This window comes from Monodon monoceros, unplaced genomic scaffold (genome assembly GCF_005190385.1).
Source record: "Monodon monoceros isolate NGI ecotype Baffin Bay Population unplaced genomic scaffold, NGI_Narwhal_1 Super_Scaffold_18, whole genome shotgun sequence".
NCBI lineage: Eukaryota > Metazoa > Chordata > Mammalia > Artiodactyla > Monodontidae > Monodon > Monodon monoceros.
Genome location: NW_021703774.1, coordinates 75,547,785 through 75,649,735, shown reverse-complemented (window position 1 = coordinate 75,649,735; position 101,951 = coordinate 75,547,785). Strand labels below are relative to the sequence as shown.

Genomic DNA, 101,951 nt, shown 5'->3' with positions numbered 1-101,951 from the left:
AGCCCTATTGTTTTGTTTCATATGCACATCCATTAGTGTACAGTTCTCTCTGTGGTGTTGTATTTTCTTCAGATCTTCCCTGCTACGTTCCCTGAGACTGTCTCAGTCCAATAAATGCTTGTCAAACCAAAAAAAGAAAAAAGAAACAAATGCATACCTGACAAGTTAATTGAGGGAGTTCATATCAGATGGCCTTGAATAGCTTTGTAAAGTAGGAGACTAGATTATCTGTAGAGACTGAGCGTCAAAGGGATGAATGAGGTATGAACTTGAGAAAAGTAGAGACATTCTAGCACAGATACTGTGGGGAAGTTGATATGGAGTCCACATTCATCATCATAATTATCATTATAGCTTGCATTTGTATAAAGTTTTTAAAGTTCTTTCTGATCCCCAAATCTTAGCTAATCCTCATACCTTAATTTAAGAGATTCCTACTTGACTTTCTGATACCCTTCACCTTCTGCCAAATTATTTTCCTGCCAAGGTGCTATCACTATCTTACATACACAGGATTAATAAGCACAATCGGAATCATTTCATCTAGTACCAGCACATTTCCTAGGACAGGTATCTCTAGTGCTCAAAGACTTACACACAGAGAAACAGCAAGATATGCCCTGCACGTAGTAGGTGATGAATAACTGTCGAGTTGAACCTGTGGTTTATATACATCAGCACAGCACACATAGTCTTTGACAACTGAATTCTAGTCTGAATTTCCAGTCTCCAGCCATTGTCTCTTCCCACCAGCCTTTCGCCCTTTTCCTTTCCAGTGACGCTTCCCCATATGTCTCATATCTTCATGCCTTCATTCCTTCATTTAAGCTCCTCCTTCTGAGCCTGGAAAATAACCCAGTCTTCACAATCTCTTCTCCTGAGCTTCCCCCCAGACTCCTCCAAGTCAAATGAATTGCTTCTTTATCTTTCCTCCTGTAGCTCCATGGCAACACTCAGTGTACTATTTGGTATACACCTCTGGTGTGGTAGCACTTATTATATTCTATCTGTTGATATAGCTGTGCCTCCCCATTTCCCAAACTCTTGGCACACACACCAAAAGAACTTAAGTTTCTATACAGCAGAGGTTGTGTGTTTTCCAACTTTATATTCCCAGTACTTGGTAGTGTGCATTGAGTTATATACATAACAGTTACCTAATAATTGTTTTTTGAATGGAACAACAATAACAATTTAAAAAACTCTACAACTTATGGCCCCTATTCCAAGAATTTTATATCTATGGTCTATAGATCCATGGATTGGCTTCAAGAGGTCTCTGAACCTGTGACAATGTAAGCAAAAAATCGTTTGTGTATATATTTGGGGACTGGGGCAGAGAACACATGGCTTACTGAAGAAAAGTTTCAAAGAGTTCAATGACTCAAAAGGTAAAAACTTACTGTACTGGACCATGCTATCTTTGGAGTGGGCTGAAAAATAAAGGTAGCAATAGTACCATGGCCATAATTGTTCTTACTTTTTCTTTGCTCCAGAAGAATTGAAGAACTGAGTCAGAGCCTGGCTGCACAGGAGAAACTTGCAGAACAGCTATCTCAAGAGAAGCAACAACTGCTACATCTGTTGGAGGAGCCAGCTGACATGGAAGTGCAGGTGAGATTTGGGCTGTACTTCCTGAGGCACAAAGCTTCATGCTTTCAGGAGCCCTACTTTACATTTATATGTATTAGTTTTCTATTGCTGTGTAAGAAATTACTACAAACTCAGTGGTTCAAAACAACATGCATTTATTATTCCAGTTTCTGTGGGTCAAGAGTCCAGGCATGGTTTAGTTGGGTTTTCTGCTCAGGGTCTCACAAGTCTGAAATCAAGTTGTCAGCTGGACTTGCTTTCTCAGCTAGAGGCTCACTTAGGGAAGGTTCCACTTCTAAGCTCCCTCAGGTTGTTGGAAGAATATCTCTGTGTGACTGTAGAAGTTATGGCAGCTTGCTTCTTCACAGCCAGCCATGGAGAGAGACAGTCTCTTGCTTATATCCCTTCTAGACACTCTTTTAAGAGGTTCACCTGATCAAGTCAAGCCCCTCAGTGTACTATCCCTTTTTGTTAACTTAAAGTCAACTGAGTAGGGACCTTAGTTACATCTGCAGCAACACCCCTCCACTTTTGCCTATAACAGTGCATAACTATGTAGCAATATCCCTCACCTTTGCTGTATTCTATTGGTTAGAAGCAAGTTACAGGTTTCTCCACATTCAAGGATTGTACAAAGGTGTGGATACCAGGAGGTGGAGGTCACAGGGGCCATCTTAGGATTCTGCCTGCCACTTTAGTGATGTATAACTATATAACTATATGGTTTTAATATTGAAGAGAGAACCCTCACTGCTGTGAAAATTATTGCATTAATCTGTATTGTTGTTCTTGGAGGTTACCTCAGAGGGAACTCCCCTCCTTCATTCAACTTTTAATTTACTAAAATCATACTTTCTGAAGGAACCCTAGAATGTATCTGTGGCCAAGCAACATACACAATTACTAGGTATTCTTACAAATCTTAGATCAATGATAAAGCAAAACATGTGCAGCTTAATTTATTGGTCACATATACAAAAGTTGGAATCAGGATAAAAAGAGCAGTGCTAAAAATTAGTATAAAGCAGTGTTTCCTCACCTTTCCTGTGTCATGACAAAAATAGCAAATGATAATAAGAAACATGTAGAAAAAGGCATGATTTACAACATAATCAAATTGCTTAAAACCAGTGACTTTTTCTCATTTTTCTCATTATCCACTGCTTTTTTATTACTCAAGTAATAAATAGGAATTACCTAAAAGTCTGCAAATCCAAATAAGCAAAAAAAAAAAAAAGAAAGAATTACAGTTTTAAATAGCTATGATAAGTATAGAAGAAAGGCAGTGATTTTGTACATTTTTTAAATTGAGCCCCTGCAATAAATTGACTCATTAATTATAATTTTAAAAAATAATGATAATATTTATAAGGTGTAGCAGTAAATGGATGGAGCTTCTCACTTGAAAGTGACCATCCTGGGTGCTTAGGCCACAATGAGGGCAGAAGAAATCACTATCTTGGCTACACTGTAAACCCCTTGGACTCTGGATCCATTTTGGTTGGAAAGCTCTGGTTAACAAACTCAGGAAAGGATGTGTATGCATATAATTTGATAGATATGAGTAAAAATTAAAGTTTATAGGCCTTTTGCAAGATACATATTGAAATGTATGGAAGATCCCATAACATTTTTTAATTAGGAATAACTTGGCTGGGAATTAGGAGAAGTAGGTTTCTATCCTGATTCTTTCTTTATTAACTGTATGACCATGGATACATCACTCTCAGCCTCCGTATGTGTAAAATGGGAAAATTAGCCCAAACAGTCTCCAAAGTATCCTACAATTTTGACATTCTATTCTAATGAGTCCAGCATCATTGGGGAAAGTGTATAGTCCCCAAGGTAAGCACTTCGAGAGAAAAATACTCACGTAAACTCTGAAATAAAATCACTCTCATTGTTCTAGTTTTACATTTACAGACATATAGAAACATATATTTAGGTACACATACTTATTTTCATTAGTATCTTTTGGTAAGCACCGAAATGGGTATATGTAGTTCAATATTTGCAATGCTAATAAGGGGAAGTGGGTTGGTATCAGTTTTTTTTTTTTAACATCTTTATTGGAGTATAATTGCTTTACAATGGTGTGTTAGTTTCTGCTTTATAACAAAGTAAATCAGTTATACATATACATATGTTCCCATATCTCTTCCCTCTTGCGTCTCTCTCCCTCCCACCCTCCCTATCCCACCCCTCTAGGTGGTCACAAAGCAACAAGCTGATTTCCCTATGCTATGCGGCTGCTTCCCACTAGCTATCTATTTTACATTTGGTAGTGTATATATGTCCATGCCACTCTCTCACTCGGTATCAGTTTTTAAAACACACTTGAAGAACAGAAAAATTATAATTTCAAAGAGATTAAATTATTTACAATCTATCCTAAAGGAAAGCTTAGAACAAGGTTAAGTACAGCGTCTAGAGGATAATAACATTGGGTGAGCAGAAGAAAGAAATACATTGTCACATAAATTGTGCTAAATTGATACGCTTCTTTAATGTTGCTGTACCTATAAAAATTTATTATTCTTGTTATTGCCCAACTCTTTGTACATTTATAAACCTGATTACATCATGCTGTGAATTCTGTCAATCAGTGTTTCCCAACATTTTTCAGAGAAAGTTCACAGTTTCATAGGAGCTGATTATGTGTCTGTGTTACTCTGAAGTAAAGTGACTGAGGCTGGTTGGAGGTGATTACCTGTGTCCACCTTCAGAGCCTCCATCACCTGAGAGCTGAGGGGCTGGCATCTCAGCACAGTGGTGGGCCATTTTGAGGCACACTGGCCAGAATACCCAAGCTGGAGAGCTCTGCCACAGGGGGCCTCTGACAGTAGGTCCTCTCAAATGTGGAGGATAGAAAGCCTCCCGCAGCTCATTTTCTAGTTTCTCCCTTTGGGTCTGTGCCTTATGAAGAAAAAAACCAAAAAACTAGGCACCAAGTACTGCTCAGTGTGCATAGAATTATTTTATATTATCATTTCTAAAACAGCCCAAAGAAGCCTGGCCAGAGAGTCAGCCTTCTAGTGAATGTTCAGATAATCCTCTGAAAACTTCCTTCTCTCAATGTGTGTCCAGATTCCAAAAGAATAAGATAGAATGTGCTTCTATCTTATATTCTATGGCCTAGACAGAAAGAAAGATTGAAATGATTTCTGTAATACCTTGGGAATATTTAGCCATGCTCAAGTGGGTTCAGATTGACTTAACAGAAGGAAACATTCAAGTCCCAGTTTAGCGAAAGGATCTTCGTCCTTCAATAATGGATTCTAGTATGAAGTCTCCTGGATTTTATCTGGGGAAGCAGAGTGGTATGAAAGAATGAGCTCAGGTTTTGGAATTTGATCTCAGTCAGCATCAACACTTCTTACATGTATGGCCTTGGACAAGTTATATAACCCTTCCAAGTACAATTTCCTCCTCTGTAATGTTCATCTATTTGTAAGGGTTAGAATTAATATATGTGAAGTGCCTAGCACAGTGCTCAAAACACGGCAACTACTGTTGTCCTCATAACTACTGTTGTCCACGGTAAATACTGTTGTTAACAACCTGAAAGAGAGTAAGGCTGTTCTTAAAATGAGTAGTGGCTAAAAAAGACATAGTCAATGAGTCAGATATTGTCAACTTCATTCACATTGTAACTATCTTTGTCTTACAAAAGACAATGACAAAATTATTAAGTATAGCAGTATTAGTGAGATTAATGGTCACAGTTCTCCCTCTGGACCTGTTAGCCTTGCACATAGAAAAACTGTTTTATAGGCAAAGACCAAACCCAGAGTTGTCTATTTGTGTTATTGCTCCCCAGGAAGACCACAACAGAGTGTGAATCATTCAGGGCAAATTGATCACAAAGAGAATTATATCTCACTTTAGTCCCCTAGACAAAAAGAAATATTGAAGCACATTCTATAACATCTTGGGATCATGTAGTCACACTCAAATGGTTCAGATTATTATAATATAAAACCTAGAAGTAAAGTCACAGGATTTCTTAAATACATATTCCAAATATAATTTAAAATATTTGTCAATGAATATTCAACAACTTTTCTGTAGTAATAACGTCAGCACAATATGGTAGCATTTTCTATGTGCCAGGTGCTGCTCTATATACCTTATATAATTAACTCAAATTAGTTTAAGCCTCAAAGCAATCCAGTGAAGTAGATACTGAACTACATGAAACATAAAAAGAGATTCATTTATAATAAACTAATGTTTATTTTAATATGTAAATTCTTGGGCACAACTATATTAAAGGATATAAAGAAATAGGCAGGTGCTTGTATGGGAAGTCACAGCTTCAAATGCAGTCTGGTGCAGGCACGTTATATTGGCAATTCCAAAATGGCAAGGGGGCTTCCCTGGTGGCGCAGTGGTTGAGAGTCCTGAGATGCAGGGGACACGGGTTCGTGCCCTGGTCCAGGAAGATCCCACATGCTGCGGAGCGGCTGGGCCCGTGAGCCATGGCCACTGAGCCTGCGCGTCCAGAGCCTGTGCTCCGCAACGGGAGAGGCCACAACAGTGAGAGGCCCGCGTACTGCAAAAAAAAAAAAAAAAAAAAAAAAAATGGCAAGGGACAGTGCCGTTAGTTATGATCCAGTGGCAGTGCCAAAGTGAAGAACTCTTGGTAAATTTCCAAATAAACAAATAAATTAAATAATATTCCTTTAATTTACGTAGCAGTTTAACTCATAGAAAAGTCAGAGTATATTAACGTTGTGTTCATATATACAACAGAATTAAGTCCTAGGTCCAGATCATTACATAAACAGTTTGATTACCTGCATCACTGCCCAGTGGAACATTTGAAAGTCATTCACATTTTGGAATAATGCTTTGTCCTACCCATTGCAAGTTATGTAGCCCCCCTAGCCCCACTCATCATTGAAACAAGAAATGCCCCCGCAAACTTCCAAAATGCACTCTAGGATATGGCTGCTCGATAAGAACCACTGGTCTAGGGTGACCCGGCCTTCAAAGCGTTTAAAACCCAATAAGAGATTGGCATGTAAACAAAGAACTAAAATGCAGTGTGATAAATGAAGAGAGAGAAGTATACTCATAGTGCTAAGAGGACCCAGAGATGAGAGGGATTAACCCTATCTTTGGAAGTCAGAGAAAGCCTCACTTGGAAGTCAGCCTTGACCTGGGGCCTTAAAGGCCAAGTACACCAGGCAGAAAGTAGGAGAAGGGCATTCTAGATGAGGTGAACAATATATACAGTGGTGTGGAACACACTTAAGGAATTGGAAGTAATTGGTGTTTTCAAATATATGACAAGTGTTGGAGAATGATGGAATATATAGCTGGAAAGTCCCATAAATGTCAATCTAAGGACTTCATGTTGTAGGCAATGAAGAACTAAAAATTTAAAAATTAAGCAAAGGGAATAAAAGCTTATGAGTTGCACTGTACAAAAGCAATCCTGATGGTTGTTTAGACAGAAGACTGAGCAGATAATTGATGTCACCTTTTGAGATAGCAAATCATGGTTTGATGCAGCTAGTAATTGCTTCAACTAGCCCATTCTGTGAATTAGATAAAGGTAAAGAATATTGTAAAGCCAGTTATAAAGCACTTTGTCTAAACAGTGATGTGTGACAACTTACTATTTGTGACACCTGAAGTCCTTGCCGTGGGTGTTATCTTTGCTAACAGTAGCAGCATCTTAGTTCTACTGTATTATACTCAAACCTTAGTCTGCCATGCCACTTCTCACCACAGGCGCCATACCTCTACAATGCACAAGGCACAGGTTCAATTTCTAAGCCCTGGGCCTGCTCCATAGAGGCTGAAGAATTCTCTCATCGCCAGCAAAGCTATCCCTGGAACCCCTTACAGATGTTAGGGAACAGAGGAGCTTGAGTTCTGAGGCCTGAACTCCGCCCCCCCAACCCCCTCACAACTGGGGACACCACAGTTGGGCTTTAGAAGAAAGAGAGCTCACAAATCATACGCTTCTAGGTGTGAGTTGTCCAGATGAAAAACACTCATCTTACTCCACCTCCCAGAGATAAATGCTTCTCACATGACGCCAGTATGAAAGTCTGGACTGGGAAATAGTCTCTGAGTACAGGAAGTTTTACTTCAGAGCCTTTCTTCCTCAAATGAGACAGTTTTGATAAAGATTATTTGGTTTAATTGATTTTATTATCCCTCTAGTTGTTTGCCTTTTCCATTCTACCAAAACATTGTTCAGCATCCATTTTAGCTGGAGTGTACCTGTAGAATACTTATGAACTTCTTTTATATAATTAACTTCATAGAACAACAAAAAATGCCACAAACTTGACATGCCACGGATTGACAACACTCCATGTATGCTCTCAGTCCTCCATGGCCATTTGGATCGACGGCATGTGGTGACCAGAGTGCTCAGCTTTGTGATGGCGCTGTCATGCTGCGGCAACTCGTCTACCTCTTTTTTACTAGGGAGTCAGAAAATCTAATAAAGTGCAGTTTACAAAGCGTTTCTCTTCCTTACTGAAGGTATCCACAGAGCTGCAGGGAAAAGCTGGGAATCATTCCAGTTATTGATATTATTCCCTTCTACAGAATGGTGGAAGCTTTATCTCAAAGAACTTTTTAAATGAAACCAGACTTGGAGGGTAGGAAGGCAGGGGTCGGGGCGGGGTGGGGGGTGGGGGGAATGGCGTGGGGAGGGGGGGAGGGGTGGCGTGGCGCGGAGGTAATGTACTTGCAAAGGAAATGTCTGGAGGAATTCTTGTTTTGTTTCCTCTTTTTTCTCTCCATCTTTCCCCCCAGTATTATATAAGCACTATTTATTAATGTGTAATTACACTGTGGTTGGCCTAAAAAATGAAACAGGACAACAGAATTAGGGAGAGGCATCCATTAAGCCATCAGGACCTTCCTACTCACACAAAGCAGACCGTCAAGCCATTGCATTTATGCCTTGTCTGGAACCTAATGTAAATAGCACTGCATGCAGTGAGGCAGATTTCCTAAAATAGCAAACATTCCAGTGTTACCGTGGAGAGATCTGACATAGAGGTTAAGGCAAGAATGCGCTCTAAATGCTCAAGGCAGAGACTGAAAACCTGGCAGGGATTAGCAGCTCAGGCAGCTTCAGCCAACTTCATGTAAGGAGAATTTTTTTTTAGAGCAGCTTTTCAATATCCCTTTCTTAAGCTGATGAATATTGAAGCTGGAGACTCCTTTACAAATCCTCATTCAACGTCACTGTCTCCCAGGCAAACCTTCATTGGTAACATGTCTCAGAAACAGACTTTATCAGATGGAGAAAAGAGGGGCTTCTTCATAGATTTATTTATTGAGCATTTACAGTCGCACAGGTACTGTAAGGTGAAGGAAGAGGAAGACAAAGACATAAGGTTTAGTCTCTGACTTCTAGGGATTACAATCTAATTGGAAGGTAAGAAAGTCTCTGATGGAAACAAAATACAAGGCAGGAGAGAAAGGGAAAAATCAGGGGCTGGGGTGGGCCGTGAAGACTCTGGTCTGTAAGGAATGAGTAGGATTTTAATAAGACATAAAAATGTTAGGCATCAATTTATTTATTCATTCAATGATTATTTACTTAGATCTAGGAACATACTGATAAAAGTACCTCACAAGATAACAAGATGAGTAAAGTGTGGTTCCTCTTCTTAAGGAGCTTACCAGCCCTTTAGGGAAGAAGGCAATATGAAAAAATGACACACATATTACTATAGGAATAAAAAGTGCTTTGGAAGGTCAAAGAAGAGAAAGATGTCTTTTGAGGGGATTAAAAGAGGCAGCTTAAAGAAAATACTTGAAGATTGGTTAGGATTTTGACAAGAGGAGATGGTAGTAATGGGAAAGAACATTACAAGTAGATAAGAGAGCGGTAGGGAAGTTCCAGGTAAGGAAGCAGTAGTTGGAATAGTGAGGATATGCAGGGGGACAATGAGTTTAGGCTAGAAAGATAGGGTGATACTAGAGTCAGAGGGCCTTGGATGGCAGGTCAAGAAGTTTATGATTGTGGGTAAGTCATTAGGTCTCCAGGTTACTATGCCAGAAAGTGATATATCTGAGATCTGTTTTAGGAAGATTAGTCTGGAAGGGGGAGCGAGTAGAGGAGAAAGAAGGTGAGAGGACTAACTATTATGGAACTCTATTAAGATATGAGGTCACTAGAGGGTAACCAAGGATGGAAGTTGTGCTAAGGCAAAAGAACGAAATAAAATTTTAAGATATAATAAGTCATTCATTCATTTATCCGTTCATGTAATCCAGTCCATGACTGTTTATTGAGTGCCTACCATGGCCGGACAGTGGTGAAATTAAGTGCTGCAGAAACAGTAAGAATAAGCATGGCAGAGTCCTTCCCCTCAGGGAGCTTACATTCTAATAAGGGAGCTAGTTAATTAACCACGTGATCAAACAAATAATTGCAAACTGTGATAAATACATTGGAAAAAAAACAAAGAGCAAGGATCAGCAAACTTTTTCTATAAAAGGCCAGAGAGTAAATAATTTAGACTTTGCAGGCCATAAGATTTCTGCTGTTGCAGCACAAAAACAACCATAGGCAATACATGAAGGACTCGGCATGGCTGTGTTCCAATAAGGTTTATTTACAAAAATAGATGGGGGTCGGGTTGAGCCCACAATCCATAGTTCCCTGATCCTTAATAGAGAATTAGGAGGAAGGAGGGGGAGGCACTATAGTTAAGGGGAAGACGTCAATCAATCTTTCCTGGGGTAATTTTGAGATGTCTCTAACACATACAGGTGCAGATACAAATAGGTAGTTGGCCATTTGAGAGTTGAACTCAGAGGAGAATTCTGGAATAAAGATATTCTTTTACTGGTTCTGAACACCAATTCCAACACGTGTATTGAGAGCAGGGACACTTCCCACACAGCACTGAGCAATTCTTAGACACAGAGTGTCCAAGAATTCAACTCAATTCTGACACTGTCTACCTGGAGATAGAATCAGAGGCCACAGGTTAAGGATTCAGTCTTATAAGACTGCCTCCACACCCCTCCCACTGCTCCCTCCCTCCCCCTCCTCCCCACCCCTGGGCTTCAGACGACAGTTGCAATCCCAGTTTATCACCTGTGCTTCTGACCAGCAATAGGTTAGAGGTTCCAACAACCCCTCCTTGGACTTCAGACACCAGTCACAAGTCCAGATGTTACATGTACTACCGACTGTCTATAAATTTAGAGGTTCACATGACCCTTCCTCGGGTTAGATTAGTTTGCTAGAGCAGGTCACAGAACTAAAAGAAACATTTTACTTACTGGATCACTGGTTTATTGTATCAGGATATAACCCAGGAACAGAGAGATGGGAGATATGCATACGGCAAGGTAATATGAGAAGGAGTGAGGAGCTCCCAAGCCCTCACCAGGGACCTCCCTGAATTTCCCCATGTTCACCAACCCAGAAACTCTCTGAACCCAGTCCTCTTGGGATTTTATGGAGGCTTCATTACAAAAGCATGATTGACTCATTGGCCATTGTCGACTGACTCAGCCTCCAGCCCCTTTCCCTTCCCTGGAGATTGGGGTGTGGGACTGAAAGTTCCAACCCTCTAATCACATGGTTGGTTCCTCTGGCCACTACCGCCAAGCCCCGCCCCCCCACCCCCCCAGTGTCCTAGTGACATTCCAAAAGTCACCTTATTAACAAAAGACCTTTATCATTCTCATCATTTAAGAAATTCCAAGGACTAGAGAATGGACTTGAGGATATGGGGAGGGGGAAGGGTAAGCTGTGACAAAGCGAGAGAGGCATGAACATGTATACACTACCAGATGTAAGGTAGATAGCTAGTGGGAAGCAGCCGCATAGCACAGGGAGATCAGCTCGGTGCTTTGTGACCGCCTGGAGGGTGGGAGGGAGGGAGACGCAAGAGGGAAGAGATATGGGAACATATGTATATGTATAACTGATTCACTTTGTTATAGAGCAGAAACTAACACACCATTGTAAAGCAATTATACTCTAATAAAGATGTAAAAAAAAAAAAAAAAAAGGAAGAAATTCCAAGGGTTTTAGGATTCTATGCCAGAAAGGGGGACAAACCAAATATATATTATAAATCACAGTATCACAAATACATATTGGAAGTTACTCATATAAAGGTGGAAAAGGATGAGATGATATTGAAAGAGAATACAGGTGAAAAAGGCCTAGGACTGACCCTCATTGAACACCTACAAAAAGTTCATATGGGTGGGTATGACTTACTCTGAATTCACAAATTTAGTTTTGCAGGAAATATCACAGTTACTTTCTTTAAATCAATTTAATGTTACCCTGAGTCCCTATCCTAATCAGGCTGGTGGGAAATTAAATTCCATTCATTCGGTTATTCCTCCTCCCCACTCTCTCAGTTATGTGAAGGTGAAGGTCCCTGGGCTTTATCAGGTGTCAAAGCATCAAGGAGACTACTCTGGTCATTGGTCCACCACTGAAGCACCCCGCCCCAGCACATACAGCTCTACTAATCCTAACTGCTTGCTACATTGGACTCTTTATGGAGCCCCTTGACCTCGAGTCTAGCCTCTCCAAGTCACCCAGTGCCTTCTCCCCCACAGGTCCTGCTTCTTCTGCAGGGCACTGATAATGGAGGTGGGTCCTTGTTACTCTTTCACCCCCTCCCCAGTCTCTTCCCATCTGGGGTGAAATCTCACCCTCTCCTCTCTTGTTGACCTCAAAGACACTACTCTCTTCTCTTCCCCACTGGGACACCTGGCTTAATCTTCAAAGTGCATTTAGAATTTTATCCAAGTCAGGAAATGCATTTGACTTCAGGCAATCTCCGCTCTTTGCTCTGCAAAAACTCCCAAGTCAAGGGAATGCTAAGGGCCTTACCATCAGACTAGGAAAGAGGTAGGTAGGGGTATACAAGTAACATATCTATATCCAAAAATTTACCCTGTCACCACTTGGTTAGAGAAGAAATGTGAGATGAGCTGATAGAGAAGTAGATTAGGACCTTTTTGTACAGATATTGAAATGCCAAGCTAAGAGTTTTGGACTTCATGCTATAGGTAGTGGACAATTGTGGATCTTTACTATGAATGTTCTAGAAATAGTATACAGGATGATTAGAGGGGTAAGCTTCTAAGCTGTGTGACATGATTCAGGTTTCAGGTTTTAAGGACCTGAAAAGGACAGTGTAGGGAAAATGCAAAACAACATTTCTGAACACACTAGAGATGTTTGGAAATAGAGTCAAAAAGAATTTAGCATTTGGCTTGATAGGGAAGGATTCTGAGGAGTTAAAGGTAACAACTCCTTAGTTTACAAGTTTACCCTATTGTAGAAAATGGTATGCCTGACCTCATCTCTCCTGATCTTTCTCTAGATGTTGACAATATTAACTACCCCTCTCATTCCTGAAACTGTCCCCCTTTCACCTGTGTTTTGATTGTGGAAGAGCTCAACTTAGTTTTTTTCACTTAGTTTTTTCCTCAGTCCCCTAAATACAGCATGTCCCAAGTCAAATTTTGTATTATCTTTTTTTGCAAATGGACTCAACTCCCATATTTCTGTTTGTTTAGGCAATTTTTTTCTACCAGTCTTCCAGGCCAAAAACTTCATCTCTACTTTTAACCTTTTTTTCCTTCATCCTCTCTGCATATATGTCATCAAGTCCTGCTGCTCATTCCTTCAAAATGACTCTCATATTTACCAGTTTCTTTCCATTTTTATACCAGACCTTTATTATCTCACATGTGAATAATGGCAATGGATTTTTTTAAAACTTTATTTTTGGCTGCGATGGGTCTTTGTTGCTGCGCGTGGGCTTCCGCTAGTTGCAGTGAGCAGGGGTTATTCTTCGTTGAGGTGTGCAGGCTTCTCATTGTGATGGCTTGTTGGGAAGCATGGTCTCTAGGCAATGGATTTTTTTTTTTTTTTTTGCGGTACGCGGGCCTCTCACTGTTGTGGCCTCTCCCGTCGCAGAGCACAGGCTCCGGATGCGCGGCCATGGCTCACGGGCCCAGCCGCTCCGCAGCATGTGGGATCTTCCCCGACCGGGGCACGAACCCGTGTCCCCTGCATCGGCAGGCAGACTCTCAACCACTGCGCCACCAGGGAAGCCCTAGGCAATGGATTTTTAACAGGTCTTCCTGTAACCATCCCAAAACCTGTCCCTGAAACTCCAAGCCATCCTGTTGTCTGACTAATTTTCCTAAAACAAACTTTTCATCATGCCATTCTTAGCTTAACTTCATAACAGAAAGTCCAAATTCTTTTGCCTTTCTCAAACATTAACCAATTTCTAGTTGCCAGTTCCCTCCATAGCATAGTGTCTGGCTTTCAGTTGGCCCTTTATATATGTTCTTTGAATGAGTAATTATTGAGATGTACAGAGTGTATGTATAGATGTATAGAGTAGGATGAACCTGGCCACTCAGATATCCCACAAAATCTTTCCCTTTACTGACAGGCTAGCATCATATTTAACCCAACTTCCAAGACTTTTGAGGATGCTGTTTTCTTTTTCTGGAGTCCTTTCCTTGGTTTCTTCCATTCTAAGATCCATCTCAAGTCCCACTCTTGCCCCCTTCACCTGTATCAGCTCATACTTAACTTTTTCTGCAGTTACGTTGAAGTTGTCGGTACCATTTAGTTTACCAATCAGTTATTCTGATTGTAGCATGCACATTCTCTCCCCTTCAACTAAACTGAAAGCTCTCTGAAGACAGAGAAAAGAAAGAAAACAAAACTGAGTTTGCATAAATTCTTGCTCATCAGTTGATCAACAAATATTTTGAAGTTCACTTAAACAGCTGTGGATATTTAATAACTTGAAAGACTGCAGTGTTTACTATTTTAAAATCAATTCTGCTGATAACCATATTATAGCAATCTGTAGTTGAACTGGAAATCTCCCAGTTTTAAAACAAGTGTTTTGAAATGCTGTGCTATTAATTAATGCAAAGCATGATTGTTTCTGGCTTCTTAAAGATTTCCAACCAACAGAGGGAAATCATGAACATGCTGTGGTGTTACCATAAAGCCTAACTGGCTTTACTTTGATATTCTTGCATTTCCTCATCTGCTTTTGCTTCTCTGCCAGAATCACTCCCCCCACCCCCTGTGGCATAGTTTTTAGTAATTAGAACAGCTCTTTGCAACATCATAACTAGGATAAGGAAAGCTAATACAACTGGTTTGGGACATAGGGATTTTTCACCTCCTGGAAACGCCCTCCCAGCCCAGAATTAGGGCTTAGAAACACTACAACACAGGGAGTACAAAAGTAGCTACGGTTCGAAGAGAATCTTCCTGGGCCCTCAAATCTAGAGATCAAAATAGAGATAGTGCAAAAGATCCCTACCATAATAATACTACCATTAAGAACTACGTACAAAATTGTTGAATTTAGAGAACTATATGCCCATTTGGAACAAGATTCCTAAGTATTAGGATCCTCCTGGATCGGGGCACGAACCCGTGTCCCCTGCATCGGCAGGTGGACTCTCAACCACTGCGCCACCAGGGAAGCCCAGGAAGCCCCCATTCTTTTTTATTGATGGTTAATATTACATTATATGAACATATCAAAATGTGTTAATCTTATCTTCTTCTTAGTAACACATTTATTTTTCTTATCACAAAATCAATACATGCTTATAGAAAATTTTAGAATACAAATGAGGAAAGAAGAAAATAAGTATCCATAGTTCTACTCTCCAGACATAATCACTAATAACTTGTATATCCCCTTGAACCTTTGTTTATATGAGTTGTCCACATATATATATTTATCACATATTATAAAAGTTTTCATTTTTTAGGGTTCAAGTTTTAACACTCAGACTCTGATATAAGTGCCTTAAATTGGCACAATTCTTAGTTTTAACTATAGAATATTTCCTAATTTTAAAACATTTTAAAAATAATATATGAATATACATTCATTGCCCCAAATTCAAATGATACATGGTATATAGAATAAAAGTAAATGTTGCAGGCTTCCCTGGTGGCGGAGTGGTTGGGAGTCTGTCTGCCGAGGCAGGCGTTGCGGGTTCGTGACCCGGTCTGGGAGGATCCCCACGTGCCGCGGAGTGGCTGGGCCCGTAAGCCATGGCCACTGAGCCTGCGTGTCCGGAGCCTGTGCTCTGCAACGGGAGAAGCCACAGCAGTGAGAGGCCCACATACCGCAAAAAAAAAAAAAAAAAGTAAATGTTGCTGTTTAGCTCCCCATTTTCTTGCCTCCCCATAGATAGCCAGTGTTGACTAAATACAAAATCTTGACCAAGATGATATTGATAAACCATGAAGTGCTGAATTTATTATCACATAATTTTCCTTGTTTCATTTTTTAATTTTTATTTTCAATTGATATGTACAAAAGTGATCTTTTAGTTTTATAGTACCAAATGGTCATATTTAGGAGTGGTTCTAGTACTCTAGTTTACTATCTGTTTTGAGATATGGTCTTTATGTTCTCTGGGAGTGAAGAGTGCTGTCTTCAAATTTTCTTTGATTGTTGAGTGATTTATTTCTATCTGTTGGAAGCCTAGATATGTATGTATAGCTCTTTCAGTATGTTGACCTTTACTTACATATTCTTTACAAACATATTCTTCAATAGTAAGTTGCCTTTTCTCCATTTGTACTGACTTGCTCTTGTATACCAACTACCCATATGTTGTCATTAAAGTTTAGAGACTACAGGTCAGGTGCAAAATCTTATTAAGGAATACAGAATAATACAAAGTATTATTTAGAGTTTGCTCCCCAGGAGCACTTGTTTCATTAATTACTTTGTTTCATTAGCATTTTCCCCAATAGGAAAACGTGGCTCCCATCCACATTCAAAGATGAGGCCTTGATTAATGTCCTAATTTGCACTTTTTGCACTTTTGAGTCCTTGCTGTTCTTTAGGGTAGTGTCCTGGCAGGCCAGAAACTCCTTGCCTCTCTATAGATCACTATGGATTCCAAAGATTGTTACGATTGTTACTTAATTTCTTCTGACTCTGAAGCTCATATACCTAGAGATAATACCTAGAGATAGGCAAAAATGCACCTGTCGTGAGTTTTGTTTTGTTTTGTTTTGTTTTTTTTGCGGTACGAGGGCCTCTCACTGCTGTGGCCTCTCCTCTTGCGGAGCACAGGCTCCGGACGCGCAGGCTCAGCGGCCATGGCTCACGGGCCCAGCCGCTCCGCGGCATGTGGGATCTTCCCGGACCGGGGCACGAACCTGTGTCCCCTGCATCGGCAGGCGGACTCTCAACCACTGCGCCACCAGGGAAGCCCTGTAGTGAGTTTTACTTGGAACTCTATTTTACATTCTTGGTTTTGGGACCAGAACATGCCTCTTTAGGTGAAATCACAGATGTAAAGTTCTGTAGCCTACTAAAGCCAAAGCTCTAAGGGCTGTTCTAATCTCTCACGATGGAGCTACTAAGATTTTGTTTTGATGATTAAATAAGAGAGTGATACAATTTTATGTGTACAGAGCCCCGTAAAGCTTTAAAATTACTTTAAAATATTGCATTATATTAAAATAATATTAGCTATTATTATTGACATGATATGAGCCAAAATCTGTTAAAGCACTTCCCCCAAATCATCTCATTTAATGCTCAATAAGAAGTTGGGGGTTAATTATGGGCTTTCATCGAAGGCATCTGAATGTCTCCAGGTTTAGGAGTATGGGCTGTGCCCTGGAGATGAGGGTCAGAAATACTTTGACTGTTGCTGGCCTTATTATCTCACAAAGTCAAGTTAGTGAAATCTAGCATTATTGTAATTGGGAAACGTCCTGCTCTGGGAAAACTCCAGATGATTGTGTGGGACTGTTTTTCCTCCCATCTGGAGTTTGCATACCTCTCAAGCCAGGGAGAGAATTGTTTATTATAAACGGACGTTGACACCTCGATTCCACCTAGAGAGAGCTCCAGCTTCCCTCCACTCTTTGTGTGCAATCTAAGTTCTGTACCCAAGGCTGGGTGACTTACTACTAGATGATGCTGAATAAGACAAGATACTCACTGAAGTCAGTGAAATTCCCAGCTCCACTTCTGCAGACAGCAGCACTCTCTGATACCCTGGACTCTTGCTCAAATAAATAAGGCCTTTTGTTCTCGTGTTTGTCTCCCCTCCCCACCCCCAAAATAAGGCCTACAGTCTACCTGAACCTGAAAGAGGATTCGGTGATGGCAATCTACTCTCAGGTGTCTATATTCTTGAAAAAGCTCATTTTCTCTGTTATCATCAAAATCTTGGTTAACCAGCTGCATTCATGTGGCTTTTGTTGGACTCCTTCTCAGGTGACTGCTTTGTGCCCTCTCTCGATTTCTTTTCTAAAAAAGGGCAAATCATCCAGGACTGCTAAACTCAACCGCAACATCACGAGGAGAGAAACACTTGTCCTCTTTTCTAGGTGCTCCCAACAGTCGAGTGGGAGGTTGAACTGAGCCTCCTAAAATCCGCCCTACCTGCCACCTCCGGTTTATCAACCCATTCTCCCCGGCCGCTTGTGAAGACCTGGGGCCTTTTAATCCAGGCACCGGACTGGGTAGGGAGAGGAGACGGGGGCTGCAGGCGGGAGGGAGGCGGCGCGCAGCGGTACCTAGTGGCGCTGCCAGGCTGCTCCATCCAGAGTACGTGGCACTACCCGTGGAGAGAGGGGGCGGGGATTCAGCTTTCTCCTACCCAAGCAGAGCTTTGGGACATCCCGCAAGGGCGGAAGGGAGGATCCGTGAGGGAACTGGTGCGCTTTTGGGGTGAAATTTTAGCAGATAAAAGTGGCCTAGCAGAGGTCGCCATCCGTCCTGCTCTCCACTCCGGTACTCACTGCTAGCCAGGTCTGTGTTCTACCGCGAGCAGCACTAAGTCGTTCGGGGGCGAGGGGACGCGCTCGCCACCCCGCATGCGCAGAACGAGGAGCCGGCCTCCTGGACTACAGCTCCCAGAGGAGTTTGCCGGTGGCCGCAGGCGCCGAGCCTCTGGCGCCATCTTGAAATCTGATCCTCAATCTCTGAGTTTTTGCGTCAGCCGCGGGCGGACGCTTGTGGACCACGAACCCAGCCAGCTGAGAGGGAGGACATTGAGGACACCACGGCTGGTGGGAGAGACAGCTGGAGGAGACATGGCAGGTTCTCAACGCGGCCTGCGCTGATGTCACTCAGCATCCGCCCCCCTGAAGTGTTTCCTCGCCCGCCCCCTCCCCGAGGGGCGGGGCTGACCACTCTGGTACCCAGAGTCCGCGCGCGGGTGGCAGCGAAGCGCCTCTGTAGAGTGGGGACCCCATCGGGCTGTGCCATGCCGGTCGGAGGCCACCGGGGCGGGAGACGGAACGCAACCAAGCGCCAGTGAGTGATCACCGAGCAGCAGCCGCATTAGGGAAGCTCGGCAACCGCAGGAGGGAAGATGAAGGAGATTTGCAGGATCTGTGCCCGGGAGCTGTGCGGAAACCAGCGGCGCTGGATCTTCCACACGGCATCCAAGCTCAACCTCCAGGTTCTGCTGTCGCACGTCCTGGGCAAGGATGTCTCCCGGGATGGCAAAGCTGAGTTTGCTTGCAGCAAGTGTGCTTTCATGCTTGATCGGATCTATAGATTCGACACCGTCATTGCCCGGATCGAAGCCCTTTCTATCGAGCGCTTGCAGAAGCTGCTGCTGGAGAAGGACCGCCTCAAGTTCTGCATTGCTAGCATGTATCGGAAGAATAACGATGACACTGGCGCGGAGACCAAGGCAGGGAATGGAACGGTTGACATTTCCGGCTTACCCGATGTAAGATACTCTGCACTGCTCCAGGAGGACTTTGCCTATTCAGGGTTTGAGTGCTGGGTAGAAAATGAGGATCAGACTCAGGAGCTACACAGCTGTCATGCTTCGGAAGGCCCCGGAAACCGACCCAGGAGATGCCGTGGTTGTGCAGCTTTGCGGGTTGCTGATTCAGACTATGAAGCCATTTGTAAGGTGCCTCGAAAAGTGGCAAAAAGTATCTCGTATGGCCCTTCTACCAGGTGGTCCACCAGCATTTGCACTGAAGAACCAGCATTGTCTGAGGTTGGGCCACCGGATTTACCAAGTGTGAAGGTACCCCCAGATGGAGAAAGCATGGAAGAAGGGACACCGGGATCCTCTGTGGAATCTTTGGATGCAAGTGTCCAGGCTAGTCCTCCACAGCAAAAGGAAGAGGAACCTGAGAGAAGTGCAAAGGAGCTTGTAAAATGTGACTGTTGTTCAGATGAACAGGCCCCACGGCATATGTGTAACCACAAGCTGGAGCTAGCTCTTAGCATGATTAAAGGTCTTGATTATAAGCCCATCCAGAGCCCCCGAGGGAGCAAGCTTCCTATTCCAGTGAAATCCAGCCCACCTGGAACCAGGCCTGGCCATATCATGACAGATGGAGTTAGTTCTGGTTTCCTTAACAGGTCTTTGAAACCCCTTTACAAGACATCCGTGAGTTATCCCTTGGAGATTTCAGACCTCCAGGAGCTGTGGGATGATCTCTGTGAAGATTATTTGCCACTTCGGGTCCAGGTATACAAAATGGCTGCATAGGTGCCTTTCTGATTGAAGTTAGCTGGCCTCAGGCTTCACGTGATTTCTGTCTAGGTGAAGGTTAATAATATTCTAGACTTGAGAAAATTAATCATTGAGCCCATTTGTGTCCCCTTTAGTAAATGTGATTCATTCAAATAATTTGTTTTTCACAATCCTCTTTATAAGATTATCTATTGGCTGTCCCATTAATTATCAAAATTGCACACCTTTTAAGACAAAAAGAGAAAGATTTCTAATTCACCTTTACCCTATAAAAAGCATTTAATCTTATTTCTGGCACTAGAACTCTTTCCTCTTACTTCCTTTTTCTATCCCCTACCCCCTTCTTTTTTTTATTTTCATTTTTAGATTTATGAATGTTTCTCCTATTCTGTAAGGGAGTTAGTTCTGCTATTTAGCCCTCCCTAGAGCATGAAGCCTTTCATCGCACGTGTGCCTCAAACTGGTTAGAGCTTAGGGTAAAGGTTTGGGGAAAAACCTATTAATCCACCAAAGTATTGTAACATCTGGGCAATATTTAAAATAAATTAAGAGGTCATTTGAGGACTAACGATGACTCGTTCATAAAACAGACTTGGGAAGTCAAGTATCGTCATTTAAAATGTTAAGGCAAAAACTCTTTACAGCCAGTTTGTATACTGAGCTCTGTTTGAAGAAGTTTGATATTAAGTAGGGATTCATCCATTATCGGATGATAGGAGAGTTTTATCCGTTGTACCCATGAATTTCTTAATGACTGGAAGATGACAGTTGATCTTAATCTGAGCTGTTCATGTCTGCCCAGTTGATTTCATACCAACCTTTTAAATTCAGCTACTAGTACAGGGACCTGACAGATGCTATTTTGTTTCTACAGCAACAGTAAATGCTGGGTTCAATTAATTTTGTGAAACATCTGGCATGTCCTACTTGATACAGATTCTCTAGTGATACCATTACAAAGGGGGACAATCTAGAAGGAATTTTTGGAAAGCTTGCTACCAGTCAGCATCATCCCAGAAACTTAGAGCTTCTAAATGAAATTGTTGATTGTCACTTGAAATTTTTTAAAAATAGTTCTATTATGTATAATATTTGCATCTCAATTAGAAGGAGGAAATGGGAGAAATATTTTTGAATTTGCACAAAAGTGTCAGAAGTAGCATATATTAAAGTGTTACATAAAAGTATGACTATCCAAAAGTTTAAAACATGTTTTCGTTTGTATAAAATGTTTAGTATGCCTAACGCTTGTGTACTTTTCTTTTGCTTCCTTTTCTTTCATTGAGCTTTGCAGCTAAATTTGGGCTTTACAATACGGTATTTCTGTGAGCAGACATAGATGTCACAAATTAAACATAGTGTTTTCATATTAGGATCTAAAAATAGTTTGGACAGGCTGGATGGGAAATAACCTTTTTTCCCCCCTTTCAAATATGGCCAATATTGTAGAAAGGTGAAGACTTAGAAAATTACAGGTGAAACAAGAGGAGTTTTTTCTTCATATTAAATTAAAAATACTGTCTTGGCGCCTGGGCTCAAAAAATTTTGGAGCTGGGGAGGAGCTTAAAGATCATCTCACGCAGTCTCTCAATTTAGAGATGTGGAAAGCTCATGGTTTAAATAACTTAGCCCAGGCAGAGCCAAAGATTCCTAACCATTCTCAGCCAAGACCTTTTTATTCTATGTATTAAACCACATTGTCTGATGTACATTGAATTAAATAAATACTTGTTTTAAGTGCAGGACCTTCTTTCTATACCCTAAGGGTTGCGGGAGGATTCTTTAGGAATTCTGTGAAGAAATCTGGCATCCTAATGAGCGTATTTAAAATATGGTAACTGTACCTTTAGGTCAAGTCCCTTTTCTTCACTAAATTTAGACATCAGAAAAAAATAGACCTTTAACACAGCAGTGTTTGACCTTTCTGCTGTAACCTGGCTTACCGCCTTTACTGTTTGTAGAATAATAAAACATTGAGAGGAGGAAGAAAACATTCAGCTTGAAGAATCATGGCATTTGATTGCTGTGCTGTTTTCTCCAATAATTAAGAATGTGGAAGGAAATAGATTAATTAGGCTCAAAGTGTTTGTAGATAAAATGTATGTTTTGGATTCTGGATCTACGGTTTAAGTCTTGACTTTTAAGCACCTTAAGGCCTGTTGTGCTTTATGGCAAAAGAAGATCTAAGTGGGACAAAGGCAGACTAATTTTTGTCTGTTTCTGAACAAATGTGGATAGAATAGAAATAAGTGTAAATTGTTTTTGGTAGTTCTCTTTTTAGTCTGTAGAAGGAAAAAACTTGAAAGAAAAAAAATTCCTTTAGCTAAATTCTGCTACAAATATGAAGAAAAGCTCTTATCCTAAGAGCGAGATTGTTCTGTAAGGTCATTTTGATTCCTTTGTTTAATCTGGTTACTGTTAAATATCTCCATCAGAATGCCTCCTGGTTGCTTTTCTTCTTTTTCTTTCTCTCTTTCCTTCTTTCTTTCTTATATTAAAGAAAAACTGCAACTCCTGCTTACTAATTTTCTGACATTATGCAAACTGATTTATTTGCCTCCTACAGAATTTATGTCTGAAGACCCAAGGTTGTCAAATATCTAAAGAAAGGTTTGAAGCTTTATTCTAGCTGATAATTTCCTTCTTTATTGTCTGGCCCTGAACTACAATAGAAAAGCTGTCATAGAAGGGGTGTGGTCCCTTGGTAAACATTAATTCAGCTCTGGTTCACGTGCAGTTTTCTTTTCTATCTAAATTCAGAGAGTAAGAGACCTTTGCTTCAAGCCTTGCAATGCCAGAGTTTGCTCTTGTATGGCTATGATAAATTTATCCCTCTCTATAGCTTAGCTATGTAACCCAGATCAGGCCCTTTGGAAGGGGTAAGCATTAGATGCTGGTGAAAGATTAGGCCTTTAATTTTATGCTAGTTGATAGTTCTTGTGTATCCCCTATTGCTAACAATAGGATAGAAAATTATAGTAGTTTGAGCCCTGTGACTTTCTATTATGACTATGAAAGTGTCAAGAAAACTGCTGTTAATCCAGAAGATCTAAATAATTGCCTTTTAGCCTAAAGGTCTTATTTTATGCAACCTTAGGCCTGGAAGCAATTCTCTTTTCTGATGCTGAAAAGCATTTGTCCTGAGTCAAAAGCAACTGAATTTAAAATTATATTATGATTACAACGTGATTTTAGAAACTGATAGCATGGAGATTAACACTGATTCAACCAAATCAAGTATTACTGATTTCAGGCTCTACAAAATCTTTCATAGGAGTGGTTGGTTTATGTACTTGATATTTCACAAGATTCATTATGAGCTGTTTACTCAGTGGGACTTTGCTAGGTACTCTTTTGGCAGACTTATCTGAAAGGACATTTTTTTCCTGAGATTTAAAATAATAAAATATTATGAATAAAGAAGAAACAAACATCTTCTAGCCTTTAGGTCAATACATTACATTTACCAAATTAGGGGTTTCCTATGATGATTCGTGCCAAGATGGGTTCAGATGAGATCCAGACTCATTATGTACTTTTCTGTGGCATCCTTTGGATTTAAAGTTGATGTTGAAATGCGTAAATTAAACATCTACCTTTTTATCTATTTATCTGGTCTTTTTCTAAGAGAGCCACTGAGAGATTAGAGCAATGGTCTGGGAATTAGGAGACAGGCCTATTTTTGTTAATTTGCTTTTGTTTTTATTGTTCTGTTTACTTTATTAAACAAAAACTTTTGGTCCGTACAATATTCCGGGCATTATGGTAGGCAATGGGTTTATAAAGATGAAAAGGAAGTTACCGACTTAACTGCATTTGGTTTAATTGGATCCTTTTCCTGATTTCCAGTGTAACTTTGGACAAATTACTTATCTAAGTCTCCATTTCCTCAAATGTAAGATAGGATTGGACCAGATGGCTAATTTATAAAGTGTCCTTCACAGCTCTAAGATTCTTTGGTTTAAAATGATTAAATATGACCATTTAAAACTTGAAGCTATTTAATTCTGCTTGTTATAGTTTGAATTTGAAAAATATCTTGTAATAGATGTTGTTGGAAATTTGTTTTACACCGAGGAAGTAAGAAGGCAAGTTTGGTAGAGAATGTTTTATCGTTAAATAAATGATAAAATTATTTATCAGTCAGAATTGTTGTAAATATCTATTAAAATAGTTACCTCTTCCATGGTGTGACATAATTCACATCGCTTCAGGGCAAGGCTCCCTGTTATACCCACAACAACAAATATCTCAATTTTTTCTAGGAGTCATTATCCTTGCTACTTTTCTCTTTCTCCCTGTCTCACCATCCAGTCCTGTAGACTCTACCTTCAAAACATATCCAAATCTATCCATTTCTCTCTCCCTCCATTACTACCACTATAATCCAAGCCACTATTATCTTTCCCCTGCAGCAGCCTCCTAGCTGGTCTTCCCATTCCTGTTGGTGCTCCCAACAATCTATTCATCACAGAGCAGCTATTTAAAATTTAAATATGATTGATTACTTTTCCCTTAAAAACCCTGCAGTCCATTCTCATTTCAATGAGAATGAAATCCAGCTTCATTACCTCCGATGTAGGTTCTGTACACCAGATCTGGCCCCTCTCTGCCTTTCCACTTCATCGTGTATTACCATCCACTTTGCCCAGTATGCTCTAGCCCTGTGCTTTCCAGAAAGGCCGCCACTAGCCCTGTGTGACTACTGAGCACTTGAAATGTGGCTAGTCCGAAATGAGATATGCTGTGAGTGTGAAGTATAACCTTAATTTTAAAGACTTATTATGGAAAGAATGTAAAGTATCTTGATAATTTCTATATTGAATACATGCTTATGATAATATTTTAGGTATAATATATTGGGTCAAATAAAATGTTTTATTAAAATTAAGTTTACCTATTTATTTTTTCTTTAGTCAATGAAGATACTAGAAAATTTTAAATTACATATGTGGCTCATATTATATTTCTCTTGGAAAGTGCTCCTCTAACCATGTAGGCTTTTCTCTTTCCCAGGGGCATATCTACCCGAGGTCTTTTCCATTAGTTGATCCTCTGCCTGGATTATTCTTCTGAATAAGATTATTCTTATTTTGCAGAGCTGGTTCTTTATCATGTAGATCTTAATTTAAATGCTGCCTGATAGAGACCTTCCGCTCATCAGCCACTTTAAAGTAACTTAACAACTTTGTCATGCTTTCCTATTTTATAGCATAGGGCTTGTCACTAGCTTATATTTAGTGTATTTCCTTGTTCTTTTATCATTTAGCTCCCCATTCCGAATCCCACAGTGCTTTGCATATTAGGGGGTACTTCATAGATGTTTTAAAAAATGATGAACAGCCCTGGAAGAATAGCAAAGATTTTTCTTCTGAAATCTTTATACTTCCAGTCAGTTGCTGTCAGGAAGGGGTTTAAGGTAAGCTGAAACCCCACTGCCTAGAAGGTGGTAATCAGAGTTTAAACATGTGAGGTAAAGAAAAAATGAATATAGCTGCCTTTTTTCTCTTCCTAATGGATTTGTATTTTCCCTAATGGGAGTGCAGGAGAAAGGGAGGGGGGATAGGCAGGGAGAGAAGAGATGGAATTTAATGCCACAGTGAATTGCTAAAGTTTTATTTTTGTATCTTAGCTCATAATGAATATTAGGTACAGTTCGGTAAGTTTATCTTAGTCTGATCATCCCAAATATAAATAGATTTTTTTTTCACCTGAATCTTTTTGGTGAATCGATATTCCTATAAAACATACCTCCTTCCCAGACCCTATGGATTTAAAAATTTATTTTAATTTTTGTTACTTTTTATCTTAAAATAATTTCAAAGTTAGAGAAGTCATAAGAGGAGTACAAAGAACTCACAGATTCACCAGTTGCTATATGTTGCTACATTTGCTTTATCACTCTCACTGTTTATAGACACATTTTTTTATTCCTGAATTATTTGAGAATTAGTTGCAGATATTATGCATCTTTACGCTCAATAAGCATGTATTTCCTAAAGACAAGGACATCTCTTACATAACTACAGTACAATTACCAAAGTTAGGAAATTTAGTATTGATTAAATACTATTATCTAATGTGTGGTCCATATTTGAAATCTACCCATTTTTCCAATAATGTGAATAGGCATGTTGTAAGAAAGATAGTTGAACTATAACTTTTTCTCCCTTAGGGATGGTGTGAGTTTGACCTTTTGAATTCCCTGATTGAAAATAGGATAAAGCAAATATTTGGTCATCATAAGCATTTTAAAAAATCCTCTCTTCTTTTTAATCTCTGAATTACTTGCTTTAACTGAATAGAGAAAGAGAAAGGTGGGGAGGGGAGCTAGAGAGGAAGTGAATCAGTACTCAGAATGCGGAACAGGACTGGCTTCAGGAATTACTGATAAGCCATTCAGCAACGCTGGTTTTCTAAGTCTCTGGCAAAAGATGCCAAAGACATTTGAAGATAAAATTAAACTTTATTGTTGGCTACGCTTAACTTAATCATCTCACTGCTTCTTCCTAGCCCACGACCGAAGAGTTACTCAGACAACCAAAGCTGAATTCAGGTGAGACCGGTACAACTCAGCAGGCTGTATCTGATTCCCATTTGACAGAACTCCAGGAAAAAATCCAGCAAACAGAGGCCACCAACAAGGTATTGGAGATCACAGGGTTTCTTGAGAATGTGACTGGCTCTAGCTGGGTCTGCGTTAACCTCTCTGAGTAGGACCTGGGAGATGGGTACTGTGTATGCCTGGTGCTCTGTGGAATATATTCTTAAAAGTGTAGTTCTTTCCTGTATCTCTCATCAAGATTTTAGCCTGTTCTGCACAGATCAGAATTTCTGGTGCCTTTTAGGTCTGATAATAAAACTTGAGTGCAATTTTCAGCTGTATAAGGCACTGAGACAAGAGGTTCATGCTTTTGATTTTGGTTTAACTTCTTACCCCTTTATAGCCCATGGGTTTTAACATCTGCTTAGAAGAAAATTCCCACAATTTGGGACGCTGTGCTCCTGGCTTTGTGTACCCTTGTTGTGTCCTGTCCTGTAGTAGATAGCAGAAGCTCCTTGGTCTTCGTGTAAAAGATCCACAGTGACTCATGTGGACAAGTACCCCCAGTATGGCTGCCGTCATAGAGAAAGCACAGTGCACGAGAATTGAAGCAATTGAGTATTAAAAGAAGTATTTCACATTTCCTGCTACTTTCTCTTGCTGATTGACTTAGGACTTTAATGGTTATCCTATGTGGGGAAAAATTAATAAGGTAATATTCCCTAAGAAATCCTTTAAACCTAGATTTGAGGAAGGACTTCATGGTTGCATTTGAGGTTAAAAGAAATCATTGACCTACCAAACTGTTTTTCTTCGCTGAATTCAGATTCTTCAAGAAAAACTGAATGAAATGAGCTGTGAACTGAAGTCCGCTCAGGAGTCGTCTCAGAAGCAAGATGGTACAATTCAAAACCTCAAGGAAACTCTGAAAAGCAGGGAAAATGAGGTACAATGTTTGGCAGTCAAGGACCCATGAGGAAACAATTTTTCCCATCAAAGTAGACAAGTATTCTATAATTTGTTGAATTGGATATTGTCAGACTAACAGATCGTAGCCTAGAGAAACTGTACTGTCATCTAAATTGGAATTTTGGAATAGTCCTGCTTCTAAAATCTGTACAGGCGAGATAACGGAATTTATATTTAGCTTGCTAACATTTTTGGTACTCCCTGTCTTTGTTTTCAGACCGAGGAGTTGTACCAGGTGATCGAAGGTCAAAACGACACAATGGTAAAGCTTCGAGAAATGCTGCACCAAAGTCAGCTTGGACAACTTCATGTATGTGAGGGTCACCTGGGACAGGAGGCATCACTTGAGGATGTGCCACTCGCAGCCACAGTGTTGATCTTGTTGTTCTTGTCGGCTGTTCAGTGCTTGCCCTCCTTGTGATGATGATTCTCACTCTCTTTTCAGAACTCAGAGGCTACTTCCCCAGCTCAGCAGCAGGTGGCTCTGCTTGACCTTCAGAGCGCTTTATTCTGCAGCCAGCTTGAAATACAGAAGCTCCAGAGGGTGGTACGACAAAGAGAACGGCAGCTGGCTGATGCCAGACGATGTGTGCAATTTGTAGAGGCTGCAGCACGGGAGAGAGAACAGCAGAAAGAGGCTTCTTGGAAACATAACCAAGTAAATCATTAATCATTTTGTGGCACTGTGTAAATGCAGACTTTGCCCTGATAGTAACTTTTTATAAAGATAGCTTGTGTTGAACCCTTGAGTCACTTACTTAATCTAAGTAATTCAGCTCAACATTTGTTGCCCTTATACCATGTGCCAGGTATTGGGGCTGTGTTCTGGAAATACAAGGGTGAATATCACAGGCTCTATTCCTCTTAAGTTACTTGTAATATAGTATGAAAGACAGTCACGTAAACAGTATTTCAATGTGGTAAATACTGTGGAAGAGGCATATAGGGGTCCTGTAGGAATATATACAAGGGACCGGGGAAGGGAATCAGGAAAGCTTCACAAAGGAGGAGGTTATCTGAGATTATTCTTGAAGGGTGGGTAAGAGTCAGCGAGGCAGAAAAGTGGGAACAACCAAGTCAGAGGAATGGCGTGCACAATTAGTCATGTATATTTTTTTAAATAAAACACATAATTCTTAAATGGTTTCTTGTTAGAGCAAATGCCATCTTTTTTTTTTTTTTAAGATTTAAAAGGATAGGTAGGAATGTTGTATCCTTGAGTTTACTGTAAAGTAAAGGATCCAGGTTTATGGTAGAACAGAGTCCCACTTAGTACTTATATAGATGTATCATTTTTAAGCCAAAAATAAGTATTGAACTGTAATATCAAATGTACATCCTACCCCCATCCACGGTTCCCATGATTTCCCACATCATATTTGACTCATGTGTAGTAGTATCTCTATAGTAATTTTAAGAATGGCACTTTTTGCTACTTTATTTTTTGTTTTCTGTGCTTTGAAAGTTTTAAGGCCTCCCTATCTAATGACCATGTGAAAATTTTAGATTGTTTGAAAAGGGAATCTATTTAATTCAGGAGTTGCGAAAAGCCTTGCAGCAGCTACAAGGAGAATTGCAGAGTAAGGGCCAACGGCTTCATACCCTGGAGGCTGAAAAATACAATGAGATTCGCACCCAAGAGCAACACATTCAGCAGCTCAGCCACAGTCTGAGTCACAAAGAGCAGCTGCTTCAGGTGAGTCCACAGAATGATTTCAAGCAAAACTGGGTTCCTAGAGCTCGGGAATTTATGTTCATATCATCTCAAAACATTAGTCCACCTGTGTTGAGTACCTGCTACATGTAGAACATTAAGAGGTGGGAATCAGGAGGATTCAGAAGAAATAGAAAGTACAATCCATCAACCAAGATGCTAACCAGCAAGTGTAGGAAACAAGAAATATAGACCTGAAACAGTTAAGCAATAAATATTCAGCAAATAGTTATTAAGCACCTCTGTGAGTTAGATACTAGGCTAGGTATGAGGAAAATGAAGAGAAGATATGTCCACTGCTCCCACTGAAGACCTCTGTATAGAAATTTCCAGAGTTATATAGATGATAAAATGAAAGTTATAGGAAAAAATGGAGCACCAAAGAAGAGACTGATCAGTTCTACCACCTACTCTAAGCTTTAGTCACACCGGATCCCTTACATTTCGCTGAGCATATGATTTTTTCATGGTATACATATGTTGTGCCAGTTTTTTTCTCTGATAGAGATACCCCACAGCCTCTCGGGAAACTCCTAGTCCTTTAAGACTCAGAGCAAATGTAACCTCTTTTGTGAGAACTTTAGTGACACCTTCAGGCAGAGTTAGGCAATGCAGCCCGTGTTCCCCTAGTAGCTTGCTACATGTGTATATGTATACACCTGCGTATATGTGATGCAGAATAGTTGACATTCTGTATGTCTGTCATCCCTGCTAAACTGTGTTCCCCTTGAGAGTGATCACATTTTGTTTTTTATCCCGAATCACTAACAAATTCCTTGACAAAGTGTGGAAATTCAGTTAATACTGAATAAATGAATAAAGGAAAATATGTTTTGGTCTCAGGAATTTCGGGAGCTCCTGCAGTATCGAAATAACTCGGACAAAACCCTTGAAGCAAATGAAATGTTGCTTGAGAAGCTTCGGCAAAGAATACAAGATAGAGATGTTGCTCTAGAGGTAGGTACCATAATTTTGCTTATGATGCTGTGGATTATTTCATCCACAGGGGGACTTCAGAAATGTATTTACTTAATTTGCTGCTTTCGGGAGTTGGTTTTCCATTCCTTTATATTTGGAATCTTATTGAATAAGAATGATCATAATAGTGACTCTTGTGGAGCTTTGGGATGCTGACTTTGCTTGCAGCGGGCTATAGACGAAAAGTTCTCCAGTCTAGAAGAAAAAGAAAAAGAACTGCGTCAACTTTGTCTTGCCGTGAGAGAGCGAGATCATGACTTAGAGAGATTGCGCGGTATCCTCTCCTCCAATGAAGCTACCATGCAGGTAAGAGCAAAATCTGTCATGACTTGGTATCCCTCTCCCACTTGGATTCTAAACCTGAAACATCACCCCTTCCATCATTTTCTGAAAACCAGGATATTTGCTTTATTAAAAAATAGATATACAAAAGCAAACAAAAATAGCAGTCATTAGTTCTGTCGTTATACATAAGGGAGTGAGAAGTTTTAGCACTTCTACTGTGAACTTTGTGGGAGAGGGCAGTGAATATGGATTTTTATACATAGTTCTAATTTATTTCTAATCCTTGCTAATATTTGTATACTTTTATATAAATGTTGCTCAGATGCAGCTATTATATTGTATTTTTCTCATTAATATTATGTACATGTCTGCGTACAGCCACAATCAGAACACTTCTCTTATTAATATTTACTCTGGGCTATTTTTGTATATTTATTTTAGAGCTTAAATATCTAACCATCTGACACTTCTTGAAGTTCTTCACTTCCTCCAAAGTACTTCATTTAACACATACATTATACTTATCTCTCTACAAACTAGATGAGAGTTTCTAAAAGCAGCAAATAGACTAGTATGGCATTGTTGGATTAGATACTACGTTTTTTCCTTTTGCAAAAGAAATTGATAGATAACTTAGGAGATAATGTAAAGGTGGATCAGGTTTCCTGTTCATGCTGAGGAGTGTGGGGTGGCCCTTTGACTTAACGGCTGCTTTCTTTGTGACTGTAGTGTATGGAGAGTCTCCTGAGGGCCAAAGGCCTGGAAGTGGAACAGTTGTCGGCCAGCTGTCAAAACCTCCAATGGCTGAAAGAAGAAATGGAAACGAAATTTAGCCATTGGCAGAAGGAGCAAGAAAGTATCATTCAGCAGCTACAGACATCTCTGCATGACAGGAACAAAGAAGTGGAGGCAAGAATTTAGTTAACTTAAGGGCAGTTGGTTTAGTGATGACATAATCTCAGTCTTGCATTAGGACTCTTGAGGTCTGAGAGGCCGGTGACCCAAGTCTTTAATTCTATCCTGTCTCTGGGCAGGTCACTGGCTTTCACTGGGACTTTTCTTTCCTATACCTATAAACTCAAGGGGACAGTTATCTTTCTCAAAGGAGTTATGTGAGAATTAATGAGACCTAAAAAATGTACCTACAATAGAATCGCTAACCTTTGTTATGGTGCTCATGCTGCGTCATGCACTTTCTTAAGAGCGTAATGGATGCCAATTCATTGAATCCTCACAAATCTATGAGGTACATACTATTATTCCTCTTTGACAGGCAAGGAAACAGACTTCTGAAGTGAAGCAACTTGTCCAAAGTGACATAGCTGATAAGTGGCAGAGCCAGTGTGCACCCCAGGCGATCTGGCTCCACAGTTTTAACCCCCATGTATTACCTCCAGTGTAGAGCTAGCAGCTTCATCACCGTGCTAATAAACACAGTGCTTGTTATTTTTTTCAGCTGATCATTTTGTGTTCCCCCTATAAAGTCAAACGGGAGTAGATAAATGAGATAAATGAACTGAGTGCCCATTTATCCGCACCTAACGTTATTATGTGCCCTGAGCATTATAGGGCAAGGACTTATTTTAGAAAACAATATGTAAGTTGCCATTCTAAGTATTTTTTTCTGTATTGTTAGTGTTCATTCACTGAGCATGTATTGACAGTCTTTTATGTGCCAGGCCTATGCTGGATCTGCGGGAACAAAAATGAATAAAACATCATACTTGCTTTCTCTTCTATGATAGATTCTTTTAAGCCCTTTGATATACAGTAGATGGAATTCTTTCCTCCAAAACTTACACTGTCTCTCCTGTATTAGGATCTTAGTGCAACATTGCTCTGCAAACTTGGACCAGGACAGAATGAGATAGCTGAGGAGCTGTGCCAGCGTCTACAGCGAAAGGAAAGGATGCTGCAGGACCTTCTAAGTGATCGAAACAAACAAGTGGTGGAATATGAAATGGAGATTCAGGGCCTGCTTCAGTCCATGAGCAGCAGGGAGCAGGAGAGCCAAGTAAGGACTAATGCCCAGTCCAGAAGAGTACCACTTAGTGCATTTATAGTCCACATTTTACAGTCCATTCTGTTAGTTCTTCTCCTTCAGCCTATTAACTAGACTACAGTTTTACATCAGTCATCAGAGTATGAAATATTTCTAGAACACTTTGCATTTGGAGGGTGCCTAAATAATACATGTCCCCACTCATTAAATTCATTATGTACATTTTCTTTTCCTTAATGTTCTGATAATTTTGACAGAAAGGAATATAGGGTTCTGGAGTGTTTTGATTTTGATTCTAAATTATCAAGACTTGAGTGATATTTTGTTTCTAGCCAGGGTATGGGAAAACTTATACTTTACATATTTTCTCTTAATTCATGTAAAATCTGAGTTATTTTAAGAGAGAAAAAAAAGTTTGTGTTTTTTCAAAGGCCATGATGAGAATAAACAATCTCATAGTAATTTCAAAATAATAGTACACAAATATTTCAAAAGTAAATTCTTAACTTACCCTCCTTTTCACGTATCTTTCTCCTAAAGGCTAGAGAAAGTCTAGTATAGTTGACTTGTGCTGCATTTCAGGGACCAGTCACTCAGAATTCTCCCTAGTCAGTTCTCAGAGGGAACTAGATTCTTATCATTTGCCTATGTTATTTGACAATAATATTCTCTAATGCTTCCTTATATTATGGGATGGTTATATTCCACTCATCCAATTCTTAGGCCCACTGCAGTAAATACACATTTTGTTAGATACATGCTGCCATGTGCTGCAGAAATTGCTTCTGGAATAGACCTAACAAGATCATTGTGAATTATTTAAGTCTTTGGCAAGAGGCTAACAAGTCTTTGAGTTTTCTTTTTCACCCCTTTGTAATTTGAAAGAATTAGCCTTATAACACTTAATATACTGCTGGTAGTAAAATAATGGAATCTAGGAGATGCCTGAAATTACAAAAGATTTTCAGCGCAAGAAAAAGTGTAATGATTGTATTCTTCTAAATCTGCTTCTCGAATTTTATAGGCAGAAAAATCCCTTGAATAGCTTTTTAAAAACGTAGCCTCAAGAATTTGCATTTCTTACAAGCTCCCAGGTGATGGTTATGCTGCTGGCCCATGAGCCACACTTGGAGGAGCAGTGCTAAAAACAGCACTGCTAGAAAAAGAGTACCAAGCCAGATAGATCATGTATATGGCACAAGATGTCTTGTGTATTATTCACTCTGTTTTTTCTCATAATTTCACAGAGATTTTTATTAAGGCAAGTTAATAATGTACTGTTACCTCTAAGATGGTTATGTCCAAATCCCTAAAGAGTCTGAATTTTACATACTAAAACTGGAAGTTTATTCTTTTATTTCCCTTAGAAGTTATGACAAGAGCTCAGCTTCTTATTTAAAATAGTAGTAATTCTCCCAGAGACAGTCGATGCTATAATATAGCTGATATATTCATCATCTTATACCCTCTTTTAGTTTACTATTTCTAGATTTTCTGATTAAATGCAGACTTTCTATGTGGTAATGGTCACAAAAAAATGTTCTAAATATTTTCCTTATTGTACCATCATGTGTCTTAGAAAACTGTGGGATTTGAAATGAAATAAACTGGGTTTGGTGATTTTGAGGTTCAGATTCTCCTGATCATGTGGTCTGATAAAAATGTTTCTGTGTAATTGATTCATTCAATAAATAGGTCTCGAGTACCTATGAATTGAGTGCCTACTATGTGCCAGACGTTGTTCTGGGTGCTTGGGATTCAGCACTGAACAAAACATAGTACTTGCCCTTAGAAAACTTACATCCAGTTGGGGCAGGGCGGGGGGCTGGGGAGAGAGAGAGAGACAATAAATAGATATATTGATTACTGGTAAGTGCATTGTAAAAAGAATTCAGCATGACGGGGGAATTAGGAGTAGAGATGAGATTGCTGTTTTAGATAGGAAACGCAGACTAGGCCAATCTGATAAAGTTGACATTTGGCAAAGACCTCAAGGGAGTGTACCAAACAAATGTTTGGGCAAAGAGCATTCAGGCCAAAGGCACATGAGTAAAGAAAGACATATGTTACCCAATTCAAACCAGAATCTTAATACCTTAGCCTGATAGTTCTAGCAGAACAAGTTTAGATTATTTTATCTGTAACAGATGTGTTATATTCCGTTTTTCCAATATTATGCCTATGAGAGACTTTCTTTCCGCTCATTGACTATGGTTTTTCCTATAAAATAAAAGCAAGGAAACTATTTCTTAGGGCCCCACTGGCTTTTCTTAAATGGCTGGCTTTTAACAATGACATCAGAACACAAATTTTTTTTTTATTAGAATATCTCTCTAATGTTATGTGTGATTTCCTTACTAGGCTGCTGCAGAAAAGATGGTACAGGCCCTAATGGAAAGAAATTCAGAATTACAGGCCCTGCGCCAGTATTTAGGAGGGAAAGATTTCATGACGTCCCAGGCACTCATCTCTAACCAACCAGCTGAAGTTACCTCCGTCGGTCCCCATCTTGGAGAGCAGACTGATCAAGTAAGAACCATAGACTTGTATAGATGTTTATGCCAACTGCATTTTCTTTTTATATCTGAGGCATAAGTATGATAATTTTAATATCAAGTTGTGCAAGAATGTTCCAAGTCCTTGTCATTGTGATCATGGTTCCTGTATCTTCCTAAATCCCCCGACTCTTCCAATTTTTAGGGTTCAGTGCCTATACCCTCCAGAGATGATAGCACTTCATTGACTGACAAAGGGGATACTAGCATACCCAGGTCTGTGTTAGGTAAGTATCAAATTTCATTTCACTCAGGAACCTCTGTCTTTCCTTCCTGTAACTCTCTGTTAATAGGTTTGGCCAAGACTCTCTTTCTCTTCCTACCATAATGGAAAAAGTAAGTTTGGATTCCACTGAAAGGCTGAAGACATGTGTCTTCTAGGGAGAACTGCCCTTGCCTTATTTTGAATTAAAAGTATTGCTCTGGCTGTACAATTTGACTCAGAGAAACTGCATCCTAATTCTCTTTTTCAGTTAGCTTTGCAGGGATTCAGGAACGCGGGAGGCAGGGTTTCCAAACCTGCACAGCAGGACCACGGGGCTGACCTGTCTCCTGGGTACCTTAAGCAGGCTGAGGCTGCTCACTGTAAATTGACATAACCCACATTACAGTGTTGGGAGGGGTAGGCAGTGCCAAGCTCCCCTCCATCCAAGGGATGGTTATAGGCCTTGAACTCCCTAAAAACAACTGAGCAAAACTCAAATGGGTGCCTTAGAGTCTCTGACTTTCACAGACCAAAAGGTTGGGATCTAGGGAAGCATCAAAGAAACTGTTATCCAGTGAGTTCCAAAAATAGGGGCTCACCATGGCTAGTGACTTGGTGATTATAGTGCTATGATAAGAAATGTTGTGGACTTGGAGGATAAACTTACGATTTTTTTAATGATTTTAAGAATGTATAAACTTTGTGTTATAGTGTAGGGTATTATGGAATTCATAGATAAGTTGTGCAAGTAGTCATTTTTTAGTGGGACACTTTATGCTAGTTAAAGAGTAAAGGATGCTGGATTTGTTCAATTTACTCCATATTTACCTTTTTTTAAAAGCATCTTTCCCCAGTTTTTTATTTTGCAAATTTCAAGCCTATAGAAAAGTGGCAAAATAGTACAATGAATACCCATATACAGTTTTATTAAGATTCACCAGTTGTTAACATTTTGCTACTTTTGCATTATTTCTTGCATGCACCCACACACAGATATAATGTTTTTTTCTGAACCATTTAAAAATTACTCACAGAAATCATTGACACTTTATCCCTAAATACTTCATTATGTACTTCCTAAGAACAAGGGCATTCTCTTCCATAACTACAATATAATTATCACGCTCAGGAAATTTAGCTTTAATACAGTCATAGTACCTAATGTACAGTCTATATTCAGAGTTCCCATTGTCCCAATAATATTCTTGATAGCTGGTTGTTCTCTTCCCTCAGGGATCATGCATTGCACCTACTTGTCATGGTTCTTTAGCCTCTTTTAATCTAGAACAGTTTTCTAGCCTTTTTTGTCTTTTTTGACATTGGCTTTCTTTCTCAATTGAAGTATAGTTGATTTACAATGTTGTGTTAATTTCTGATGTACAGCAAATTGATTCGGTTTTTTATATATATATATATTCTTTACCATATTCTTCTACATTATGGATTATTATAGGATATTGAATATAGTTCCCTGTGCTGTACAGTGGGACCTTGTTGTTAATCCCTTCTATATATAATAGTTTGCATCTGCTAACCCCAGCCTCCCAATCCAACCCCCCCCCCCACCCCCCGACAACCACAAGTCTGTTCTCTGACATTGGCATTTTGTAAAACTCTGGGCCAGCTAATGGCCCTCAATTTGGCTCTGATTGTTTCCTCATGGTTAGATTCAAGTTAAACATCTTTGGCAAGAATACTACGTGGATGATGTCTTTCTCAGTGCATCACATCAGGAGCACATGGTATCAGTTTGTGTTATGCTCGGTGATATTAAGTTTACTTGTTTGGTTAAGGTGGTATCTGCCAGATGTCTCCACTCTGAAGGCTCATTTTCCCCTTTGTAATTAATAAGTGATCTGCCAGCAAATGCCTTGAGATGTTGATAGTTCTGCTTTCCCACAGTCATTCACCCAGTGGTTTTAGCATCCTTTGAGCTTGTTGGAACTCACTATCTGGTAGTTTAAAAAAGAGATTTTCTATTTCTAAAATTCCTTCTTTATTTAGTAGTGTGTATTCTTTTATAAAGAAGAGATGCCCTTTCCCTATTCTTCCTACTCCGTTTGTTTATATCAGTATGGAGTAATGGGTTCTTTTTTTAAAAAAAAAGCATTTTATTATCCATTTCTGTCATTATTCCATTTGATAACCAAATTATCCTGGATTTGGCCACTTGGAGCCCCTTCAAGCTGTTCCTCTCTCCTTTCGGTATTTCCCCATCTGTTTTTGAGCACTTCCATACTTTCTGGCACAATAAGATGTTCTGTGATTTTCTTTTACTTTGCCTACCTCTGCCCTGAAATTATCCCTTACTTCAAGGAGCTCTCTGGTTCCTTTTAGTGGGTAATGGCATTTATATACTAGTATCTGGATATAAGATAGGTTCATAGCTACAGGTATGTCATTTGCTTCTAGGCCCTTTTAAGTGAACAGAGCTAAGGATGTTTATATGTATATGTGTGAGCGTGTGTGTGTGTGTGTGTATACACATATATATGTATATATATGTGTATATATATACATATATATGTGTATACACACACACACACACACACACACACACACATATATATCTCCATTTGATACTGATTCCTCTAATTCCAGTTAAACAATACAAGTTCTTTCTTTCCATTATTTTGTATTTGTATCTGCCTTCTCCCAACATTGAGAAACCTGGTTACCTGTAACATCGCTATATTTATACATTTGCACAGTACACAAAAATAGTTTCAGAATGGCTACATGAATACCGCTATCAACACTAAATCTGTTAAATAATATTTAAAATTTCTTTATAATTCTTTTTATCCTTAGAATATTTCCCACCAAGGGTGTACAGTTAGAATACTGAGTTCAAAAATTATTTGGATTAATTTTTTTTATTATCTTCTGGGTGGTTATCTTGTCAATTTGCTATTTAGTTTCATTTATTTATGTTAGTATTCAGTGTTTGGCTTTTGCTTCCTCATTGTGGAAACTAACTTTACACATTAATAATAAAACATTAACGTGCTTCAAAGCTCAAAAATACAGAAAAGTGTACTCCGAAGTCCCATCTACTTCCCTGTCCTTTCTCTGCTATTTTTACTCATCCCCTGAAGACAACCAGTTTCATTTCTGAGGTATCCTTCCTGTGTTTCTTTTTGCAAAAATAAGCAGATTAATTCTATGTGTATATGTGATGTGTATGTGTATGTTCTTATTTCCCCTTTTCCTAATATAAGGCATACTTAACTAGATGTATTCTTCTGTGCCCAGCTTGTTGTACTTAATATCTTGGATATCACTCCGTATAACTTCATTAAAGATATTCCTCATTCTTTTTTACGGCTATATATAGTATTTCACTGTGTGGATATACTATGCTTTATTCATTCTTTTATAGGCTTGTAGGTTGATTGCAGTATTTTGCTATTACAAATAATGCTGCAAAGAACAACCTGTGCATATGTGTTTTGTTGTTGTTGGGTTGTATCTTAAATTCCTTAGAAACAAGGCAGCAAAGATCACATTATGTTGATACTGATTATAACTAGCATTATGTATTCATTTTTAGGAGACTTGGATACAGTTGCAGGGCTGGAAAAAGAACTGAGTAATGCCAAAGAGGAGCTTGAGCTCATGGCTAAAAAAGAAAGAGAAAGTCGGGTGAGTTTTCTTGTTAAGCCTAATTTCTTAATTCCTGTTTTTTTCAAAATACTTCATATTTAAAAGAGTAAAATTCTCCAAGTATAATATCTGGGTCCAAATGCAAGTTGAGCCTTTTTTCTTTCTGGAGAAAAATAGAAATCCCTTTATATACACATTTCTCACCAAGATGCTCTTGTTATTTATAATGGGGATCATTAAAACTTTTTAAGTGCTGAAAAAACACAGCTTTCTCTGCCCATTGCTAACTGGAATAAAATAATTACAAAGGACTTGTGAAAAAATGAAGTGCTACATAATTGCTGCTTAGAATTATGACATTAGATCCATGAAATTAGTTTTAGAAACATGGAACAAGAGAAATTTGAGAAGGACCCACTTTTATTGAGTACTTGCTATATGCAGTGCACTGTACTGGATACTTAAATTAGCACTAATACAGCTCTGCTGAGTAAGTCATATTGGCCCTATTTTATAGATGAAGAAGCTGAAACACTGTTTTAAAACCTGGAGGTGGGGAAGAGTTATATGGCTATAAAATGCTAAAGCTAAGATTAAAACTCAAGTCTTTTGTGACTCAAAACACTTCCTAAGAAGTCATTTCCTGGAGCAGATAATTTTTCCCATTCATATGTTCTATTTCTAGCAATAGAGGTTTCATCAATTTTCTTAGAAGAGGCCTCTCAGCCTTACAGAATCCCTTCCGCTTCTTCCCTATACAGCTAGTTGTTTGTACTATGATGTAGAAGAAGCATTAGGTCCACAGTATAGAGTTATAGACTAAAACTGAAAGCCTTTATGTAACTATGGCCTCTATTTTAGATCGGTCAGTGTCATGGGTTCCTAAATTAAGTTTAGCTGGCTGGTCTGTATAGCTCCTCAGTTTTGTTCTACCTCTTTGTCATAGTTACATCTATAATATAAAACCTGCATTCATATTTGTAATGAAATTATCTTATTGTACCTCTAATTTCTCTTTTCATTACCATATTTCTCCTTACAGAGTTATATGAATCAAGTTTTGAGGATATGAAATTGTGTGGCATTTAAAAAATACTAGTTTAAAAAATCCCCTAGTTCCCCTCCTTTTTCTTGGTTCTGCCCTAGCCACTATCATGTCAGATAATTTAGTTTCCACATGCCGTTCTTATTTATCTCACATATAGTCAATTAAGAGTAATGTTACTTTTGGTTTTGTCCTGTTTGCAGGATCCTAAAATTATAATTACTATAAATGATACTTTGAAGAAAAACATTTAAAAGAAAAAAATCGGTATTTTGAGTGAGTTATATTTAGCTCTATTGCTTACGTCTGTATGTTCTTAATCAATTACAACTTCTCAACTCAATGCTATTTATTTTTATTATCACATTTCCTCTAATATTAGGTATTTACCAAAGCCATATAGATTTTTCAACATTCCCCCTACTCCCTTGAGATAATAGTAGTGGTGGTAATAATAGTTATCATTCACTGATTGCCTGTTCTATGCCATGCACTTTAATACATTTTCTCTATTCTCACATAACCCTGAAAAGTAGATATTATTCCCATTTTACAATTGAAGAATCTGAAGCTCAGTTTAAATTGCCTTGTTCGGGAGATTATGCCAAGATGTAAGACCCATGTCTATCTGACTGCAGACCTTTAGCATGCTGCAATAATGTTTTTTCTTCATGTTTTCATGTTTCTTCAATGGTGCAACTACCTCGATATAAAATGGCAGAGGTCTCTGAAGGGAGCCTAATAATTAAGAGCACCCCTTTTTCCATACCCAAGATCTGAACAAAATGAGAAATGAAATAAAATAGTGGCAGGTAGTTTGGTACTTTATCAACTGTATTACTGATAAAGGCTTACATAGAGAATTTAATGCAAGAACCAAGTGGGCCTGCTGGCCAATCCCCAGAATTAGGTAGATTTATCTGCCCAGACAGGCAACGCTGGGCCTCAGCAGACCATTCTGCGTGGTGGGGAAGAGCTTGCCTTTGGAGAAGCAGTGGCTTCCTACAGGCAGCTGTCTCCCAAGAAGAGGAAAGGTGGAACTAGGTCAAGCTTGCTTGGTTTATTCTTCCCCAGTCTACTGTTAAGTCCCTTTGCCTGCCCAGGGTTGAGTGAGTAAAGGGGTGGAGAGAGGTCAGGAGTTACAGTAACTGAGCTCCTTCAACAAGGAAGGAAATATGAGGAGAAGCATTTCCTCCTAATCTGCCGTGGTAGCCCAGAATCATCAAATACCTTTGTATAGTTATAAACCATCATAAGTCCACACAGTGATTCTATAAGCATTGATGGAGTTAGAAGATACACAAGTAGGACTTCCCTGGTGGCGCAGTGGTTAAGAATCCGTCTGCCAATGCAGGGGACACGGGTTCAAGCCCTGGTCCAAGAAGATCCCACATGCCGCGGAGCAACTAAGCCCGTGCGCCACAACTACTGAGCCTGCGCTCTAGAGCGCGCGAGCCCAACTACTGAGCCCTCATGCCACAACTACTGAAGCCCGCGCACCTAGAGCCCATGCTCTGCAACATGAAAAGCCACCACAATGAGAAGCCTGCGCACCTCAGTGAAGAGTAGCCCCCGCTCACCACAACTAGAGAAAGCGCAGCGCAGCAATGAAGACCCAACTCAGCCAAAAATAAAATAAATAAGTAAATTTATTAAAGAAAAAAAAAGATACACAAGTAAAATTTTTATTGCTTATAACTTACGTTTTATATTACTTAAGGAAAAAGGTGCTGCTTCCTTTAGGAAGCTTGATTACACCCTAAACTAGCTGTGTGTCATCCATCTTCACTTGTCACAACTACTTTAAAAAAATTATCTCAAAATATTTCCTTAAAATGTTTACTTACAAATAACTTGCCATTACCATGAAGCATATAAGACATAGTCTGGTGGCTTTGAGTCTACTTCCTTGAGTTTACATTCTGGATCTACCACTTACTGGCTCTGATTTTGAACAAGTTCCTTAATTTCTCTCAGCCTCAGTCACCTCATCTGTAAACTGAGGAGTAGAAGAGTAGTTATTCTGTAGGGTTGTTGGGAGGATTCACTCATTCTTTCATTCATCAGCTATATAGGTACTTTCTCTAAGCCAGGGCAAGTGGCAGGGATGAATAGGGAACAAAATCAACAAAGTCTCTGACCCTATGTAATTAATTCCCACTGGGGAGATTCAGACAACAAATAATACAATTACAGATTGTCATAAGCGATATGAGGGAAATAATAGAAAGTAACACGTATGGGACCATTTGAGATAGAATGCTAGAGAATGCGTCTCTGAGCAGATGCCATGTAAGCTGGGACTCAAGGATGAGAAGGAGGCAACTCAGGAAGATATTTCAAGCAGAGGGAATAGTAGGTGCAAAGGCTCTGAGTCAAGAGAAAGTCTGGTATTCCTAGAACAGAAAAAGTCCAGTGTGCCTAGAAAATCATGAATGAGGCAGAAAATGGTTCATACTGAGGTTGAAAAAGTGGACAGAAGCCAAGTCATTAGGTTTGTTAAAAGGATTAAGTATATACAAAGTATTTTTTATAAGGCCTGGAACACAGTAATAAGCACCTAGTAAATGTTAGCAGCTGTGGAAATTATCATGATTTTTAGTGAAATTTGTCATAATCGAATACTTGGCTGTCATTTTCTGGTGAGGAGAGATGAAGGATACAACATTGAACGTTTAGGGCCTACAGTGTTAACTTTTGGTAGGACTTCTTCATAGGTGGTGGTGTGTTCTTCCATCAGGAGGTGTGTAATGTTTGGTGATCTCTTGTGATATTGATGATTGATGCCTCTATTAATTCATTAAGGCTTGCAAAAATGGAGATATTCTGTCTTTTTTTTAATCTTTTAGCTGAAATACTTATGTAAAGAAAAACATCTATTCTTGCATCTGCTAATGGTAACCCATTTTTTAAAGTAGTATAATAAACTCATTAATTAAACAAATTTGGTATGTTTTGTAGTGCTAACAAAGATGGAGGATATCATTAAAACCACATTACAACTCCCCATGAAACACCCTTTAGTACTGCACAGTGCAGTTTATTGATCTGATCCAGTAGCACACTATTCATGTTCTAGTTTCTGTTTGCACTACTGGCTGATAAGATATGGAAAAGCATTTGCTTCAATGTTAGAATGTAATTGTGACACATGTTGTTTCCTCTACCCACTGACTTCAGGATTTCTTTCTCCACAGATGGAACTCTCCGCCCTCCAGTCCATGATGGCTGTGCAAGAGGAAGAGCTGCAGGTGCAGGCTGCTGATATGGAGTCCCTGACCAGGACAATACAGATTAAAGAAGACCTCATAAAGGTCTTTGAAAGCTTTTTAAAGACTATTGGAAATGATTACAGCTCAGAATACCTGTAGGGCATCTTCAGACAACACTTGGATACATTGAGTCTTCTTATGCACTGTTAGTTTGAGCCTCTTGATATTGCCATATTCTCTCTGGTTTATGTCAGAGTTGCTAAGATTTCATAAAGAAGCTATTGTTACCGTCATAGGGCTTATTAATATCCCACTTAAAGTATAGCAAACTATTTCAAGAGATTTGTTACTTTGTTCCTGTGCTGAATAAGATCTTATGGAAAAACCCAAACTTTTTGGGCAACCCAGTATTTTTATTGCTATACTTGTTTTTGACTTTTAGGACCTGCAGATGCAGCTGGTTGATCCTGAAGACATACCAGCTATGGAACGCCTGACCCAAGAAGTCTTACTTCTTCGGGAAAAAGTTGCTTCAGTAGAATCACAGGGTCAGGAAACTTCGGGAAACCGAAGACAACAAGTAAGTTATTGAATTACAAACCTTATTTTTTACTGTGAGATAAACAATTGAACAAGCCGTCAATCTCAATTATTTTTGAAGGTGTCTGTTGATGGAATTTCATAGAAAATCTGTGCTCTAAATTTCCCTGCCTTGGTCAGTAGCAACCACAGATGCTTTTTTCTCACACGTGTAGTTCCTTTGTAACTGCTGCGCCATATGTGACCTCTCTTTAATGCCAAGCTTCTTAAAATGACCTGTTTGCCTGTACTCCTCCCTGTCTCCACTATCATCTCTCTTACTAACTACTCATCTCATTCCAAGCTAGCTTTTAACTCTACCAGTTCACTTAAATAGATCTCTGCGGTTATGCACTACCGTAGCTCATGTTCTTTATAAGCGCTTACTGTAGCTCACAATGACATGTGTCTGTGACTCATGAATATCTTTTCCCCCCACTAGATAGTAAGCTTCTCCTTAGAACAGAGTCTGGCACATAGAAGGTGCCCAATAAATGTTTACTGAATGAATGAAGAGTACTAGTAAGTCCTATTGTATGTTTCCCTCTTGCCCTTCCTTGCTTTCTCTCCCACTCCTTCTTCTTGGCCTCTTTCCTGTCCTTCTGGCTTCGCTCTCCTCTTTCTTCTTCTTGCTCCCATATTTGAATTCTGCCTGATAGAGGTTTTCTTTTTTTTAATTAATTAATTTTATTTTATTTATTTTTGACTGCGTTGGGTCGTCGTTGCTGCGCACGGGCTTTCCCTAGTTGTGGCGAGCGAGGGCTACTCTTTGTTGTGGTGTGCAGGCTTCTCATTGTGGTGGTTTCTCTTGTTGCGGAGCATGGGCTCTAGGCGTGCGGGCTTCAGTAGTTGTGGCACGCGGGCTCAGTAGTTGTGGCCCGCGGGTTCTAGAGCACAGGCTCAGTAGTTGTGGCTCACGGGCTTAGTTGCTCCGCGGCATGTGGGATCTTCCTGGACCAGGGCTTGAACCCGTGTCCCCTCCATTGGCAGGCGGATTCTTAACCACTGCACCCCCCAGGGAAGCCCCCGATAGAGTTTTAAAGGTAAAAAAGGATAATATGGCATTGACTTGAAAACTGTAACATGCTATATATAGAAAGGTTAAGTCAGTAATGAGATAGTGAGCTTTTTGAGTCATAGCTCATGCTAATACATTCTTTTGGCCTCTTTCTCAGGACTAACTGTGGCTTCATGTCTCTATTTGCATGTTGCTTCTATTCTTTTTCCCTCAGTTGCTGCTGATGCTAGAAGGACTGGTAGATGAACGGAGTCGGCTCAATGAGGCCTTACAAGCGGAGAGACAGCTCTATAGCAGTCTCGTGAGGTTCCGTGCCCATCCAGAGAGGTAAGAGAGTGACTGCACTGTTTTTCCCTTTATTCCTCATTAAGTGCAGATGCTCACAGTATACAAGGAGGGAGAAGAAGAAAATCATAACTGGGACTACCCGACTTGTCACTAGTTGTAGGGATTGCTCTGAGCCTCAGTGTCTAAATCTTAAGTCAGGAGTAGCATCCATTTCGTGTAGCTATTGCAAAGATCAAATGAGGAGACATGCCAGGTGTCTAAAATAATTCTTGCGTATAGTAAGCACTCATTGTATGTTTCTTTCCTCTCTCTAATCCATGTCCTATTAAAGGCTGCTTCATTATAAGACTGTAAAGGGCACTGATACTCATTGAATATAACTGAAGAAGATATAATTGTTATGGCTAATATTACCCCAGGATTACTCATAGCCATCATGATGAATCTATTTTCCTGTACCTCTTGATTTTTGGTCATGTATATTATATCCTTCTGGTTCATTTTATATTCCCTTAATTTTTTTTTCTTATTCTGCCTTCCCTCGTAGCCCCTTTCTCTCTTTCCTAATTTTTATTCTTTTACTATTCAGTTTTTTCTAATTTATTTTTGAGTTAAAAAAATTTTTTTTCTTTCCCCTTCAAGAAAATGAAGGCAGAGGAAAGGTAAAATAGGACCATGTGTGTTACTTTATAAAGAATCTCTGCTTCTTTGTGAACTGGATTCTTTTTCAGAGCGCTGTCAGTTTTCCGTAACAAATGAGAAAACGAATATCTTCAGTAGCGACCCTACTTGGCTCAATATCGATGCAGTTTGCATTTAGTTTTTACTGGGTTTTGGCTTTTCAGAAACTAATGCTTTTAGTTAAAAAATGAAATTTCTCTTAGTGGGCTATAATGGTGTGAGATAAATATTAGGAACTATAATTTTATGTCAAATTGGCCCAGAATCTAGGATAAAGGGACAAACTTTACAGAAAACAGGCCTTGCTAATCTACCAGCATTGAACACAAGGGCCACAATAAAGACCACATTCATTTACTGTGTCCTAGAGAACAATTACTCCAAAAGTCTCATGGCTCAGAGTGGCACTGATGGCTCTTTGGAAGCATCTATGGACTCATTACATTGATGGCTAATCCATTTTCCTTCCATGTATGGCATGTTTAATCAGCTCTGAGAGAGACCGAACTCTGCAGGTGGAACTAGAAGGGGCCCAGGTGATACGCAGTCGGCTAGAAGAAGTTCTTGGAAGAAGCCTGGAGCGCTTAAGCAGGCTGGAGACCCTGGCCGCCATTGGAGGTGGGGAACTGGAAAGTGTGCGAGTTCGTCACGAGCATGCCTTCTGAGCACTGGCGGGTCAGACTGCAGCCCGGGATGGAGACTCTTGTTTGCACTAACCAGAGAGCCTTGTCTGACTTTGGCAGAATTAAACAGTGACTTACTAATGATAGAACTGGTACAAGTAGCATCAACTACAAAGTGAAACTCACTTTAGTCTACCTGTATTTCACTGTACATAGCTGTCTCCAAGTTGAATCGTGGAGGTTACAAAGTATATTTGCACACTATTAATCATTCCATTTTAGTTTTCCCATCTGTTTTCATTCTTTTCCCCAGCCCTTCCTTCTTTTCCCTCATCCCTTCTACAGGCCAATAAAGTTTATTCCTCCCCCACTTTCACAATCCATTTCATATGTTCCATATCATATCATAAATGCATGCGTGTGTATTATTTTTGCCATTCAGTCAACTCCTGCTCTTTGAGTGAGAGCAATTTTTTAATCAAAGTTTCAAGATAAGAGAGAGATAAGAGATTGAGACTCTGTAAGAATGACTTTGCAAAAGTGGTATAATCCTTATCAGAAGGTAACCAAACCCAAGTCTTGCAATAGAAGACTGAAAGTATTCGGAAGGCCAAGTTAAAGAGCAGAGGCAAAGACTGTTAAAGTGTTTATAGTAAACCTTTACCTCTAATATTGTTTCAGAGTTGATTATTGAATGACAGCGAAATTAGATTAGGTGCAGATTAGATTCCATTAAAATTTTTTTCTTTAAACTAAGGGTATAGTATTTAGTCAGAACACAACTTTAAGAAAGCTCCCAGGTCTTCGAGAGTCAGAATTCTCTATCTAAAAAGATAATTTCAAACGTAATGTCCCCCTTTAAATTCAGTATTTCACCAAATAACTCATTATGACTAGAAGAAAATATTTCTTGTATTTTTTTCATTTGGTAATGGCACTAGATGGAGTCCTGTATTTTTTACTTTTTAGTGCTTTTGCATTTCTCCATATTACAATAAGTAATAGGCTTCTGGCTTTGATGTGTTTGAATAGTTTAGAAAGAAATGTCGCATATCTTTCTAGGTTTTGGTCATTGTCTCAATGCTTTCTTATTTCAACATGACAGATGTAAGGAAGGGGGCCCTTGAGATTATACTTCTGGTATCTTAAATGTCAAGAGTATAAAAAGTAACCAAGGTTACTTTGTAGCCTTGCTAACCCATGAGGTTTGTTATTTCTGCTGGAATTAATTTCCTAGATTAGAAGCTCAGGTTTCAGTTTTTAAACATGGAATTTGGTGAATAGGGATTGAGGCTCTTCAGCCCCATAAATGTGACCGAGTTCCCTTTCTAAACGAGGTGGAGCACAACGGTTTTTCTTTTTTCCCTCCATTTTTCATATGACACTTTTATTTCTTTTACATTCATGTGTTGACATGGCTTGCTTACCTTATAAATTCTTTCCAAGTTTCTGTAACCTTAGCCATGCCTGTAACAGATAGAGCATCTGTCACTCTAAAATGGACAGGGAAGAAAATATTCTACTCAAGAAACACCATGGAATTCTCTGATTAAGTACTGATAGTTTGTAAAAGATTGGTAGCCATAAGCTTTCCTCTTAATGGAAAGCTTTTCAGTTTTATTAGGCTTTGGGTGGTACAGGGGTCATTTAAGAAAGGAGATTGGAAGTATAAGCAGAATCATCCATTTTTTCTTAGTCTTCCAATGTTTAGTGACCCTTTCCTGCACAAAGCTCTGTAACATTGTAGAAGTAAAGAGGAGGGTAATCGAGCTGTAGAAATATCACCCCACCAAAGGCTAGCCTGTCATATGATTACAAGGCATTTAAGAAATGCCTTTCCTTATTTTTACTAATAGACCAATGACACTTTCTAAGTTTCCTATTAAGATTCAACCATGGGTGATATTTGGGTTCTAATGGCTCATAGTGATTACAGTAATTTATGTAAACTACTACTTCTGTCATTCTTCAACGAGAATAGGAATTTCCCTTGTTATCTTGAACAGTTGCTAAGTGTTAGAAATATTAAGGTAGTGGGGTGAATAATGAGAAACTCAACTTCCTACTGGACAGTGAACAAAATACATAGATTGGGGGAGAAAGTGAGTGAATTGTAGTCCTGATTTGGATCTTGAAAAGACAGAGTAACTTGTACTATAGCTACTTACCTTTGATATTGGTCCTTGGGAAACATTTTAGAAAATTAGGTGATTTAGTGGCACAAGAGAAATTAAAAGTTTGGTCTTGACAATGTAGATGTGACTAAAATCTGGTACTGACTTTCTGGTCTGTATAGCTGGAATGAGGCTTACAAACAGTGCTAACTGGAGAGAGCTTGCTGGCCTAACAATTTTGTGTGGTAATTTGGCATCTTATTAGAGAACATGATTCTAATGAATTTTGTTCTGTATCCCACAGATAGATGATGCTTTGGCCACATCATTCATATAATCATATTTAGCATGCTATAATATGATTCCATTCTCTCTTCAGGGGCGCAGTCATTTTCTCTTACTGAATTATTCTACTTTTGCCAGGCATTTTTCAACCTTACAATAATTTTAGATAAAGCATTGTGTGCTTATAGAACCTTGTGCTTGAATAAAAAGCGTGAAAGAAAATGAAATGAATTCTCACTCAGGCTATGCTTAATTGGAAGCATAGAACTTAAATTGAGAAAAATGCGTATTGATGGATTTGGTCTTTCTCACATTTCCTTTTTGGTTGTAATGGTTGTAAGAGGTCAGGGTAGTTGAAGTCTATAGTTTTTAGAGCTAGAGAGTTGAAAAGGACCTCCAAGAAGATTTATTTAATGAGTGAAATGGAGTCCTTTTGACAGATATTTCCCCTAAACTCTTTTCTGTTACAGGTTTAAACAATATCATTGAAGTCTGGTGATTGTTAGTGCCTAGTATAAATCGACATTTTTCTGGTGTTCTCTTTTTAGCTATTTAGCCAAGTTATAACTTTTTCTGAAAAGGCCTGATGGGACTATTTTAACATTGTCAACCTTTTACTTTGATGGGGTGTACTTCTATCCTTATCCCCCCTGACCCAACCCTCTCCCACACCCACCTCTCTTCATTCAGTTGTGGATGATAGCAACATTTTTGGTTCCTCCTTCATATTTTTAAAAGATTTGTCTTGGTCATTATGTATAGTGAGAGAGCTGTTAAAGATCAAGAAAATCTTGACCTGGATAGGATATTAGATCCAAGCCACGAGTTTCCTTAGGAGATCCTTTTGTTTATTCTACTTGCACAGGTTATACATAAATGGCAGATATATATATAAAAGACCTATCAGTTTTATGCTTACTTAGGCTTCTAATTCAGTGTCTGGTTGAGAGGTTTGGTTCATAGCTTCAAAACAGTTCAAGAAAGTTGATTTCAGTTCTCTCTGCTTCAGTCTTCTCGTTGGATCTAGAGTCTTCTGATTACGGAAAGGAATAGATCAGATCACACCCCAAATTGCTCCTTTCACTGAGGAATAAATGTTGACTGACCTACCTAAAGTCACTTCCCTTTGGACTGTAAGCCCTAGAGGAAACTATAATTTAATACCTTTGCTTTCCTTGAGCTAGTATTGGAAAACTCTAGTTCCTGTTGTTAGGATAGAGTTACTGTTTTCTGGTTTCTTGGTCTTTTTATTTGAAAAAGTCACAGACTCTTCATGTCCCTGAAAAACTCAAGTTGCCTCTTCAACTAGGGTCTCAGTCGTAATTCTAGAGGCCTGCAGGCAGTGTGCAGGGATATATGACAAACTTCCTAGGGAGTCGGGAAGGAATACAGTGACCCACACACTTTTAAAGTCCATTTTCCATCCTGCCTTACAGAAATGGCACTAGAGGTGGGATAAATGAAGTTAGCTTTCTTTTTCAGATACTAACATCCTCTGAGATACAATCATATAGAGTATTTTCTCATTTCTCTTTGGGGTAGAGCTCAGAGAGCTTTTCTTCTCCCTTTGGTAGTATAGAACCATTTGTACTGTAGAAAGAATAGCTGGGAATATGGAGCCGCATATAAGGCAACCCAATTAAAAAACAGAAGGAATGAGTCAGTGGGACAGTACATCAGAGTGATTTCTGTGGGGTAATAGTTTCTGCATCTTAATGCTTTTTGGACTATGGATTTAAGCCACCCTCCCACTAGACTTTTGGAGCAACAACTTTTTTAAGCCTTTTTTATTATGATTGAAAGACTACCATGTTGCTTTTAAGTAGTTTGAGTATTGACAGAAGGTAAGTTCTCAACTTCTTTCCATGTAATCACTGAGCCAGGATGAATTTCCCAAAGAAATTTCCCAAATAAAGCAAATTTATAATTTGCTTCCAACAAAGGATGGTAAGTGGAAGGGACACATAAAACTGTAGAGCTGACAATACTAATTTTATCAGATTTCAAATAAGAATAATTAAACTTATAAAGTGACATACTAATTCTTTTTGCATTACTTTCCCTTTTTGTTGTTTAAAGTCAAATTCCAGAAATAAAAATCTTTATCATACTGTTTTCTTCTTGCTAAAGCTGGAAGGATAAAATGGAAAGTTCATCAACATCAGAAAATGTTTGATCTAAAGTAATATGAAGAGTAGGGTTGTTAATTAAGTACATGAACCAAATGGACTTCCTTGTTCCCTTTGAGAACTCATGATTGTCTAGGAAATGCATGTAGGTTTGTTTTTGGTATATTACATGAGTATACAGTGCTTCCTTTTGCAATTATCAAAATCACTGCTTTGAAATACCAACCTGTCTCTCAATCTGTGAACTTTAGAGGCATGTATATATACAAGTATGTTTTATAAACCATGAATTTCTGACTGTTTCCATGAAGTACTATCAGTTTGATAATAAAAGCAGGTTTACTTTTACCACTTAAAGTTTTGGTCTTAGGGCTGTTGAGAAAAATTAGAGTGATTCATAACAATTTAAATGAAGAAGGAAGTGATGTGTTAAATAATCCAGTAAAGTGGTGGTGCTAGATTATTTCTAGGACTATTTCCCCACCAAAGCAAGCTGTAAATATTCATTTCTTCATGGCACTGTGTTGTGTTAAACTGTGTTAACATTTGTGCTGAAATGGAGCGTGTACTTTTTTATATATAAGTGTTAGAATTTCAGCTACAGTTGAGACACAGAAAATTGTCACTGATCCAATAAAATTATCAAAGGCCAAACAGTAACTATTTGGTTTCATTCTTAAAAGATTTATGAGAAAAGTAGAGAAAGCTCATATCTTTTTTTTTTCCTTATAGGAGAATCAGTCTATTGATTATTGTACTAAAATTCCAAGTCAAATAAGGCTCAGGAAATTTAACTAAAGAAAGGATGAGGAAGAAACCTGAATTTTTCTACTCTCAAGGAAGTGAGACTAAAGAAACAGCGTTATGCTTCCCGCAGAAATGTGAAATGGACTACTTTACCTTCAAAAAACATTTCTTGCTCTCCTTGCTGAAGGAGAGTAGGAAAGTGGGATGAAAATTTGAGGAGTCCATTGTTTTGGTGGGTGGTGCTGTCCCTGTGTATATTCCTGGAAAGGCCTGTTTCTTGTGTTCTTTGAGGAAAAAAGAGATCATAAGCAGGAAGAATTCCTTGACATTACAGACTATTAAGTCACCGAAAACAGTTGCCTTCTGAATTGTAAGCCTGTAAGCTGGAAGGGTACCTAAGAGATATTGCAATTTAAAGACAAAGATATACCATGAAGGGGCTTGACTGCGGACAACAGATTTCTAGCTACTTCAGTTCCAATATCAGAATCTGTCTAGTTAAAGAATTTTATTTCTTGGCAGAAGCTTATGGAAGATTATATGAAATCTTAAAGTTTTCTTATGGTCCAGAAGGGAATGGATGCAGGTAATACTGCAGTTTGATAGGAGACCTTTTTTCTTTGATCCTCTCAAGTAGCATCATAATATTTAAGTCATCAATAGTTGGTTCATGATGTGAACAGGTGAGAGTTCTTGTAATGAGCACATGGCAGAGGCCTAGGAGTGAAAGTGAGGTGAGCCCAGAGGACATAAGAGCCTGGCACTGAGGGAAAAACAGCCGGGCGCTTGTTACTGCAAACTTGTTCGTGCTGTAAAGTTTAGCTCTTTGAATCCCCTTTCAAAATTAGGCAAATAGGACTCCTATGTTCTGAGTAACTTTATGGGAAAATATTACTCCTTTTCTGTTGGTTGTGTATAAATGGCTTAAAAAGGAAACAATAATGATGGTAGAGTAGAATTTGGAGAATATGGTCTTGTTGCGGCCCAGTTGGGACTCATTACTGAGAATTAAAATAACACTTCATGACTTTCCCTCAAGGCTTATTTGTGCATGATGGAGTTTTAAGGCAGTTATTATTTAATGATGATGAATCCTATTTGTAAAACCTATTCAAAAGAGTTCATCTTAATCTACTGATAGATCTGTGTTTTTTCAACTGTCCTGCAAAGTAGGGAGAACATAAGAGTGTTACTTCAAACCTCCTGTTGGGGAAACATATTCAGCAGTGAAGAAGTACAGATAGACTCAATTAAGATCATCCAGTAAAAACATTAGGTATAGAATTTTCTTCTGCTGAGTACTTTTAGGTTCTACGGTCTTTTTCTACCCTCAACTTTTCAGCCCATAGACCAGTTTACCAACAATAATTTAAAACAATAATAATAATGCAATATACTGAGTACACAGTATATGCCAACCACTATTCTAAGCCCTTCAAAAGCACCAAACCCTTGAAAGTTGACAGGTTTATGGAGTGGATATTACTATTAACCCTAATTAATAAGTGATGGAACTGAGTTACAGAAAGGTGGTGATTTGTCTAAAGTCACGTATCTAATGATGGGAGAAAAATCTAACCTAGACAATCTGGCTCCAGAGTCCATGTTCTCAATAATTATGCCATCCTCAATTTAGAAAGCACAGAAGTATGAATTTTTGCCTCAATGATGAAAAAAAAAAGACCTTATTTTTACATACCACTTAAATTTTTGCCCAAGGATTTTATAGTATTATAGAAGTTTATTTCTATACACTTTATAGAGTCAGGTAGTTGGTAGAAAATAATTTTCTAAATCTAAGAAAGGGAAGTTTTGGTACCATCTCCATTATGTGTAGTTCAGAGCCTAGAAACTTGGAAGAACCACAACTTGAGAAACTACCATCAAAGCCTCAAATAAAAGGTTTTAATAAAATTTCCAGTCTAACATGTAAAACTTAATCCTGGAGATAAAACCTGGAGAAGCAAGTTAAATTTGAATGAACAGATTCTTAGCTTTCAGAAATTCTAAAGGTGGCAGACCATTTTATTTATTTATCAAACATAAGCACTCCATCAATATATATATAGTACCTTTAAATTAGAAATTTAAAGTACTATTCCAACTTAGTTCTGAAGACAGTGTTTTGTTGCTTTGTGCAAGCATAGAAAAGGGTATTCTCCACAAAAGAGAAGTCCTTTATTGTCGTTTAAAAAAAAAAAACAGAAATGGTAAAAACAGAAAGAGGAACGGCTAATATAAACTTATAGATAGGACCTTGTGTGGGATAACTTATTCCAATGTTTTCTATAATTTTTTTTTAACTTTACCCCTCAAACAAACACACACAAAAAAGGCTTTAGCATTTTAATTCAGATTGGTAAAGGGCTGAGCAACCCTTAAAGCTGCCCTGAAGGAAGTATGGCAGACTAAGCTAGATGAAAAAAAGAACGAGGAAAACAAAACCCCTAGTAGTAGAATGTCAGGATGAAATGGGCATTTTTGCTTTGCCTCCGCTTAACTCCTGATGAAGTCAAAATCATGGTATCCTGCCCCAGAGTGAATTAAAGAGAGAACATTATGTAGAGATGGAGATGTGGCATCAGAAAGGTTGACAAAGGTAAGTGGAGGGCAGAAAGGGTTAGACAGAAGCCTTCAAGGCCAGTGACAATCACTCTTTCTAATCCCCACTTACCCTACTTCTGGAACCTAGTACAGGAATCATCATGGGATGTGGGCCCAGAGTGGTATGGGGGTGAGGATCCTGACCTCATAAGCTGAACCTTCAACCACAGGATCGTTCTCTAGTCCAACACTCAGAAGGGAAACGATGTGAAAAGTGTGTTTTCTTAATCTATCACTGAGTGGGACAATTCATTTTCTTTGCAGGGAAAGAAAAACGTTCTGATCTCTATTGCTGTACAGGGAAAGATTTTCCAAAATGAGCATAATATGATAGGGATGTCCTCAAGTGAATTAGCATCCTGGGTTCAGTGAGTTTCCAAAGCAGCCACAGCTTAGGAAGTGTGTTCATTCACCTCTACACAACCAGTGTTCTGAATAAGATGGTTCTAGGGCTGGTTTGAAAAAGTAAGTATTGGAAATCCCTACTGTACACAGCCTGGCAAGGATCTCTAAAGATGCTGAATGGTAAAGGTGCCTCCTTGTGAGTAGGGCTTTATTGAATAGGGTACTACCTTAGTCCAAAGTTAACACAACGTTCACAGTAAAGACCAGGGAATAAGTCAAAAGATTAAGCTGTTAGGACTTTAATGAAATTGGCCTAGGCCATTGCAAATCCCTGGTATAAACTTGCAGATGCCAAGAGATGGAACGTAAGTGTGAACTGGCCCTGTTCACCTTACCTGTTGAGGGTAGTGAATGCTCATTATTCGTGCAGAGCCTTTCATTCACAGACGTCTGAGCTCAGGAGCAGGTTCTTTGCTCTTGGAGGAAGAGACAGAGATCTGATTTGTCACCAGAGGGAACAGTGAGTTGCCTCTGCCTGAAAGCCCAGAGACTTGCCATCTCCACACAGCTCTTACCCAGAACTAGCTACGTAACCTAGGTCAAGCCACCTAATCTCTTTGAGGCCCAGGTTTGCCAGCGGTCATAAGAGGAGGTTTAACAGGTTGGTTGCTGAGGCCAGGGTCAGAACTAGATCTCAAAATTCTCTAACTTGGGCAGACTCTGTAAGACCCGGGGAGTGTCACGGTAGATTTTCTTTGGTTTCCAAATGAATTAACCACTTTGAATTCCTACACTTTCAGAAGAAATCAGTAATGTGGGCCACAGGTGTCAATCTAAAATTTGATGAATGGCCTTATTTTAACAGATGTGGAGAAGGAGAAATGCCCTAGATTTGTGCTGTCTGATATGGTAGCCACCAGCCATGTGTGGCTATTTGAATTAAATTAAATTAAAAAATCAGTTCCTCAGTCATGCTAGCCACATTTCAAGTCCTCAGTAGTCACATGAGACTAGTGCCTACTGAATTCAACAGCAGAGACATAAAATCACAGAAAGTTCTATTGGTCAGCACTGCCCTAGACCTTTACCCGGACCATAAACTGCAACTACTTGTTCCTTAGTGCAGGGCATAGATGTTTGCACCCCAGGGTGACTGTGTTCATCTTTGGGGAATGGAAGAATGGATTAAATTCCGTTTGGACAAAGCAGTGCAGGAAACCCTTCAGGCACGGGATGTTGGCATTGGACAAGAGTTTGAGGGAGGTGGGAGGAGGGGAGGTTAGAGGAAGGGGTTAGGAAACAGCTGAACCGTTCTCTGCCACGGGGCTGGACTAGACCTGAGCTTCTGTAGGACACAGGACCCTTAGAGGAGGGTTCCTCAGCGAGATTATCACCCCACTCATGACTGATCCCAGCAATGGAAAAGTGTGAGAGGAGCCGGGCTGCCCTAATCCCAAGGAAATCAGGGACCCTCTCAGCACTCGATGGTGGGAAAAAGTTGTCACGTTGGGCCCATGTCACAACAGGGAAAGTTATTACATAGACAGTCAGTGGCTGGAGGAGAATCTGGCTTTCTGGAAATAAGTGAGGGGGGTAACCACTCTATCTAACAGTCTGCTTCTTAAGTACAGGTCTGTGCAGTCAAGCCAGCTTATGTTTTGAGGTTTAAGCTTGAGTGTTAGCAAGAAAGTATCAGTGATATGGTGAAAAGGCTTTTCTACAGAGTTGGTACCTTGGTGCTGCTTTCCCTGTCAGCCCTGCTGGCTAGGGGTTCATCCATGTGGGGAAGGGAAGAAATCAGAGGCGGATGGCAAAAAGAGTGTAATTTTAGCTGCTGTCTGGAAGGCACGTGTGAAGGGAGTCACCTTTGTCTTCTGGACCTACTTCTAGGTGCAGCTGCAGGGGACGACACAGAGGATGCGAGCACGGAGTTCACCGACAGTATTGAGGAGGAGGCTGCACACAATAGCCACCAGCAAGTAAGTCCAAGTCAGGTACTGGGGCCCCAGGGTGCAGAGCTCGTAGCCCTTTGCGGACTGGTGGTCTCCTGCAGCCCTTGTGGGCCTGGAGTGAGAAGCTATCTTTTTAGATAAACCACTTCCCAGTCTTCTTCCTGCCCTCCTATCCTCCTTACCACCTTGCCAACCCCTATCCTCACTCCATTTTTCTTTCCAATCCACCCTTTTTACTCCTTGTATCTTGTGTTCCTGCTCCCTGCCCCCTCCTACCCTCCTTTGCTCCTATGTACCGTCTATAGCTATAGCTTCAGAAGAATTTTTACTTACAACAAGACCTGAACACTTACACTCTTGGGCTTTTGTAACTGAAACACATCACAGAAGACAGGGAGTCATCGAAGGGCTGCTTGGGGAGGTGGCAGGCCTAGGATCTGCTTCAGGAGAGTGTTTTCTGAGGAACTCCAAGAGGATCGGAATGCTTCCAAAGCAGGGATCATTCTCAGTGAAGTCTCACTATATAAAAGAGAACCTTGTTGGGCAACCTGACAATCTACCCAGGTTGTGACACGTCAGTGACCAGCAGATGACACTTCAAGAGCAAGCCCCTGTCAAACCTCAGAACTTGGTACCCAAGGCTAAAACATTGTTCCCACCAACCATCAGTGAAGGTATAACCAGCATTTTCTCAAGCTCAAGAGCAGAATGTCCTAGACCTCAGAGACTAAGTCACCAATAGTGATCCCATAGCACCCACTGGAACTCCTATGTGTCTTCACCTTGCCCAGTGACATTTAGCAATCACATGTCCTGGATGGACCAGACCTGCGACTCTCCGAGTTTTTAAGGGGAAAGTGGATCATTGGTATCTGTCCTTCTGCAGAAGCAGCTGGCTGGGCTTTTCCAGTGATAGGCTCCTTGGAGCTATTAGGGAAACTATAGGGGACATGAGGCTTTCTGGGTCTGCCTCTTCATCTCCTGCATAAGAAAAAGAGGAGACGTCTAATAAACCAACAGAAAGACCCAAGTGAGCAGTCCCCAAATCTCACAGGATTTGGCACAGTCTTTGACTCTTGAGGACACAAGCAGTTGTCTGGAATACCTCACATCCTCCTCACAGTTTCTTTACCTTCTACTAAGATTCCCTTTTTGCTGCTCTAGACACACCTGACCCTAACTTCTCCCTTGAGTTTCTGCATGAACTCCACTTCTCCCTTTGCTTGGACAGCTTCTTCTGAGTCCTCCTAACCGGTGCTTGTAACTTTAATTATGTACACCACTGCCCCTCTGGACAGATCCCTTACCTCTCACTCCCTGATTTCACTGAGGATCTTGGGTGAGAGAGAGGAATCTGCAGGATGAGAAAATATCCACTCTAACACAGAGCTAGATTGGGATGTCAGCAGGTCACTGATGGTTATTGCTACTCTGGGTCAGGGCTAACTTCAGAATAAGTGAACAGGAGACACGGATATGGAGAGAACCAGATTCCGACTGATGTGCTCCAAACTATGCCTGATAGCACGAGCTCTTCACTCTGCTTCTCAGTTATAGGCAAACTGGTTTGTAAAGTCACTTCTTCCTCAACCTTCTTTTCTATAGCCGAGCGTGGAGAAAATGATCAGACAACATTTTGAGGTCAGTCCAAGCCTGGAATAAACCTTTACATTGGGGCATTTGTACTTCCCTTGCAATGTCTTCCCTATCACCTGGCATAGGAGATACTTAATAAGTTAGACAAGTATTTACCTGTTGGATGAAAAATATCTTGGGTAAGCACTGTTTTTCTCTGTATCCCCTTTCCTTGAAAATCAATCTTCAGTTTTGGGGAAGGAGGTGTGTGAAATCATTGTAAACTTACTTCAGCTTTTCTGAGGTTTGTTGGTGTGACTCTCCTGCTACCAATTAAATAAAGCTTGTTTTGTCATAACTGTTTTGTGTCCAGATTCTCAAAAATGTGTTTGCTTTTCTCCTGGTAACTGGTCCCTTAAGATTGAGCTCTGAGCTTCTCCTAGTTGTGTCCTTGGGAGGTAGACCTTATCCTCAACACCAAGCTCCCTTCCCACTTCAAGCATACGCACACTTCCCCTAACAAACACATCCAACTTTGTGTGCCTTTTAAGGCAAGAACCACCTTTTGGCCAAAGCAGATTGCTTCATATTTATTTTTGGACTCACCCTCCTCAGGAAGTGCCAGGCCTGGCCATGATGGTAATTGTCCTCAGATACCTCTCACACAATTCCATTCCCAATCAAATGTAAGATCTGTAACAAATACCTAGGCAGTTCCTGTGAAAGAAACTAGAGTAATCAATCATTGCCTTTCTTTGTTCGAATCTTTGCAATGGAGAAAAGTTAATCAACAATCAAAACCGCAAAGGAGAGTCAGTGATGAACTTGAAAAAAGGTCATTTTTTAATACCCTAATGCCGTCTGAGAAATGAATTACACTGTGGGAGGTATGAAGGAATAGGGCTAAAAAAAAACCACTCTATTCAAATAAGAGATCAGATCTGCACATTGATCTCCATGGGGCAAATGAAAAACCAGCACACATAAAAGTTGAATTATACCATGGAAGCAATAGAATAGATGAATTAGGAAATGTGAAAAACAACAACAGCAACAACTACCTATAAGAGACGTAATTAACAATAGAACTAAAGGATTCATACTACCGCCACATACACTGGAAGCCCTGGGGTTTTACTTCAGGAAAAACAATAGAAATACTAGCTTTCTGTAGATGTTAAAGAAAAAAATAAAAAGGTTAGATCCTGAGTCACTTTTCATACATTTACATTTAAATTTTACAGACAAAGCAGCTAAAGTAAACTCCCTTGGACATGGAAATATGAAAAGGCAAATCAGCCTGGGAACAAATCAGACCTCTATTTTCTCATTTAAAAGTAAGAAATTGAACCAGATGAACCTTAAGGTCCCTTCTGATATTGACATTCCATAGGTCTTATTTTTTCTTTTTAAAGAAAGTAGGTATATTTAAATCAATAGAAGATAACATACATCTAGAAGGCACTTTAAAAATAGATGGTATCATTAAAGTTAGACATTTTTAAGCAGAAGGAACCCTTAAGGTTTAGAAAAGAATAAATGTGTCCATATTCAAAGCTGATGACATTGTTTAGTTAGTTGCAAAGAGTTTATTTAGAAAGGTAATGTCACATAATTTAAATGAAGGGTGAGGTCATAAACTTTCAAAAGTGGTTTTATCCAGTCCCCCTTCCTTTATTTTGACCCAAGTGCTTCGTGGCACATGTGGGGATGGCCACTAGTCCAGCTAAGCCTGGCAGTAGAACCATAGAAACACATTCCCAGGAGCCTCTCAATCTCAGGCTTACACCCCCAGGTGGGATTGGATGCCTAGGAAATGAGCACCTGTGTGAGGCATCTCTTTCTTCTTTGACGTGGGTGCGTATCTCGCACATCTCTTTACAACCTCAACTGCTATGCTACTAAATGCTTTTACACATACGTGCCATATGAATCAACCCCAGGACATACCTGAAACCTAGATTTTATCATGCTGTTATGAGGTCCAAAGCAACAGTCAGTGGCTTTGTGCCAAGCCAAGCAGCTGTTGATCACGGATCCATTTAAGCTCCTCTGAGCCCTGTTCTGTCCAATATATCAATATTTCTGACCTAAATGAAGCAATAAAGCACATAATTAATTCTACAAATCATCCCTAATCAAGTGGCCGCTACATGATTCATGGAGATGCACATAAATATTTTGATGACTTTGATGATTGTGAAATGCTTCTGTACAGCCGGAATGAATTTGTGACAGGTACAAGTCATTATATTTATAGAGATAAAAGAAAACAATATGACCCAGAAATAGCTGTGGGGAGAGTTGGAAAATTGGGAGGTCAAAATTGACCTGAAGTTAAGTAAAACCCCAAAATGCTGCCACTGAAAGGAAAAATAAGCCAATATGACATTGGGATATAAGATTAATATTTGACAGACAGGCAAGAAATTCACATACTAAAATGATTAGTCATACACTAAGTAGATTATCATACTCATGTTTTGGTTTCTACACTTTTAAAAGCATGGGAAAAGCTGGAGAGGAGCCCAAGACGAACAATAAAATTTAAAAGTTAAAAAATTAATTTTAAAAAATGATTTATTTTTATTTTTGGCTGCACTGAGTCTTCGTTGCTGTGCATGGGCTTCTCATTGCAGTGGCTTCTCTTGTTGCAGAGTGTGGGCTCTAGGTGTGCGGGCTTCAGTAGTTGTGGCACACGGGCTCAGTAGTCGTGGCTCACGGGCTCAGTAGTCGTGGCTCACGGGCTCTAGAGCGCAGGCTCAGTAGTTCTGGCACGTGGGCTTAGTTGCTCTGTGACATGTGGGATCTTCCCAGACCAGGGCTTGAACCCATGTCCCCTGCATTGGCAGGCAGATTCTTAACCACTGCGCCACCAGGGAGGCCCTAAAATATTATCTGAGGAAAAACTATACAATCTGCTCTAGTTGAACATTAAGGAGTAACTTCAAGAGTATCCTCAAAAAACAAAGGTGATGGGAAATTGCTTCTGCTTGTTTTCTTCTCACGTGCTTAGATTTGTAGAGAGAGTTTGGCTGGCAACATCAGCGTGGGGTGATAACCAACAAGGGAAATTGGTTGCTAGGCAGGTGGCCTCTCTTTAACTTCTCAGCAATTGTAGAGTGTGATTCTCCTGTTGCCAATGAAATTAAGGTTGCTTTGTCTTAACTGTAGCTCCGCCTATACCCTAATTCTCTGACTATGACTCCTGATTCCTGAGTGCCCAGATCCTTCCTCGTAATCATCCTTTTTGGAGTCTGAGTTACAGCCTCAGGCTTTGAGCTTTGGTATCTTAGCCATGATCTTTGCAGTCAAGGACTCAAGTGTTGAGCTGATGAAGCTTCCTGACTGTGAGAAGACTCCCGGAGAACTCTGTCCCCTCAGAAAGAGAAGGATCACAGCATCCACACTCTCCAGTCCTGTTTAAACCTCATTTGTTTGCTTTTGTTTTAAATTTGTTTGTGTGCCTGTGTTTTTTTCCTCAGCCACCTCTGCCCATGGCAACAGTTCTCCCTGCTTGTGGGGTATGTCCTCTCACCCAAACCAGTCTCCAGGGCCCTTATGGCTGAGGAGTCCTAGAAGGGGAGCTCCTTTTAGGTCTGCCTGTTTTGGCCCCCTAGAAGGCTGCCTTTGTGATCTGATGTTCCTCGTAGATCCTCTTCAATGCACTAACTTCTTTAAACCATGATTTTCTTTCAGCTCATCAAGGTAGCTTTGGAGAAAAGCCTGGCAGCTGTGGAGACCCAGAACGTATCTCTTGCCCCTCCGTCCACGACAGGAGAGGACAGTAACAGGGGTCTTCAGGAGGAGATGCTCCACCTGAGGGCTGAGATTCATCAGCTCTTAGAGGAGAAGAGGAAAGCTGAGGGGGAACTGAAGGAGCTAAAGGCTCAAATCGAGGAAGCAGGATTCTCCTCTGTGGCCCACATCAGGTAGGATGTGTACCAGAGAAGGGGAGCCTGCTGACGGAGAGGCTACCATAGCCAAGGGACTCACCTTGCTGCTGCCAAGGCATTTGTGCTGCCATGGGGCTTTTTGATCCACATCCCATGCTCCGTGCATTAATTGTTCTACAGATTCTTAGAAAAGTTAATAATATCGGATAATGGGGATTATCAATAATTACCATTCAAACTCTTCAAATAAATCTGGTCTTAATTCAGTATAATAATGTCCATTATTAGCTATACATATATGACTGTCATGAGTGGAAATCTCCTAGTTGTATGACTCGTATTGCTCTTTTGAATTGACTGTGACATGTAAGGAATCTTCCGCTACCCAAGATGCTTCACTGCTATATGCAGAACCAGAATAGTCCATGAGGAGAAGGATTTATACAGAGGCCCTTCCACCTCCACTCAGCTCTCTCTCAGCAGCACAAATCCTTCAATCACAGAATAGCAATTTTAATAATTTCTGCTGTTTTATTTACTTTGCAAAAGTGGTAAGTAGCTTATTCATTGGCTAGACTGACCACTCTGTCTTTAATGGCTTTTTTTCAAAAGATGCTTGGGGAACATGCTGATAACATAGGGCTAATCCACGTATTCATTCATCCCTGAGGGTCATAATCGTAATGGCCTGCTGTTCAGAACACAGCTGTGCAGATGTACAACTTCTAATTCATGCCCCATTATTTCCCTGCCTATCGTGTGCCACTTAAATGTCCCTGAATCATAGAATAATAATAGTACAGAAGAGGACCTTGGCATCCAGCATAATGTCTTATTTCATAGTCGAGGAAACTCTGGCCTAAAAAGTTCTGGTAACTTGTTCAAGGTTGCATAATAGTCCCTGGCTGGACCCCTGGCTTCCAATTATTAAATTATAAACCTTTTTCTTCTATACTGTGTACTTTGTCAAACAATTTTTGAAATACTCTTGTGATCATCCTTAATGTTGGTTCTTGTACTCTGAATTATCATCTTTCTTTTCTTAAATTCTACTTAAGTTAAAGCTTAAGTTTGACTTAAACTTTGTTATGTGTAAACTTTATTGTGCTGTCATGGGTGAGAACAATACATCTCTTTTGATCCTACGGTTGAATATACAATCCAACCAAATGTAGTACCTTCATGAATTATTTTCCTTTTTCCTCAGAGTTACTAACCTGAAACTGATTGAACTCTTCATCCAACCTGAAGCATCACTGATACTGTAGAAGATAGAATCTATGTAATTCGTAGTCCCTCTTTTGAGATTTTGTTGAACATTGCTGTTGTTAGTTTGTATTATGAACACAGCAAATATAAAGTTATGACATAATATTAAATATTCTTCTTTATACCACACGTGTGCCCCTTTCTTTCCCTTTTACACATCAGTTTTGGTAAAATACCTGTCCCACTTTTCTGCATTGAAACTCTCATAGACGATCTCTCTGATTCCTGTGTCCTAAAGCATTTTCATCCTTGATTCACGCTAGACAAGCTGTGCTCTATTCCAAAACTTCAGGATCTGAGAAACCCAGCCTAGGGGCATAGCCAACTGCTGGTCCTTCAGGCTATGAATTATTACTTCCTTTGCCTCTTCTGGTCAGCAGTTCTCAATTTAGCGTGCTTAAGAATCACCTGTGGAACTTAAGTAACATGTCGATTTGTAGGCCTTAGCTCTAAAGCTTTTTAAACAAGCACCTCCTAGGATTCTGCTGTCAGTATTCCTCAGGTCTGCAGCTAGTATGAGCAGGATTAAATGACTTCTCTGTTGCAGACACCGAGCCAGCCATACCAATTATGTAATTTCATGTAAGCATCCAATAACTCCACTAGGTCAGTGTTAGAGGTTAAGTGAACTGCCTTTTTAAGTAAATTGCCTTTTTAAAGCCATATTTTTTATTGCTTCCACCCAATCCTAGTGAAATATTTGGTGGGAGGAAAGGCTGCGTCTAGAATGTCTTGGTGAAAATTAGTTATTTAGCCCATTTTATTTCCTCAACAAATTGAATATTTTATGCGCAGCTGGCACTGTGGAGGTTCTGGAGGTACAGGGTGAACGGGACACGCGGAATCCCTGTTCTCATGAAGATGATCTCCTATCACAGGAACCAGACGTAAAGCAAATAATTAACATAAGTACACTTGATGATAGTTGTGACTAGTGTTATTTCTTCCTTCGTGTTCCTAGGTCCAAATTTCTCATCCAGCAGTTGAAAAGTGACTGATGATAATTAATAGAACTGTAGAATCCATAATAATAAATTTGTCCCAATGTCCTTTTTATTTTTTTCTTAGCAGTGTAGTTACCCTTGTTTACCCTGGAGGCCACTGAAAATTAGAACATGAGGCTGCAAGCATGTGTAAAGACAACTAGACTGGGTGTCTTGAGTCCTAGATTTTTAGTGATGATGCTGCCACCAAGCAGCTCTGGGAGTGCGGGTCGTCTCTTGCTCTTTCTGAGTCTTGGTTTCCTCGTGTATAAAATAAGGGAGTTGTTGTAGGTCTCTGAGGTCTCTTCATGCTCTGGGGTGTCTCTGAGTCTCTGATGGCCTGCGGTGTGGGTAAACGGGGCTATTAGGAACCGAGGCCAAAGACCAGACCTGGCCCCTGATTACGTATGTTTCCTGTAGGAACACCATGCTGAGCCTTTGCCTTGAGAATGCAGAGCTGAAAGAGCAGATGGGAGAAGCAATGTCTGATGGATGGGAGATTGAGGAAGACAAGGAGAAGGGCGAGGTGATGGTGGAGACTGTGGTTGCCAAAGGGGGTCCGAATGAGAATAGCCTTCAGGCTGAATTCAGAAAGCTCCAGGGAAAACTGAAGAGTGCCCACAGTATCATCAACCTCCTCAAAGAACAGCTGGTACTGAGCACCAGAGAAGGGAACAGTAAACTTAATCCTGAGCTCCTTGGGCACCTGGCCAGGGAGATCGACAGAATGAACACAGAGCTGGTTCGCTCTTCTGGAAAGCACCAATGCCAAGAAGAGGAGGGTGTGACCATGAGGCCTTGCCCCAGACCCCAGAGCCTTGACCTTGGGACTGCCTTCACAGCGGATACCCACCAAGTAAGTGTGGGATTAGATGGAATGAAAGACCCTTGGAGAAGGGTTGGAAATGTCAGTTTCTACCTTAAACAGTTCTGCCCTGTGGGTCAGGAGGTACCAAGGGAAGGGCACCTTTGCACCACAAGTAGTGGTGATAATATTCCTCACACATCAACCTTTAGAAAGGTTTTTTACAACATTATCTTATAAATATTACATGAATAATTAATTTTCCATAAATATTTGAGTGCCTAATTTTCCAGATAAGAGACTAGACATTGGAAGCAGGCAATAAGGCTTTGTCTCTGTCCTTCAGGTATTCAGTATGGTGGGAAAAGATGGCACAAAACCAGATCATTTCAATAGGATGCAATATAGGGATACATGGAGTTTTAAGGCAGCCAGACAAGTGGTGTGTAATGACATCTCTTCCTTATCACTGCCGTTTGCATCACAGCTCATCACAGGTGTCTGTCCTTGAGCCTCAGAAGGAGTTATCGGGATCCTCTAAGGGGAGGCAGCTGAGCTGAGGATTAAGTAAGATGGAGACTACAGAGGATTCTTTTTGTTTTTCTTAATTGGGGTATAGTTGTTTTACAATGTTGTGTTAGTTTCTACTGTACAGCAAAATGAAGTAGAGTTCCCTGTGCTATACAGCAGGTTCTCATTAGCTATCTATTTTATACATATTGGTGTATATATGTCAATCCCAGTCTCCCAGTTCATCCCACCACCCTCCCCCTTTCCCCCATTGGTGTCCATGCATTTGTTCCCTACATCTATGTCTCTATTTCTGCCTTGCAGACCGGTTCATCTGTACCATTTTTCTAGATTCCACATATATGTGTTAATATATGATATTTATTTTTCTGACTTACTTCATTCTGTATGACAGTCTCTAGGTCCATCCACGTCTCTACAAATGACCCGATTTCATTCCTTTTTATGGCTGAGTAATATTCCATTGTATATATTTACCACATCTTCTTGATCCATTCATCTGTCGATGGACACTTAGGTTGCTTCCATGTCCTGGCTATTGTAAATAGAGCTGCAATGAACATCGTGGTACATGACTCTTTTTGAATTACGGTTTTCTCTGGGTATATGCCCTGTAGTGGGATTGCTGGGTCATATGGTAATTCTATTTGTAGTTTTTTAAGGAACCTCCATACTGTTCTCCATAGTGGCTGTATCAATTTACATTCCCACCAGCAGTGCAAGAGGGTTCTCTTTTCTCCACACCCTCTCCAGCATTTGTTGTTTGTAGATTTTCTGATGATGCCCATTCTAACGGGTATGAGGTGATACCTCATTGTACTTTTGATTTGCATTTCTCTAATAATTAGTGATGTTGAGCAGCTTTTCATGGGCCTCTTGGCCATCTGTATGTCTTCTTTGAAGAAATGTCTATTTAGGTCTTCTGCCCATTTTTGGATTGGGTTGTTAGTTTTTTGATATTGAGCTGCATGAGCTGTGTATATATTTGGAGATTAATCCTTTGTCCACTGATTCGTTTGCAAATATTTTCTCCCATTCTGAGGGTTGCCTTTTTGTCTTGTTTATGGTTTCCTTTGCTGTGCAAAAGCTTTTAGGTTTCATTAGGTCCCATTTGTTTATTTTTTTTATTTCCATTACTCTAGGAGGTGGGTCAAAAAAGATATTGCTGTGATGTATGTCAAAGAGTGTTCTTCCTATGTTTTCCTCTAAGAGTTTCATAGTGTCTGGTCTTACATTTAGGTCTTTAATCCATTCTGAGTTTATTTTTGTGTATGGTGTTAGGGAGTGTTCTACTTTCTGCAGAGGATTCTGAGAGGGCAACTGGGCAGGAATGCAGGGAGGGATGAGTGGAGGTTTCCACCCCTTCTCTCTTCAATCATTGAACAAACATTTACTGAGAACTCCTCCTCGTTAGATTCAATTGGCACCATGCTATGTGTTGTAGATACAGAGATGAATAAAACATTACCCCAGCTCTCCAGGAGCTCATTCCGGAAAGCAAGTAAGTGCCAAATGGGATGAGGAGCGCTGTGACAGACACATGAATAAAGTCCACAGGGTTCGCAAGGGGTAGCAGCCATCACTGCCTGGGGGATGAGCTCAGACTGCCCTGACCCTGTGCTGGCTCTTTTCACAGCTGGTCAACCAGCCCCAGGCCCGTAACTCTGGACCTCAGTCAGAATTTAACCTCCCAGGATCCACCAAGCACCTGCGCTCCCAGTTGGCACAGTGCAGACAACGCTATCAAGATCTCCAGGAGAAGCTGCTGATATCAGAAGCCACTGTCTTTGCCCAGGCCAACCAGCTGGAGAAATACAGAGTCATGTTTAGTAAGTCTTAAGTTCACGTCACCAAAGTGTCTGTCTTCTCCCTGAGAAGCTACATGCTTTGCAGACTTCACTTTTCTTCCCCAACCTCATAAAAAATTTTAATCCTGACCACAACCCTAGGATTGTGGAAGTGGATACTTAACTTCAATGTGCAGATGGTGGAGAAGAGTAAATGAATAAATCAAGTTTGCAGTGACAGTATAGGGAGGAAATGGACTAACACCTAGATTTGCTGATTTCTGGTACAGTCAACAAACTGCCTTACCTCTCTCAATGTATGCTAACTGCTTCTCTTCTGCTCCTCTTTGCACCACATCAGATTCTTAAAAAATATACCATCATTGTTGGTCTAGAATCAGCGCTTTCTAATAGAACTTCTGCGGTGACAGAAATGTTTTATACCTACGTCATGTGTGGTCATGGAGAACATGAAATGTAGCTAATTCAACTTGGGAATTTTAAGCTTAATTTTAATCAGTTTAACCTAAAATAGTCACGCGTGGCTAGTAGCTACCTTACGGAACAGTACAGATCTAGATGTCTTTGAAACTCTGAATTAGTTCAGCTCCATTCAAACATTTACTGAGCCCCTGTGAACAAAGCATTTACTAGTTTCCCTGGGACTTCTAGAGATGACTTAAAAATGTCTGGTCCCAGCGAAGCCCCGTTATCTGTAGACGGGATCATCAATAGCAAACAGGCTCATCGTGGCAGAGGGAAGTCCTGCTGTCTGGAGCAGGTGGTCTCTTCTCCCACCTAAGTCCAAAGAAGCATCTATTCCACTGTGGACCTAACCTCCCTGCACCCTAAGGGCCAGGGTATGTGCCACTGAGGGTGAGGGTGTATGTGGGAAATTCAGATACTCTGTAACACCCCCTGTCTCTTCCTAAGCAGGTGAATCCTTGGTGAAGCAGGACAGCAAGCAGGTGCAGGTGGACCTCCAGGACCTGGGCTATGAGACTTGTGGCCGAAGCGAGAATGAGGCTGAGCGGGAGGAGAGCACCAGTCCCGGTAAGAGCACAAGTATGGGGTTCACCTTCCCTCCCTAGAGGCAGCCTTCACATTTGGGTGCCGTTGGCGAGTCCCACATGCAACGAGGAGTAGGGATGAGGGGGCATGGTAGACTGAAGAGGACACAAGACCAGAGAGGGACAGGAAGTTTGGAGGACAACTCTTGCCCAGAACGAGTCTGAGTGTGAGTTTGAATTTCTACAATTAGTTTTCAGCATACTGCTGTTAATTTAAAAAAAAATGTTCTATCCAACTGTTTATTATAGAAAAAATACTAAGGTCTATTTATTAATGAGAAGACCAGATGAGCTTTGGGGGAATAGGCAAACCATAAGTTTAAAAAAAATATTCTTCTATTATAAAAGTACTGTGACTATAGGGACATCCACCAAATGGAAATCAAGGAGAAAAACACTTGAGTAAGATAGAAGGTGATCACATCTGACTTGCTGGGCTCTTGGGAGGGTAAGAAATACTGCATTTGAATGTTAGTACAGTGCCAGCGCTGAATAAAGTACTGCTTCAACTTTTGCTCTAGTAATTATTGTCCTCAAGACCTTGAAGGGAGTTGCCTCAGCAGCACGTCCGGCTTTACTCAGGAAGATGTCTTTGTCTTTTCTCAGAGTGTGAGGAGCATGACAGCCTCAGGGAAACTGTCCTAATGGAGGGGCTGTGCTCTGAGCAGGGACATCTGGGCTCCACACTGGCCAGCACCCCTGGAAAGAAGCCCTTGGAGAGCCAGCTAGGGAAGCAGGAGGAGTTCCAGGCATATGGAAAGTCAGAAGACATCTCTGTCCTATGTAAGGACATCAAAGACCTGAAGGCCCAGCTGCAGAACGCCAACAAGGTCATTCAAAACCTCAAGAGCCGGGTCCGGTCCCTCTCAGTTACAAGCGATTATTCATCTAGTCTGGAGAGACCCCAAAAGCTGAAAGCTGTTGGTACCCTCGAGGGATCTTCACCTCATAGTGTCACTGATGAGGACGAGGGGTGGCTGTCTGATGGCACTGGGGCTTTCTACCCCCCAGGGCTTCAGGCTAAAAAGGATCTGGAGAGTCTGATCCAGAGGGTGTCCCAGCTGGAAGCCCAGCTCCCAAAAACTGGAACAGAAGGGAAGCTGGCCGAGGAGCTGAGATCAGCCTCGTGGCCTGGGTAAGGAGGGTACTCTTTGGACCATTACTTGATTGATGATGTCTAAGTTTATGTTTGAAGGAGGGTAGCCCGGGCAGGTAGAAGAGAGAACCCATCAGGGCAATCAGAGGAGCACCTATTTAAATGGTAGCCCTAGGTCTGAAGAAAGGACACGTGACCCTGCTGGGAGATACCAGGTCCCTGTGATTTCCTCCTTAGGAATGTATTCTTAAAGTGACAGGATATATGATATAAGTAGTAAGACTGGAGTCAGACTTCCTGGGTTCGAATCCTAGCTCTGGGACTTACAGGCTATGCAACCTACTCAATCTTTCTGAGCCTATTTCTTTACCTATTAAATGAGTATAATAAGAAAACCTATCTATCTCAAAGGGTGGTTATTAGGTTTAAATGAATTAATACAAGTGCTTATAATAATGCCTAGCGTATATTAAAGCTCTCAACACTATTTGTCATAATTATTATTGTTATTGATACTTTGTGGTTGAAAAACACCAGGGTAGATATCCCTCCCAGTATCTGGGTTATCTATGCTGAGTAACAAACCACCCCAAAGCTTAGGGGATTGAAGCAATAATTTATGTGGATTGGCTGGGCTTAGCAGTGTAGCTCTCACTTGGGGTCTCTCATGCGGCTGCCATCAGATGGAGGTTGGGGCTGGAGTCACTGAAATGTCTGCCTGGACACGGCTTCTTCATTCATGTGTCTGGTGACGTGGTGCTCCTTGGCTTCTCTCTTTCTCCATGTGGCTCCTTGTCTTCTGGGGCCTCTCCTCCTGGCCTGGGCCTCTCGTAGTACGGTGGTCTCAGGGTAGTTTCACTTCAGCATGGCAGCTGGCTTCCAAGTGGAAGTTGCCAGGCCAGTTAAGAGCGACTCCTGGACTTGGTGCAGTGTTACCTCCACTATGTTACCTTGGTCATGGTGGTCATAGAATCCACCCAGATTTAAGGAGATGGAGAATAACTTCTGCCCAATGATGAAAGAGGGGCACAGCCACATTATAGAGGAGCACATGGAACGGGAGCTTGAGTAATGGCCAACTTTGCAAAATACAGTCTGCCATAATATAGATGGTCTTTGAAGTAGAAGACATGAAAGGACCTATTTGGATTTTTAGTATTTATTGAGCATCTACCCAATAACTATATTTAGTATTTATTGAGTATCAACTGTGAGTCTACACTATATTGGTGCTGTAAGGGATGTAAACTATGGCACTGTATTTACCCCCACAGAACTTATTTTTCATTTTTGGACACATGACTAACACATATAAAACAGTGGAAGAATGGTGGCATACCATGTTGTTTGATGCAAGTTTGTCAGAACAGAATTTACTCTTAAATACATCCTTTGGTTTTTGTGCCAGAATTCAGCTTAAACTGAGGAACTCTTAGAGATGTTCTCACAGAAATGACTACAGAAGCCCCCATAACTTAATTTTCACTCTTTTCCATTCTTACCCTTTCCTCTTCTTTCCTACATTAGGAAATATGATTCCCTGATTCAGGACCAGGCCCGAGAACTATCCTACCTACGCCAGAAAATACGAGAAGGGAGAGGTATCTGTTATCTTCTCACCCAGCATGCGAAAGATACAGTAAAGTCTTTCGAGGACCTCCTAAGGAGCAATGACATTGACTACTACTTGGGGCAGAGCTTCCGAGAGCAACTCGCTCAGGGAAGCCAGCTGACAGAGAGGCTCACCAGCAAACTCAGCACCAGTAAGTTGGCCACAGGGCTTTTGGACACTCTCAGTCCCTCCCAGAGCCCAGCCCCAGGTGACCGCCACAACTCCACCACAGCCTTTTAACCCAGGTTCTGCTTCCACTTCATTTCCCAGGGGTCATTACAGAATCAGGACTGGCCAGTGGGAAGCACTGAGGAGGAACCACAGGGTCAGAGAGGCCATGATTACAGCATCATTTATGGAATGTGACCTTTAGGGAAGGAGGCTGAGTCCATCTAGTGCTAAGGGGGAGAAAGGGAGAAGAGATCAGAGGACTTCATTGTAGTTAAAGGAGACCTGAACCGAGACTTGCAATACGCAAGCTCTAGCCTGGATGCTGCCACTAAGTTTCTTTGGGCAAATGACTTAACCTTTTGGTATCTCTGTTTCTTCATCTATTGCCTGGTATTGCACATGAATGTAATTCAAATACAGATGAAGCACTATGCCCTTTTGAACATGGTTGGGGCACTGAATGTCATAGTACAAGGGCTAGGAATATTGGTAATTATTGAAGCCCTTGACTTAGAATTTCCTGAGAGCACCCGAGGGAGAACAGCAGGATCAGTCTTGGGGGCCAACCATCCCACATCCTAGCGGCAGGTGCAGAGGTGGGACAGGGCTGTTTATCACCTCCTCAAAGCAAGAGTAGGTTCTACATGAAAGCTGTGATGGGTCACAGAGCTGGTCCGTCTGGGAGTCAGTCTGTGGCAGGCTTGGAGGCTGGAATGTTCCAGAGGGAAGTAAGCCAAGTGCCTTTTAAACTTTGTTTGCGTTGATTTAGGGTAGAGGAAGTCATGATGGTGATTACCAGTCAGGGAAGGTCTGCCTGGTGAGCTCAGGAGAACCTGCAGGTCTGTTCTGTAAAGATACAATCTGAGGTCTCCCAGAGCAATTCTCCCACGTATCCTGGACATACATAGAGTAGTCACTATTTTGCACCCAAATCGGCTCCTGCATTTATAATGTGTGAAGTGAGACCTGTTTAATTTCTTACTGTTTCTTTCTGAATTTGGTTTGCAGAGGATCATAAAAGTGAGAAAGATCAAGCTGGACTTGAGCCACTGGCCCTGAGGTAATTCAAATAGGATCTGGTAAAGGAATCAGGAACAAGGCCTAAGGGGTTAAGGGTGGCTGCAGTTTCACAAATCAGGGGGAAAAAAGGAAAATGCTGATTGTAATGAATTCATTTATTCATGGAACACATTACTGTTCTTTTTAGCCTTACTCTCTTTTGATATAGTTCTATTGATTTCTGTTTGTATACTTATTCAAATTAGTAACCTAGATTTATTATTATATTATTAGCTTAGTAACCTAGAGTCAGTCTGACTTAAAAGTAAACTAACCAGGTTTTAAGGGTCCTTGGCACCCCAAGGATCTCCTCTGCTTCCCCACTGTGTGTTTAAAGACCAAGGTGTGCTTTTTGCCAACTTGGCTTACCCCAAGTTGAGTTGGCAGCTAGTTTAATGTCCACACAATTTCCTTGGGAAAAAAAGAATTGTATTACAGTTCCTAATTTTTTAAAAAGTGCTTGATGTTGCAGATCCCGGGAGGCTACAGCGTCTTAGGAACCACTTTTCATTGAGTCACTGAATATTATCTCATTATGTGCAATAAAATACAGGCTCAGAGTCCTTTGTAGTCACTGGTTCATGCCCCTTTGTGTCATGAGTGTGCTTTAGACCACTCAGTGCTTCTCAAAGTATCTGCAGTGAAGGACAAAGTATTTTTTTTGTTTGTTTTCCTTTCTAATCCATCACAGACACACACATTGTCTCTATCTCAGTCAACCAGATGATTCTACTTATCATACTCCTAGATGTTGTGGGAATGCCACACTGCTATGTTTCTCAAGGCTTACCTTGCATTTCTGTACTTACCGGAGACTGGGAACCAACAGTTCTCGGACTCCAGCTGTACTGGGGACCATACGTTAAGCAGCAATGCCTTGGAGCACTAGCTGAGCCTCTGCTAGTCCTCAGTGTGTTGTGTGGCCAGTGCACTGGGTAGCTCTTGCTCTCCTTCCCTCTGCACCTGACCTACTTTCCACTCCTAATCAGAGATGGGTATTTCGTTTACCCTTTGCAGGAATGGTCCCCTTGACTTATGTTGCTTTTCCCATGTGCCCTAGTCAGGACTAGCTAGTCCAGTGACTTTGGGTTCAGCTGTTGTCCTCCTTCACCCCACTAGGCTCAGCAGGGAGCTGCAGGAGAAGGAGAAAGTGATTGAAGTCCTGCAGGCCACGTTGGATGCGCGGTCCCTAACGCCCTCCAGCAGCCGTGCCTTGTCTGACTCCCACCGGTCTCCCAGCAGCTCTTCCTTCTCGTCTGATGAGCCGGAAGCCTGCTCTGACATGGACATAGCCAGCGAGTACACACACTATGAAGAGAAGAAAGCTTCACCCAGTCACTCAGGTAGCCTCCACTTTCTGAGTGGAACCACCTCTATCTAGGCTGAGAGGAGACCTCCACATCCAGGCCTTATAGAGGCACCTTGGTGTGTATCAGGCCGAACCGTGCCAAGCACAGGCCCCAGTGGGTCAGGATCTTTGCTATGCTCCTGACTCTACAAGTTACCCCTGTCGCTGGGTCTCCACCAGCATATGGATACTGCTGTTGGACACGGCGAACGACAGTGGGGAGAGTGAGATTACGGAGACTTCTCTCCCCCACTGCCTCATGAGCATACCATCTGTCTGACTGACCTCCTTTTTTTAAGATGGGATATCCTATCCCTCCAGCTAGCTGCAGTTCCTGAACCCCGGAGTTTCCGTGGGTGTCCACAGATGCTGCTGGACTTGCCTGGTATTTTTGGAGGTGCCATTTTCATGGTTTCAGGCTCTGAGCCCCACTCTCACCTCTAAGGTGGCTTTCCTCACTGAAGGAGCTGTCTGCCAGTAAGGAATGAACACCGCTCCCAGCGCTTGTGCTTGACGCTATCCCTGAAAACCAGGCTCTGCCCTGGTTAAATATAAGGCCAGATTCCAGTTCTTTGTAGAACATCAAACATGTTCTTTCACTCATGGGTTTTGTAGATTCCATCCATCATTCGAGTCTTTCTGCTGTACTGTCTTCTAAACCATCAGCAACCAGTGCATCTCAGGGGGTTAAGGCCGAACCCAGCAACAACCCCATCAGCTTGCCAGCTCCCCAGAATCCCCGCAAGGAGGCCAGCCCGGCCCATCCAGGTATGCAACAGCCAGTGGGGCAGGGTCTTCATCTCCTCTTCCTCAGCTGCCTGTTTGACTTTTCTTCGGGGACAAGAAAAGCATCATTAGGAGCTTATATATCAATACATCAAATCCTAGACAAAATCAAGAGACCATCCGGATTAGCTAATAGTGTCTGACTACTCTTTGTTTTAAATATTTTAGAAAAGTAAGTAATCCACAATAGACTTTGATCTACATATCAGTTTTGACCAATAGTTGGCTAATCATTCTAAAAGAAGCATCTTCATTTCTTTCTCTCATTTCACCCTGAGAATCAAAGAGGCAAAATGCTTCTCCTAGGATTACTGTAGCCAGAGAACAAAGGGAAATTTACATCCGCTGCTCCCTTATATGTGTTCCCCATTTTATCTGCAGAGGAACCTCTACAGTAGGTAGGGCAGCTTACTTCATAGCTAAGGATGCTTCAGTATCCTTAGACAAGATTCTGTTCATATTACATTATCGTTTATGGGTTTATGAATGGGTTGGTAGTCCTTGATGTGTATATGGTGTGTATCTTGGACCAATAGTTGTACATTTCATTTACCTGCCTCAGCTTAGTTACCAGGGGGTGCATTGTTCAATCACAGCTCCACACCAGCAATGGCAGAGAAAGGGCTTGTTCTCACCTCCTACCACCCAACAAGATGGGCTGGCTGGCCGCCTTCAGTGTGGTTGTGGTGAGGTCGGACTCGTGTAGAGGTGCCCCCAGAAGAACAGCACTTTCCTTCTGCCGCCCTTGTCTCTCTTGAGGACAAGTCAACCAAAATCTTAAGAAAAAGAATGTGTTCAACTCTTTCAGAGCCTGGGCTCAAAGTTTCTGGGCCAGGGTGGGCAGCAGCTAAACCAGGAAATCATGGGGAAAAGCTATTCACCTAGCACTGTAGACATCTGTGTAAATGCTTTGGGATCAGAAAGAGCAGAAGGTCAGGGGTTTTAAAATCAGAATGCCTCCCTGAAGGAGGCCTGGTCTGTGTCACTTGGTAATTCAGGGATCTTTGCTGTACTGCTCTGATACTATGTCAGTATCTTGGGGTAAGGGATGTTTTTCAGAATGTGATCATCGTCTTTCACGTGAGACATTCTCCACAGGTCTGTCTTGGTTTCTTCTCCCTCTGTGGGCCATCTGCCCGATAACTCTTTTTAGGAAGAGGAGACAGATTCAAACATGAGAACTTCCCAGGGTTCCTAAAGACCTGTCTATAGATGGACTGCCTAATGATGACCTGTGAAGATTTTTTTAGAAAGAAATTTCTAAGCCCTACTGCCAGAGTTTATGATTCAGTAGATTGCAGTAAGGATGAAAGAACCCACATATTTTAAGAATCTTTCTTAAATTATTTGAATGTCCAGAAAGATTTGTAAGCCATTGTGTGTAAGTCAGTATGCCAAGGCTTTTATTTTTCCTTTGGTGAATGAACACATTGATTTGGGATTCTGAAGTTTGTTTCCATCAGTGTTGAATTACATGCATTAGTCATGCAAACTTCCCCACTATCCTAGTCTACTTCTGCCCTCCTCAGGATGAGTCCTGTTGCTTTCAGAAGAGGACTTCTAGGTGTAGGGAGAGTCTTGTCACAAGGGCCAGGACTAGCACATGCTGGTAGCAGCACCGCAGGGGCTCTTGAGAGCATCCAGGCACAGCCATCCTCACCTATCCATGTCCAGATGGCTAAGATGGGGCTTTCACGGCTGCCTAGGTTATGGTAGTGCCACCTTGCCTTTTGTAGCCAGTTGTTTTCAAGATGAGCATAGAATGTGTATGCAAGATACATGTACAGGATACATCCCTGGCAGGGAAGGAGGAGGAGGGGGTCAGCTAGGCCAGCATCCTGGATAACAGTGCTTCCCCTTGGCCATCTGAGTCATCACCACATTGAATGATAGACACTCCCCAAGGAGATGTTTGGTCAGGGAATAGTTTCACCTTCTCAATCTTCCACCCATTCTTTTCTCTGACTTTCTCTCTAATGGTTTATCTCCTTTCTCCCTAACTTTCTGTTTCTAGGCCTTCATTTTCAATCCATACCCACGCTGGTTAGCCTTCCCCAGGCACCACTGCCCTCAGCTCCACCCAGCTTCCTGCCTTTCAGCTCTGCTGGCCCTCCCCTCCTTGGCTGCTGTGAGACACCCATGGTCTCCTTGGTTGAGGCTCAGCAGGAGCTGCAGATGCTGCAGAAGCAGTTGGGAGAAAGTGAGCACTTCCTGCTGCATTTGTGTTCTTGCGAATGATGGACCCACACTGTGTTTCTCTGCATGGCTTTGGCTGGATGGCAGAGTTTTAAAAAATAACGTAGGGGTACACGTTATCAGTGGACAATTGAGGGAGGGCTGTGCTTGCTGCTTTGGGAACTATATTTATTGTTATCTTTCTCATGTGTGTACCTCATCCGTTAACAGGTATATCTGTCCATCAGGCCCTAGACCTGGTGCTCTCCCACTGCTGACAGTGTGGGGTACCTTCCACCCAGCGTATTGAAGCCCTGACACATTGGCAACATGGTCACTGGCAGGACATGGGAGAGAGGTTTTTTGCCTGCCAACGCAGGATGAAGTGGCCAGAAAAAGATGGCCACATTCAATGGGATCATTTCCATGGCAATTATATCCTCCTCTGTGAAATGTTTTTAGTCAAGTTCAAATTCTGACATCATCAGGTTCGGGGCTAAAAGGATGGTGGAGGAGGGATTAAGAAGGGGTGCCAGTGCTTCCCTGGTGGTGCGGTGGTTGAGAGTCCGCCTGCCGATGCAGGGGACACGGGTTCGTGCCCCAGTCCGGGAAGATCCCACATGCCGCGGAGCGGCTGGGCCCGTGAGCCATGGCCGCTGAGCCTGCGCGTCCAGAGCCTGTGCTCCGCAACGGGAGAGGCCACAACAGTGAGAGGCCCGTGTACCACAAAAAAAAAAAAGGGGTGCCAAACCTCTCTTCCCCTTACACGAGGTTAATTTCTGTTTCTGCACAGGCGACACAAGGACAGCTAGAAACAGAAGCGCAGGCTGTGATGTCTGATTGTGAATTCTGTCAACTCCCAGATATAATTGATGTTATGTAGTCACAGAATTCATAGAATATGTGGTCATCTTTTAGAGAAAGGTTTGATGTAAATATGGGCTGGATGCCACATCATAAAACATTTTGTTTTATTTTAAGCTATAAGCTATCACTTATAGCTTAAAATAAGAAAAGAACCTCACGTGATGAATTTGCTCTTTGGTAGTGCTTAAAAAAACTAGAAAGCAATTTGAAATGACCTTAAAACCACACTCTGTGCCTGTAAAGAAGAGCATGGATGAGGCAGAAATTGATGGTAGGGTCACTGTACAAAGGGTGTCCAAGACCACAGCTAGGAATCTCCATACCTGAAGCCCCAAAGTTCATTCGGATTGGCTTGTTTATCAGCTCTGAAAATGGATACACTGTCTACTCTGACATCAGTTTGATTTCCAGAACCAGCTAGACTAAGTCTATTTTTAGAAGAGTTTGTACATCTTCCTTTCTGCAGGAAGTGAAGTCTTAGAGGCTACCTTCTGCTTATCAGCATCACACAGGTACAGCAACCTAGGTTTGCCTACCAACGTGAACATGGTTTTACCCTGTTCCCTGCCAGAGCAGTAACTAAAACTCAGAGAAGTGAGGTTACTTGTTCAAGATCACTAGTAACTGGGAGAAATGGGCTTGAATTCAGATCCTCTGCTCCCAGTTCCATATTTCCATTATACCTTCTCTATCTAGAATGGTTTTGTTACAATCCTGCTCAGAGCACAGAGCTGAGCTTGGCTGAACAACTCTGGAGGCCCCCTGCAACAATCTTTTCTCTCTTTAGAGATGAGAGGAAGGTGCTGTTCTCTCTGATCTAGAACTTGCTACTATAGCACACCTGGAAGCAACAACTGATGGATAACAAATTTGTTCCATGCCAAAAGGCAAGGCTATTCTCTAGATTACCTTTCTTTTCCTTGACACCTTTTCCTTCATCTTTCCACACTGTCAATTTGTCTTTGCCCAAAAGGAAAGGTGGAGGAAGGAGAGCACTGTGCATGAAAGGGTCTGTGATGTGGGTTGAATTGGAGTCATATCCAGTCTGTGCCACTGGCCAGAGTTTGGGTCGTCCCAGCCTTGGTGAGGAAGGCTGTAGCCCTTTCTTTTGCCTTGTCAAGCACAGTCCTCACCAGCTCTCCTCCTTTGCTTTGAAACAAACTTCCAAGTGGACAGTGGTGCATGGCGGCTTCTCAGGCCACTGTGGGGCTAAAATTTCCTTGTGCAAGAGTCTGTCTGGCGTCTTTGCATGGTTTAGGGCATGTGCTCTGTATCGTGTGACCGGGAAGACTGGAACATGAGAATACTGATCACTGTTACCGATAGACTTGGCACCTCCTATGACCTTGGTGAGATAGTAAGCTGACTGTCGACAATCACTGATTTCCCCCTCTGCCTGTGTGGGGCTGGGGTTGAAGGAGGTGTGAGAGAGGCAGGAAGTCACATTCTTTAAAATACTGACTACAGGGCTTCCCTGGTGGCGCAGTGGTTGAGAGTCCGCCTGCCGATGCAGGGGACGCGGGTTCGTGCCCCAGTCCGGGAAGATCCCACATCCCACATGCTGTGGAGCGGCTGGGCCCGCTGAGCCTGCGCGTCCGGAGCCTGTGCTCCAAAACGGGAGGGGCCACAACAGTGAGAGGCCCGCGTACCTCAAAAAAAAAAAAAAAATTACTGACTATAGTTTAGATGCTTACGTGTTTCATCTCCCTCTTTAACTTCCTGTGATCCTAATGAATATCTAGTATTTTGCAAATTGGGGAAGGGGAGACCCATGACAATACTTCTCAAACTTTCCTGCCTCCTAGAATCAGCTGGGATGATTTTAAAACATCCAGTGCCCAAGCTGCACTGCATACCAATTAAGGTAAAATCTCTGGGGGTCCAGGCACCAGTACATGTTTTTACATTGTCTCAGATGATTCCAGTATGTGGCCAAATTTGAGAAACAGTTATAAATGAGGATCAAAATTGGCAACTGCCAATTGCATTAATCCCTCAAAGGGGGTTGGCTTGGTTGGAGGGAACCATGACCTCACTCCTCACTCCTATTTCTTAGGTGGAGCTACCTGTTTACTCTGCTGCCCATATTGATAATCCCTGAAAGAAAGTAGTCTTCTGAATGTGAATATCCTAAACTATGGCCCTGTTCACCTCTTTCCCTCTCTCCACCAAGTTGGGCTTCTTTTTACACAGAAGCAGAGATAATGGGAAGGCCCATGATTTCATAGGATCTATGAAAGCACCAGCCTATGAAATGAAAGGTCCTCCCTACCGCATGGAAGAGTGTTCATGACTCTTTAGACATGAGTGATGACATATTTCAGTTCCTGGAATCATGTTGGGTAAGAATGAAATCACCTATTGCCTTACCTAGAACCTCCCCCAGCCTCAGCAAAGAAGTTCCTCACTCTGGAGTAACTGGGGCCGCCACGTCTAGCTGGATTTATACCCCCTTTCTCTTCTGACAACCCCAAAGGAAAACCGAAAACCTGGCAGGATAGCTTCTGGGTACAGCAAGTACTCATAGGGACACAAATATTCCCATTCACAGGTGTGCTCAATGCTATGGCCCATCACACTCTTAACCTCTGATTTTCCCAGTGAGTTCTACTTCTGGAACTTCCCTGGATTCTGTCATGAGGAATTATCACAGGAGCCAGGATTAGGGCCACTGGACTTCCCTTTTGTGTACACTAGTGACTTTCTGATACGTTATTCATCCCCTACCTCTTGGTGTCTCATGCTAGCAAATACAAGGGGTGAAAAGTTATAGCCTCTAGGATGGGAATCCTCATCTAATTGGAATTTCCCAGCAGACTGGGACCTCTGATAGCCGTGTCCCCTTTAGTGTCTGTTCTTAGCAATCACATGCTTCCTTGCCGATCCTTCTGTTCCGATACTGCTTCTCATCCATGTTTCTTTCTGCCCAGGTGTCAGCAATGTTCATCCTGCTTCCCCAGCCACATTGCCAACCAAGCATTTAGAAGCCAGCTCTTCCCACTACCTCAGCCCTGCCCAGCCCCTCTCTCCTCTGAGGGGCACCACAGAACTGGGCAGAATCCTCGAGCCTGGGTACTTGGGCAGCGGAGGCCAGTGGGACATGATGAGGCCTCAGAAAGGGAGCATATCTGGGGAACCATCTTCAGGCTCCTCCATGTACCAGCTTAACTCCAAACCCACAGGTAAAGCACAAAGCCGAGCATGTCAGCCAGTGAAATGAAATCTCAGTTAGGATCCATGCCTTTCCTATCTGGGTAGTGTTTTCCATTTCTCCTCTAGTATCTGCCTCACAGAGTGGGGATAAAAGGAAAGGGCCCTAGCAGTTCTCAGTCCTTCCTAAATGCATCCGTTATCCTCTGTGCCCAGGGCCTCGGTGCTGAGCAAGGGTATGAGAAAGTCAGCGGCTATGTCTGTGCTGTCACATTCATTCTTCTCTGTCCCTGCATCCTGGTCCCCTCGCAGCCCACTCTCAGACCCTTCCAGAATGCCAGGCATGAACAGTCACAGAATATTCTTCCATCAATCAGGAGTTGTTACAGAAAGAGGGGGAGGGTGGCGCTATTTCTACACAGATCCCTACCCCTTACATAAATCCTGTGTACAAAACCAAACTCTCCCTCTCCCTCCAAACTCTCCTGGTCAGGTCTGAGAGACATCTTACCAGCTGGAGAGGTATAGCTGTACAGGTGAATGCTGGGATGCAGCCCAGGTCCAACAGCAAGAGAATTGTGATTTTCAGAAAAAGGCTGCGTCCAAAGCAAAATGAGGCAGTTGATGTAGTTGGTCATTAGCACCCCACCCACTGCTCTTTTCTGCATCTTTTTTATTTTCTTGAGGGTGTTTTCTCCAACTCTCTCATCAGCCTTCAGATCCCTGGATCAGCGCAGACTGTTTCTTTTTTCCAGATTAAAAGTAATTTGAGGGAAGCGTTGGGTACTAGTCATTAATCACATAGGATGAGTTGACATGAGGTACTAACTTTTACCTTAGGCCTTCTCTCTAAGGGTGGAGGAAGGGCTTTGTCCCTTGCTAACGAATGTTCAGTCAAGGGTCAGTAAGAGGAAAGGTATTAGGGTAGAGCGAGGCCTTACCTATTATACTCGAAGTCAACTCAGGAAATGGCCCCTGTCTAGGTCCTAGACTGAGATCCACAGCCTTCAGTGATTTTTCTAAACCATGTAAAACCCCTTACACTTACCAGTTACCCTGGTAGCTGTACATGTACAATTACAACTCCCTTACACATACCCCTGTATTGGAGGAGGCCCATGGGGCTTGGTTAGCACCAGCTGTCCTGTGTTTGAAGCCAATTTACTCTTTAAACAAAGTCACCTGAGCTCTTGGATGCCCGTGAGAGAGACCGGTGATGTTTAGGGATCTTGCTGAGAGGCCACTGGCCAAACCCCACACCCCCCATATGGGCCCCACTAGTGACCAGGATTCTCCATCTCCCACCTCCTCCTGCCCTGCTGGGTGACTGCAGGGACCGACCTGCTAGAGGAGCACCTTGGCGAAATCCGGAACCTGCGCCAGCGCCTGGAGGAGTCCATCTGCATTAACGACCGCCTGCGGGAGCAGCTGGAACACAGGCTCAGCTCCACTGCCCGCGGAAGCGGTAGGAGAGGCCCAGGGCTTCCTGTTTCTGGTTGTAATTAGGGAGCTGCTGAAGGCCAACCCCTAGGCAGAGCTTCGCAGATTTCAAAGCACCGAGGTCTGCTTTTCTGTATTTGCTCCTTACACCAGCAAGGCAGGGGGCAAGTACTATGCTCCCGTTGCAGCTGTATCTGAGCTCAGAGAGTAACTTTCCTCGCGGCAGATCTAACCAGGTCTGGTCCCCAGAATCCTCTGACTTCTCTTCCAGCCTAATGTGCTCATATCCGCCTGCTGACTTCTGTGTCCTGGCCCTGTGATTGGCAAGGGGTAGAGCCAGGTCTGCAGGGCCTCCTCCAGCCACTTCCCGAGGTGGCCCTCCTCCCCCACCACCCTCAGGCTGCTGGCGCTTGGAGGCCGTCCCTTCCACACGCCCTTGTCCTGCCCACAGCTCAGCGGCAGGTATTTAGGGGGAAGGGCCTCCTGAACAGCTGCAGCCAGGGCACGTGGTAATGCACGCACAGAGCCCACTCAGAGGAGCCACGGGAAAGCCAGGCATTCAGCCCGTCAGGCTTTAGGCCCAGGATGCGAGTTCTCTGGGTTTTCTGCTGGGTTGGGATGGTATCTTTGGAGATGCAGAAAGAGCAACACAGAGAGCACCTATGACCCAAATGTGTAACTTGCCTGCTTGCACTTCCTGGGACAGGACCCACCTCTAACTTCTACAGTCCGGGCCTGGAGTCCACACCTCAGCTCTGCAATGAGAACAGAGTCCTTAGGGAAGAAAACCAGAGGCTTCAGGCTCAGCTCAGTCATGCTTCCAGAGGTGGGTGGTCACTCCCAGGCCCCTTTCCTCCCTGGCCACACCAGTCACCAACTGGAGAAGCAAAGAGACAAGGTGGAGAGAACAGAGCTACCCAGACCCAGCAACCCCAAACTCCCATAGCTATTCTCACTCTAGAAAGGGCTACTTTCTGGCAATTCCCAACCACGGGCCCTCAGACTCCTAGGCTCCAAGCACAAGGGCTCTAGGAAATCCACCACCTCTGTGCAACCCCCCTGCAGATACTGTCATTAGTTATCAAACTAGATTCCTGTTAGTGCCTGTTCTACCTGCCCACAACTCACAGCTAGTTTGGACCTAGGAAAGGACGGAACATGAGGCCTATACACTCTCTCAGGTTTCTCCAGACTTTGCCGCAGCTCTGTGTATCCCTCCCATGCTGATCTGCTATCCCCATATCTCCTCACCACCTCCTACTCATACACTCAGGGCTCCTCTTTGGTTACTAATTCTCACGATTATTGTTGGGCTGCACCGTGCAGGTCTGCAAGCCTTGTAATTCCCCAGCTGAAACACCAAAGAAACAGCCCATAGACAGTGACAGAAACAACGTTCAACGGATACAGAATCTTACAAGTCTTAAACAAAGGTCCTGGAGCGACGCTCCACAGTGTTCGGCAAACAGCAGGCAGAACAAGACAGCAATCTTCACGACTCGGTGAGGGAGGCGACCATTTATAGGGAGAATTGATGTCAAGTAGGCTCACCAGGGAAACCAGAGCCTGGGGGCGGGGGCAAGCATGTAGGTGGTTACTGATTAAGCCCTATAATTAAGCAGATTGGATAGTCATGTGGGTGAAGGAGGGGCTGGTCAGCAGAGAATGGACAGAGAGCAAGAGAACAACCATCTTGAATGGTCTGACCATACAGCTGTGTCTGGAGTTGCCCGCAAAACATCCTCCAGAGCTTTCCCAACACTAGTCAGTGGGCATCCACAGGGGGGCATCGTTTCCTCTGTGGGCTGAGGGGGGAGTGGGGAGCCGACTGAAGTCCGACCTAAGTGTTGATTGATTTAATCAAATCAATATATGATAATTAACAAATTATTTTTACTTATATTTATTGAATAGTCATAAAAGACTAAGAGTATTGTCCAAAGTATTAAGCCCAGAATTCTTGTGGAAAAGGAGAGAGACATCAAGAGTTATTTCTAAATTAGCCGCTTCAGAGCAAGAGATGTGAGAGGAAAGGCCACTGCTTGGGAAGATAACAAAAGCTATAGATAAGGGAGAAGGCAAAACTTCTAAATTACCATTGCATGCCTGGAAAGACCAGACAGACCTCCCAAGTGAGAAGACAGTAATATTTTAATAAGCTCAATCTGCCAGGCCCAGGTGATTCCACCCCAGACGACTGACAGCACCGGAGCCTTATTCTCAGAATCCCCGTCAATAGTCTTTGAGAAACCATGAAGATCAGAGAGATGCTGCAAGATCAGGAAAGGACAGATAGCTCTATTTGCAATATGATGAAAATAATATATATACTAAAAACTGTAGACAAGAAATTTTGATGTGGATCCTTGGCAAAATTCAAGAATGGATTACTGCCCAGAAAGTATGTGAGGATTTAGAAAACAGTGAGTGTCAGGAAGCAGAGTGTTTTCTCTAAAACCAAAGTGGGCCATATTAAATCAGAGGATCAAGGGCATTGCACGGATAGAGGTTCCCATTCCCCAGAGTGTGTGCATGTGGTGAGCAGATACTCGCTTTTCTTCCCCTGGTAGCATAAGCTGGCCTTCCTTTTGCCTTGGTTCTTTTGTCAGGATGGAGGCAGACCTCTCCTCCGCGGTGGCTGCTTTCAGTGCAGCTCTGACTCCACCCCCTCTCCCCACAGCCCTGACCCCCAGGATAAGTAATCAAAGAGCAGAAGGAAAGGACATGGAGGAGGCAGAGACACGAGAGCCCTGGTAACCCCTAAATGTCCCGTTTCTTTAACTTTCTGAAGTTTGGCTGAGCTGAAGTTCAGGACCATGTTAAAACATCAACATCGGGCTTCCCTGGTGGCGCAGTGGTTGAGAGTCCGCCTGCCGATGCAGGGGACACGGGTTTGTGCCCCGGTCCGGGAAGATCCCACATGCCACGGAGCGGCTGGGCCCGTGAGCCATGGCTGCTGAGCCTGCGCGTCCGGAGCCTGTGCTCTGCAACGGGAGAGGCCACAACAGTGAGAGGCCCGCGTACTGCAAAAAAAAAAAAAAAAAATCAACATCTCCTTTCCCATCCTAGCCCACCCCCACCTCCTGGTCCACATAGGCAGGATCACAGAATGTCACCAGGAGTCACTCAGCCTCTTATAGCCACCCCCTGGAATCCCAGAAAATCATTTACATCTGCGTCTCAGGGTCAGGCCTGGGGAGAGTCAGCCTCCCCGTGGTGCTCTCAGATCTCAGACCGCTTTCTGGTTGGTGACCTTGGATAGGCAGGTTTCAGGATCCCTCCCAGGGGTTCTAACCCCCAAATAATATCGCTGACACTTTAGGGGACCCAACTATACTAATTCCAAAGGAGGGGGTGTTTGGGGAATTCCCTGGCAGTCCAGTGGTTAGGACTTGGTGCTTTCACTGCCATGGCCCAGGTTCAGTCCCTGGGTGGAGGAACTAAGGCCTTGTAAGCCGTGTGGTGCTGGGGGGAAGGAAAAAAAGAAAGGGCTGTTTTGCCATCTTGAGATTGGCACAAATATTCAAATATTAACCAACTAGCAGACTACCTCAGGCCAGCCCCGTCTCCCCAGGCGTGATATCCAGGCGTAATATTCCCAACGACCAACTCTTACTTGTGATGCCCAAGTGATATAACTATGTCAGCATGAAATCTGAGCTCTTGTTCACAGCTGGGAGCTTCAGTGTGGCCTGGAGTCAGGTTCTCTGCAGCAACAGGAGTGTAGCCTGTGCTAATCTGCATGGGGGCTTCCAGGTCCTCAGTGTTCCCACCTCATGGCCCATCCTGAGCCACCACCACCTGCTGGAGGGATTGGGAGGCTTTAATGAGGGAAATCTGCTCCAAAAATACTTGAGAAGATTGTAGAATCCTATTTGGAGTTGTAAAGAGCCACCAAACACAGGGTGCTTTAGGCCTTCTGACCGTTGACAGAGAGCCTGTTTTTCTTCCCAGGGAGAGTCCATGAAAAGGGAGCTTCTGGAACTGAGATCCAAACTATCCAAACAGGAGAGTCTCCTTCAGAGCACAGCTGAGCATCTGAAGACCGCCAACCAGCAGAAGGAGAGCATGGAACAGTTTATCTTCAGCCAGTGTGGGTGCCCCCAGCCAGGGAATGGGACAGGAAATGGGGGTCCTTCCAGGTCCGCCACCTGTGCTGTGAATGGACAGAGACCAGAGAGGTTAGGGGATGGGGGAGACTGATGTGACGTCTCTAAACCTCCTGTGCCATCAGTAATCGTGGAGGCAGAGGAGGGGACACGGGGTGGGGGGCAGCAGGAGACCCCGAGCTGAGTGTCCAGAAAGACAAGCTGTAGAACACAAATCCAACGCAAGCGTGGGCCCACTGGTAATTTCTGCCTTGGGGGCTGCTTTCTCGTTTCAGTGACCAGGACACACGATGTTTTGAAGAAGGCAAGGACGAATTTGGAGGTAAGGAAACTACTGCACCTGTCGGAGCCAGAGAGCCCGCCCCAAACTTATCACCGCCTGTCATCAGAGTGCGCAGGTGATCCTCGACCTGCTCTGACCTTCCAGGAGCAGACGTCGGGTCCTCATGGGCACCCCTCTAGATTCCATCGTCATCAACCCTCCACCCCAATCAGCAACCTCCCTTGACCTCTCGGTTGACCCTTACTTTGTCATCATCTTCCCTCCTTACTCCAATTCTGTCTCCTTTATGCCAGGTCAGGAGTGGGGAGAAATGCAGTTCAGTTGATTCTCGAGGTCAGAGGACATATGGGGTCTGCCTCTGAAGGAGCTTTCAGTAAAGGGATCCTGAGGCCTGTCATGTGTTCGGGGGTTTCCTATACCATTATATGGAACAATAATGGAAAGATGCAACCTAATAAGTTGATTTCAGTACACATTATTGGGCTGGAAACAGCAATTGGATTCTGACATCTCTTTTTCTTTAAGCAACAACACAAAAGAAAATCCTTGGGTCTTATTGATCTGAAAGAGCATTTGGTAATAAGTAAAAACTGAAACACAAAGGGCAAGATATTATCTCTATGGCAGACCTTCTCTACTTTTATTTAAAACACTAACACATTCTCTAGCAACCGCTTTGATGAAAAACTTGAGATCTTAGAAATGGCCTAAAAATCAAAAACTAAACCTTTTACCTTGGACTTTAAAGCTTTGCCATAAGCAATTAAGCACATCCCTAGGAATGTTCCTAAATTGTAACCTAAGAGAATGTTGACCCCACAGTATGAAAATGGGTTGGGCCATAATTTAACTCTGTTTTGTTTGTCTGTTTTGCTAATTTCTTCTGTTTTTCTCTGATGATTCCTCTCTTTCCTGAGCCTTTTTAGAAGAACACTTACAAGATTGCCTCTGTAAAACCTTATTCCTGCCTCAGCAAAGGTAACCCAACAGCCTCTCATACCTCCTGGCTTCCCCAGTTTGGAAGTATCCTTCCCACTTCCCCTAGGCCACTGGAAAGGCCCCAAGCCTGGGATCTAATCCCAGGCTTGTCGCTAAGTGGCTGTGTGGCTTAGGCTGGGCCCAGTCTCTGTGAGCCTGCTGACCCTCATCTGTAAGAGGGGGCACTAGAGTTAGATGATCTCTGAGGTCCCTGCTGACCTGGTCCCTCCCCCTCCTCATCAAGTAAACAGAACATAAACTTTAATAGGAGGACGTCCCTGCAAAATGTCCTCTCCTTCCTACAACAGGCTGCTTCTATATATGCCTGTTTCATACTAAGCATTTCCTTACCTGGGAGATTGCAAAAGCCATCCTTTTGCTCCAAAGTGAATTGGAGAGTGACCTGGCCCCTGAAGAGGGAGTGGTAGGGTCCGGCCACCTGGTGTGCAGTGGCTTTGAGCAGAGATATGACCACAGGAGGTGGTGGGAAGCTTTTCCTCTAACCTGGTGGCCCCAGTTGCTCCTCCAGACCTCAGCGCGTCCCCTCAGCTCATCCTCGTGACAGGCTCTCACCGTGCTCCTGGCTTCTGTCACCACTCAGATCTCTCTCCAGCCTCAGTTAGCCACCAGCAGTGCCTGATAATGGACTCTTACTTTGTGTTATTTTCGTATGCAGGTGAAATCCCTAAGGGCTCTGCCGTGCACTCCAGTCCTGTGACCCTTGCCTTCCAGGAGCCAAGCAAGAAGCGAAGCCACCAGAGGTCCTTAAAACTGCAGGAAGGGTGGGCCTGCCCCCCTGCTTTGCAGCTCCCTGTCTGCTGAGGAGGATCTGGGCCCCACTCCTCCACACCTGCTGGAAGGTCTGAAAGGAGTCAGAGATGTGGCCTGATGGGGCAGGGCGAAAGGCAGAGGGCCTCTCCTGCAGTTGAGGAATAACCAGCCAAGGTCCACTGGACCCAGCACTAAGCAAAACAGGCATAGTTTGTAGAAGACCTTGTGACACTGCTTTTGAATGCCCCAGGGGTATGGGAACCAGCAACAGCACATTTCTCACCTCATCCTCTGAGGGTCAACTCAGGGGAAATAGGACCTGCTTCCTAGCAATGGAGCCCCACACTGGAGCTCCACAGCAGATCTAAAAGCACAGGACTGAGCAGCGGTGCCCTGCAGGACAGTGTTGGCAGACCTAACCTGGGCCAGCGAGCTGGGTCACAGTCAGGCTGGGGATTGGTCTACACTGCAGCACCTGAGTTATTTGAATCCACGTGGTGAGAGCAGTGATTCCCAGATGCCATCTCATGCTTAGCCTAGACCTCCTATTTCTACTCTATTATGATCTCCAAAAAGTGTACTGACCTTACTCTAAATATGCTGTCCCATTTTGTCATCCCAACTTCTCTCTGGGAACTAGGGACTAATGGCCACACAAAGCCCATTGAAAGTCTTGTGTAAAGCAAATCAGTGATCATTTTTAAGTGACATGTGAGGAACCCCCAGTTGCTAAAGCCTAGTCTGTGTCTTCACAGTGCTTTAGAATGTGTGTATGTGTGTATAAATGTATGATATATATTTATATATGTTGCTATAGCGATATGTTGAAGGCTAACATAACTGGTGGATAGGGTCAGTGGGAGGAAATGAAACAGTCTTTTTGGTGGCTATTAAAGCAAAATATGTATAAAGAAATAAAGTTTTCTTCACCTGCTTAGTTTCTAATTTCTATACCAGTCCTCAGGGTGAGTGTGTAAAAACAGGAAAGACAGACTGTCATTAAAAAGCTAACTGTCTGAAGCAGAATCAAAATGGTGGAGTAGGTAGATATGGAGCTCCTCTCCCCAACAGACATATCAAAAATACATCTACATATGGAGCAGTCCTCCTTGAAAAGTGGCAGAACTATAAACCAAAGCTGCAAGAAAGAGCTACATGTAATTAATTGGGTAGGAAGGGGAAAAAGAAGACGACCTGGGTCAGCTCCTGGGCTCCTTGGTGGGATCTGCAAGGAGAAGGTCCACAAGGGTAGACCCTTGCCCTGGGGAGTGAGCAGGTCGAGTCACAATATGGGCATCCCAGTCCTGGGGTCCTGCATGGAGTGGCCATGCCCCCTTGCCTCTTGGGAAATCTGTTGAGACAGAAGGGTTGGAGAAGACTAGACTCTACTCACCAGCAGTGCATGCTGGCTTGCTGACAATCAGGGCAGAGAGTGTTGCACTGGGAGCAGCCCCCTTGCTGTATTTCCCAGTCCAAAGGGGCAAATGCCCTGGCCCCACTCACTCCACACCACAAGCTGGCACAAAATCTTGCCAGAGACTAGATCTAGTCGTGCAGAGACAGACCAGGATATCTGGGGTGTGATCTAGGAGTAGCCTCAGAGGCCATAGTCAGCAAGGGCTCAGGGCAACAGGTGTAAATGCAGCAAACATTAGTGTGTGTCCACGGTGGCACAACAGGCGTGTGCAAGGGCCAAGCAATGAATCTTGAGCAGACAGGCCATGGGAGAGGATATGATCTAGCTAGGCAGAAACAGCCCAGAGGGCCTGGGGTGTGGTCCAGTTGGGGCTGCAACGGCCATTGTGAGCATGCTCAGGAGTACACAGTGGTTTGTCTTCCAGCTCAGCACTAGATCTGGGGCAGAGAGGTCCTGGGTGAGGTCTGCCACAGAGGCAGCCCAGATCTCAGGTGGCAGCGTAGCCACCTCAGTCCCTGCAGCCACAACTCCCCAACCTCCAGGCCCAGCCCACTCCATGCCACAGTCTTACACTAGATCTGGGATAAACACAATAGGGACACAATCTTGGGCTGCCTCTGAGTGGAGCTGTAGATGCCTACACAGGTGGAACATAGGTCCTCTGTAACCATACAGGCCTCACTTTCTTCAACACTCACTTCCTTTGGGGCAGGGCATGTACTCAAGGACAACAGAGGCTGATCAAACCCAATCCTCAAGGCTTCTACTCCAACAGGGGAGCACACCCTGCCCCTGACAGGGCCATGACATGGAGCAGAGAGGGACCCCCATCTCACATCCAGCACAGGCTCTAGATACTACACCACCATCCACACCCTGCTGTCAAGGGGATAATGGCCAGCACACACTGAGAAAAAGCCTGGCTGGCATTCATCCTGAAACTAGCCCTCACACCAAAAATATTAGACTCATGGAAGCTACACAGGGACACTCCCAAATAAACACAGCCATTCAAGATCACAGTAGATAACTGTTTCTCCTAAAATCATAGAGACAGAGAAATTTAAGTAAAATGAAAAGGAAGAGGATCTACTCCCAATTAAAAGAACAAGAGAATTCTCCTGAAAGAACAAATAATGAAACAGACCTCACCAGTCTACTAGACCTGGAATTCAAAAAGGAGGTAATAAACTCAAGATAAGAAAAGTTATTTATGACAAACCCACAGCCAATATAATATGGTGAAAAGCTGAAAGCCTTCCCACTAAAACCTGGAACAAAAAAAGGATGCCCACTAACCTATTCAATATAGTATTAGAAGCCCTAGCCACAGCAATCAGACAAGAAAAAGAAATAAAAGGTATTCAAATTGGAAGGGAAGATGTAAAATTGTCATTATATGCAGATGATATGATACTATATATAGAAAACCCTAAAGATGCCACACAAAAACTACTAGAACTGATAAACATATTCAACAAGTTAGCAGGATACAAGATTAACATACAGAAGTTGGTTGCATTTCTTTACACCAACAATGAAATATCAGAAAGGGAATACATAAAAAACTATACCTTTTAAAATCACAACCCAAAAAACAAACTACTTAGGAATAAACCTCACCAAGGAGGTGAAAGACTTCTACTCTGAGAACTATAAAACATTAATAAAGTAAATTGAAGATGATTCAAAGAAATGGAAAGATATCCCATGCTGTCTGATTGGAAGAATTAATATTGTTAAAATGGCCATACTACCCAAGCAATCTACAGATTTAATGCGATCCCTATCAAATTACCCATGACATTTTTCACATAATTAGGACAAATAATCCTAACATTTATATGGAACCACAAAAGACCCAGAATTGCCAAAGCAACTCTGAGGAAAAAGAACAAAGCTGGAAGCATAACCCTCCCAGACTTCAGACAATACTACAAACTGACAGTAGTCAAAACTGCATGGTATTGGCACAAAAACAGACACATGGATCAATGGAACAAAATAGAGAGCCTGGAAATAAACCCACACACCCATGGTCAATTAATCTTTGACAAAGGAGGCAGGAATATACAATGGGAAAAAGACAGTCTCTTCAGCAAGTGGTGCTGGGAAAGTTGGACAGCTGCATGTAAATCAATGAAGTTAGAACACACCCTCTTACTATACACAAAAATAAACTCAAAATGCCTTAAAGACTTAAACATAAGACATAACACCATAAAACTCCTAGAATAGAACATAGGCAAAACATTCTCTGACATAAATCGTACCAATGTTTTCTTAGGTCAGTCTCCCAATAGAACTAAAAACAAAAATAAACAAATGGGACGTAATCAAACTTACAAGCTTTTGCACAACAAAGGAAACCATATACAAAATGAAAGGACAACCTACAGAATGGGAGAAAATATTTGCAAACAATGCAACTGACATGGGCTTAATTTCCAAAATATACAAACAGCTCCTATAACTCAATAATGAAAAAACAAATAACCCAATCAAAAAATGGGCATAAGACCTTAATAGACATGTCTCCTAAGAAGACATACAGATGGCCAATAAGCACATGAAAAAATACTCAACATTGCTGATTATTAGAGAAATGCAAATCAAAACTACAATGTGGTACCACCTCACACCAATCAGAATGGCCATCATTAAAAAGTCTACCAATAACAAATGCTGGAGAGGGTGTGGAGAAAAGGGAACCCTCTTACACTGTTGGTGGAAATGTAAGTTGGTGCAGCCACTATGGAGAACAGTATGGAGGTTCCTTAGAAAACTAAAAATAGGATTACCATATGATCCAGCAACTCCACTCCTGGGCATATATCTGGACAAAACTACAACTCAAAAAGATACAGGCACCCCTATCTTCAGAGCAGCACTATTCTCAATAGCCAAGATATGGAAACAACGTAAATGTCCATCGACAGATGAATGGATAAAGAAGATGTGATGTACACACACACACACACACACACACACACACACACAGCCATAAAAAAGAACAAAATAATGTCATTTGAAGCAACATGGATGCAACTAGAGATGATCATACTAAGTGAAGTAAGTCAGGAAGAGAAAGACAAATACCATATGATACCACTTATATGTGGAATCTAAAATATGACACAAATGAACCTATCTATGGAACAGACTCACGGACATAGAGAACTGGTGGTTGCCAAGGGGGAGGGGGTTGGTGGAGGTATGGAGTGGAAAGTTGAGGTTAGAGATGTAAGCTTTTACATGTAGAATGGATAAACAACAAAGTCCTACTGTATAGCCCAGAGAACTATATTCAATATCCTATTATAAACCATAATGGAAAATATATAAAAAAGAATGTATATCTATGTATAACAATCACTCTTCTGTACAGCAGTAATTAACACAACATTGTAAATCAACTACAATAAAAAAGGAGGCAATAAAAATGCTAACTGAATTTTAAAAAATGATCGACAGAAATGCAGGTCACTGTAACAAGGACCTAGAAACTATAAAGATAAACCAATCAAAAATAGACAATTCAATTGCCAAGATAAAAATCCAATCTAGAAGCAGTGAATAGCAGACTAAATGACATAGAAAAATGAATAAGTGATCTGGAAGATAGAATAATGGAAATCGACCAATCAGAAGAGGAGACAGAAAGACAAATGAAAAAAAAGAAGTGAAGGCAACATACAAGATCTATGGGACAATAGGAAATGTGCCAACCTTCACATAATAGGGATTCCAGAAGGAGAAGAAAGAGAAAAGGGGATTGAAAATGTATTTGAAGAAATTATGGCTTAAAAATTTCCAAACCTAAGAAGGAAACAGAAATCCAGATACAGAAAGTACTGAGGAACCCAAACAAGATGAACCCAAACAGATTCACATCAAGACATATCATACTTAAAATGGCAAAAGTTAAAGAGAGGATTCTAAATGCAGCAAGAGAAAAACAAAGAGCCAATTACAAGGGGACCTCCATAAGGCTGTCAGATGATTTCTCTATAGAAACTTTGCAGGCCAGAAGGAGTGGCATAATATATTCAAAGTCCAGAAAGGGAAAAACCTTCAACCTAGGATACTATAGCCAGCAAAATTATCATTTAGTATAGACGGAGAGATAAAGAGTTTCTCAGGCAAGTAAAAACTAAAAGAATTCAGCAATATTGAACCTACTCCAAAAGGAATACTGAAGGGTCTTCTCTAAATAGAAAAGAAGAATCTATAGAAAAGGAAAATCACAATAGGAAAGGTATATATAAAAGGACTGAAGATCACTTAAATAAGCCAGTAGAGATTTAAATTTTTTTTAATTACAAATACAAATCACAGTAAGAAGATAAGCACAAAGATGTAAAATAGGACATCAAAGTCACAAAATGTCAGGGAGGGGATTATAAAAATGTAGATCTTTTAGAATGTATTTGAACTAGTATGATTTCCAGTTTAAAGCAAGTAGATATAGTTATGGGTCAACATACTTGAAAACCAGGGTAACCACAAATAAAAAATATACAATAGATTCACAAAAATTAGTAAGAAAGGAACTCAAGCATACTATAAAAGAAAATAATCAAACCACAAAGGAAAAACCAAAAGAAGAAATGAACAAAGAACTACAAAAACAACTGAAAAACATGGATTAAAATGGTAATGAGTACATACCTATTAATAATAACTTTGTCAATGGACTAAAAGCTCCAATGAAAAGACAGAGTGGTAAATTGGATTTAAAAAAAAAAAGAACTACAATATTCTGCCTATGAAAGACACTTGAGGGTAAAAGACACATAGACTAAAAGTAAAGGAATGGAAAAAGATATTTCCATGCAAATAGAAACAACAAGAAAGTGGGGGTAGCAAAACTCATATGGACACAATAAACTTTAAAACAAAGTCCATAAAAAATGACAAAGAAGGATACTATATGATGATAATGGGATCAATACTAGAAGATATTTCACCCATTAACATATATGCACCCAATATAGGAGCACCTAAATACATAAAACAAATACTAACAGACATAAAGGGAGAAACTGACAGGAATACAGTAACAGTAGAAACTTTTAACACTCCACTGACATCAATGGACAGATCTTCCAGACAAAATCAATCAGGCAACAGAGGTCCTAAATGACACAATAGACCAGTTGGAGTTAACTGATACCTACAGGACACTACATCCAAAAACCCCAGAATACACATTCTTTTCAATTGTGTGAGGAATGTTCCCTGGGATACATCACACACTAGGTTACAAAACAAGCCTCGACAAATTTAAGAGGATAGAAATTATTTCAAGCAACTATTCTGACCACAAGGTTATGAAACTAGAAATCAATCACAGAAAGAAAAATGGGAAAAGGATAAACACATGGAGACTAAACAACACACTACTGAAAACCAATGGGTGAAAGATGAAATCAAAAGAAGAAATCAAAAACTATCTTGAAACAAATGAAAATGAAAACAAAACCTTTCAACAATCTATGGGATGCAACAAAAGCAGTTCTAAGAGGGAAATTCATAATGATACAGGCCTCACTCAAGAAACATAAAAAAATCTCAAACAACCTAACCTAAACTCCTAAAAGAATTAGAACAAGAAGAACAAATGAAACCCAAAGTCAGCAGAAGGAAGGAAATAATAAAGGTCACAGAGGAAATAGAGATTAAAAACAAAATGAATAAAACCAAGAGCTGGTTCTTTGAAAAGGTAAAAAAAATCAACACATCTCTAGCCAGGCTCACCAAGAAGAAAAGAGAAAGGACTCAAATAAAAAATAATATATGAAAGAGGAGAAATAATAACTGATAACACATAAAAACAAAAAATCATAAGAGAATACTATGAACAGTTATATGCTAAAAAATTGGACAACCTAGAAGAAATGGACAAGATTATAGAAGTGCACAGCCTGCAAAAACTGAGTCAAGAACAAACATAATTTGAAGGGACAAATCACTAGAAGTGAAATGGAATCTGTAATTTAAAAAAATTCCCTTCAAACAGAAGTCCAGGACTGAACAGCTTTACTGAGAATTCCTCCAAACATATAAAGAAAAACTTATAACTGTCCTTCTGAAATTATTCCAAAAGCTTGAAGATGAGGGAACACTCCCAAATTCATTCTACGAAGGCACTATCACCCTGATACAAAAATCAGATAAAACACTACAAAAATTAAATTACTCAGATATTTGGTTAAGATGGCGGAAGAGTAAGACGCGGAGATCACCTTCCTCCCCACAGATACATCAGAAGTACATCTACACGTGGAACAACTCCTACAGAACACCTACTGAATGCTGGCAGAAGACCTCAGACCTCCCAAAAGGCAAGAAACTCCCCACGTACCTGCATAGGGCAAAAGAAAAAAGAATAAACAGAGACAAAAGGAGAGGGACGGGACCTGTACCAGTGAGAGGGAGCTATGAAGGAGGAAAGGTTTCTACACACTAGGAAGCTCCTTCGCGGGCGGAGACTGCGGGTGGCGGAGGGGGAAGCTTCGGAGCCGCGGAGGCGAGCACAGCAAAAGGGTTGCGGAGGGCAAAGCGGGGAGATTCCCGCACAGAGGATCGGTGCCAACCGGCACTCACCAGCCAGAGAGGCTTGTCTGCTCCCCCGCCGGGGCGGTCGGGGCTGCGAGCTGAGGCTCGGGCTTCGGTTGGAGCGCCGGGAGAGGACTGGGATTGGCGGCGTGAACACAGCTTGCAGGGGTTAGTGCACCACGGCTAGCCAGGAGGGAGTCCGGGGAAAATGTCTGGACCTGCCGAAGAGGCAAGAGACTTTTTCTTCCCTTTTTGTTTCCTGGTGCTCGAGGAGAGGGGATTAAGAACGCTGCTTAAAGGAGCTCCAGAGACGGGCGCGAACAACGGCTAAAAGCGCGGACCCCAGAGGCGGGCATGAGACACTAAGGCTGCTCCTGCCGCCACCAAGAAGCCTGTGTGCGAACACAGGTCACTCTCCACAGCCCCCTTCCGGGGAGCCTGTGCAGCCCGCCACTGCCAGCGTCCCGTGATCCAGGGAAAACCTCCCCGGGAGAACGTTCGGCAAGCCTCAGGCTGGTGCAGCGTCATTCCAGCCTCTGCCGCCGCAGGCTCGCCCCGCACTCAGTATCCCTCCCTCCCCCCAGCCTGAGTGAGCCAGAGCCCCTGAAGCAGCTGCTCCTTTAACCCCGTCCTGTCTGAGCGAAGAACAGACGCCCTCCAGCGACCTACACACAGAGGCGGGACCAAATCCAAAGCTGAGCCCCGGGAGATGTGCGAACAAAGAAGAGAAAGGGAAACCTCTCCCAGCAGCCTCAGAAGCAGCGGATTAAAGCTCCACAATCAACTTGATGTACCCTGCATCTGTGGAATACCTGAATAGACAACGAATCATCCCAAATTGAGGAGGTGGACTTTGAGAGCAAGATTTATGATTTTTTCCCCTTTTCCTCTTTTTGTGAGTGTGTATGTGTATGCTTCTGTGTGAGATTTTGTCTGTATAGCTTTGCTTCCACCATTTGTCCTAGGGTTCTATCCATCCATTTTTTTCTTAATAATTATTTTAATAAATTTATTTTATTTTATCTTATTTTATTTTACTTTATCTTCTTTCTTTCTTTCTTTTTTTCCTTCCTTCTCTCCTTCCTTCCTTCCTTCCTCCCTCCCTCCTTTCTTTCTTTCTTTCTTTCTACTTCTCCTAATTCTTTCTTTCTACTTTTTCGCCCTTTTATTCTGAGCTGTGTGGATGAAAGGCTCTTGCTGCTGCAGCCAGGAGTCAGTGCTGTGCCTCTGAGGTGGGAGAGCCAACTTCAGGACACTGGTCCACAAAACACCTCCCAGCTCCACATAATATCAAAGGGCGAAAATCTCCCAGAGATCTCCATGTCAACAACAGCAGCCAGCTTCACTCAACGACCAGCAAGCTACAGTGCTGGACACACTATGCCAAACAACTAGCAAGACAGGAACACAACCCCACCCATTAGAAGAGGGGCTGTCTAAAATCATAATAAGGCCACAGACACCCAAAAACACACCAACAGACATGGACTTGCCCACCAGAAAGACAAGATCCAGCCTCATCCACCAGAACACAGGCACTAGTTCCCTCCACCAGGAAGCCTACACAACCCACTGAACCAACCTTAGCCACTGGGGACAGACACCAAAAACAATGGGAACTACGAACCTGCAGGCTGCAAAAAGGAGACCCCAAACACAGTAAGATAAGCAAAAGGAGAAGACAGAAAAACACACAGCAGTTGAAGGAGCAAGATAAAAACCCACCAGACCTAACAAATGAAGAGGAAATATGCAGTCTACCTGAAAAAGAATTCAGAATAATGATAGTAAAGATGATCCAAAATCTTGGAAATAGAATAGACAAAATGCAAGAAAAATTTAACAAGGACCTAGAAGAACTAAAGATGAAACAAGCAATGATGAACAACACAATAAATGAAATGAAAAATACTCTAGATGGGATCAATAGCAGAATAACTGAGGCAGAAGAACGGATAAGTGACCTGGAAGATAAAATAGTGGAAATAACTACTGCAGAGCAGAATAAAGAAAAAAGAATGAAAAGAACTGAGGCCAGTCTCAGAGACCTCTGGGACAACATTAAACGCACCAACATTCGAATTATAGGGGTTCCAGAAGAAGAGAAAAAGAAAGGAACTAGAAAATATTTGAAGAGATTATAGTTGAAAACTTCCCTAATATGGGAAATGAAATAATTAATCAAGTCCAGGAAGCACAGAGAGTCCCATACAGGATAAATCCAAGGAGAAACATGCCAAGACACATATTAATCAAACTGTCAAAAATTAAATACAAAGAAAACATATTAAAAGCAGCAAGGGAAAAACAGCAAATAACACACAAGGGAATCCCCATAAGGTTAACTGCTGATCTTTCAGCAGAAACTCTGCAAGCCAGAAGGGACTGGCAGGACATATTTAAAGTGATGAAGGAGAAAAACCTGCAACCAAGATTCCTCTACCCAGCAAGGATCTCATTCAGATTTGATGGAGAAATTAAAACCTTTACAGACAAGCAAAAGCTGAGAGAGTTCAGCACCACCAAAACAGCTTTACAACAACTGCTAAAGGAAATTCTCTAGGCAAGAAACACAAGAGAAGGAAAAGACCTACAATAATGAACCCAAAACAATTAAGAAAATGGGAATAGGAACATACATATCGATAATTACTTAAATGTAAATGGACTAAATGCTCCCACCAAAAGACACAGATTGGCTGAATGGATACAAAAACAAGACCCATATATTTGCTGTCTACAAGAGACCCACTTCAGAACTAGAGACACATACAGACTGAAAGTAAGGGGATGGAAAAAGATATTCCATGCAAATGGAAACCAAAAGAAAGCTGGAATAGCAATTCTCATATCAGACAAATAGACTTTAAAATAAAGACTATTAGAAGAGACAAAGACGGACAGCACATAATGATCAAGGGATTGATCCAAGACGAAGATATAACAATTGTAAATATTTATGCACCCAACATAGGAGCACCTCAATGCATAAGGCAAATACTAACAGCCATAAAAGGAGAAATCGACAGTAACACATTCATACTAGGGGAATTTAACACCCCACTTTCACCAATGGACAGATCATCCAAAATGAAAATAAATAAGGAAACACAAGTTTTAAATGATACATTAAACAAGATGGACTTAAATGATATTTATAGGACATTCCATACAGAAACAACAGAATACACATTTGTCTTTAGTGCTCATGGAACATTCTCCAGGATAGATCATATCTTGGGTCACAAATCAAGCCTTAGGAAATTTAAGAAAATTGAAATTGTATCAAGTATCTTTTCTGACCACAATGCTATGACACTAGATACCAATTACAGGAAAAGATCTGTAAAAAATACAAACACATGGAGGCTAAACAATACATTACTTAATAACGAAGTGATCACTGAAGAAATCAAAGAGGAAATTAAAAAATACCTAGAAACAAATGACAATGGATACACAACAACCCAAAACCTATGGGATGCAGCAAAAGCAGTTCTAAGAGGGAAGTTTATAGCAATACAATCCTACCTTAAGAAACAGGAAACATCTTGAATAAACAACCTAACCTTGCACCTAAAGCAATTAGAGAAAGAAGAACAAAAACACCCCAAAGTTAGCAGAAGGAAAGAAATCATAAAGATCAGATCAGAAATAAATGAAAAAGAAATGAAGGAAATGATAGCAAAGATCAATAAAACTAAAAGCTGGTTCTTTGAGAAGATAAACAAAATTGATAAACCATTAGTCAGACTCATCAAGAAAAAAAGGGAGAAGACTCAAATCAATAGAATTAGAAATGAAAAAGGAGAAGTAACAACTGACACTGCAGAAATACCAAAGATCATGAGAGATTACTACAAGCAACCCTATGCCAATAAAATGGACAACCTGGAAGAAATGGACAAATTCTTAGAAATGCACAACCTGCTGAGACTGAACCAGGAAGAAATAGAAAATATGAACAGACCAATCACAAGTAAGGAAATTGAAACTGTGATTAAAAATCTTCCAACAAACAAAAGCCTAGGACCAGGTGACTTCACAGGCGAATTCTATCAAACATTTAGAGAAGAGCTAACACCTATCCTTCTCAAACTCTTCCAAAATATAGCAGAGGGAGGAGCACTCCCAAACTCATTCTACGAGGCCACCATCACCTTGATACCAAAACCAGGCAAGGATGTCAGAAAGAAAGAAAACTACAGGCCAATATCACTGATGAACATAGATGCAAAAATCCTCAACAAAATACTAGCAAACAGAATCCAACAGCACATTAAAAGGATCATACACCATGATCAAGTGGGGTTTATTCCAGGAATGCAAGGATTCTTCAGTATATGCAAATCAATCAACGTGATACACCATATTAACAAATTGAAGGAGAAAAACCATATGATCATCTCAATAGATGCAGAGAAAGCTTTTGACAAAATTCAACACCCATTTATGATAAAAACCTTGCAGAAAGTAGGCATAGAGGGAACTTTCCTCAACATAATAAAGGCCATATATGACAAACCCACAGCCAACATCATTCTCAATGGTGAAAAACTGAAAGCATTTCCACTAAGATCAGGAACAAGACAAGGTTGCCCACTCTCACCACTGTTACTCAACATAGTTTTGGAAGTTTTAGCCACAGCAATCAGAGAAAAAAGGCAATAAAAGGAACCCAAATCAGAAAAGAAGAAGTAAAACTGTCACTGTTTGCAGATGACATGATACTATACATAGAGAATCCTAAAAATGCTACCAGGAAACTACTAGAGCTAATCAATGAATTTCGTAAAGTAGAAGGATACAAAATTAATGCACAGAAATCTCTGGCATTCCTATACACTAATGATGAAAAATCTGAAAGTGAAATCAAGAAAACACTCCTGTTTACCACTGCAGCAAAAAGAATAAAATATCTAGGAATAAACCTACGTACAAAGACAAAAGACCTGTATGCAGAAAATTATAAGACACTGATGCAAGAAATTAAAGATGATACAAATAGATGGAGAGATATACCATGTTCTTGGATTGGAAGAATCACCATTGTGAAAATGACTCTACTGCCCAAAGCAATCTACAGATTCAATGCAATCCCTATCAAACTACCACTGGCATTTTTCCCAGAACTAGAACAAAAAATTCCACAATTTGTATGGAAACACAAAAGACCCCGAATAGCCAAAGCAATCTTGAGAACAAAAAGCGGAGCTGGAGGAATCAGGCTCCCTGACGTCAGACTATACTACAAATCTACAGTAATCAAGACAGTATGGTGCTGGCACAAAAACAGAAAGATAGATCAATGGAACAGGATAGAAAGCCCAGAGATAAACCCACACACATATGGTCACCTTATCTTTGATAAAGGAGGCAGGAATGTACAGTGGAGAAAGGACAGCCTCTTCAATAAGTGGTGCTGGGAAAACTGGACAGGTACATGTAAAAGTATAAGATTAGATCACTTCCTAACACCATACACAAAAATAAGCTCAAAATGGATTAAAGACCTAAATGTAAGGCCAGAAACTATCAAACTCTTAGAGGAAAACATAGGCAGAACACTCTATGACATAAATCACAGCAAGATCCTTTTTGACCCACCTCCTAGAGAAATGGAAATAAAAAC

At 41.5% G+C, this 101,951-nt stretch overlaps 2 protein-coding genes across 4 annotated transcripts; both read left to right on the top strand.

The window, feature by feature from the left end:
- Positions 1 to 18,302: 18,302 nt before the first annotated feature.
- PDE4DIP (phosphodiesterase 4D interacting protein) lies at positions 18,303 to 76,867 on the top strand. Of its 2 annotated transcripts, XM_029227669.1 has the most exons (28): positions 18,303 to 20,094; positions 26,614 to 26,745; positions 27,471 to 27,590; positions 27,831 to 27,923; positions 28,059 to 28,271; positions 29,151 to 29,309; positions 30,171 to 30,284; positions 30,474 to 30,611; positions 31,320 to 31,499; positions 32,410 to 32,604; positions 34,954 to 35,121; positions 35,293 to 35,374; positions 38,906 to 38,997; positions 43,201 to 43,317; positions 43,658 to 43,795; positions 45,027 to 45,139; positions 46,272 to 46,399; positions 56,519 to 56,607; positions 61,855 to 62,087; positions 64,724 to 65,159; positions 67,276 to 67,468; positions 68,360 to 68,479; positions 69,103 to 69,631; positions 71,120 to 71,355; positions 72,384 to 72,435; positions 73,554 to 73,777; positions 74,398 to 74,550; positions 76,583 to 76,867. In XM_029227669.1, exons 1-28 carry the CDS (start codon positions 18,970 to 18,972, stop codon positions 76,804 to 76,806), a joined length of 5,796 nt encoding a protein of 1,931 aa, XP_029083502.1. In that variant the 5' UTR covers positions 18,303 to 18,969; the 3' UTR covers positions 76,807 to 76,867. The 2 variants fall into 2 exon arrangements, with proteins under 2 accessions (XP_029083502.1, XP_029083500.1); XM_029227667.1 differs by lacking the exons at positions 61,855 to 62,087; positions 64,724 to 65,159; positions 67,276 to 67,468; ... (5 more) ...; positions 74,398 to 74,550; positions 76,583 to 76,867 and adding an exon at positions 58,186 to 58,634 and having other exon boundaries at positions 18,712 to 20,094.
- Positions 76,868 to 85,730: 8,863 nt separating this feature from the next.
- Positions 85,731 to 89,269, top strand: LOC114898343. Of its 2 annotated transcripts, none has more exons than XR_003794326.1 (3): positions 85,731 to 86,293; positions 86,585 to 86,631; positions 88,247 to 89,269. XR_003794326.1 is itself a non-coding variant. In XM_029227672.1 (3 exons), the coding sequence occupies exons 1-3, from the start codon at positions 86,164 to 86,166 to the stop codon at positions 88,390 to 88,392; spliced, it is 411 nt and encodes a 136-aa protein (XP_029083505.1). In that variant the 5' UTR covers positions 85,731 to 86,163; the 3' UTR covers positions 88,393 to 89,269. The 2 variants fall into 2 exon arrangements, 1 of the variants encoding a protein (XP_029083505.1); XM_029227672.1 differs by having other exon boundaries at positions 85,731 to 86,381.
- Positions 89,270 to 101,951: the final 12,682 nt, after the last annotated feature.

What these genes read in the sequence shown, in the direction of transcription:
- PDE4DIP (XM_029227669.1), top strand. Translation starts at nt 18,970, where the DNA reads ATGAAGGAGATTTGCAGGATCTGTGCCCGGGAGCTGTGCGGAAACCAG. An exon ending in AAAAAGAAAGAGAAAGTCGG is followed by an intron (nt 38,998 to 43,200) that starts GTGAGTTTTCTT and finishes CTTTCTCCACAG; the next exon opens with ATGGAACTCTCCGCCCTCCA. An exon ending in CACACAATAGCCACCAGCAA is followed by an intron (nt 56,608 to 61,854) that starts GTAAGTCCAAGT and finishes ATTTTCTTTCAG; the next exon opens with CTCATCAAGGTAGCTTTGGA.
- LOC114898343 (XM_029227672.1), top strand. Translation starts at nt 86,164, where the DNA reads ATGAAAAGGGAGCTTCTGGAACTGAGATCCAAACTATCCAAACAGGAG. An exon ending in AATGGACAGAGACCAGAGAG is followed by an intron (nt 86,382 to 86,584) that starts GTTAGGGGATGG and finishes TTCTCGTTTCAG; the next exon opens with TGACCAGGACACACGATGTT. An exon ending in AGGCAAGGACGAATTTGGAG is followed by an intron (nt 86,632 to 88,246) that starts GTAAGGAAACTA and finishes TTTCGTATGCAG; the next exon opens with GTGAAATCCCTAAGGGCTCT.